The 144,179-nt window shown below is 38.0% G+C and overlaps 1 protein-coding gene across 1 annotated transcript; it reads right to left on the bottom strand.

Annotated features, from left to right (window-relative positions):
• Positions 1 to 42,620: 42,620 nt before the first annotated feature.
• LOC149160144 (uncharacterized) lies at positions 42,621 to 135,180 on the bottom strand. Its single transcript, XM_089436637.1, has 8 exons — positions 134,588 to 135,180; positions 100,399 to 100,436; positions 92,806 to 92,877; positions 92,501 to 92,584; positions 85,929 to 85,963; positions 78,114 to 78,199; positions 42,988 to 43,053; positions 42,621 to 42,886 (listed from the first exon to the last, which is right to left on the bottom strand). The coding sequence occupies exons 1-8, from the start codon at positions 134,652 to 134,654 to the stop codon at positions 42,852 to 42,854; spliced, it is 483 nt and encodes a 160-aa protein (XP_089292763.1). The 5' UTR covers positions 134,655 to 135,180; the 3' UTR covers positions 42,621 to 42,851.
• Positions 135,181 to 144,179: the final 8,999 nt, after the last annotated feature.

Here is a 144,179-nt window from a genome sequence, read left to right as displayed (position 1 = left end):
AATGAAGATGCTTATGAATGATCCTCAACAAAGATTAGTATTAGAGCAATTATCATTGAAAAGAATCATTGAGCACACACTGAATCGTTTTTCCATCGGTAGTGGAAAAATTTCTTGAGGCGGGTTAAACCATTTCATCTATTTCGTATTTTAGAGTTCACAAACTCAAGAAAGGCATTGGAGAAACCTGTTGTATTTATGTAGAAAAGGTTCTTCTCATAGCTAAAAATTTCAAAGATTTAGACATCCTTTGTCATGGTGCATTTGTTTAAGTTTGTTTTGGAGTCTTTCAACAAGTAAAGATGAACTTTTCATTGTCTATGAATATGCACATGACAGCGCAGTCACCCTCATGATCCTTAAGCAAAGGGTATACACGTATATCTTTGAATCCCTGAGTGCAAGTAGCTTTGGATGTTGCTAAAGGTATTAAATATTCACCACATATTAAAGCTGGTAATATTTTGATAAACGTCAACATTATGGCCAGGATTTTAGATTAGCTAAATTTGTGGGGAAAGTCAATGAGGGTGAAGCATTTACTGAAAGAATTATTTGGATAGAGTATCTACAAGATGGCCATGTGACAACAAAAGGGAATGTCTATGCCTTTGGAGTTGTGTTGTTGAGATTATATCAAGAAAATATGTAGGGATGGTACCAAGCACACTAGAAAGACGGTCTCTAAATCTCTATAATGTTCGTTGTCCTCTAAGGATCATAGCCGCTGGAATAGTTGTTGTGAGGGTGCGTGATCTTGATCAGCAAAATCATTGGAGAACCTAATCAAAACCAAGGTCACCTAGGATATAACTAAGGCATCAAAGGATCTCTCAGGAAGTGAAGCATCCTTCGTACAAGCTACCCCCTCAAAGCTTGTGGCATGTTCTCGTGTAATATTTTAAATATTTTTCTTGTCATAATACATCAAATGTCGAGATCTTGTACAAATCCATAGGATTGTAAAGGATATAAGAGTGAAAGAGAAAGCTCAAGAGTCATGAGGGTAGGAAAAAGGTCATGGTAGGTTAACAGTCACCTCATTTCTATAAATATACCCTCCTATATGATGGAGACTTTAGTGCTCGAGATAGTGCTAGCATTAGATAGTTTTTTTGTGCTTAAGGAGCTAGATGTACTCAGCGCTTGGCAAATAGTAGGGTGATTTATGGTGAGACTAGGGTTTCGCCTTGAACATGGTATGAGTAGCCCCTTGAACATGGTATGAGTAGCCCATGTTCCACTACTAGGATTTTAGTGACTTGTTTAACTTGCAGCATAAATAATGAAAATTTCTTCACTTTTGGCATTGGTACTCGTGCATCTTCATAGTGGTTGTATTGGTTGTCTGGTATTTCCATGGTGTTTGTATGTGTGCTTTCATGTGGGCGATATTTTAATGAACTAATTCGTGGCTTATGGCTTCCATCTTTGCTTTCTCATTTCACGATATGCCAGTAAATTATTGTGGATTGATTTGTAATTAACTTCTGGCACTTTCTTATTCATACATGTCTGAGATGATTTTAGTTTAGTAACCCTTCTTGAGGCATGCTTCTTCTTATTGTTTAGTTGTTACATTCTTGGATTTATTTATGTGGGTTATCAATTGTGGGTTTATTTTGTTCCCATTTTCGGGGCATCTCATTCTTGTCCTCATGTTAATATCTCTGTAGTTTGAAAGACAATAGAAAAAACATTTATGGTCGCAACCAAGCCCACATATTGGATAGGGCTCCTATCTCAAACAGTGTGAGGTCTAATAGGGACATCACACCAGGAACACCCTTTAACTGTTGGCTGGACATTTTTCCCCATCAACAAGTTGTTACAACCCTTTCACCAAGTCGGCCTCAAAAAGGAAAAACTTATATTTGGATTCAAAATGGAAGTTAGGTTGCCTCAATTAAAATTTGAATTTATATTTTTTTATTTTTTTTTAATCAAGTCGACCTCCATCTACACCCCCCTCACTCAAGTATAAATAGGGCACTTGTCTACCTTAAAAAATGCAAGCATTCCACTCTCATCTTTCGTGCGTTTTTGCTCTGAAATATCTGAGGCCAAGGGGAAATCGCAGATCTAAAGCATAGGACAAGGAGAATCTCAATGGTGTAAATTTTGTTTTGTTTTCTTTGTTTTATGTCCATCGATCAGGGTTATTTTAATCACAATAAAAGGGTTATTGAAGGGCCTAGTTAAAGGTTATTTTGGCTACAGAGAAAGGGTTAATTGAAAATTGTTCAAGCCAAAAGAAAGGGATTTTGAGGGCTGATTTAAAGCCTAGATTTTGGAATAAATGTAGGGTCTGGTTAGGCCCATAAAGAGGAGTTAGTTTGCCTTATTATGAGGCAAATATGAGACCTGGTTTAGGGTTATTTCAACTGCAAAGAAGGGTCTATTGTAGGGCCGGAATAACCATGTGGAAGTTATAGAAGGTGGGCATGTAAGGCTGCAGGAAGTAGGCTTGTAAGGCCTCAAGAAAAAGGTCGAAATAGGCTTACTTTAGGCCACCTAAGGTAGGTTTGTAAGGCCATAGGAGTGAGGTCGATTTGAGCTTGTTCTGGTCACAAAATAAGGACCAATAGACTACAGGAAAGAGGGTCAAGTTGTTTTTGATATGGCTGAGTAAATTAGACCGCAATGTAAGGAGGTCGAGCTGCTAATATGAAACTAAGATTGAAAACTATCTAGTCGGAATTACAATGATCTTTAGGAGTTGTTTTGAGGCATATCAAGGACGAATTTTGGAAACATAGAAGTAGGAGGTTAAAATCGCAAAGGGACTAAGAAAGGCCTATATTAATTCATGTTCGTGCAACAGTTGAAAATAATATTAGGGATTGTTTGAAAGGGTATATTAAAGCCTAGTTAGGCAACGGTCAAATAGCAGAAGGACATCTCTGAAGCAAGCTAGTGAGAAAAGAGTTGCATGAACAATGATATCTAGTCCAAGTCCATCCTCTACAGTAACATGATGACCACGTTTCCTTCAAATCGATCTAAAGTATGAGCCTTTTGTTATTGGTACTATACTTTGCAAATATTAAAGTGAAGGGTTAATCAACATTAGTCAATCTTACATCCGCAGACTTGAAGAAAGAGTTCTAGACATGTATCAGTTGAGACAATAGTGAAGTATTATTTGTATGTCATTGTAAGTGGGCTATTATCCCTGGTACAAGAGCCCACAATTTATTATTCTTTATTTCATTTTTAGGATGGGAGGGTGTGCAAAGGGGAGAGTAAAGTCTCCCTCATGTTTGTGCCTAAGAATAATTCAATGTGGAAAGGTGGTGTTAGGACAGTAGATTGAAGCTAACAAGGTGTTGGTGCATCCTTCTAATTGGTGTTGGTAAAGCTAAGGTGTTGGTGCATCCTTCTAATTGGTGTTGGTAAAGCTAAGGTGTTGGTGCATCCTTCCAAGGAGTTAGTGCTTCCTGATAAATTGAATGCTTATCTAATTGAGTATTAGGGGGTTGGTGCATCCCTTCAATTGGTGCTCATAAATTTTGTACTCATCAAATATATTAGAAAGAATTCCATGGTTTTCCCCCATATTGGGTTTCCATGTAAAAATATAGTGTGTATTGTTCATGTGATCTGATGTGATGCTAATTATCTTATTTGATTTGTGTTAACGATATTTAATGCTATGAATGTGAAAAATCAATTAAAATTAAGTGAAATATTGATTCAACCCCCTCTCAATATTTCCAACAATTGGTATCAGAGCAGGGTCCTTCAGAGAAATCTAACCACTGGAAAGTAGATCATGGATTGCACCAAAAATGAAACTCCATTTTTTGATGGACAGAACTATGTGTTTCAGAGTGGAAGGAGGAAGGAATTCGTGCAAGCATAGGGATTTGATGTTTGGCACTCTATAGAAAGTGGATACACTAAACCTCATGATCGTCCAACAAATGATGTTGGTAAGAAACTTTATGAAAGCAATGCAAAATCCATGAATGTTATTTTAAGTGGCTTAACAAATTTAGTTAATGTTGAAGTAATGCATTGTAAATCTACAAAAGAGGCTTCGAACAAGCTTCATAGCATATATGAAGGAGATAAGAAAGTCAGAGAGGCCAAGCTTCAAACCTTCAAAGGACTATATGAGAAATTGTAAATGAAGGAAGACGAGAATGTTGCAGTCTACTTTTTCTGTGTTGATGAGATAGTAAACACCATGGAAGAATTGGGAGAACCAATAGAAAATAAATGAGTTGTTCGCAAGGTAATAAGATCTATTCCGATGATATTTGATTCTAAGGTCTCAATTCTATAAGAAACATCAGATATTGCCTCGTTAAACATGGATGAATTGCATGGAATACTTACAGCTTACGAGATGAGAACAAAATAAGAAATTCCATCTAAAAGAGAAGAAGCTTTCAAGACATCTAAGAAGACAAGGAAGAACAAGCAACATTCAAATCCAAGCTCCAGTTGTAGTTGTAATGAGGATTCAAATGAAAATAACCAATTTTGTGATGAAGTTGAAGAAAGAAACCAACAAGTACAAAGGTAAGCTCCCTTTGAAATGTTTTAATTGTGGTAAAATTGGTCATTTTGCCTCGAAATGTCCTTATGAAAAGTGTTCAGACAGTGATGAAGAATATGAAGCTCCTAAGAAAAAGGAAAATCGGAAAAGAGACAAGAAACCAAGTAAAAGAAAAAACTTCAGGAAAAGTCTTTATTCAAAAGAAGACAATTTTTCATCTAATGATGAAAGCGACAGTGACGGGACTTAGAAAGAGTGTTATTCATGGCAATGGAGAATAAAAAGGAAACCCCTGAATATGATGAAGTTGAAGGAGAAGTAGATCTTGAGAGAGAATTGGTCAGTGCCCTAAAATATTTAAAAGTAGAAAGGAAAAAGGTCAAGGCATTGGAGGAAGAGCTGAGTGAACTAAAAGAACATTCTCGAAGTCTCAACAAAAATTCTAAAGAATCAAAGAAGATCATTATCAATCTGAAAGTCCAATTGGAGGAAGCCAAAAATATTGAAGAAACGCAGAAAAATCAGTTGGAATGAAATGCTAAAATAAAGGAAAGTTGGAATTAGAAATAGTTTCACTAAGAAAGGAAGTTCAAAAGAAAATTTCTCAACAAAATTTTGTAAACGACACTAAAATTTTGGATGAAATTATTCGTTTTCAAAGGCTATGTGATGACAAATTTGGATTAGGATACAATCCAGCCTATGTTGAGAAGAGTTCATGCTCCATGATGATAGTGAAATAAGTGGAATAGAAGAGTCATGCAGGTGTCATCAAGGGTTCCATCAAGGAAGAAGACAAGCTCTCAAAAGAGAATAATCAACCAAGGAAAGGTGAAGATCAATCACTAAAGAGAGCGTATAACCAATAACCAACAATGGAAAGGACTTGAGATTCTAGAGAGTTGCACCAACTCATAGATCCTCCACTCTCACATACCAAACTATCTTTCTCGATTTATGTTACTCTTGCAACAAATTTTGGCAGAAAGTTGTGGACTGTGAAGCTTATGCTAGGAACAGAAGCAACAATGGAAGCTACTCTAGGAATGACTATCCTAGAAAGCCTCAAGAAGATTATAGATCAAACTATAACAGTTTTGGATCATTAAGTAATACAGTAGAATGCTACAACTGCAACAATTTTGGACATATAGCAAAATATTGCAAGTTGGTTATTCATCCAGAGGAGCCAAACCACGGTTTAAAAAATTCTCCAAAATTACATTCAAAAATATGGAAGAAGAAAGTTGAAAATTATGTGATTTATCTACAAACCCAAAGCAAGAAAGTGAATGGTATGTTAACAGTGGTTGTTCAACAAACCACCGGGGGATAGAGACAAATTTGTAACCTTGCAAAAGGAAAGGGATGGAACAGTTTTGTTTGGAAATGATGGCTCAACCAAGATTTTAGGAAAGGGTACAAACACTCGGAAGCAAGGACACCATGGCAGAAAATGTTTTTCTCATTGAATATATGAACCATAACTTGGTAAGTGTGAGTCAAATGTGTTACCAAGGGCACACTTTTTTATTGAACTCAAAGAAATGTGAAAAAAGAAAGAAGAGATCAAGTAGATTAGCGGCCACAACATCAAGGACTCCAAATAAAATTTAAATCTTAGATGAAATTGGAAAGGAAAGTTTTTGTTTGCCGAAGGAAGATGAAAGTTAGCTTTGGAACAGGAAAATGAGTCACATGGACCTCGACAATCTGGTCAAAATCAACAAAAAATAAATAAATAAGGGATATGCCAGAAATCTCAAAACCAACAAGCACCATGTGTAAGCACTGTCAACATGGAAAACAAACAAGGGTTGAGTTCAGAACCAAGGAACACTCCACTTCAAATCCATTGGAGTTGGTACACACCAATCTATGTTGATCAATGCGAACTCAAGGGTTGGATGGTGAACAACACTCCATGCTGCTTATCAACGATTACACCAAGATGACAGCAATATGTTTTCTAAAGAAAAAGTTAAAAGCATTTGAATGCTTCAAAATTTACAAAGAGATGGTTGAAAATGAGACTAATTTGAAAACCAAGTGCTTAAGATCAGATAATGGAGAAGAATTTATGTCAAAATAATTCCAACACTTTTTTGAAAAACAAGGAATAAAAAGACAATTCTCGACAAACTCATCAAAATGGAGTAATTAAAAAGGAAAAACATAAACATGAAGGAAATGGCTAGAAGTATTTTGAACAGTTCGGAACTAAGAATGCTCAGAAGTAACAACCACAAGACTCCATATGAACTACGGAAGAGGAAACCAACAAATTTTAAGCACTTTAGAGTCTTTGGAAGAAAATGTTATATAGAAAGGGAAGATAAAAGGTTGGAAAACTTGAATCCCAGGTAGATGAAGGCATACTTGTTGGCCACTCAAGTAAAAGCAAGGTGTATAAATGCTATAATTTGAGACTCAAAAAGATAGTGGAAAACAAAAATGTAACAATTAACGAAACACATGGGAAAAAGACCACGCAGGGAAGCACATCTTCAAAGGAGAAAGAAATAGAAGAACCATAGCAAGAAGAAAGAATAAAAGAAGAACAATTAGAAGAAGGGCCAATTGTTAACCAAGAAGAAATGATAATAATCAGCAAAACCTTTAGTGGTATCAAGCACATTCAAAAGAACCTCAATAATGGTATCAAAAGAATCACCCACCAGAGTAGATCATTGCTGATATGAATGCAAGAATAGAAACCAGAAGAAGTCGACAAATATGCATGCCAAAACAAGGATACGTTGTGTTATTGTCCACAATTGGGACTAGTAACTTTGAAGAAGCCGAACATGATGAACATTGGATCAAGGCCATGGAAGAAGAACTAAACCAGATTGAGAAGAATGAGTCATGGGAATTGGTTCCAAGACCTAAGGGCAAGAATGTCATTGACAAACAATGGGTTTTCAGGAACAAGTTAAAAGAATACTTACAGATAACCAAGAATAACGCAAAATTGAAGATCCATAAATTGTCGTGGAAATTCCACTGGATAGTTTGTCACAACAGATCTATAATAATATATTTAAATTCTAAAATTTTACATTATTACAAATTTATTAAACTTTTAGATCTATAAATTTAACTATAATTAATGCATGCATGTGAATGGAAATTATGCAGAAAAGTAGAGAACGACAAAATAAGCACACACAAAAATAAGACACAAGATATGCTTTGGGAAACTCTTTTGGGAGAAAATCGAGCTAGAGGGTGAGGTCGCTTCGCTCTCTTTCTATGTCTGGAAAATAAGGATGCAGATACAAAGAAGTAATGTATGTGGCATGTGGCTTGCTACAATGCACAGATACTCTCTGTGTGTTCTACCTCCTACCTCTCCTGGCTATATCTTCTCAACTATGGAACAAAATTCTCTCGAAAGAATGGAATGTCTCTTCATCCTAGTGGCTCGGATATAACACAACCCGAAAGCCTACTAGTGGTTAAGTTTGACTACATCAAATCTTAACTATAGTTACAATAAGACTCTTCTAGAGTATTTTACATCAAAAACACGTGGCTAGCCCCTTTTCCATGAATAATGTGGGTTGACGTGACATCCTGAATTATAGGTGTGAAAACAGGAAGGTCAACATTTGAGTGGCATAACTTTTGTATATGGACTCCAATTGACGTGCTTTCTGCAACGTTGGAAAGATCTTTGTGTGTAAAATAGCAGGAGAAAGTTCTCTTTTATAGCAACAAAGTTTTACCCCCCAAAAAACGCTCCCGGAAGCTTTTACACCCCATTTCACCAAATTGGGTCTTGCTGGTAAAACCAGTCCCATGCACTGATTCCTCAACTTTTTCCACTCTGAATGTATCAAAATGAATGAAAAACAATATAATGATTCAATCTAGATCACACCTCCCCATTTTGGGTGGATTTTGGTCCCCAAAAGATTTCACTGAATGATGTGAAAAAAATTTCCCTTCACCTTCTCTCTAGTGTACCATTTAGCTTTGTGGAAGTTGTCCCTTCAATCCAATCTTCCAAAGGTCATGTTGCCCCTGTCTTGTAGTTCTGGACCTCTTCTGCAAAATCGTATTTTCTGTTAACTCTTCCTGAGCATCTGGTGCTAAATCCTCCACATAAGGTAGGACTTGTTCATCTTCGTGATCCAGCATGGAAGGCTCATAGAATTTCAAATTCTCTATATTCACAACTGAGTAAATGCGCATATATGGTGGTAAATTGATTTGATAGGCATTATCACCCACCTTTTCCAGTATCTCAAAGAGACCATACCTCAAAGCCTTTATTTTCAATTTTTCCCACTCTGAATGTACCAAAATGGATGACAAACAATATAATGATTCAATCTAAATCACACCTCCCCATTTTGGGTGGCTTTTGGTCCCCAAAAGATTTTACTGAATGATGTGAAGAAATTTTCCCTTCACCTTCTCTCTGGTGTACCATTTAGCTTTCCCTGGAAGTCATCCCTTCAACCCAATCTTCCAAAGGCTATGTTGCCCCTGCCTTGTAGTTCTGGACCTCTTCTGCAAAACCGTATTTTTTGTCAACTCGTCCTAAGCATCTGGTGCCAAATCCTCCACATAAGGTAGGACATGTTCATCTTCCTGATCTAGCATGGATGGCTCATAGAATTTCAAATTCTCTATATTCACAACTGAGTAAATGCGCATATATGGTGGTAAATTGATTTGATAGGCACTATCACCCACCTTTTCTAGTATCTCAAAGAGACCATACCTTAGAGCCTTTATTTTCAACTTTTTCCACTCTGAATGTATCGAAATGGATGACAACCAATATAATGATTCAATCTTGATCACACCTCCCCATTTTGGGTGACTTTTGGTCCCCAAAATATTTTACTGAATGATGTGAAGAAATTTTCCCTTCACCTTCTCTCTGGTGTACCATTTAGCTTTGCCTGGAAGTTGTCCCTTCAACACAATCTTCCAAAGGCCATGTTGGCCCTATCTTGTAGTTCTGGGCCTCTTATGCAAAATCGTATTTTCTGTCAACTCTTCCTGAACATCTAGTGCCAAATCCTCCACATAAGGTAGGACTTGTTCATCTTCCTGATCTAGCATGGAAGGCTCATAGAATTTCAAATTCTCTATATTCAAAACTGAGTAAATGTGCATATATGGTGGTAAATTGATTCGATGGGCACTATCACACACCTTTTCCGGTATCTCAAAGAGACCATACCTCGGAGCCTTTATTTTCTTACCAAGCCCCTATACTTCTCTTGTGACTTTTGCAGTGTCTTGTACCTGTAGATAGATCTTCCTAATCTTCTCTATAAATTTTTCAGCCCTCAAAGCATCTCTTGTAAAATCTTCCCTCACTCCTCCTTGTTGCCCATATGCAATATCCAAAGGTGAAGGTGGCAAATATCCAAAACAAGTGTCAAATGGGGACTTTCTTGGAGAAGTGTAGTTTGCTCTGTTGTAAGAATGTTGTATATACACCAGATTTTAATCTCAGATATTTAGATGCTTCTAGTTGTATCCCCTCATACACTACACCAAAGTCATGTTGACTACTTTTGTTTTCTCATATGTCTGTGGATGGAATGTTGTAGATCTCTTCAACTTTATGTCCATCTTCTCCCACAATGTAGTCCATAATGCATTGAGAAATCTCATATCCCTGTCTGAAATGATACTCCTTGGTATCCCAAAGTGCACCCAGACCTATCCAAAGAACAAGTTTGTTGCTTCTTGTTTGTTGATGGTGTTTTTACAAGGCATCAAAACGTGCATCTTGTTAAACCTATTAACTACCATGAACAGGTAATCATGTCCCTTCCTGGTTGTTGGTAAACATCCCACAAATTCCATGGATATTCTTTCCCAAGGACAAGAAGGTACAGGTAAGGGATGATATAGACCATGTTTCATGTTTCTAGGCTCACTGGTACAATAAATCATGCATCCTCTTATGAACCTAGCTACCTTCTCTTGCATCTTGGGCAAGTACACATGCCTCTGCAAGTTAGCCACAGTCTTCCCTACACCAAAGTTCCCTGCAACCTTGGAGGTATGAGCATATCTAATCAGTTGCAATCGCTCACCTTTAAGAACACATAATTTATCCAACCTGTAGAGTAACCCATCTTAGAGATGGTAGTCAACGGTGTTGTCCCCATTGTGCACATGACTTTAACTCTGCAATTGTTGATACACCTCCTTGAAGTCCTCATCTTCTGAATATTCATATTTGTATGCATCATGGGTGAATGGCTCCATGTGCATAAGAGTCCCCAACGTTGTAATCTTTGATGTGAGTGACCTTGAAAGCATGTCGACCAACTTGTTTGTGCTACCCATCTTATACTTGATCACCAAATGAAATTGCTATAAAAACCCCACCCACTTGTAATGTTTGGTCTATTGTAACTTACTTTGGGCCTGCAAGTACTATAATGATTGGTGATCTGTGTGGATTATTGTCTCCTCTCCCATCAGATAGTGCTTTCACTTCTTCACGACGTGCACCATGGCATAGATCTCCTTGTAGATATGGTAGTTAAGGACTGCCCCATGAAATACTTCAGAATGGTAACATACATGCCTTCCTCCCTGCATCAAGACAGGTCCCATCGCATACCCACTCGCATCTATCTCCACTTCAAAGGACAGTTGTAAGTTTTGTAATAACAGAACTTGTGCTTGATTGGTATTCTTCTTTAACTCCTTCAAAGCCCTCTGCTGACCCTTTTCCCCACTCGAAACTCTTGCCACTTATTGTTATGGCGTGTAGCAGCGCTACTACCGCTGAAAACGAGGCTATGAATTTCCTCATGTACTGTGCTACCCCAATGAAAATCCTGACCTCAGAAACATTAGTAGGCACCGACCATTTCATGATGGCCTCCGTCTTCGAAGGATCTATCTTCAACTCTCCTCCACCAATCACATACCCCAAATACACTAAGGACTGCTTCGCAAACTCGCACTTCCTGAAATTTGGTGCTTCTTCAATGTTTCCAGCACCTGCGGCAAATGTTAAATATGCTCCCCTCCCAGGTAGCACTATATACCAATATATCATGCAAATAGACAATAACAATGAATTTGTACAAGGGCGCAGTACATCATTCATTAATCTCATAAATTTAGCTTACAAACCTTGCCTAGTTTTGAAGGTAGTCTTCCAAATATCTTTTTCTTTGACTCGAACCTGGTGATATCTAGAATTCAAGTCTAGCTTGGTGAAGTGCTTTGCATGTTGCAACTGATCCAATAGGTCATCTATCCTAGGGAGGGGGTATTTATTCTTGAGTGTGATTTTATTCAATGCCATGTAATCTATATACATCCGCCAAGTCTCATCCTTCTTTGGCACAATGATGATGGGTGAACCACATGGAAACATACTCGATGGAATGACACCATTTTCCAGCAGTGGTTGAAATTGTTTCATCACCTCACTTTCTTATATAACAGACTACCTATACAGCCCAATATTTGACAATGGGGTGTCTTGCAATAGTTGTATCTCGTGCTCCACTTCTATCTTAGGCGGTGACCCTTTAGTCCCTCGGAACACATCCTTGTATGCTTGTAACAACTCCAATTGTTGTTTTTGTTTCTTAGTACACCCCTCCAAGGATGCCTTACCTCTTATTGACACCTCTTCAGACTGAATTTCTTTTAAAAACAATAAAACATACTTCTTGTTGGAACTAATCAATTTCTTGTCTTGGTTGGCACTTCCCAGTGAAATTTTTTACTTGTCTTTGTGCGCATTGATGATGAACAATTTTCCATCCTTGACAATTCAATACTGGTTGGCTCTCCTCATGAATATTGCATCATGAATTTACATGTATGGACACCCAAACATGACTCCACATACATCATGGGGAGCCACATCTAGATCTACTTCATCAATAAAATCAGCACTAATAGCAAATCTAATTTTACATTGTTTTGTTACCTTCAGCTTTGGATATTGCATTTGGGAGCAAGGAGGAGTGAGGGAAGATCTTATAGGAGATGCTTTGAGGGCTAAAAAATTTATAGAGAAGATCAGGCGGATCCATCTACAGGTACAAGAGACATTGTAGAAGTTGTAGAAGTATAAGGGCAGGCATGATCAGCACAAAACAGAGAAATTGTTCAAGGTGGGAGACAAGGTATGGCTACAGTTGAACAAAGAGAGATTGCAGAGACCTGGTAAGAAAATCAAGACTTTGGTACCAAATGATAGGTAAATTGTCGTGGATATTCCACTGGATAGTTCGTCACAACATATATGATAATAATATATTTAAATTCAGAAATTTAACACTATTACAGTTTTATAAACCTCTATATCTATAAATTTAATTGTAATTAGTGCATGCATGCGAATGGAAATTATGAAAAAAAGTAAAGAAAGATAAAATAAGTTCACGCACACGTAAGACACAAGATATGCTCTGGGAAACCCTTTCGGGATAAAACCCAGCTGGAAGGTGACGTATCTTTGCTCTCTTTCTCTGTCTGGAAAATAAGGTTACAGATACAAAGTAATGCATGTAGTCTATGGGCTGCTATAATGCACAGATGCTCTCTCTATGCTCTACCTCCTATCTCTCCTAGCTATCTTTTCTCAACTATGGGACAAAATTCTCTCGAAAGAATGGAATGTCTCTTCCTCCTAGTGGCTCGGTTATAACACATCCTGATAGCCTACTAGTGATTAAGTTTGACTACATCAACTCTTAACTAGAATTACAATATAGACTCTTCTAAAGTCTCTTACATCAAAAACACGTACTAACCCATTTTCCATGAATAATGTGGCGTGAGACGACATCCTATCGAATTATAGGTGTGAAAATAAAAAAGTCAACTTCTAAGTGACATAAATTTTGCACACAGACTTTGATTGACGTGCTTCTTGCGTCGTTGGAAAGATCTCTGTGTGTAGAATAGGATGGGAAAGAGTTTCTCTAAAGTGGAAAATTTTTACCCCAAGAAAAGGTTATTTGATGCTTCAAACTCCCAGAAGGTTTCAGACCCCATTTCGCCAAACCGGGTTTCGCCGGTAAAAACGGTCCCATGAGTTGATTCCTCCATTTTTCCCACCATATGATGTCAGGATACATGCTTGACCGTCATCTAATAGTACTTTCATAATCCTCACGATTGAGGAGATATGCTCTCTTAAATTAGAAGCCTGAAGTTTGGTCATGGTGCCCCAAAATGGATGATGTTTTGATCCAACGATTATCTTAAAATTTGATGTAAATATTTTGGGTCATGACTGTTGCAAATATTTGACCAAGTCAGCCTCAAAAAGAAAAAAATTATATTTTGAAATGCCTTCAAAATGGGAGTAAGGTCGGCTCAAATAAAATTTGAATTTATAAATTTAAATTTTGATTTTTTTTATGAAGTCAGCTCCATGTTTTAGGGCTAGTCTGCCCCCATATAGAACCCCCTTTCTAAGTATAAATAGGGCACTCATCTGCCTTCAAAATGCAATCATTCCACTCTCATCTTTCGTGCGCTTTCTCTCTAAAGTATCTAAGGCCAAGGGGAGAATCACAAAGTTGAAGCATAGGCCATGGAGAACCTCATTGGGTGTAACTTTTGTTTTCTTTACTTTGTTTTATGGCTCGTTGATCATGTTGAAAAATGTAACTAGGTTTGGTCTTCATAAAATGTATTTGTAAAAAAAAATTACTATTGTTACAATGACTTATTAAAGCATGGGTTTCATGCTTGGGTCATCCTTTTATTAGTCTAAATCCCCATTGAGGACTCCTAGGATTAATAAAGAGTCAATAGAGTCATTGTATATTTTATGAGACCCTTCTTGGGCTTTCATACGATGTAAAAAGAATTATTTTTGAGTCAAAAATAAATTATGTAACCTCCACACCAAGTCGGCCTCAAGGAAGGCAATTCGACCTCATTGGAAGGCTATATATACAAGGCAACTCGAATTCATTTGAGCATCTCACTCTCTCAAGCATAGTTCGATCTAAGAAGTGTGAAGTTGAAGGAAGGGTCCAAAAGAAGTGTGAGATGAAGGAGAAAAAGAAAATCAAAATTTTGGTGCCTCTCTCTCTCTCTCTCTCTCTCTCTCTCTGCGTAGGCTGGTTTAGGATATCGAAGTCTCCTAGTCTAGGTTGACACTATCGCTAATGCCGGAAGCTGCCAAGTTGAAGTTCTACAGTCGAAGTGTTATTTTTGTTAGGTCAAAGGTTGGATCGAAGAAGGAGAGGTTGGCTTGGTGTGGAGGAGGTCTTTGTCTAAGTAGAAGAGTCTCAAGGAAAATTGATGAAGGACGATATTTTTTACTGGGTTTTCCCCTAGATAGGGGTTTTTCCCTGGCAGAGTGCCTACATCTTATGTCTTGTGTTTTTGTGCTCTTCATGCACACATAATTTGGTAATTTCTTGATGAAAGATAATATAACAAATAAGTAAAAGAAGCTAACATAATTCACAAGTAATTATAAAGAGAGAGAAATCTAACCCTAATCCTACTAGCATTGATTTCTCAACATGGTACCATAGCCAAGGTCGAAGAAGATTGAAGATCATCTTGTTGGCTTAAAGGAAATGATTTATCCCTCTATGATAAGAATGGGATTCACTTCTACAGGAATATGGATCATGAAGATTGTTTACTACTTATTCAACAAGGTCATAAGTCAAGGGTTCTTAGTTGCACTTACAGGATCTCTCAATGATGATAATGCATGGATCATTGATAATGGAGCATCAAGGCATATGACGGGGGAAAGTAAGCAACTTCAAACTCTATCAAAGGAACCATCCTCTCATGTTGTGGAAAAGGGAGAAAACAAAAGCTATGTTGTTAGAGGCATGGGATCAACATCTTTGAAGCTGGAGAATGGAGCAAAATTACATATCAACAACATACCATATGTTCCAGGTTTGAAAAAGAACTTGATTTCAATTTGTTGCTTAGAAGATAAAGGGGATAGAGTTGGTTTTGTTGATAGAAAGGTCTCGGTCTAGGGAAAATATTCTAGCATTGATAAAGCTAGGGTCAATGGAGTTCATGAAGGAAGTGTGTATAGAGTCATTACACCACCTCCGCAAGCCCTAGTTCATATGGAAATATCTCTTATTGAGTTATGGCATAGAAGATATGGTCATCTTCACTACAAAGTCATTCATACTCTTAAACATCTATTTCATGGCATCCTCGATATCAAAGAAGATCATGAAGGAGTTTGCAAGGGATGCTCTTTGGGAAAACATACAAGAAAAATATTTTCAAATAGTGAAACAAGGTCTTAAGAAATATTAGACCTCATACATTCTTATGTGTGTGGACCCATGTCTGACAAATCACTTGGTGGTCATATTTACTATGTAACATTTATTGATTATTACTCTAGGAAGACATGGCTCTATCTTCTCAAGAAAAAGGATGAAGAATTTGAGAAATTCAAGGAGTTTAGATTCGAAGTGGAAACCCTAACTGAAAGAAAGATAAAAACTTTAAGGTCTGACAATGGTGGGAATACACTTCTAAAGAATTAATTGCATATTGTAAAGAAGCATGACTTAAGAGGGACCTTATTGTTCCCTACTATTCTGAACAAAATGGAGAGGTGGAAAAAAAGAATAGGACAATTGAAGGTGTACGAACAATGCTACTTGATCAAGATTTGCCAATTTCTATGGGGAGAGGTAGCAATGACAGTCGTATATATTCAAAATATAAGTCCTCATAGAATTCTCGATAATATGGCACCCGAGGAAGCATTCAGACGAAAGAACCAAGTGTGGACCATCTCTGAATCTTTGGGAGTCCTACATATATCCATGTTCCACAGGACAAGCGAAAGAAGTTGGATTCTACGAGCATAAAAGGGATCTTCGTTCGCTATAGTCTTTCCTCAAAGGCATATAGAATCTACATTAAGGAAGGGAGACACGTTGAAGTAAGCAGGGACGTTATATTGATGAGAATCAAACCTACAAAAAGTTGAAGGATATTCCTATTGATTCCGATGACAAAGATCTACCCAAATTTGAAGAAGAAGTACAACCTGACAACCCTTCTACAATTCAAAAGGAAGAAGAAGGACCAAGTGAGCCTATTCAAGTTGTGGTCATACCGAGCACAAAGAAGAGGCCAAATTGGTTAAAAGCCACTCTTGAAGATGTTAAAGCGCATGGAGCTACCGAAGGAACCTTCAGCGAAAGCAAAAGACCAAAGAGATTTTCTAGATATGTTGCATATATGACAAGACTAATTGAAGCAAAACCATATACATTTGAAGAAGTTTCTCATTGAAAGCTATGCAGAAAGAATATCAATCCATCATGAAGAATGGGGTTTGGGAAATTGTTCCTAGACCTACTGACAAATCGGTTCACCTCGAAATGGATCTACAAGATAGTTGCCAACTGAACCTCCTCGGTCAGTATCAGTTGGAGCCTCGTCATGATCACTAAATAGTTGCCAAGCATATATTGAAATATCTTTGTGGTACGATACATCACTGCCTAAAGTACAATAGTAAGGAATTCAAGTTGACTGGCTTCAAATATTCAGATTGGGATGCCAGTGAGATCGATGGCAGAAGCACTACCGAAGGATGCTTTAGTTTGGGATCTGCCATGATCTCATGGATGAGTAGAAAGCAAGATCTTGTTGCTTCGAGTAGTGTTGAAGCAAAGAACATGGTTGCATGTGAAGTAGGTAAAGGAGGTTGTATGGTTAAGGAAACTTTTGACAAATTTGTTTGAGAAGCCTCTAGATCCTATTGTGATTAATTGTGATAATCAAATTTGTACAAGATGTCTAGAGATCTCGTGTTTCATGCTAGGACAAAGCATATCAACAATAAGTTCCACTATATTAGGAACTTGGTGCAGGATGGGATCGTGAAGCTACAACATGTCCTGACAAATGATCAGGTCGCTGATATACTGACAAAGTCTCTTCCTAATAAGAAGTTAAAGTATCTTAGAAGCATGATTGGTTTAGTTGATATCACTGATTTGGTTGATGATGATAAAATTTTGGAAGAGATTTGTTGAGGCCTTGTGTGTGAGACACATTGCCAGGGAGGACATCTAGTCAGCATTATGTGTTGTTTTCTAGATCCCGAAGTAAGGAGGGTGGTGTTGGTCATGGAGCTCTGACCCCGGATATGCACCTAGATCCCTGGGTTGATGGTTAGAAAGTAAGCTTGATGGTACTTAGAAAGGCTAAAAACTTTAGTTCATCTTAGTCCCACTTGGATAGATTGCCTTGGTCAGGAATCTAGTCCATGGCATTGCGATGCCTAAATTGTTGAGAGACCTTGGATAGAGTTCCATGGTTAGGAATCTATTCCATGGCATTGTGGTGCCTAAACTCTTCATAGTTCATATAGTTTGATATCTTCCGTATGAACACCCCCCTAATTATAGGGAGTGTTGAAAAATGTAAATAGGTTTGGTCTTCATAAAATGTATTTGTAAGAATAATTTTTACTATTGTTACAATGACTTATTAAAGCATGGGTTTCATGCTTAGGTAATCATTTTATTAGTCAAAGTCCCCATTGAGGACTCCTAGGATTAATATAGAGTCATTTTATATTTTAAGAGACCCTTCTTGGGCTTTCGAACGATATAAAAAGAATTATTTTTTAGTCAAAAATAAATTATGTAACCTCCACACCAAGTCAGCCTTAAGAAGATCAAGTCGGTCTTAAGGAAGGCAATTCGACCTCATTGGAAGGCTATATATACAAGGCAATTCGACTTCAATTGAGCATCTCACTCTCTCAAGCATAGTTCAATCTTTGGAAGCTGGGAAAAAGTGCAAAGTTGAAGGAAGGGTCTAAAAGGAGTGCTAGTTTGGTCTAGGCGAAGGAGAAGAAAATCAAAATTTTGGTGCCTCTCTCTCTCGTGTGGGTTGGTTTAGGAGATCGAAGTCTCTTAGTCTAGGAGGAAGTTGTTGTTGATGTCGGACGCTGCCAAGTCGAAGTTCTAGGGTCGGAGTGTTGTTATTGTTAGGTCGAAGTTTGGAGCGAAGGAGGAGAGGTTGGCTTGGTCTGGAGGTGGTCTTTGTCTTGGTAGAAGAGTCTCATGGAAAAATATTGAAGGAAGAGATCTTTGATTGGGTTTTCCCAAGATATGGTTTTTGCCCTAGGAGAGTTCATATAACTTGTGTCTTGTGTTTTTGTGATCTTCATGCACAACACATAATTTGGTAATTGCTTGATGAAAGATAATATAACGAAGTAAAATAAGCCAACATAATTCAAAAGTAACCAAAAAAGAGAAATCTAACCCTTATGCTACTAGCATTGATTTCTCAACCGATCAAGGTTATTCTATCTACAATAAAAGGGCTACTAAAGGGCCTAGTTCAGGGTTATTTTGTTGAAAAATATAGGGCATTCAGAGTTAACAATTTCTCTTCTTGATAATTGCTTGTGATGCACTTTTACTTATTAATCTTATAGTTTTTTCTTTGTTAGCTTATTAATGTGTTCTTTCATCAAGACAATTACCAATATGCATAAAAGACAAGTGACACAATATGTAGGCTTCTTCAGCTAGGGCCAAAACCTCTCACCCCTTGAGAGGAAAACCTGATCAAAATTCTTCTTCTAGATCTTCAATTGATAAGTACCAAGACCTTGACACAGACCTTGACTCTAGTATCCTCTCACAAACCTTGTCATCAACCTTGATGCTCTACCTCTTCCTTCCTTCGCCTTTCTTCTGGATCTAGAACTGCTCCTTTTTGGATCCTTCTAGAGAAACTCAGTCTCTATCCTTTTCCACTGCACCTTCACAACTTCCCTAGAGAATCTCGGTCTCTAGGTCTTTTATAGAGAAACTCAGTCTCTACCTTGATTACCCGGAAGAGTCTTTACTTTGCCGCCCCAGAATATTCCTTCCTTTGTTATCCCAGAAGAAACCCTACTTCGCATATCCCAGAAGAATTCTACTTTGCATACCCAAAAGAATTCTACTTTGCATACCTAGAAGAATCCTCTTCACATGCCCAGAAGAAACTTCTCTTTCTTCACACCTTCCTTCTACCTCTTCTTCACACTTTTTTCCAGTCCTCTCTTTTTACCTTTCTTATGCCTTATTTTCGCACTTCTCTAGTTGAAATCAGATCGAATTGCTTGTTTGAATTGTATGTCTACAAATGAGGCAGAGTTAGGCTATTTATACACGCCTTCGTTGGGTCTTTAGGCCGACTTGACAGTTGGAGATTAGGCCGACTTGTTCAAGCATATTCCTTCATCATTGTAGGCCGACTTGAAGAGGTTAGGTGACAAGTTCTTGGAGGATACTTTTACATAGACAAAATGACCTTTTACAAAGTGTAACATTACTTCATGACAATGATTCTTACATTTTATGACTAGATGACAAATAAATCCTAAAGACTCTCAATGGGAGTCTTGACTCAAAAACAAAATCCTTTCTCATGAAACCCATGAAGCAAGTCTTATTTACATCTCATTACATAAAATCATATTTACATGTCATTATGAAGACCGAACTTAGTTACACTTTTTAGCACTCCCACTTAACTAGGGAGGTATTCATAATGGTACTTGGACTTTATCAATTTGAAGAATCTCTCATGATAAGAATTCGGACTTGTAACTCATTTGTATAGCATCATATCAACCACCATTGTCATATAGCAAGGCCTTAACTAACAACTCCATCTCTCCACAAGATATTGAGCCCAATGCTGGTGAGACCAATGATTTATGGACACACTCATCATTTTCTCTCTAGGAACATATCTCACCAGGGTTCACTCAGGGTATGCTCCATGAGAACTATTCTTATCTTGGACTCCCTAGTCCTCAAAGAATATCGGTTCTCCGCGACTACTCTTCCATGGGATGCCCTATCTCATCCCCAAAGAGTATCGGATGCCAAATGATTACACAATCCTCCATTTTGTCTTCCGAGGTGAAGATTAGAACAACATGTCTATCTCTCTTTTTCAAACCAGGAGGACATATTCCAATAAAGGAATGTACCTAACCTTCCTGCTTAGGAATTTCCAAGTTTTCTTCCAAGTAAGAAACTTCTTATCAGGCTCCCTCTCAACTAAGGACCTATCGCAGCTCCTCATGTGGAGATCCTAAAACAACCAGCTGCTCGAAGAGCTCCTTCCTACAATGTCATGAATTTATTCTTCGTCAAGGAATCTTCATCTTTGGGAACTTTTGTATAGGGCACATATCATCCATCGTTTTTTATCCATGAGTCAGTCATGTCCTCAACTTATCAAAAAGTGATCCATCAGATTTTCCATCTAGCTCTACTTCATGGCATTCTGCGTTCATGCCATATTTCGGAAGGACATTACTTCTATATGATATGATTCGAAGTCATTTATAGATCTTCCCTTCGACAATTCTACATAAGCCCAACCATACATTAGTTCAAAAATAATCAATGAAACACTTCAACTCAAAATTACCTTTGTGATGATCTTTGACCATGACATCGTCCTGTAAGTATCAGCATCCTGCATGCAGATTGACACATCTACCACAGATATCCATTGTCAAGGGTCTCTATCTTTTCATGACTTCCATCAGAGTCTCCACATCTTTCCGGGAGATCTTCTAGTCAAATCTTTTTGGACTTCGAATGTTGAATGTCTTCTTCCTTCATTACATATTATTCCAATCTCTTCCTTTCTTTTATCACACATTTTATTCCCAGGAACTTCCAATGATAGTTCCTTGATTGTAGTAAGCTTCCTCATGATTCATATGAGAATAGATATTATGTTGATTTCATCTAGTGTGATATGTGTTTTTGTTGCAATCTTTCGGAGGAGAGATCCTTTCTTTTCTTGATCATATTTCCTAGGATGGAAATAGTGATATGTATTATCTACAACCATATGACATGACTTTCATAATAATCTATGCAAGCATACATACCTCATCTTTCTTTCGATCATTCAAACTTCTTGTAGCAGCGTCATTCAAAATGACTTTATCATGATTTCTTGTTATGTCATTATACCATCATCCCTTCAATCCCACGAGTTGGAATTCCTGAAGAAAACAGTTGGATTCCTTTCTAGATCAATGAATCCTTTGACAAGGATTCCATCAAAGAAACTTGAGGATCTACCATATCCTTACCTGGCAAATGTTTCCTTTATTGACTATGATGATCCCAATCGATGATGACCTCTCTTTCTATAAGTATCAATGAGGTTTACTAAGAGCTTCATATTCCTTGTAATTAGTAGGATTTGTACCATGCATACTTTTTGCTTCTCATGTCACGAGCTCTTACTACTAATGATTCTATCATGCTATTTTCTAATCTGATGCATCCTATCTTATTTAAACTGCACCCTATCTATTATTTACAAGTGGAAAGTACCTTCTAGAGAATAAGATCATCTCAGTCATAGTAGAGATCTTTTACTTCTTCATTCTTAGGCTTCTTTGACTCAGGTTCTTTCACTTCTTCAGTGATGTGTGCTTCTTCCATATTCCTCGTCTTTACTATGATTAGGACAATCTCTTTTATAATGCCCAAGTTCATGACATCCATAGCATCTTATCTTATCCATGTTCTCCCTTTTCTTTGGAGTACCGAACTTTCCAAATTTTCCTTTTCTTCTTGTCATTATAGCATATGCTTGATTCTGCGCACTTGGTCTGACATCAATCTTTGCCTTCAGTATGGTTTCATCAATCTTACAGAGTGACCATAGATCTTGAAATGGAGTAGTCTCTTTCTTCCCATATAGACTTGAAGTGAAGTTACCCCATTCTTCCAGTAGTGCATTTAGTACCACTGTGGCCATCTGACGATCAGACATAACTTCTCTTAGTTCTTGTAGTTGATCTCAAATTTCTGATATCCTCATGAAGTATGAGGCTATTCCATCTTCCTTGGATATCTCCAATTTGTAGGGTTCTTGTCTTAAGGAGATTACTTCTCCTGCGGTACTTACGGAAAACAACTGTATCAATTTGTCATATATAACTTTTGCATTCTCCAAATTTGATACATATGGGATTAGAGAGTCTTTTATAGATTTTATAAGAATCCTTTGGGCTCTCACTTCCCCCTTCATGTATCAAGCATGAGCTTGAGTATCTTCTTTTTGGGGGTTGGGTTATTGATCCCTTAATGTGATTCATGACCTCATTCTCAATGAGATTTAGGTCAATTATTTTCTTCCATGCAAGGAAATTTATAGCCCCAACCAATTTAATGCTTTCCTTGCAAAAAGACATTTTGATATTATCAAATATAGTCATAAAATTACTTGTAAGATTGTTGCTTGCTTCCTCCTTAATATCGATGTTGATAGAGGGCCTTCTTCTTGAGTGATTGATGAGAGAGAGCTTGATTCACGATCCTTCTTGAATTGAAGATATTTCACTCCTTTGATGATGTGATGATATCTGAAGTGCTTCTAGGGTTTCGGTCTTTCTTTCTGCCTTCTTCGATCTAGGGTTTCTTTGATGTAGATCTTGATCTCGTTGATAGCCTTCGACTTACTTTGATGCTTTCTTTGAAGATCGATTCTTGTGTGTCAACTTGTTTTGACTGCCCCTTCTTGTCTTCAGCACCTAAGCTTTGATACCATGTTGAGAAATCTAGGGCATTCAGAGTTAACAATTTCTCTTCTTGATAATTGCTTGTGATGCACTTTTACTTCTTAATCTTATAGTCTTTTCTTTGTTAGCTTATTAATGTGTTCTTTCATCAAGACAATTACCAATATGCGTAAAAGACAAGTGACACAATATGTAGACTTCTTCAGCCAGGGCCAAAACCTCTTACCTCTTGAGAGAAAAACCCGATCAAAATTCTTCTTCTATATCTTCAATTGATAGGTACCAAGACCTTGACACAGACCCTTGACTATAGTATCCTTTCAAGAACCTTGTCACCAACCTTGATGCTCTCTGCCTCTTCCTTCCTTGCCTTGCTTTTGGATCTAGAACTGCTCCTTTTAGAGAGACTCGGTCTCTATCCTTTTCCACTGCACCTTCACAACTTCCCTAGAGAATCTCGGTCTCTAGGTCTTCTATAGAGAAACTTGGTCTCTACCTTGATTACCCAAAAGAGTCTTTCCTTTGCTTCCCCAAAAGATTCCTTCCTTTATTATCCCAAAAGAAACCCTACTTCACAAATCCAAGAAGAATTCTACTTCGCATACCCAGAAGAATCCTCTTTGTATGCCCAAAAAAAGCTTCTCTTTCTTCGCACCTTCCTTCTGCCTCTTCTTCACACTTATTTCTAGTCCTCTCTTTGTACCTTTCTTTTACCTTGTTTTCGCACTTCTCTAGTCGAAATTAGATCGAATTGCTTGTCTAAATTGTGTGTCTACAAATGAGGCCAAATTAGGTTATTTATACATGTCTTCACTGGGTCTTTAGACTGACTTGAAAGTTGGAGATTAGGCCAACTTATTCTAGCATATTCCTTCATCGTTGTAGGCCGACTTGAAGAGGTTAGGTGACAACTTCTTGGAGGATACTTTGACATAGATAAGATGACATTTTACAAAGTGTAACATGACTTCATGATAATGACTCTTATATTTTATAACTAGATGACAAATAAATCCTAAAGACTCTCAATGGGAGTCTTGAATCAAAAACAAAATCCTTGCTCATGAAACCCATGAAGCAAGTCAATAAAATAATTTCATTTTTCTTATTTACATCTCATTACATAAAATCATATTTACATGTCATTATGAAAACCAAACCTAGTTACACGTTTTAACATATTCTAGCTGTAAAGAGAGGGCTAATTGAGCACGGTTCAGACTGAAAGCAGGGGATTTTAAGGGTTGATCTGAGACTGAGTTTTTGAAATAAATTTAGGTTTTGGTTAGGCCCATGAAGAGGATTTGGTTTGGCCTATTGAAAGGGAAATTTGAGGCATGATTTAAGGTTATTTCAACCACAGAGAAGGGTCTATTGTAGGGTCGAACTAGCCATATAGAAGCAGTAAAAGGTAGGCATGTAAGGCCACGGGAAGTAGGCTTGTAAGGCCTCTGGAAAAAGGCCAAAATAGCCCTGATTTAGATCACCGAAGGCAGGCATGTAAGGCCGCAAGAGTGAGGCATATTTGAGCTTTTTTTGGTCACAAAATAAGGACCAATAGACCGTAGGCAAGGAGGTCAAGTTGTGTTTAATTTGGCTCAATACATTAGACCACAGTCTAAGGAGGTCGAGTGGTTGATCTGAAGCTTAGTTTGAGGATTATCTCGCCTAGATTACAGTTATCTTTAGGAGCTTCTTTGAGGCATATCAAGGACCAAGTTTGGCAACAGAGAACAAAGAGTTTAAAGTCGCAATCAAAGCAATTAAGGCATGTCTCAAGTATTGTTGTTGCAGCAGTAAAAAATCATTTTATGGCTTGTTTGAAAGGGCATATTAAGGCCTAGTTAGGCCATAATCAAATAGGAAAAGTAAAGGACATCTTTGAAGCAAGACAATGAGCAAAGAGGTACATGCACAGTGACAGCTAGTCCAAGTTCGCCCCTACAATAGCATGATGACCAGACTTCCTTCAAATTGATCTAAGGTATAAGAATTTTTTTATCGATACCGTACTTTGCATAGATTAAGTGACAGGTCAATCTACAATAGTCAATCTTACATCAATAGACTTGAAGACAGTGTCCTAGACATGTATCATCATGGAAAATTTTAGGGACTAATGTTCACCCAGTGGGCTAATTTTCCATGATTTTTCCACAAAAAAGATTTGCCAATTTCCAATTTTTATAAAAGACGATTCGCCCAAATTTTAGAATATAAAATTATTTTACCTTAAAAATTGCCAACATTGTATAGAGACTATATATAAAATCATTATAACTTTGAATAATTTTACAAATATATCAATAAACATTTTATAGTTTTCATATTAGGGATTAGTGAGATTTGCCAATGTTTTTAAACTTCAAGAAGATTTTCCATCCTTCAAATTTTCCTTGTGTATCAGCGAAGACAGCAGTGAAGTATTATTTGTTTGTCAATGTAAGTGGGTCATTATCCTTGGTACAAGAGCCGACAATTTTTTATTCTTTCATTTTTGAGGTGGCAAGGTAGTGTTATGTCAGCGGATTGAAGCTAACATGGTGTTGGTGATAGTAAAGTTGGGTTGTTGATGCATCCTTTCAGGAGTTGGTGCTTCCTGAACACTGAATGTTTGTCTAATTGAGTACTAGGTGGTTGGTGCTTCCCTTCAATTGGTGCTAGTAAATTGTGTATTCATCGAATATATTAGAAAGCATTATGTGGTTTTCTCTTGCATTAGCTTTCTATGTAAAAATATCTTGTGAATTGTTCATGTGATGTGATATGATGTTGATTATCTAATTTGATTTGTGCTAACAATATTTAATGTTCTAAATGTGTAAAAATCAATCAAAATTAAGTGAAATATTGATGCACCCCCCTCTTAATGTTTCCAACATCTTGCACATGAGTCGGTTGAGGTTCCATTTTCGAAGGGTTGTGGGTTGAAAAAAGTACAAGAACATTCTTACTAGTAGGATCACGCTAGTGAAAATTAAGAAATCACTCTGAATGTCCCACATTTGTCTCACCCACTTCAAATTCTTCCACCAATTTGTTTAGAGGTTCCCACCAGGGCCTTTGTGGGGAAGCCTATGTAGTCGAATAGAACATCACATTACACAGTCCAAAGTTCCCTTTCTTTAACTACCTTAATGCATTCACGTGTTATATGTCCAAAATCGTGACATTTGTAGCATTCTATATTGTACTTGAATAAGGGAGTGAATGAATTATGATTTATGTTTTTGTAGCCATTAGGACCTCTAATTTCATTGCTAGCAATTTTGCTTCGAGAGGTATGATAAGGGCTTCTATCGTCATCCCTATCCCTTGTTTTATGTCCAAAGTTTGTACATGAAATACAATTACCAAGAAATATAGTTTGATACTTAGTTGAGAAGAATTGTCTTGATGAAGCAATTTTTTTGAAGTTATGTTTTGTAAAAAATTCAAGTCTTTGCTAATCCTTCTCTCTATTGCTTGTATTGTGGAGGGACCTCTCGAGGACATGAGCATAGCTTCTTGGTGAAGTAACTCTTCCAAACTCATCCTGATTTCTTTACTTGCTTCCACTATGGTTGGGGCTTTGAAGAATATTAGCACAACCTTCAAGATTTTCTTCAATCTTATTTTATGTTACTCAAGACTTGCATCCTCTTTGTATGAATTATCACCCACATAACCAAGCCCTGTTTGTCTTATGGTGATATTTCATTGTTGAAAATATCATCCAACATTTGAAAACTTTTCAGGGTTTGGTTGAGCTCGCCTACTTCATTCCTTAATGAAATAATCTCTCCTTCAAGCTACTCACAATTTTCTTCTTTTTCCTTCAGCTAGATTTTCATCATTTCCTTTGTTCTATTTGCTTCTTCTAGCTCCATTTTCAAGGAGATGACTTCTTCAATTTTTTGCTCTTGCTCTTTCTATTGTTTATCAACTTCTACTTCTAGCTTCTCATAATCCTCAGCGTTTTCCTTCAGTTGACTTGACAACATTTCTTCTCTTTTCTCTACTTCCTTTTCTTGAAATTTCAGGAGCACAATTTTTGTTTCATCAATGTTATGACACCTCTCTTTAAGGATTTGCAACTGCTCTTTAAACCTTATATTTTATTTTCTAAGCCTGACTATTTCTTCTTGAGCAGCCACAAATTCTGCTTCAAAATCCATTTCAATGGTGTAACTTTCTTCTAGATATGAATGTCTCTTTTAATTATCTTCATCTTCTTTAAAAGGTTATGTATAGATGACCATGGAGAAGACTTATTTCAAGGGCTTGGTGTCATGCCTTATTGACTTTGCCATGTATGTTTCTCAGGTTTACCTTCCAATGGTTAGGTTTTGTCTGAAGGAACTGCTTTAATACTAGTTGTTGGAAACACTGAGAGGGCAGGTGAATCGGTATTCAATTACTATTAACAATTTTTAGATTTAAAAATATTTGATGCACATAAATCATGAAACACGTATCTTTATATAAGAAACACTTTAAATCTGACAATTTATCATTGTAAAGCTTTAGTAGACTGACTTGTACAGAGTAAGCACCAACTTACAACATTTGTGGGCACCAACCTAGAAGAGACTTCAATACCCTAGCTGAGCACCAATTCATCAAATTCATAGGCACCGACCTATAGGAGACTTCTATCCCCTAGCTAAGCACCAACTCAGCAAATTAGTAGGCCCAACCTACTTCAATTTGTTCTTTAGATATGTGATCAACAATTCCTCATCTAGCAACATGTCCTCCTTGTACATGTTAACTTCCCTACTCTTAACTTAGCTTTAGTCTTCAACTTGGTTTGGTTGTTCAACATAAATTGAAAGCTCCCAAATATCTTATGTTAATTGTTTTCATCCATCCTCAGACTATAATACTGCCATAGTACTACAAATAGAATCTCCATAAAAGTTCAGATTCTTACAGAAGGTTCAACAGTCATATATCATGTTTTCTTACAGGACCATCAAGTCTCAACTTCCTTTGGAACTTAGTAACAACACCAAAAATAAATCATTGTCAATATTAATGGTATCCTTCTTGAGGATCACCACATTCACCCACCCTTAACACACTATCAATCAATTGAAAAGTCTTGAAATGCACATCAGCACCACCTTTCTTGTTGACCTCTAACTTCACCAAAGCAGTAACCCATTCCTTTGATTCACTCTCAACATTTTCTTGTTCATTGTTCTGCGGTCAATGTTTAGACTTGAAAAAGATAGATTTTCCCACCTAGTAGCTTGTACCCAATGTTGTCCAGATTCAATATTCACAACACAACATCACTTCTGTGTAGGATATCTTACAGACCTGCAGTCTAGGATTCGACCTCCTCCAAAGCCAGAAAGAGTAAAAGCACAATTTGGAATAGTGGACTGTAGAAATTAATGCTCAGCGTCCATTAAAAAAAATGGAGAGAAACACCTGACTTTGACCTGTTGCCTAGATAAACTAGGGCTCAGCCCCCTCCAAAAACAACACAAACTTTGGCATGTCACAGAGTAGCAACAAAAATTACCTCTGGTCAGCTCAGCCTCCAAAAACAACACAAACTTTGGCATGTCACAGAGTAGCAACAAAAATTACCTCTGGTCAGCTCAGCCTCATTTTCTTCCTTAGCTTAGTTAGTCTACTCTCTTCTCCACAACTCAACCTTCTACCTCAACTCAAATCTTTTGTGGTCTAATTTAGACCTTATTCCAAAAATCGAGTTGGTTCATGAAGTATGAACCTCAAACCTGCTGCCAGGGCTAATTTAAACTCACAATTGTCTGAAATAACCTAGGACCGTGCTAAAAAATAGCCTTCTATAGCTTTGGTAGTGGCAGCGAATATCCAAGATTTATCCATCGGCCTTCACCTCATGCATGCTCCTTCACTACCCTAAAACAGAAACAAAAATGATAATGGAGTCAAGTGCTAAACTCCTTCACATAACTCTTATTTATAGTGTTTTGGGCATCTAAGTTGGGGCCGACTTGTGCAACTGGCAAGATGTATAACATATACATGAATAACTTTCCCTTTCATTTGGACTACTTTTGACATCAATAACAACCATTTTCAAGAGAAATGTCTCCTATATATATATATATATATATATATAACAAATATTCTCAGGGCTTGTGTAAAAGTGAACACAACAGAATAAAGCACAAGCAATAAATTACGTGGGTGTAAGGAATATTTTTCCCAACACAAAGTCTTCTGATAATTTAAACGAGAATCCTAATTAAGTACTAAATTATAAATTCTGGACGGTAATTTACTGAGCTGGGATCTTTACTCCAACTCATTGATAGATATCAATGCAGAAACATAAGTATATATAGATAAAATAGAGTGCTTAATGAATCAACGTCTCCTAGATAGTTCCCAAATAAAGTTAGCTCCCAATTAAAAATAATGATCCTTCAAGAGATATTCCCAAAGGAGGTGTAAAATGATAACAATAGAATGACAGCAAAAGCAATAAGTTAAGTGGTTGTAAGAAACATTTTTGCCGAGCCAGAAGTCATCTGATAGCTGAATTTGGAGTCGTAATTGAATACCATATACATTAGTTCACATCTTCACTGTCCAATTCATTGATAGAAAGTACTATGAAATTTGACATTGATGATTTTTCAGGCATGGTGAATGTGATTCTTCACACAAGAAGTCGTGAGCACTGAAATTGGAATCCTAATTAAACACTAAATACTTTAGTTCAGATCTTCAACGTCCAATTCATTAATAGATAGTACTATGAAAGCCGTCAATTGGGAACATACAAATTTTCAAGCATGCTGAATGTGATTCTTTACACAAATAGTGATAGCTGAAACTGGAATCCCAATTAAAAACCAAATACTTTAGTTCAGATCTTCACTTTCCAATTCATTGATTGATGGTATTATGAAAACTGTCATTTGGGACCAAACAAATTTTCAAGCATGGTAAATGATTCTTCAAACAGAAACAGTGTTTACAAATACAAGGCAAAAATGTAAATTTGATTGGCATTAGCAAAGCACCAAGGAACAGACGAATAGTCAGAGAGTTTAGCATAAGTGTTTAGAACACCAACAGATTTACAAACATCTATGTTTAACGAAAAGACAATGTCGTGCAATTTTTATTAGGGGTGCTACCCCATTTCATTGGGATGAAATCATAGCACAGAGTTGGCAGCACAGATTTCAGCCATAATTGGCATTTCATAAAGGACCTAGACTCTCTTGAGCATGGAGCCAAACTAGATAACTGACTCTTCTTGCCTGTGTAGGGATGGGTACCCTGTATAATCACAATGTAGCTTAACGACATATGATTCTCAATGTCTTCTTCAGTAATAAAATGTAAAATATAAGATGCCTTTGACAAAAGAAAAACCAGTTACTGTTCTTGCCTGTGTAGGGAGGGGTACCCTGTATAATCACAATGTATCTTAATGACTTATGATTCTCAATGTATTCTACAGTGATAAAATATAAGATGCCTTTGACAAAAGAAAAACCAGTTAAAATAAATATGCACTCTTAGAGTCAAATGGGTTTATCTCAGGTGGTTGGGAGGAATGATTAGTATCCTCTCCACCCAGGTTCAATTTCCACAAGTGACATGTTTGTTAAAGAATGACAACATTTAATGTTAACAATGTAATTATCTAAGTAATTTTAGTTTTACCGTTCAGGGAGTTGTGTAACTATAGGGAGTTGTGTAGCAAAGTCTTTGTATTAAAATGGTGTCCAAGAGGCTTGATGTACATTGGAGAGTCATTTTTTTTTTACCTAGAGCAATAAGAATTACAATCCCTTGCCCCGTGGAGGTTTCCTTGACACACTGTTAGGGTTTTACCACGTAAATCTTTTGTGTTTCTTGTTGTGATTCAGTTCCAATTCTTGTGTATTTCTTTCTATTTGAATTTTAACGGGCTCAAATACCAACAAGTGGTATCAGAGCTTTATGGTTCAGAGAGGCCGTGAAGGAAAGGTCGTTGCAACAAGAAGTCTTTAAGTCCGCCAAAGGTTGCAGTACGCGGTCGCCATAAAAAGGATCAGTCAAGGCCAAGCCAAGACTGCGGCCATTAAAAACAATTTTTTTATTATTAAAAAAAAACTACGCATCAAAAAAGAGTTGCCCTAAAAGAAGTTACGCAACCACCAGCAGAGAAATTTTGGAACACGTAAAAGAAGTTTTTGGTCGAAGAGTAGAGTCATCGACCCACAAAGTTGTACGTCGTCGAGTTGAGTCGCATGTTTGTTATCGTGCTATTAGAAAGTAGTCAATAAGAAGGGAGTCGCATTCTTCGAGCAGACCAACCGCCAACACAGGGAGTCGAGAAGGAGCAGAGGGAACCGATCAAAGCCAAAGGAGAAACCTTATCGTCACTAAGCAAAATCGCGCAAAAGAAAGTGTCAGAGCCCCGAGCTGCCGATTGAAGAGTCGTTGTCGAAAGAATTGTCACACACTTGTTTGGAGCCTGAGTAGATCTATTATAACGTGTAAACAGAGCAGAAAATCTAGAGCCTAGAGACAAAGCAGCCGGAGGTCGATTGTTGTGTCGTCAAAGAGTGACCGTGCATTGTGTTTTTTGTTGAAGCCGCCAAGAAATTTGAGTTTTGCACACCGTTATGAGGTACTTTATTCTTTGGTAAAAGTTTTATGGTGCAACTGCTTGGAGAATTGTTGTTGAATTCGAATTGGCTGTTGGATTCATTTATAAAGGGAAAAGTTTGGGTTTTTCATTTTATTTTAGATTTCTGAAATAAAATTTAAATAAAAAAAGGAAAGAGAAGTAGGGTTTTTTGAAGAAATTATATTTTAACAAGAAGCAGATTTTAAAACCCTAGTTGAAAGCAGGAAGAAAACTCTAGCAGAACTTTTTGAAGGAAAAGTTTTTTTAAAGAGCATGTGTAGAAAGAAATGGCAAAAATGGCTAATGCTAAGTTTGAGGTGGAGAAGTTCATCAGTGAGAATAATTTTGCATAGTAGAAACTGAAAGTAAGGGATTTGCTGGTGCAACAAGGGTTGCACAAAGCATTATATGGGTTAGAAAGAAACTTGTTGGCACGACAAATTTGGATTGGGACAACTTGGATGCTCGAGCTTTCAATACCATCAGGTTGTGCCTTGCAGATGAAGTTCTCCTCAACATTGTTGAAGAAACCTTGGTGGCAGATTTGTGGGGAAAGTTGGAAACATTGTATATGACCAAATCTTTAACCAATAGAATTTATTTGAAAATGAAATTGTAAATCCTTTGGATGAAGGAGGGTACTAAAATTGCAGAACACTTAATGTATTTCATACACTTGTTTGTCAATTGTCAGATATGGATGTTAAATTTGAGGAGAAGATAAAACTATTACCTTGTTGTGTTCCTTGCCCGAGTCTTGGGATCACTTTGTGACTTCTATCAGTTTGAGCACAATCAAGTCTTTAGAATTTGATTCTGTTGTGTGGGAGCTCTATTATCTGAAGAAGTATGGAGGATGTCCAGCATTGAAACTTCCTCGCCAGAAGCCATGGTAGTCAGAGGTTGGTCCAAAGAAAGAGGAGAGAAAGAAAAAAGTGCTTCCAGATCAAAGTCAAAAGGCAAGAAGCATAAAGCCAAATGTTGGTACTGCAACAAAATAGGGCATCTCAAGAAAAATTGTTGGAAAAGAAAGGAATCCATTGAAAACCCAAAAAAGGAAGCAAATCAAGTTGAGTCAGGGATTATTGATGTAGTTGTATCTGTTGAATTAGGTATAGGAGATGAAGCTTTCTGTGTTTGCAATGTTTCTCAAAATTATGAAAATTGGTTGTTAGATTATGGTGCTTCTCATCACGAGTCCGCACAGAAATTGGTTCACTTCATATCAAGTTGTGAATGGTAGTTATGTGTTTATGGGTAATAATGTATCTTGTCAAACTATTGGGATGGGAAATATCAAAATTAAAATGTATGATAATACATTTGAAAAGCATTGACTGATGTTAGACATGTACCTTAGTTGAGAAGGAATTTGATTTCTTTGGGAGTATTGGACTAAGAAGGTCAAAAGGCACTCTGGCTGTTATGAAGACAGAGAAGATCGAAAATATTTACAGACTCAAAGGAAGTACTCAGGTCAGTGAAGCAACCACTGTATCTGAGAAGGCAAAAGAAAATACTCGACTATGGCATCAGCGGTTGGGTCACATAAGCGAGAAGGGCCTTCAAGTATTGATGAATGGCAAATTACTTCGTAATTTGAAATCCTTAAGTTTGGATTTTTGCAAACATTGTGTATATGGAAAACAATGTAAACGGAAATTTAAAACCAAAAGTCATAATAGTAAAGGAATTTTGGACTATATTCATTTTGATCTTTGGGGACCATCTCCTACTGTATCTTATGGAAGTGCATTATACTTCTTAAAATTTATTGATGATTTCTCTAGCAAACACTGGTCTATATGTTGAAAAGACAAGTTGATGTATTTAATGTATTTAATGTTTTTAATGTTTTTAAACAATTTAAAGCTATGGTGGAAAAGAAAACAGGCAAATCAATTAAATGTTTAAGAATTGACAATGGCAGTGAATTTACTTCCTTAGAATTCGAACAATATTGCAAGGATGAAGGGATTGTTAGACATAAAAATGTTGTTTATACTCCTCAAAAAAATGGCGTTGAAGAACATATGAATCAAACTCTTATGGAAAGAGTCAGAGGCATGATCAGCAATGTTAACCTGCAAAAGGAGTTGTGGGCAGAAGGGGTATCTATTGATTGTTATTTGGTAAACAGAACGCCTTCAGTTGCCATTAATTGTAAAACTCCTAAAGAAGTTTGGTCGGGTCAGTCTTGTGATTGTTCACATTTAAGAATTTTTGGTTATGATGCCTTGGCTCTTATTTCAAAGAATCAACGTTTAAAGTTAGATCCAAAAGCAAAATGTTATGTCTTTGTTGGGTATAACTATGCGGTGAAAGGATACAAGTTGTGGGATCCTTCTTCACGTAAGATAATCATTAGTAGAGATGTAACATGATGAATCCTCTTTTCTAAAATCAAGTGTTGAAAAGGTTGAACATGAACAAGTATCGCCGAATCAACGAATTCAGTTGGAGACTAAACCTTTTTCGGAAATTCAAAAGGAAGAAGAGACTTTTGAAGAAAAAGGTGAAGAAGATGCAAAGGAAACTATAGAAATTCAAGGACCAATTCAGCAACCAATCACTCTACGGAGGTCACAAGGGAAAGAACACCCAAAAGGTATGAAATGTTGATTTGGATAGCATCGGATGTGCTATTGCTCCAAAATTTTGTGGAGGAGCTAGAACACATGAGATCTCCAAGACCCAAAAATCGTTTGGAGAAATTCCACCCAGATGAGGAGTTATTAAAATAATTAATATTTTTAATAAGTTCCTAAGTCTAAACTTAGGAAATAAAAATATATATGGGTATTAATAAGAATATGGGTGAGAAATTTTTAAGTGACGAAGATCAAGTCGGTCTTAATCTTAGCCATTGATTAGGGACTTAATCTTGACCGTTGATTCATCAATAGGAAAAGTATAAGAGGAGGCTTGAGGGTCAGTTGGAGATACACCATATTGTTCAATCAGTTCAATTTTTTTTGGGGCGTGGTTCACTGAGAAAATTGAGCAGGTGATCAGAGTTGCAGTAGAGGGGCAAGGATAGTTGGGGTTGGAGGATCTTCTCCAGGACCCTGAATACTCAGCAAAGAGAGGCGGAGATACGCTAGAGGAGGTAGCTCAGACCAAGGGAGGCTGATGCTGGGCCAGGAGGGCCCACGCATTGCTTGACGTAGTGCCAGCACGGGGGAAGAGTTGACCTCCTGCAAAAGTCTGAATTCAGCCGAGGAGCAGCAGGATCAGCCGAGAACGCTGACGTTAGAGCTCCAAGAAGTAGAGGAGGCAGCGCAGAGCTGACACGGTGTCTCAGAGTGCTCCATGTAGGCCCACGCAGCTACTGCGAAGGGGCAGCGCAGTTATAGCTAGGGATAGTCAGTCCAGTTGCCGGATTGGAGGGATTTTGTCGGGTGAAGTGAGGTAATCTCACTTAGGTTTCTGCCAGTATATTTTATCTCTGTAACTGGATAGCCGAGAGGGCATCCAGAGTTGTATTCATAACCATTTCTTAATAATAGAAAACCCTCAGAGTTGTTGCACCAGTTTTTCCGCATTGGGTTTTTCCAAGGACATTTGTCCAAAAATAACAGTCACTTGTGTGTTTGTCTCGTATCTATTTCAGTTTATGATCTGTATGTCAGTGTAGTCTACAATAGTGTTTTTCATTAGTGTTTAAATAATTAAATAACTTGTTGATTGTAAGAACAAGTAGGAGATGATAAACCAGTGATTGTAGTAGGATTTATGTTGTGTAGATTCAGAACTTTTCACATGGTATCAGACCCTTACAGATCATAGGACACTGAAGCCATCAGTCGGGAGATCCAAAAAATTTGTTGCAGAAAAGCAGTTGTCCCAAGTGACAGCGTTGTTTCAGAGCCAGAAGAGAATCGGAAGGAGTGACGTAGTGCCAGAGGAGTGACGCAAAAGCTCACGCAGTGCTTGCGTCAACTTTCTGAGCTAGGAGGAGGAGACGCAGTAGCCAAGAGGAGCTCACGCAGTGACTGCGTCAACTCTCTGGCCAACACAGAGCCTGAGGGGCTCAGATCAGTCAGTTGTCGAGGCTATAGGAGCAGTGCAGATTCGATCTGTGGTGCTGGTGGGACATTGTTGTTGTTGTTGCAGAACAGTGTCTGTGGAGACAAAACCGAGGTAGAGAGAGTGATTGCCTTGACAGATTTCTAGCCCAAGAAATCTATATCCGGGTTGCAGCAGCAAAGGAGGATTGAAGAGGAGTGATTCGACATTTGGCAGGAGGATTTCAGTGAAGGAAATCAGGACTCATAGGGAGTCTAGAGGAGCTTGTTCCTTAGAGGATTTCTAGCGTCAAAGAAATCCAGATCCGAGTCTTGCTGGATTAGCAGCAAGAGAGGGAGAAGAGAACCAGTCCTATATTTGTTCAGCAGAGATGGCAGTGAATGGACTGAGGGATCAACACAGATTGGATGGAGCATCCAATTTTGTCCTCTAGAAGGCCAAGATCCTAGCAGTGCTAGACAAGAATCGCATCAAGGACTATATCTTGAAGGAAGTTGTTGTTTTGATCAATGTTGATTCGCTGAAGTAGTACGAGGAGGCCCGCGCGAAGGTTAAATGCTTAGACAAGGTCAAAAATCATGTAATCCCACACAATGCAGACAAGGAAATAGCAAGGGAGATGTGGGAGACGTTGACCACCTTGTACCAAGGGACTTCTATTCAACGGAAGATGTTATTGGAGAATCAGCTGAGACAGTACTAGATGCAGAAAGGAGAAGAGATCGATCCCTTCCTTCTCAGGTTGCAATGGATTCGAGACCAGCTGACTTCTGTGGGGTCTACACCAGATCCTGAGTTCATGGTCAAGACTGCCCTGAATGCATTCACCGAAGGCTGGGAGAAATTTGTCCAAAGTATCTTGGGCAGAGATTCTCTCCCCAATTGTGAGGAAATGTGGGCAGCTCTTCGACAGGAAGAAATCAATAGATTGACCAAGGTAGGAAGTAGCGGCAAAGGAACCCGGGTCAAGAAGGAGGATGAAGAGAATGCAACTCTCGCATCATCGGGACAACATGGGTAGCAGAAAAGGAAGAAAAAGGATACATACAAAGTCAGATGCTTCAGGTGTTGTGAACTAGGACATTTCACCACTCAGTACCCCGGAAGAAGGGCAAGGAAGAGGCTTCTAACTCGAAAGTGCCTCCACCGAATGCTGACAAGGAAGATGTTGACAAGGATTATGCCATGAGTGATCATGCACCTCTAGAGAAGAGGTGGGGCGACATAGAGCTATAGTCGGGAGGACTACACACTAGGGCAAGATCCTTGAGGTGCCCAACTCTTGGATCACATACGGCTATGGCAGCCCTTAATGACAGTAGCAGATTGATGGGAGTCGGTGCAAGGGATGATAGAGCAACAGGCAAAGCTAGAGTGCCAAAGCCTGAAGCAACGCAGTGGAGGTTGTAGCAGTGTGGGAGGTACAGAGCAGATTACAGTAGCATAGTAGCAGCATAGGGTCAGCACAAATTAGCAGCAGAGGTAGCTTAAGTATCACAAGGCATCCCGATTAACCAGCATGTCAACATTTGGGTGGGCTTTTCAGTTGCTTACTTCTCAACAACTGAGTTGCAGTGCAACAGTTAGCAGTGGCAGTGCTATGGGTAGTGTGATGCAGCATATTGGGAGGGAGAAGCAATACAGATATAGCAGTGATAGTGGCAGTGTCATGGGCAGCAATACAGGATGCAGTAGTGCAGTGGATGAAGGGCAGCAGGCCAAGCATCAGCAGCACAGAAGACCGATGCAGTGGATCAGTGTAATACTTCTATTGAAAAGTATTGCTAGAGCACATTCCTCGCTAAGAGAGAGTGTTGATTCTGAGTAGCATTGGATGTGCTCTAGCTCCGAAATTTTGTGGAGGGGCTAGAACACATGAGATCTCCAAGACCCAGAAATCGTTTGGAGAAATTCCACTTGGATGAGGAGTTATTAAAATAAGTAATATTTTTAATGGGTTCCTAAGTCTAAACTTAGGAAAATAAAAATATTAATGGGTATTAATAAGAATATGGGTGAGAAATTTCTAGGTGACGAGGATCAAGCATGTTTTAACTTAGTCGTTGATTAGGGACTTAATCTCGGTCGTCGATTCATTAATAAAAAAAGTATAAGAGGAGGCTTGAGGGTCAGTTGGAGATACACCATATTGATCAATCGGTTCGATTTTTCTGAGGCGTGGTTTGTTGAGAAAATTGAACAGGTGATCTTAGTTGCAGCAGAGGCGCAGGGATAGTTGGAGTTGGAGGATCTTCTCTAGGACACCGAATACTCTGCAGAGAGAGGCAGAGATACACTAGAGGAGGCAACGCAAATCAAGGGATGCTGACGCTGGGCCAGGAGGGTCCACGCATTGCTTGACGTAGTGCCAGCTCAGGGGAAGAGTTGCCCTCTTGCAGAAGTCTGAATTCAGTCGGGGAGCAACAGGATCAGTCGAGAAGACTGGTGTTAGAGCTCCAGAAGGCAAAGGAAGCAGCGCAGAGCTGACGCAGTGTCTCAGAGTGCTCCACGCAAGCCCACGTAGCTACTACGAAGGGGCAGCGCAGTTGTAGCCAGGGATAATCAATCCAGTTGTCGGATCAGAGGGATTTTGCAGAGTGGAGTGAGGTAATCTCACTTAGGTTTCTGCCAGTATATTTTATCTCTGTAACTGGATAGCCAAGAGGGCATCCAGAGTTGTATTCGGAACTACAACTTTATAATAGAAAACCCTCAAAGCTATTGCACCAGTTTTCCCACATTGGGTTTTTCCAAGTACATTTGTCCAAAAATAACGGTGTTCCTTGTGTGTTTGTCTCATATCTATTTCAGTTTATGATTTGTATGTCAGTGTAGTCTGCAGTAGTGTTTTTCACGAGTGTCTAAATAATTAAATTACTTGTTGATTATAAGAACAAGTAGGAGATGATAAACTAGTAATTGCAATAGGATTTCTGATGTGTATATTCAGAAATTTTCACATAAAGATTATGCTTCATCTATTGCTTTGATTACTGAATATGGGGAACCTTCTTGTTATCAAGAAGCAGTGGATGATGTGGATAAAGAAAAGTGGAAAAAGGACATGGACGAAAAAATGGATTCCTTATCCAAGAACAAAAGTCGGGATCTTGTAGAACTTCCTGAAGGGAGAAGTGTTGTCGGATGCAAATGGGTTTTCAAATTGAAGCAAAATGTTGATGGAAGTATCGAAAGGTATAAGGCCAGCCTGGCAGCAAAAGGGTATTCTCAGGTTGAAGGTATTGACTTTCATGAGATCTTTTCACCAGTGGTTAAACTTGTTTCTATTCGTACTGTGTAAGCACTAACTGTATTACTTGATCTTGAGTTAGAACAAGTAGATGTTAAAATAACTTTTCTTCATGGAGATTTGGATGAAGACATTTATATGGAACAACCAGAAGTTTTTGTACAAGGTCGCAACCAATGTTTTAAGACTCCGACTCCGACTCCGACTCGGCCGAGGATCGACTCCGACTCCGACTCCAAAACGGTAATGACTCGGTCGGCTCGATTTCAATGACTCGGTCGTTGTAAAAAATACATTAAATATTTATTTATTTTTATAAAAAAACATAATTTTAAAGATTTTAAACATAATTTTAGAGATTTTCATTCATGTTTCCAAACACACCTACAACTGGAGTCCTTGCTGGCTGTGAGACTGAGGATGGTGGATTGGGATCTGCATTCAACTGAACAGCATGTTCAAGTTCAATTGATGTCTCGATATCTAAATCTAAATCAAGATCCTCATCAAGATCAAATTCTATTGGACGACTTTCCACTACCCAATCTCATGTTGGATCAATGTCTTCCAACACAATGGGATCTGAATCAGGTCTTTTGTTCAGCAAATGGTTTCGTCTGAGCCGGAGGTTGTATTGGACATAAACTAGATCATTTAACCGTTTTTTATCCAAACGGTTTCTCTTCTTTGTGTTACTTCGGAGCAGGAGCGAAAATGGGAGTGGGAGCGACATTTTCAGAAGCTCCTGGTTTGGGAGCGAATCCCAGAGGAGTTCGACAACCAATGTCACTAACATCAAGGTACATAGAGGGATTGGTGCTCTTGATTAAATAAGAGTTCCACACCCTAATACATGACAAAATTCAATGGAAACATTGCAATCCTCCAATCCTAAAATCCTGAAAAACTGATAAATCTGCTGGATTTTGAATGAAATCTAAAATTCTACTTTCTCCATATGAAATCCAATGAGGCCGAAACCACTCTCAAACATCCTGAGTCATTTCATGGTAATGTTAAAAATTTAAGTAAAAGGATGAAAATGAAGATTAAGGAGAATGTCACTTTTACTTTAAGAATTTAACATTACCATGAAATTTGAATAGCATATCAATAGTAGAGAGCATTTGAGTGTGTTAAATAGGGTTTGGGAGGGGGAATGGACCCCAAATGACATTTAGCAAATTCATATAACACCTTGGAGTCCAAAACAATCAGAAATCACCTTAAAAATCCATTAAAAAAATATTAAATTGCTGTTTAACGTGTTCTGGGCCGACTTTTTGTGACTCGGCCGAGTCATAACAAAAAACGGCCGAGTTGGCCGAGTCATGGCCGACTCGGCCAAACGTACCGTTTCAAAGGCCGAGTCATGGCTGAGGGTATCGGCTCGGATCAACTCAGTCGTTTCGGTATCGAAACGGTCATTTTTTAAAACAATGGTCGCAACAGAAGATTTGTTTGCAAGCTCAGGAAATCAATGTATGACCTGAGTCAGTCTCCAAGGCAACAGTACAAGAAGTTTGACTCCTTCATGGTGAGCCAGTAGAAGTGAGTATGATCATTGTGTGTACTTTAAGAGTTTCAATGGCATATTCATTATCTTGACCTTGTATGTTGACGATATGCTTATTGCAAGCAAAAGCATGGAAGAGATCAACAGGTTAAAGGCTCAATTTTTTAAGACGTTTGATATGAAGGATCTTAGTGCGGCAAAACATATCTTGGGCATGGAGATACACAGAAACAGGAAAAATGGAAAGCTTTGGTTATCACAACAGAAGTATGTGGAGAAAGTACTTGAAAAGTTCGGTATGAACAATGTGAAACCTGTTAATGTTCCATTAGCTTCCCATTTTAAACTTTCTTCAAGTTTGAGTCCTACAACTGATAAAGAAAAAAAGTATGTCTTGTGTACCATATGCAAATGTGGTAGGCAACTTAATGTATGTGATGGTATCTACAAGACCTGACATTTCAAATGCTTGGAGTTGTGAGCAAGTTCATGTCAAATCCAAGAGAAGAACATTTGCGCGCAGTGAAATGTGTGCTTCGGTATTTGAGAGGCACAAGTGACCATTGTATCATCTTTAATGGTAGTGAAGGTTTAGTCTACGAGTATGTGGATGTTGATTATGCAGATGATTTGGACAAGAGGAGATCTACTATAGTATATGTTTTTACTCTTGTTTGTTGGATGTGAAAGCTTCAAGAAACAGTTGCTTTGTCCACTACTGAAGCAGAGTATATAGCTGCTTCAGATGCCTGTAAAGAGGCAATCTGGTTGAAAGGTCTACTTGATGAGATTGGAAAGATGCAAGAAAAAGTGAATCTATTGTGTGACAGTCAAAGTGCTATTCATTGGCTACAAATCCAGCTTATCACAGCAAGATTAAGCACATTGATGTAAGGTACCATTTTGTAAGACGTGATCGATGGCGGCAAAGTAGCTCTCAAGAAGGTCCATACATGGGAGAATCGTACAGACATGTTCACAGAGCCAATTTTAGTAGAGAAGTTAAGATGGTGTTTGGCTTCTCTTGGCTTGCAGAAGAGATGATGAATAGGAATGGACAAGGGATTAGGAAAATTGGTGTCAAGGTGGAGATTGTTAAAGAATGACAACAATTAATGTTAACAATGCAATTATCTAAGTAAATTTAGTTTTACCATACAGACAGTTGTGTAATTGTAGGGAGTTGTTTAACAAAGTCTTTGTATTAAAATGGTGATTGCCCAAGAGGCTTGATATACATTGGAGAGTCATTTTTTTACCTGGAGCAATAAAAATTCCAATCCCTTGCCCCGTGGAGGTTTCCTTGACACATTGTCAGGGTTTTACCATGTAAATCTTTTGTGTTCTTTGTTGTGTGATTCAGTTTCCAATTCTTGTGTATTTCTTTCTATTTGAATTTTAACGGTCTCAAATAACAACAATGTTGATCTCTTATCGAGTATATTGTTGTAATGGCTTCGAGCCTTGTCTGACTAGCCCCAAACAATGTATATTTCCGAGTGGAATATAAAGATATTTCTACAAGAAAGTTCTGCACTCTCAGAAATAGCTATCAAGATATGATGTTTGCAAAAATGTCCTCTTGATATGTTAGAATTTATGTCTAGCTTTTGAAATTGAAAAGTTGCACCGACTAATGAATTCAAACCTATGCCACCATATATATTTAGCTTTTGAAATTGGCTAATCAACATAGTGACTACTGAAATAAAACCTACGTGGCAATAAATATCAGGAAGGAAAAACTTATCATCGAGAGATTAAAAATATCATAAATGCAATTAAGAAAATAAAGAAAAAAGAATAGACACCCTTACAAGAAAATCTTAAAACCACAGGATGCCCAAAATAAAAATGGGTTTGTCACATGATTTTATCTTGCAACTTATCATCTATTGATTCATACAATCACAAAGGAATGCCATATATCTGTCCCAGTGAATATAAAATGGGTTTGCAATACAGATTCATATAATCCATAATTATGTAGAACTTACAACATTCATTTAAGCGTAAGGAGATTGCCATAATATGATATTGATATTGAGTTATTAAAGACTAAAATTTGAAAACACTATGTACGACCTAATAAGTATTAACCAGCTATATTCAAAAGTACAGCCACTATCAGACAAGGTAAAGTAAATAAAAATAAAATACAACTACTTTTTTATATGATTATGTATACAGTATAACTTTAAGTACTGCTAGACTCACCAGCACACAGCTGTTATCAGTCAAAGCTAAAGTAAATAAAAGTAACACGACTAAAAATTGAAATGACTATGTATGAGCTAATAAGTATTTAACCAGCCTGAAAGTACAGCTGGTATCAGTCAAAGGCAAAGTTAATAAACTCCAAAGCAGGAAATCTCATTTCCGTGCCTCGACTTTTTTCTGTTCTCTTGCTGAAACAAATAAAAAAAAGTAGAATCACCATGCTAGTATATGCAAACAATAGGTATTCAATAATATAGTCAAAGCAACTAAACACAATTACAAAGCATACCAGCCTTCTCTTCCTCACGCTTCTTTGCAGCATCTGCTCGTTGCTGTCTGATTAGAGTTAGGCGTTCTGCACAGTTTTGAAGGGAAATTATGCTTCATCTTTACATAAACCAAAAAGTATGGAAAAGATAACTTGATTTAGAGTGGTGTATTTCAAGCAATGTAAAGAATATAAAACAATCTAGCTTAAATTCAGCAATAACGAGCCTGAAAGCAGTAATATATTTTAAAGAACCACTAGCAATTGTTAGGAATTCAGACACTGCACCACAATGGATTCCTCTCTCAACCTATGTTTCTGAATCTGGTCCTATTCTGAAGAACAGTATGATACTATCATTTTCCTGGGTGGAAGATTTACAACTTCCACTCTCCACACTGGTTTTGAGATCGATTCTTTTATTCACTTCTACTATTAAATTGTATTCAGATTTAAAATTTACTTGCATGCTCCTGATATAAATAGCAATGCAATCTGAGCAACTCCTTTGCCAATTTAGATTAGTTTATTGTAGTGTCCACACCCACTTGGTGGCCGATGCTCTTTAGTCCCTACACAACAGCAATAATTGAATATAGTGATGCCGTTCTTGACATTATAGGAGGGTTCCAACTACAATTCCTTGCTATGTGTTGATAATGGGCATCTTGCCAAGTTCTGTGCCTCCTTTATTGATGCCAAATTTCTAGTTGGAATGTAATGTTATAGAATACATGGTTGGCACTGATAGATTAACTAATTTGTTTCATAGCAAGTGAGACTGCATGTTTGTGTAGTGTTTGTTGATAAAAAAATTCCAAATCATCTAAGCCAGACCCTTTGTGGCATTCACATAATCTCTTCCCAAACCCTTTAAAGGGTGTCAATGAAAATAAATATCTTAATGTTTCTGTTTCAGGTGACCCTGAATCAAACAGGTTCCCGAGTATTTTTCTTGAGGTAACTTTTGCGTTCAGGGAAAATCCTTGACTTTACAATAACTACATCCCCAAATATCAAGTCATATTGAGAGTTGCCATAAGAATATATCATATGTGTATGCAAAATTACTTATAAGATCATTTTGTCCCTAAAATTCCCTCTGTTACAGCTATAATGCCCTCGTACTTGCATGCTTTCTAATATAATCCACCGTCACATACAGGAATTCAATCACATCCATTCACACAATCATTTAAAAAATCCAGTCACTGGCAGATGACAAAGTGGCAAGATACAAGATTAAAAACAAAGGTTGCTAACAGTGTATATGAAAGTAAAAAGTGTAAGCATGATTCAATTTGCAGGTGTGGCAAATTCTCAAATTTTTTAATTTGAAGGTTCACATAATTAGGGTTTTCAAAAAGGCAGACAAGCATAAATAAATAAAATACTATAATTTAAGCATTGGAAATGCAATTATAAAGTTAAGTATTGCAAGCATATGCTAATAGGTTGATATCCATGTACCAGCCTTCTGAAAGCCTAAGTTACGGGAAACCTCACCCTAAACTTCCAGAAATGCTGTTCTGAGTTTTCTAAATGGAAACAGATACAGTCCTCGTAAAGATCAGCCTTCGAAACATTTATGAGCCGTTTCAAAAAATTGAAAACGCTGGTTCCGGCAAATGGAAATGTTTCAAAAGTTTTTAAATATTTTTGGATCTGTTTCTGGATCGAAAAAGACAGTGGAGTACCTGACCACTATGTCACAGGGTTCTTAGGACTTAAACCATGGGGTTCGGAATTCGGCGAACCTAAAATAACCATTGAAATTCGTTCAGGTTTGTTTAAATTCGATTCATGCCTTCTCTTCCTACAACTCAAGTTCTGCAATGGTAGTCAGTTTGAGGCAGCCGATATGGTGTTTTAATTTCTTGAAAGTCATTTGTGACTCGCCTATTTAGGAAGACGCTATTTATCTCGGGTCGGAGCTCCCTCACTTAATACGGGGCATTGTGCCTCTAAGCAGGTTTACGGAAAGCTTCTGGTTTAGACCCGAACAATAGTCAAATTGTGTATGAGCCAATGCAGCACACTCTAAGGTAATTTGCAAGTGAAGATCCTTGTAATTCACGATATTTCACAATCAAAGCGCCAAGAACTCATCATATAATGAGATGTTAGAATTCATCTCTGATCATTGCTCCGAAATACATAGCAATTTGAAATACCAATTCACCTGTGGGGAGGTACAGGAAATGCATTCCTGGGCCTGTGCTTTATATTGCATTGATAGCCCAACCATGGATTTGGCAAATGTTTTCTGTCAAGCAAAGAAGCCAGCAAGCATAGCTACACGTAGGAAACCAGCAAGAAAAACTACACACAAGTATAAGGTAAGTTATAATATATATGTTAAATATTATATATTAACTACAATATAATATATTGTACATTATACGATTTTTTATATATGATATAAAGTAATGTATATTAAAAATATATTTAGGGATCATTATATATTACATTATTTTAATATGTGTTGGTATTAATTAATAGATTATATAATTATTAAATTTTAATATATATATATATATACACACACACACACCACATGAACCTGAAGAGGCCAGAATATATTTTGTCATATATATATATATATATATATATATATATATATATATATATATCTATATGTCATTTCCTTACCATATCGTATCTGTATTTTTTGAAAATTTGTTGTATCCATTTCAAACCCCGTAGCCGTATCTGCTTCAGTGCAATTTAGCTAAAAGCATGTTGAGGGACCATTTAAGAGCCCAAAGATAAATTTAGATGTTCCTTTCCTTTTTTTTTAGCTTTTTATTCACTATTCCGTAATTTTTTTGAGAGCCTACAGAATGGATCTGTTCACTTGTTCTAGATGTTTCTCCCTCATGTGATCCATCCAGGAAATGAATACAAATATAATTCTCAAAGAATTGAATGGGCAAATGAAGGTGATAAATTTAGATGTTCCTTTCCTTTTTTGTAGCTTTTTATTCACTATTCTGTAATCTTTTTGGGAGCCTACAGAATGGATCTGTTCACTTGTTCTAGATGTTTCTCCCTCATGTGATCCATCCGGGAAATGAATACAAATAGAATTCTCAAAGAATTGAATGGGCAAATGAAGGTGTGGACTAACGTGTGGTTGTTCAAACTGTTTAAAAAGGACTTTATAAAACATCATCAAGGGAAAGTAAGTCTTTCGGAAGAGGCCAGAATATATTTTGTATAGAGAAAAATAAAACACATTCTAAGCATAATCTTCAAAAGATTAGACAGATCATAGGGGCTACTATGACATCCCCTGGTCGATATTTCTCAGTGTAAATACTTGCAATTATTTAAAATGGCTGAGAGAGGGGCACAGATTCCATTGCTTGAGGAAGGAGATTGCTCGAGGGAAATGTTGTTTTAAACATCAGTCCTCGCTGGCTGAGTAGTTTTAAATGGACTAACTGTGCCATAAATTAACTGAAAGAGGAAGGGGCAGGCACAGATATCCTTCAGCTCCAACAACAAAGCAAGAAGAGGACAATAACTTAAAGGCAGCATGGGCTGCACTGGCATGAAATCGTGGAGAACAATGGGTGGTTAGTCTGTTCATGTTGGGAACAGGGAAGAGGACCATAATTAGTCCGCTCTCTCTCTTGCGCGTGCATAGGCATATGCAGAGAAAACGAACTCTCTGAGGGCACGCAAAGGGAGTGGAAAAAAAAGCAAGCAGTGAACACTATGGTAAGGGAATGAAAAATTCCTCTAAGGGTGGAGGTGAGAACGCAGAGAAGGCAGCAACCAAAATTGGTTATTGTTAAGTTCCGGAGAGATTAAAAACCAGCTAAAGATTCCACACAGAGGCGTGTTGGGTGAAAGCATTATAGGGAGCAGTGGCTTGCCTAAAGGCTGAAGAACCACTCGAAGCTTGTGGATTGATGAATAACTGGCCAGGAGAGAATCACCCAGGTACTTGGGCAGCTAACGAACCACCAGGTGATGACAGCACTGGTGTATGCTCTCACTGATAAATTACCTGGTAAAATGGTTTCTATGCTCCTACAGTGGCTTATCCACTAGCGAACCTTCCTTTATTGTGGACTCTCTTCTCCTTAAAGTGAGTTGAACTCTCTGTACTGTGGTATCCTAGAATGGATGTTCATCACGTATGAAAAGTCTAAGAGAACTGAGTGAAAGTGTGTGTAGTTGGTGGATGAAAGCAGAGTGGCCTTGTAGTATCCTGTTTCAGCTGTTTACTTGTTAAAGTTTTTCATCGGAGAGCACTCCACAGCAATCTTTGGAATCTAGCTAGGGGGTGACAGCTACAAGTAATAGTGGTTGTAGCTTGTCGATGGTTAGGTGGAGAGTTGAAGTTCCACTCTCAGCTGCCAGCCAGCTTGTCCTGATGTTTGAACTTTGAATGACATGTACTTGTGTATGGTATTGGATCAATGGTCCTGCTGATATTAAAGAATGTGAATTCCTGTATGTTGATGGATATTAGATTTCATGTAAGCATGTTTGAAGAATGGTTGAATTCCTGTAAGTGTTGTATAAACATAAATTGTTGTGTTTCTTTCATTAAATTGATGAGTATGATCTGTCAGTTGTTTGTCATTTATTGTTGTGTATGTGAGTTGATTGAGTATAAGATATGTGCCTTTATGTTGTGCAAGAGAGTTGCTCAAGTTCCTTGTGCTTCTGAAGAATGCACTAGAATGCATATCCACCGAGTGTATCCTCCTGTACATGTTGTCTTTCTAAGTTTCATCATTAAAACCCATGTGAATCTTTCAACAAGTTAGATGAATGCCACAGCGTCTATGTAAACCAGGAAGAAACTCGAAAAAATTCTAGGTGAAAAAGGCTTGCAAAACAGGCTTGAATTCACCTGTAGGACCCACCAAGTCGAGGATCGGGAGGGTTGGTGGAAAAGGTTGAATCTCGGGTGAAGTCATGTCCAACCTAAGGTGTGTAGGCCGAGCAGTCAAGCGAGCCTGCTAGTCGAAAGTCGGGCAACTCAGGATCATGATGCCTAGTCGGCCACAGACGTAAGGTCGGGTGGGATCTCCAAGTCGAGGGTCGGGCCCTAGCTAGAATTGCGCTTCATGGATTGCGAATGAGAATGACCTCGGCCTTCCCAGAGGATTGTGTCTATCCACATGGATTTGTCCACGATGGCAGAATGGGCATGTCAGGCGCCACGCGGGTTATTATGCGATTGCCACGTGGGAATCATTGATGATGTGGCAAGGTTGTAATTGGCCTATCTTTGAATGGTCACATCTTTTGATCCGTAAGTTGGATCAAAGTCAAAATTATATCGTTGGAAAGGTTTCGACGAGACAAACACAACGATGTCATCCATTTTAGGTTTTGAGGTAGTCGTTAATTTTTCTAAGAGCTACATTGTTCTCTGTTGTAGATAATTGCATTTAAAACTTTTCAACATTTTTTACATTACATTCACCCCATTTATATCATCATCAGCAACTATGTAGAGAGAACAATAACATTAGTAATGAAGTAGAATAGTAAGGAACAATAGAAGAAAAGAATGTACAATAGAGACACTAGGATTTAGGTCAGAGGTCAAGGAAAAACTCCACAAGGGGGAAAACCCATCCAGATTCTTCTTCTGTTAGATATTCAACAATTGTTCAACTGAGATACAAAATACAATGAGAATGAGATACAATGATCACATCAAGCCTCCTAAGGCCAACCCAAGTCAGTTCACAACTCCATTTGTGATTTGAACGATATGATCTCTAGAGAGTTGTTGCCATATCATTATCACAGGAAACATCATCCATGACATTGTCTCTGCCATACAAAGGTTCTCTATCATCCTAGTCATTGCCATCACTATTATGTCAAGGTTACGTCTTTTATGTCAACGAGATCTTAGTCATCAAGAGTATTGTCATTAGGGTCACTTCAATATATATCATAGTTATTGTCGTACAAAGGGTCACTGCCATGTCAGATCCTTGTCATACTCGATCAAGATAGCAAGGTCATTGTTATATGTCAAAGACTCTATCACAAATGGAGATCTCTATTATATGACTTTTATGATAACATTGTCATATTGTCTACTAGGGTACTGGCACACTGTCCACGAGCGATCTTATGTTACAGTCATGGCCATATGAATTATATATGTATATAAGTCACAAGAGAAAACAAAGCCACAAGAATACAATTTGAACCATAGAACAAAATGTCACTGCAATGAAAACGAGCTGAAAGAGCGAGCCTTGGGTGAGTAACGAGAACAGATACATCAAGGCATATTGAATAATGTAGTTCATTATAAAATGTGACTCCAAGTGTAAAGGTAAATAAATGTGATCCATAAAGAATAACCAATCAAGATACTATAGGAGTGGATCATAGTATAGAATTGAATCATCGTAATTGAATCACGGAATGTACAGATATGAACCAAGTCATTGTATCACAAACTCTGAAACTGGATTTGTTGTTTGAGGGCTATGTGTCTGAATCCGGCGAATCGGATTCAATTCACCCTAAATAGTGTCTGAATTTTGTGACACGTCGTGTCCGAATGGGACACAATCAAATCCGGATCGTGTCCCATTCGGACACAACATGTCACGAAATCCGGACACGAATCCGGCAAATTGGGACCTGCGTGGCCATAAAAGGGTGAAATTGCTCATTTTTTTATCATTTTGTGTCATTCCTTTTGCAAGAAGTGAGTTGTGGGTTTGTTGTTAGAAATTTGGAGCAAGGAGCCAAGGGTTTGGAGCGTTTTCAAGGAGATTCAAGCAACAGGTAAGTGCATTTCCCCTCTATTTTTTTGCATTCGTATTACAACAGTTTGTATATGCATTTCTTTTACAAATGTGTGCATGTTTTGTGTATTTTTTTTTACAGTATTCATGGCTCAATCAATGGCAGCAGGTAGGGGACAAAAGAAGAGGAAGAATGTCTCCACTGGAGATGTCCCTCCTCCCCCAATATCATCAAAGTCTGCTGCAAGTGATGTTGAGGGAATACTTCCTCCTAAAGGTAACAATGAGAAATATCCCTTGTGGAAATATGTCACAAGAGAGGATGGGCCAAGCAGCAAGGGGAAGGGAGGAGGCAATGTGAATTGGAGATGCAACTTTTGCCACAATACTTTCACAAGCACATATTACCGTGTGAAAGGCCACTTGTTGGCTTTACCAGGTTGTGGAGTTGGACCTCGTACACAAGTTTCTTTACAAAAGAGGAAAGAAATGGAAAAAGAGTTCAGTGTTGGTATGGCAAATATAGCTGCAAAATCAAAAAAAAACCCAAGAATGATGACCCCCTCCGAATTTTTAGGAAAGGCACCACCAAATTTCCATTTGAGAGTTCTATTGGGGAACAAGCAGCGAAAAGAAAGGCAATTTCACTTGGTCAAATGGACAAGATTTTTCAAAAATAGAAACGAGAAGAGCTTGATGTCACCATTGCCTTTTTTTCTATCAAAACGTCATATCCTTTAATGTTGCACGCTCACCTCTATTTATTGAGATATGCCGAGCTCTAACTCACGAGACTCTATCATGGTATGTGCCTTCTGGTTCAGAGAAGCTCAAGACCACATTGTTGATGAAGGCAAAAAAAGAGGTGCAAAAAATGCTTGAGCCTATTAAAGCATCATGGTCAATGTCTGGGATTAGCGTTGTTTTTTATGGATGGACAAACCAAGCACGACACCCACTCATCAACTTATGGTGTCTTCCTTGAATGGTCCAGTTTTCTTGACAGCAATGGATACACTTGGAGAATACAAGGATGCACAATTTATGGGTGAGTTGTTTATTGAAGTTATTGAAGATGTAGGTGTTGATTCTTGTATGCAAATCATTATAAATAATGCACATGTTTGCAAGGCTGCTGGCATGATTGTGGAAGCTAAATATCCACAAGTGTTTTGGACACCTTGCATTGTCCATTCATTGAACTTAGCACTGAAATCCATTGCTTCTGATGTGCTTTGGATTGGTAACATTATTGAGGATGCACAACATATCCGTAACTTTGTGCAAAATCATACAAATTCCCTCACTATCTACAAGGAGTACAACAATCTATCATTGTTGAAGATTGTTGATAAACGGTTTGCCCCTTCATTCATCATGTTGAAGAGGTTGAGGGAGGTCAAGACCGCTCTTGGGGCATGGTTATTTCAGAGTTTTGGTCTTATTGGAGAAAGACAGATCAACTAGCCTCTAAAAGAGTGAAGGACACAATGCTAGATGATGCTTGGAGGGAGAGGGTAGATCTAATTATTCAAATCATAGACCCTATCATTTCTTTGCTTCGATTTGTAGATACAGACAAACCCATCCTAGGGGAGGTTTATGAGGGATGGGATTCCATGATTGAGTTTGTGAGTTGCATTATTCTACAAAGTGAGTGCCCCGAGTATGTGACATCACTAGAGGCCTTCTGTGGTACTATACAGGACATTCTTGTCAGCGAATGGGACAAGAATTGCACACCTTTACATTGTTTGGCTCACTCATTGAACCCAAAATACTACAGCCATGAGTGGCTGAATGGTGGACCTTCCCGCAAATTCCCTCATCACATGGATGGTGAAATCTCAAGGGAGGAAAGATGCATTTAGGCGGGTTTTTCAGGATAGAGCATTGATTGATGGGGTGGAGGATGTCTTTGCAGAGTTTTCCACTGGCATTGGTCGATTTGCAAGATATGATGTGATTAGAGACAGGGGGCTAAGAAGCCCTATTCTTGGTGGGCAAATCATGGGGCAACAAGCCCTCCTTTACAGCAGTTAGCCATGAGGCTCCTCTCTCAAGTGACTTCATCCTCTTGTTGTGAGAGGAATTGGAGCACATATGGGAATTTGTATAGTGTTAAGAAGAGCAAGCTTGAGCAGTCCAGCGCAGAGACAATGATGTATGTGCACACCAACCTTTGTCTTATTTACAGGCAAAGGGAAGAGTGGTTGAAGGGAAAGACAAAGATGTGGGATGTCTTTCCTGATGATATGGGTCTGGACAGCAGTGTTGAGTTGGCATTGACCAACATGGAACTCAATGATCCAATGCTAGAGCCTATTAGATTTGATGATGGTGAAACTGTAGAGGGGTCATCCTCCACACCAGCAGATGCAGAGACGACTATGGATACATGGGAGGAGGAGGATGCAAAGGAGAGTAGTGGTGACCATGATGATGAGGACAGTGATGCTGATTCTGATGATGACTCATGAGTCATGGGCTACCTACTGCCTTGAGGATTGTATACCCGTAGTTTTTTGTATTTTCTATTTATATTTGCCATTGGCATTGCACTACCTATGTAACACATTTTGATTTTGATGACTTAATGAGAAAACTACAGTTGTCAGTGTATTTATCTTACTATCTTGTCTTTCTCCTATTGGATCATTGATAAATTGAATATGTAATATGATTTATCATTTATGAATTTAGAATTTAGAATTTATGATTCATTGATTTATCATTTATGTGACATGTATTTGAATTTTTTATGTACTATGCATGCTATAATGTTACTAACTTACTTTGTAAACAGTGAAACTTACATCTAGATGAAGATCTATGTTTGAAATCAATGAATTTGTATCATTAATGAGAATTTGTGTAAGAAATATCTAATTTTTAATATATATATAACGTGTCCTATTCCAGGGGGTCAACGTGTCCAAATCCGACACTCGAATCCTCGTATCCGACGAATCTCGAATCCCCGTGTCAGGTTACTTAGATCACAAATGTGTGTGTCTAGCGAGTCACTGCATCATATATCGAGACATTGTAGCACAGAGTGAGTCATTGTACATACTACGAACCACATAGAATTAATGAAAGAGCCACCAGAGGAAGATATGAGCCATAGGGAACGAGCCATGGTATTGAACTATAAATTTGTGCCACAGGAAGAATGCGAGCTATAATGGAGCCTTTGAAATATATCAAGTGTGAGCCTCACTGTAATGGATATGATCCAATATGTAATTCGAACCACAAAAACATTGCAAATCACCAAGCCACTGTGTTATGCAAACCATCGATCCACTGTGAAAGCGTCATAAATGAATATGCAAGACTTTTTCATTGAAAGTGAGTCACATAGAATACAGTGTGGTGTGGGCCATTTAAAGCATGTGCCATTGAATGTTATGCAAGCCAAGGATAAAACAAATCACATATAATGAATCCAACGAACCACAAGAGCGACCACTGTATAATAAAACGAACCACAAGAGCGACCACTAGGTCGAGCCACAGAAAATAAGTGATCCTTAGAGTACATTGATTCGATTCCTAGAATGTAGGAGAATAGATGCTTATTTATATTCGTCCTTATGAGCAAAAAGACATGACCATTTACATGATGAGGCCAACTTGACAAATAATAATATTATTCCTTGAATTAAATTTACATTTTAATATTTCTTTTGTTATTAAACCATGAGGCTGATTTACATTGCAAGGAAATGCAACTTCAGATTCCTTTTTAATAATATAAAAATATTTTTCTACTTGCCCAAGATTATTTGCTACATTAAATGATTAATTCTTTCTTTGGGGCAAGGAGGGTTTCCCTTTGGGGAAATTTCTCCCTGAACTCCCTCAATTTTCAACACTCCCTCTTAGCTAGGGAGGAAGTTCCATGTGTATCATAAGTCTCAACTCGAATGTATAGGTCTGTTGCATCATGTCTCATCTCATCTCATCTCACAGAGGAAGAATAATCTATAACCGATGGTAGGGGAGATCAAATAGATCCTCCAAACCCAACAAGTCTCTAGGTCAAATTTCATGACCTTCATCTCAGCTACATCAACAAGATATCCATCTCATCACATCTCGTCTCAACTTGTTTCCTTTGATCATCAGTTGAACAATGATGTCTCGATCTAAAGAAGAAGAAGAATCATAGGGGAGCTCTGGCTGCCATCCTATATCCACGAAAAAATAGGGGAGACTAATCTACCACCCTATATCCGATCGACAATAGGAAAGATATGACTTACCATGAGAGTTAAGGATCACATGTATCCTATTGTCTGTTGATCTTCCCACCTTCACCCTCAAGAATCAAGTGGTAGAACACCTGCATCCACAACCATGGGGGAGATACACACTTACCATGAGAGGTAAGGATCAAACATGCCAAAGTCTCCCACTCATTGCCCAAATGGGTGGCAATCTTGACAAGACCAACTTGTAGGTAGGATTCATACTGGGGTATACTTGGTAGGGTGAGATACACACTTACCATTTCTGGTAAGGATCAGAGACAACCCTACAATGACAATAGGGGAGATACACACTTACCATGAGGTAAGGATCAGACACACCTATTGTCCTAAGTTACCGGATCCGGCCACGGCAGGTGGAGTATTGCCGGATCCACGGATCTGAACCGGATCCGGATCCGGATACTCCAAAAAACGGCGAAAAATACGTATTTTTGAAATCGCAGATTTTTGAAACGGCTCACCTTTACCGGATACGGATCCCACCGGTGGCCGCCGGAAGCGGTGATAGGTGGCCGAAAAAGTTAAAAAAACAGATATTTTTTTAGGTTTTTGTGGTCCCGCACCGGCATATATTATATCGTTTCTTTTGTCCGCTCTACTGTTTTCTTCTGTCGCCATTCATTCGTTCCGACCGCCGGCCCCTCCTGCACAGGAATATTTGCCATTTGTTTGCGGGCTTAACTCCGGCCCCACTGCACGCAGCACCTGGTCAGGCGCCGGTTCCCCTGCACGCGGTGTTAACACAGTCGGGCAGACTGTTCACGGCAAAAGTTTAAGCGTTAACAGGTATTTACTATTAAGCGATTAATATATTATAGTTTTGAACAGGTATTAAGCGTTAATAATATATGTATCAGTGCATAGGTATTAAGCATTATGTGACTGCTGTATTATTTATGACTGTGCGTGAACAGGTATTAAGCGTTAACAGGTGCTGTATTATTTATTTCAAAACAAATAATATATATTTATTTCAGAACTAAAACTGTAATATATTTATTATATTAATGTTTTATGTTTATATGTTATTTAATATTTATATATATATATATATGTTATATTTATTTATGTTTATATGTTCGAATAGTTGTTATGTTTATTATTTAATATATATATATATATATATATATATATATATATATATATATATATGTTATATATATGTTATATTTACCGTATGTTTATTGTTCAATGTTGTTTAAACTTTAATGTTTAATATATTAAATAATTAAACTTTAATAACAGTTATAATATATATTAATATAACAGTTATTTGATTTGTTAATTTATTTAATATTTATATTTATATGTTATATTAATATAACATAATAATAACAGTTATATTAATATTTAATATATGTTATTTAAATTTTTTAAATGTATTTAATTTTTTTTAATGTATTTACAATTTAATTTTTAATTGTTTATAGATAATATTAATATATTATAATTTGATTTTTAAATGCAGTTGCAAGTAACTCTATACCATTATCATAATGGAACCATCACAAGATTCACAACATGAGCATGGTGAAGGGGAAATCATCAAAACAGATCCAAAATCTCCTCTGTGGCAGTATGTGGAGATTATTGGAAAAAATCCTGGAGGTGGTTCATTTAAATGGAAGTGCAATGAATGCCAAGATATAAAAAATGGCTCATATACTAGAGTGAAGGCCCATCTCACCGGTCAAACTAACACAGGGGTGCAAGTATGCACCGGGCCAAAAGATGCAAATGGCAAACCTGGCCAAGGTTTGAGTCCTGGAAAAATGAAATTCTATGCATCTTTGCAAGAAGCTGCTGATAGGAAACTTGCTAAGGGAAAACACCCTGTGCAAAGTTCTACAACTAGGCCTCCATTGCCATCTAGGCCTGCTGCTACATCTAATAAAAGGGCCACTCTAGGCCCTCTTGAAGCGTGTTTCAATAATCAAGGTAGAGACATCGCTGATGAACATGTAGCTCGTTGCATCTATGCAAATGGGCTAGCATTCAATTTGGTGTGTTCCCCTTACTGGCAACAAATGATTAAGGCAGTTAATGAAGCGCCAAAAGGGTACAAAAGCCCTGGATATGAAAAGGTCCGCACTACTTTGTTGGCATCAGAGAGACAATCCGTGGATAGACAGCTACAGGCAATCCGGGATACATGGGCAGAAACAGGGGTGTCCATCATTTCTGATGGATGGAGAGACCAAAGAAACCGCCCATTAATTAATGTTGTTGCAGTATGCCCCCAAGGGGCAATGTTTTTGAAGGCTGTTGATTGCAGTGGAATAGAGAAAGATGCATCTTTCATATCCACAATTCTTATTGATGCAATAGAAAGTGTGGGGCCACATAATGTTGTCCAAGTCATTACGGACAACGCACAGGTTTGTAAAGTTGCAGGTTTGATTGTGGAGGGTCGATATGATCACATCTTTTGGACTCCATGTGCAGTACATTCATTGAACCTTATGCTTGCCAAGATTGGTGAGATTGAATGGATTAATGAAATATATGTAGCATCAAAAGAAATCCAAATGTTCATAACAAATCATTCAATGTCCCAAGCCATTTATCGGGGTTTTGCAAAGTTGGAGCTACTGAAGGTAATTTTTTTAATCAATACAATTTGTATTAGAAATAATGAACTTATTTTTAATTACAAATTTATATATAGTTTCTCATTTGAGATTTGGCCTTTTGAAACTTATAGGTTGCTGAAACTCGTTTTGCCTCCCACACTCTTGTCATAAAGAGACTTGTGGAGGTGAGACAAGCACTACAAGCAATGGTCATTGACCCTCTTTGGGAATCATGGAGGACTTCCACTTCTGATAGAGGGCAAAAAATCAAGTCCATCATTCTTGATGATGCATGGTGGGACAAGGTTCAATATCTTCTACGGTTCACTGAACCAATCTTGACCTTGATCAGGGCATTTGATACAGATACACCTTGCTTGGGGGAAGTTTATGAAAACATTGATAGTATGTTGGAGAGGATAAGGGAAATTATCAGGGCAAGTGAAAATGACCCTCATGAAACATTCTATTATTTAGTGAAGGACATAGTTACAGAAAGGTGGAACAAAATGACCACGCCATTACACCTTCTGGCATATGCATTGCACCCTAAATACTATCATTCTAAAACTTTGTCTTTACCTGGTAGAGCAGCACCAAACAAAGATTCTGAAGTGGTACAAGGATACAAGACAGCCTTGAAGAAAATTTATAGAGATATGGGAGTTGCAATGGAAGTCCGCCAATAATTTGGAGAGTTTGTACAGTCTACTGGTAGCTTTTCAGATCCAGTAGCAATGGATGATCGAGGACATCTTGATCCTATTACTTGGTGGGGCTTCCATGGTGGGGATAGCATTCATCTGTCTACTCTAGCCACTAGGTTGTTATCACAGGTTGCTAGTTCCTCATCAGCTGAGAGGAATTGGAGTACATATGGCTTCATCCATTCAGTGAAGCGAGACAGGTTGGGAGCGGCAAAGGCTGAGAACCTTGCTTATGTTCATTCCAACCTCCGTCTTCTATCACATGTTGAACCAGAGTATAAAAAAGGTCCGAGCAGGATGTGGGATGTGGAGCCTGAGATCTCTGACTTGAACCTGACACTGAATGCCATGACTCACCTCAACCTACTTGAGGATATTGTTCCACCACCAGTCCAGCCTACTGATGCAACTTCCTACATTCCAGGACCCCCATCATCTATTCATGATGTAGAGTTGCAATATGTAGAAGATATAGATCCATTTGAGGATATGTAAATGTATTTACTATTATCATTCATGATATTATGAATCATGATCCTTGGACCTTTTTGTTACTTTGTATGAGGGACGACGCACCATTTCAATGTTTTAATCTTCATATTTATGATTTTATCATTCAATGTTCTAAAAATGTTTGATGGTTTCATGGAGTATTTGATTTTTTAGCTTTAAGGTGTTTTTTAAAAGTTTAAATATATATATATATATATATATATTGATTGTACGTGACATATCCTTGCCGTATCCGGATCTTAGATTTTCAAAAAACTAGCGGATCCGGATCCGGATCCGTATCCGTATCCGTATCCGAATCCTGGTAACTTAGCTATTGTCCATTAGTTCCCTCAACCCCAGGAGCTTTGCAACTCGATTCCTCTCCCTAGGAGCTCAAACAGGGGGAAGAGCATAGCTCAATGTTCTCGATCAATCGTGACCCTTTCCCTTCATCAGTGCATTCACCAGGCTTACAGCTATTAGTCTTGGTCATAGTGCATGATCCCGAGAGAAGATTGGATCAACCATTAGCTTATACGTTGCAACACAAGGATCTAATTGTCTGCATGCTCATCAATAAAAATAAGATAGAGTCCCATTACTCCTTTCTGCACCATATCCCATATATAGTGATATTTAATCTCAATGTGGTTGAACCTGTCATGGAACACAGGATTCTCTGCATGTCAAAACCCATAATATGTCACAGTATGTCATAGCCATGCCCAACATATGCCCAAACAACCCTCCAAAGAGCATTCTCAACCATACTATCTCACAACCAGCCATGCTAGCAACAATGCACACTGCCTCTCAAAGCAACAAATTTCTATGCCAGGAAATCATCTAGGAAACCAAGGAAAAACAAAGGCAACACTCAAATGTGGTCTTCCAGTCAACAACATTCTCAGAATCAGTGTATCCATAAAGTTTCAAGTATCTGGCAGTGTGTCTCAGTTCATGAATGACTACATTGTCTAGGTATCCCAATACCAGCTTTGCAACATTCCAATATACATATCCAAGCTCTATATGGCTCAAAGAACATACTACAAATCAAGAATCCATCAAAACTATATTTGAAAAGGAGGCTCTCTCAACTGCTTAGTGTAAATCATCATGCCAAGTTTTTGACATCATACTTCCCTTGACAAGGAAGTCCTCATCATCTCTCTCTTCTATTACACTTCTAATCTCAAGAACTGGATCATATTGGTTTCAAGAGTGTTGAGATGATCTTGATATTGTCATAAATCAAGTGTCAACATATAAAACAAATATCAAAGACATACCTACAACCTTAAAGCGCAGTTGGTGTTCACATCAGATGACCACCAATCTAGGTATGCCAAGACCATAGGGCTTGCTTGAGTCCATATAGGACTTTCTTCCATCTGTAATCATGAGTCTCGTTTCATGTGCCCCAAAGCCTTGAGGTAGCTCCAAGTACACTTATTCCTTGTATACATCATAGAGGAGACCAGCTTCACATACATTTGATTAGAGCATATGTCGACAGGAGCTACAATCTTCACCCTCTGAGTGCATATTCCTTATTACTGGTGAATCTAATATCGCGGAAGCATCTGACACTATTGTGTCTTGCTATCTAGAATGGTTCTTGCCTGATGGACATATAGCTTACATCATCTCATCTAACTGTTGTATTCAACCTGACAATCTACTCCCTCTGAATAGAAAGGCTCTTTAATCATAGTTATCAACCTGGGATCCTTCTTTCAAGGTCTAAGCTCTTGATCAACTTTCAAGTGCCTATTGTAATAATGGGATGGCTCTACATCCTTCTCGATCTTGACATAGATTACTCGGTCCTCACATTCATCAGATGTACCTGTTGATCACAAAACAAGAGAAAGAGCTATAAGAGTAAAGTAAATAGACATAATGAAAGTGTACGGTGTACTTGACAATGGCACGGGACTATCTTTCTTTCCTAGCCATGAGAGAGGCGTCTTCATTTTCTTGCACCACCTCCCTCTTGGAGTTTACTCTTTCAACACCAACTCCATCTTGGAGCTAACATTCCCTGCAATGCACTACATCATGATGATCCTGGAGAGGGATCTGCTTTCCTTGATCTCATCCAAGAGGTTAGTGAAACAAATAAAATACTCAAGCAGGAAGAATCGCCAATAATCGAAATCAAGAATAGTGACACAAGGAAATGACATAAGTCTTGAAGGTACTTCTTTAATGTAGATTGGAGGAGGCTCACAGCTCCTCTTGATCATGTCTCCCTCTTAGCCAGGAGGCATCACTGTCCATCAATCATATGTCAATGTGGTCTTTAGAAGAAATGCATCCTCTTGAGCATCACTTATATTCTCTTCCAGATCCTTTCAAGCCTAGTTATTAATATACAAAATAATCACTGCAACACATCATCTCCTACTGGGTAGGAAACTAGTCCAACTAGGGTTTCTCTAAGTCTGTCACAAGTACTTGAAGAACTCATTGGATTCTCACTGATCATGAGGATTTTGCATCACACTAGGGTTCATATCCAAGGCTACTTCAACGGTTTCTCTCAAACCCTAACCTTCTCTTCTAAGAACAAAGCTTCATAGGGTCTCCTTCAAACCCCAGAATTCTTTTAGGTCTTTGCCATCTTCATTTGCATCCATCATCGGTGTCTTCAAGGGGGTGTTCAAATGACTTTTCTTCAACCTAGCTCTAATACCATGTTAATTTTTCTAAGGGCTACATTTTTTGCATTACATTCACCCCATAAAAGTATAGCATCAACAACAATTATGTAGAGAGTACAATAACATCAGTAATGAAGTAGAACAGTAAGGAACAGCAGAAGAAAAGCATATATAATAAAGACACCAAGATTTAAGTCAGAGACCAAGGAAAAACCCCACAAGGGGGAAAACCCAACCAAATTCTTCTTCTATTAGATATTCATCAATTGTTCAGCTGAGATACAAAGTACAATGAGAATAAGATACAATGATCACATCAAGCCTCTTAGTGCCAAATCAAGTCAATTCACAACTTCGTTTGTGAATTGAACGATCTGATCCCTAAAGAGTTGTTGTCATATCATTATCACAAGAAACATCATCCATGACACTGTCTCTGCCATACACAAGTTCTTTGTCATCCAGGTCACTGCCATCACTGTCATGTCAAGGTCAGGTCCTCTCTCTCAATGAGATCTTAGTCATCAAGAGTATTGTCATCAAAGAGTAATTTCATTAGGTTCACTTCATTATATATCATACAAAGGGTCACTGCCATGTCAAATCCTTGTCATTATATCACTGTTATGATAGCACTGTCATATTGTCTACTAGGGTAATGACACATTGTCCACAAGAGCGATGTTATGTTACAGTCATGGCCATACGAATTCAAGTCGTTGTCATAGACATATAAATCAAAGTCGATATTATATGTATTGAAGTCACTGTAGATGACCAAATCGTTGTCATATATATATATATAAAGTCACAAGACAACGAAGCCACTGAAATACAATGTGAACTATAGAATGAAAGCAATGTCACTATAATGAAAATGAGCTTAAAGAGCAAGCCTCAGGTGAGTAACGAGAATAGATACATCGAACCATAGTGAACAATGCAAATCATTATAAAATGTGACTCCAAGTATAAAGATAAAGAATGTGATTCGTAAATAATAATCAATGCAAGACACCGTAGGAGCGAATCATAGTATAGAACTAAATCACAACAATTTAACCATAAAGAGTATAGATATGAACCAAGTCATTGTATCACAAAATATATATATGTGTGTGTAGCGAGTCTTTGCACCATAGATCAAGACATTGTAGCACAGAGCGAGTCGCTGTACATACTACGAACCACGAAGAATTGATGAGCGAGCCACCAAAGGAAGATACGAGCCATAGGGAACGAGCCATGGTATCGAACTACAAATATGTGCCACAAGAAGAATGCGAGCTATAGTTGATCTGAATTAGATCCTAAACACTCTCTAAGTTTCCACAAACTCTTTCAAGTTATGCCAAAAGATTCAAGTCTTAGAAAGACCAAGCTATCAAAAGGAATCCACGTGACAATTGCAATTGGTGATCAGCGCGGAGCAACAAGGACCCTCAGTCGAGCGCGCAGACCGTTGGCCCATGGTAACGCACGCTGGCGCAAATTGGCAAAACCAAAGGCTAATTCAAGAAACGGGGGTAGTTTCTGATACATGATTATCGCGTATCGCAAGGCGTCCCCCTCAGTGAAGGAAAGCCACGAGCACCCGGACCCGAAAAGACTATGAAATGCGGAAAAGTAATTGATTCGGCTCCGTAGCAGTTTCAACCGAGCCTCGCCTGATGCCACACATTGAGTGACATGCGTCCGGCAGAAGAGAGAGAAAACCGCTCACATCGAACGAGTAAACGTCATGCTACTTACCCGCTCGATATGGACGACGACCGTAGGATTTGGGGGGCCCAGATCAACGGTGGAGGTGCGTCCCGATAAATGACCGGATTTGACAGGGTTATAAAGCAAGATTACATGGGATTTGAAATCCAACGTGGACGATGAGTTGGCAAAAGATTCGTGTTTCGCAGGTAATCTTGGAGCAAACGGAAATAACGACTGTTCAAACATGTCCAAGAGAACTGACACACTCATCTGTTATAGAATAGGTGGCCACCTCCCTGTGAAGCATTACACAGTGATGACGACACAGAACAGGGGAATTCGAACGGACAATGGCAGAAGAACCAGAACATTGAGAAGCGGAAACGAACCGACAGAAAGCAGACTGGCTTTAAAGCCATGAACTGACAAAAGCAGAGGACACACAGAGGAGAGTTAGTTAAACGCAGAAGCTAAGAGCAGAGAACAGAGAGAAGAAGCCGAGCTGACCTGAAGGCAGCATCGAGCCAGACAGAGCCAAAGAGAGTCAGAGAGTCTGTGTACTCCAGAGAAAGCTTGAGAGGTTCAAACAAGCTCCTCGGCATAGGCCTGTCATGTATAAGCCTCGGATTGGGCTCATATCACTGTGACCAGTAAAGGTCATGTTTCAGTAAGGAGAGTTTATGTACTCCAGTCCTACTGATTCATATCTGTTAAGTGAGACTCAAATTGAGCTCATTGTTGTAAAAACTCTGCTTCGAAAACATAATAGAGAGGCCACCACTGAAGGCTGGACCAGGAGACGTAGCCCAGGAGCATTGGGTGAACTCCTTATTAAACTTGTGTTTATATGTTTTCCCTGTTATGTTTTCTCTAACTGCCTTAGTGTCTATGTATTTCGCAATCTTATCGATCCATTGCATAAAGTAACACAGGCACACCCTAGCACATGAGTCTGTAATACCTATATTAATTAACTGAGATCATTCACGAGTGATTTTAGATCAAGTGGTACCAAAGCTTTAGGTTGTTAAGATTAGACAAACGTGTGCTGGATTTTGTTGTTGAATGCTAACTAGGTCAAAGCTTAAATTAGGAGAAAAAGAGTTGGTTGAAGCTAACCCAGAAATTGGAAGACTCTATCCTAAGAAGAAAATGTCAGAAGAAAGTCCCTTGGGGTCAAACCCCCAGTTCATAGATAGTTTCTTGGCCAGGAGGTCCATGGTAGAGGAGATGTATAGGGAGTTTAAGAAAGGTAGAGATGCAAATTCATCACACTCCAAAGATAAAGGAGAACAAGAATCACTCCTCCATGACCACTCTAAAGGAAAAGGGAAAGAAGAAAACTTTCTCACACCTCCTAATAGCCCTCAAAATAAGAAGAGGACATCTTTGATTAAGTTGGATGTTAAATTTGATTTGCCTATCTATGATGGAGAGTTGAATGCAAAAACGCTGGATAATTGGATTAGAAAGATTGATATGTATTGCAGGGTGCAGAATATTGACTCAGACAGAAGTAAGATTCAGTTGGCCAACCTACGCCATAGGGGAACTGCCTTGGTATGGTGGGAAGGTCGAACACAAGCTGACATGAAGAAGCATGGTAAAACTCTATCTATCTGGAGTGAATTTGTTTCTGCAATTAAAAAGCAATTATATCCACTAGCTTATATGCAACAAGCCATGATGAGCTGGCAAACTCTTCGCCAATTGAAAGGGCAAAGTGTACAAGGTTACATTCAAGAATTTAGGAAAAGAGCTTTGATTCTAGGCATTTCTTTACACTCACCTGAAACTCTGCTGAAGTATATAGGTGGTCTACACAGTTATTTAAGACATATCATTCTCATGTTTAACCTACTAACATAGATGAGGTCTTTGTTCAAGCTACCCATTTAGAGGCTAGAGGTAAGAATGTGGTCCCAGAAGATGGGGGATCATCCAAACCCACTACAAGCAAGAATAAAGAGAAGAGAAAACAGAAATGGAAAGAGAGGAAGGCCAATGTTGTACAAAAGACAAAGTCTTCATGCACTCACTGTAAAAAGGATGGGCATGATGATGAACACCGCTGGATTTTGCACCAGGAGCTGAGACCTAAGAAGTTCGATGGCAAAAAGAAGAAGATTGTTGCAGCGATTCAAAAGGATTTGGGGTCAGACTCAAGAGATGAAACAACCATTGCAGCCACCGGTATAAAAGGTAAAAATTCATAAGCATCTACTAGTAATTTTGCACAATCCACTGATAATGAAGAAAATGAGAGGAAAAGACATGAGCTTTTTCATATTCAAGTTATTTCCAAACATCAAAAGATTGATACTTTGTTTGATAGTGGCTCACAAGTAAATTTAATTTCTGAAGCAATTGTAAAGAAGTTGGGATTACTAACTACACCTCACAAGAAGCCATATCCATTAGGTTGGTTATGTGATAAAGCACAACTACAAGTGACTAGACAATGTAAAATTAGGTTTTCTTTTGGGTCAACATTTGTAGATGAGGTTGAGTTAGATATCGTTCCTTTGGATATATGTGGCATTGTTTTAGGAAGTCCTTACTTGTATGATAGAAAAGCAATTTTCTATAGAGCAGAAAACAAGTATCAACTCGTTAAAGATGGAATCAAATATATTGTAAGAGCTCACAAACTCAAAAATAATTATACTCTCATAAACTCAGGGCAGATGAAAAGAATTGTAAATTCATACAAGCAATTTTTACTGATGGTTGTAACGGAAAAGAAACCTGACAAAACCAAAATATTTGAAGGCTGTAATGCTAAACAGCACGCTGATTTAGAAAAAGTTGTTTCAGAATATGATATACTATTCCAAGAACCTAAAAGCCTGCCACCCCGAAAGGAAATAGTACATGATATTAATTTGCAACAAGATGTTCCATTGCCTAACATCGGAATGCACAGGTTGTCTGCTTTAGAAAATGCAGAAATCAAGAAGCAGGTACAGGAGTTGCTCGAGAAAGGGTTCATAAGACCTAGCATACCACCATGTGGGTCTCCAATCATTTTAGTGAGAAAAAAAGATGGCTCATGGAGAATGTGCATTGATTACCGAGCACTGAATAAGATAACGATCAAAAATCGTTATCCCCTTCCTCGCATAGATGATCTACTAGATCAGTTGAAAGAAGTTGTTTACTTTTCCAAGTTGGACTTGCATAGTGGCTATCATCAAGTCAGAGTTGCAGAGCAAGATGCATGGAAGACTGCTTTCAAAACAACGCAAGTATTGTATGAGTCGCTGGTTATGCCTTTTGGCTTAACTAATGCTCCTGCTACTTTCATTAGAGTAATGAATGATGTACTCAAACCGTTTATTGATGATTTTGTAATTGTATATTTGGATGACATTCTTATATTTAATAAAACATGGGAGGAACATTTAAAGCATGTCAAGCAGACTCTAGATGTTTTAAAAAGAGAAAAAATTTATGTTAAACTCTCAAAATGTGAATTTGGTAAAACATCTTTGAATTATTTGGGTCACACAGTAGGGGGTGGTGAATTGAAGATAGATCCCTCTAAGGTTGCAGTGATTGTAAACTAGCCTAAACCCAAATCTACTACTGAAGTTAGAAGCTTCCTAAGGGCAGCACAATATTGGAGAAAGTTTATTGCTAAATTTTCTTTAATTGCAGCACCTTTACATGCTTTAACAGGATTGAACAAGGTGTTTCAGTGGCGAGGCAAACAGCAGAAAGCCTTCAACACCTTGAAAGAAAAAATTAGCACAGCACTAGTACTAGCACTACCTGATCTTCAAAGACCATTTGAGACTAAAACAGATGACAGTGACTATGCCATGGGAGCAGTGTTGATACAGCACGGTAAACCCATATGTTATCATTCTAAGACATTTAATTTTGCAGTAGTTAATTATCCCACATATGATAAAGAATTGTATGCATTAGTACAGAGGCAAAGAGACAGTTATACATACTGATCATCAACCACTTCAATATTTACACTCCCAAACTAAGTTGCAGCAATCAAGACACTATAGGTGGATGGGTTTCCTACAACAATTTCATTTAGTCATCAGATATAAAAAAGGGCATACCCAATAAAGTTACAGATATGTTGTCCAGACCAATCATCAATGCATCTACTATACTTAAGCATCATTCGGTATTGCATGAAAGCTACATTGAACAGTATGCTCAAGATATAGATTTTAAAGATGTATATGCAACTTTAAGTCGTGGCAAACAAGTAGAAGAATTGGATTATCATGTTAAGGACCGACTCTTGTATCATTTGGGAAAGCTATGCATTCCACAAACTGAAAGAGTAAAGATAATTCGAGAAGCACACACGTCTCTAATATCGGGTCATTTTGGTGTAAGTAAAACAGTTGCATAGCTGCAAAGATTTTGTTATTGGCCTAAAATTAATGAGACAGTTTCTAGATATGTAAGAGGGTGTACTATGTGTGTTAAAAGCAAGCCCAGCAATAGAAAACTAGGCTTATACATTCCACTACCAATACCTTCTCATCCTTGGGAAAATGTTTCCATGGACTTTGTTGGGGGGCTACCCAAATCTAGAAAAGGTCATGACTACTTATATGTTATTGTGGATAGGTCCAGTAAAATGTGTATTTTAATACCATGTAACAAACAGGTTACAGCTGCATAAATAGCAAAGTTGTTCTTTCAGCATGTATGGGTTCATTTTGGATTACCCACTTCCATTGTATATGATCGAGATTCCCGATTTATTGGGAAGTTTTGGTCGAGTCCGTGGGAACTGATGGACACCAAACTGAAGAAGAGCACAGCCTTTCATCCACAAACAGAAGTGGTCAATAGAACAGTCATCCAGTTGCTCAGAGGCTATTGCAGCAAGCATCCCAAACTTTGGGATGAACATTTATGTTATGTGCAGCATGCTTACAACCGTGCTAACATTCTTCTACACAAAGATCTCCTTTTGAGCCCTGTTTTGGTTTCACACCAAGGTCTCCTTTGGATTTTGTCCTTAGTAAAGACATAGCGGTTGATGGACACATTGATGTGGACAAGACAACCAGGTTCATCGAACAAATCCAAGAAATTCACCAGGCAGTACAAGAATAGTTGGATAAGAGCCAAGCCAAGTACAAGGCAAGGCATGACAAGCATAAGATGGAAAATAGCTTTCAAGTTGGTGATCAAGTCTGGTTGTGTATCAGCAAAGACAGAATACAAGGCGAAGGTAAGAAGCTGAAGCCAATAAGGTATGGACTTTTCAAGGTACTGGAGAAAATTGGTGAGAACGCTTTTCGCCTTGATTTACCAGCTTACATGCACATCTACTCAATCATTAATGCAAACAGCTTGAGACTATTTGAACCTTCATTGATTGAAGATCCCGAAGAGCAGAGTCAATTGCCTTCTATTGATGATCTGTTACCTGAATATCTCAATGAATTGCAGGAAGACACAGTTCTAGACAGGAAGGTGAGGACGACGCGCAGGGGGGATGTTGAGTACCTCAGGATTGGACTCAAAGGTTCAAAGCCAAGCAGTGCAAAATGGATAGAGATTGGACAAGTAAGACAGTTATACCCTCACTTAGTCAATGCTTGAAAACCAACTTTTGGTGGTCCAATAGTTTTTCAGTGGGAAGGTCGTGATCCGAATTGGATCCTAAACACTCTCTAAGTTTCCATAAACTCTTTCAAGTTATGCCAAAAGATTCAAGTCTTAGAAAGATCAAGCTATCAAAAGGAATCCTCATGACAGTTGCAATTGGTGATCAGCGCAGAGCAACGAGAACCCTCAGTCAAGCGCGCAGACCATTGGCCCGTGGTAATGCGCGCTGGCGCAAATTGGCAAAACCAGAGGCTAATTCAAGAAATGGAGGTGGTTTGGTAAAGGAAGGCCCCGAGCGCCCGGACCCGAAAAGACTATGAAATGTGGAAAAGTAATTGATTGGGTTCCATAGAGCGGGATTCCACAAAACCGGCAAGATATCGGAAGGCCTCGAGGCGGTAAGCAGTTTCAACCAAGCCTCGCCCGATGCCACTCATTGAGTGAAACGCGTCCAGCAGAAGAGAGAGAAAACCGCTCACATCGGACGGGTAAATGTCATGCTACTTACCCGCCTGATATGGACGACGACCGTAGGATTTGGGGGGCCCAGATCAACGATGGAGGCGCGTCCCGATAAATGACCGAATTTGACAGGGTTATAAAGCAAGATTACATGGGATTTGAAGTCCAACGAGGATGATGAGTTGGCAAAAGATTTGTGTTTCGTGAGTAATCTTGGAGCAAACGGAAATAACGACCGTTCAAACATGTCCAAGAGAACTGACACACTCATCCATTACAGAATAGGTGGCCACCTCCCTGTGAAGCGTTACACGGTGATGACAACGCAGAACAGGGGAATTCGAATGGACAGCAGCAGAAGAACCAGAACGCCGGGAAGCGGAAACGAACCGACAGAAAGCAAACTGGCTTTAAAGCCATGAACTTACAGAAGCATAGCACAAGAGACACACAGAGGAGAGTTAGTTAAACGCAGAAGCTAAGAGCAGAGAACAGAGAGAAGAAGCAGAGCTGACCTGCAGGTAGCATCGAGCCAGACAGAGCTAGAGAGAGTCAGAGAGTTTGTGTACTCCAGAGAAAGCTTGAGAGGTTCAAGCGAGCTCCTCAGCATAGGCCTGTCATGTATAAGCCTCGGATTGGGCTCATACTACTTTGACCAGTAAAGGTCATGTTTCAGTAAGGAGAGTCTATGTGCTCTAGTCCTACTGATTCATATCTGTTAAGTGAGACTCAAATTGAGCTCACTGTTGTAAAAACTCTGCTTCGAAAACATAATAGAGAGGCCACCACTGAAGGCTGACGTGAAGACGTAGCCTAGGAGCATTGGGTGAACTCCTTATTAAACTTGTTGTGTTTATATGTTTTGCCTGTTATGTTTTCTCTAATTGCCTCAGTGTCTATGTATTTCGCAATCTTATCGATCCATTGCATTAAGTAACATAGGCACACCCCAGCACGAGTCTGTAATACCTATATTAATTAACTGAGATCATTCACGAGTGATTTCAGATCAATAGTGGAGCCTTTGAAATATATCAAGTTTGAGCCTCATTGTAACAGATACAATCCAATATGTATTTCGAACCACAGAAACATATGCAAATCACTGAGCCACTTTGTTATGTGAGCCATCCATCCACTGTGAAAGCCTCATAAATGAATATGCAAGACTCTATCATTGAATGAGAGTCACATAAAACAGAGTGTAGTGTGAGCCATTTGAAACACATGCCATAGAATGCTATGCAAGCCAAGGATGAAACAAATCACATATAATGAATCCAACGAACCACAAGAGCGACCACTGTATAATAAAACGAACATTAGAGATAACTAGGACGAGCCACAAAAAATAAGTGATCCTCATAGTACATTGATTCGATGCCCAGAATGTAGGAGAATAGGTGCATATTTATATTCGTCCTTGTGAGCGAAAAGACAACCATTTACATGATGAGGCCGACTCGACAAATATTAATATTATTACTAGAATTAAATTTACATTTTACTATTTCCTTTGCTATTAAACCATGAGGCCGATTTGCATTGGAGGGAAATGCAAATTCAGATTCCTTTTTGATATTATAAAAATATTTTTCTACTTGCCCAAGAGTATTTGCCACATTAAATAATTATTTCTTTCTTTGGCGCAAGGAGGGTTTCCCAATGGGTAAATTTCTCCTTGAGCTGCCTCTATTTTTAACAATTGCAAAAGATCGAAAATTTTAGACCCCCATTTCTGTAGCGGGACCATAGAGACTGGGTCATCACAGTAACTACCTCCATCTAACCTTCGTTTTGGGTCGGGATTAGAAGCAGGTACGTTAGAGCTACAACGTTTTGGTATTAAGCATCAACAAACTGGAGGCCAATATGTACCTATGGGATGTCAACCAAAAATCTTTACCAGAAAGAGCCACATAAAGAAGGGAAACATTAAACCAAAATGATGGGCCAGTTATAATTCAGAATCATTTCAAAAGAAAGGGGTTACTCTCAAACAAATATTCCCTAGAACTCAATCTCTATGACCCTAGAGTTTCGTTATGTCAATCTTTGAAGGCTTGCATGAAAATGAATATTCTCATGTTACCAATCAAATAAATCTGATTCTAGCAACACATATAACATATATAAATCGCGTAAGCAGATAGCCCTGAACAAAAGTAAAATCACATAAGGATTATAAAGGAGTATCCACCTTAGGATTAGTCATCCAGTTGGAATCAAACCCCACTAATGTAGATATACAAGCCAAGGCAGCTGAGACAAAACACGCTATCTAAATGTCTGATATCCGAAAAGAAACGGACAAAAATTAGAGATACTCTGCATTAGGAAAAAGGTAGGCAGTTCTTCAAAAATCTAAAAGATAAACAAGGGGGAAAAAATCTTAGCCACAATTACCATAAACACATGTATGACTCGCGTAGTCACCAAGTACACTAAGTGTATGAGTGAACTATGGGTATGGTAATTATGATATCTATGCAAGCAAATATAGGTAGACTCTCCCTAATTTAGTATTGTCGTTGAGTTTGCAGAGTACTTTGTGATTTTCCAGTCCTTGTGCAACTCCCAAGAGAACGAATTAGCCACCCAAGCAAGTAGTCAACATAAAACTTAATGAATCTCAAGCCTGTGTCTAACTACCTCCTCTTCTTAGGTGAATACTACAAGAGCAGATCCATAAATAGTCACAACAAGACTTGATGAATCTCAAGACTCTTTGCCTAACAACCTCCTCTCCCTAGGAGAATACCAAAAGGACACATCTCCAAGGGTACGGGTAGGGGATGCATACCTTGCATTTCCTGCGCCTTGGGAACAAGAAAACACCTAGAAACATCCTCTGCAAAAGGAATCCCCTATCTGTTGGCCCCTGGGAACGTCCCAAGGACCAGAATTCCCAGTGCCAGGGAAACATTAGAAGCTCCCTTCTCAAGGCTAGGGACAGCTAGACGTTCAACATTTACAAGAAATCTCTTATGAACTTACATTTTTTGCAGATGCCAATTTTTTCATCACTAGTTCAAGGGGGCCTCGTTTTGGTTTATGACAAGCCCTCCAGCCTCATCTCAGTAAAGGGTATGGTTTTTTGGCCCTCATCAAGAAACAGTGTTTCCAAGGACAGTTTCTGGACTTCTTGACCAAACTCTATCTCATGGAGGTTATTATCAGACCCACAGTTCTCATTGGCTCCGAGAATTGGGAACCGAGCTTGTTGCAGGCAGACTAAACTAGGTTGGAGAGTGTATAGACCTTGCTTCTAAAGCACATCATCTGATGTAAGCAGACAGTTCCACAGCCCATCATTTAGGCAGAGTCCAGAGCCCACCCTTTTAGCGTCGAGGTCTTGCATGTTTTCGTTCCTCCATAGATTATGATCCCTCAAAGACTCTACCACATAGAGAGGTGTATCCATATCTTGCACTTTTCCCCTCAAACATTCTAGCTTCAGATACTTCTTTAAGCCAGACACGAGGTTGGTTCTCAAAGGCGTCTCGGCTTCTTCAGTCAATCACTCTCTCTCGAAAGTGCCTTCCCTTGCTGAAATTCTTCCTTGATGTGGTGTGACATCTCTTACCGCCTAGATAGACATTGAAGAAAATAGTTATCAGAGAGGATTAGGGCGATTTCTCTTACTTTGATAACTGCATGTGATGTTCTTTTAATTAACTTGATGTACTTGTATTTAATTTTTTCTTTCTCTTGACTATTATTGTGTTCTTAGCATCAAACAACTACCAAACTATGAAGATCAATGAGATGAGACGACACAAAATGTAGGTTGCTAGCCAGGGCCAAAACCTCTCCTCTTGAGAGGAAAACCCACAAGAATTCTTCTCTTCTTATAGAATCTTCAAATGACGAATTCCAAGACCTATGATCCAAGACCAAGACCCATTGAAGGCCAAGTCAAGCCTCTTCTTGATGAGCTTCTCTTCCACAAATTCAACACCATTCAAACTTGCTTTAATATTTCAGATTTCGGCCTCTCTTCAGAATTTCAAATTTTTCAGTTTTGCAACTTTTGGGCCTCCTACAATTACTGCAACTTCACACATGTGGGTAGTTTAGTGGCTAAAATTGCCTTCTCTCTCCTTCGCTTGATGTGCTTCCTCTTCCGTGTTAACTCGGCTTCCTTCATTGACTTTCTTACTCTCAATTTTCGGCTTCTTTCGAGGAGTCTGCCATTCAGTGTTCTTGCAGTCACAATGATGTCCTAATCTCGCACATGTGAAGGATGATGGCCCACAAATAGTCCTCAAATACTTCGCTTTCTTCTTCCTTTTATTCTCCTTCTCTTCGCTAGGTACTCCTTATCTTTCTTGTGCTTCTACGAACTTCTTGGATACTCTTTTAATGAGGTCAAGTTCTCCCTTATATATAGCATTCTCTTGATTATTATGGTGTTCTTATCATCAAACAGCTACCAAGCTATGAAGATCAATGAGACAAGAGGACACAAAATGTAGGTTGCTAGCCAGGGCCAAAACCTCTCCTCTTAAGAGGAAAACCCACAAGAATTCTTCTCTTCTTATAGAATCTTCAAATGACGAATTCCAAGACCAAGACCCATCCAAGGTCAAGTCAAACCTCTTCTTGATGAGCTTTTCTTCCACAAAGTCAACGTCAGCCAAACTTGCTTTAATACTTCAAATTTCGGCCTCTCTTCAAAATTTGAGATTTTCTAGTTTTGCAACTTTTTGGCACCTACAATTCCTCAACTTCACACGTGTGGGTAGTTTAGTGGCTGAAATGGCCTTCTCCCTCGTTCGCTTGATGTGCTTCCTCCTCCTTGTTAACTAGGCTTCCTTCATTGACTTTCTTGCTCTCAATTTCCAACTTCTTTTCTTTTGAGGAGTCTGCCATTCAGTCTTCCTGCAGTCACAATGATGCCCTAATCTTGCACGTGTGAAGGATGACGGCCCAAAAACAATCCTCAAATACTTCGCTTTCTTCTTCCTTTTATTCTCCTTCTCTTCGCCAGGTATTCCTTGTCTTTCTTGTTCTTCTACAAACTTCTTGGATACTCTTTTGATAAGGTCGAGTTCTCCCTTATATATAGGCTTCACATGGAGGTTGAATAGCACTTATGAGGCTGACATGTCATCCCTTGAAGGCCAACTTGTTGCAACTAGGCTGACTTGATCTTGGAGGGTATTTATGACTCAAATTGACTTACATAAATTTTCTTTACATGATACAAAGTGCCCAATGGAGTTGTTCATATATGACAATGAGTCAATTGACTTCTTGCCTTAATGACAAACCCTAGAAGCACTCAATAGGTGCTTGACCTATAAATAAATTGACCTTGAGCATGAAACTCGTGCTACAAAATAATAATAATAATAATTTTTCTTTATTTTTGCAATATACAAAAATCAAGAGTACATTTCATATTTATGAAGATCGAACCTAGTTACCTATTTCAACAATAAGTTCTTAATACAAACAGACCATAATAGCCTTCAACACCTCCTCCAGCACAAAACACTTTCTACAGAATAACAAAAATGGATCGAAAAAATTGCCACCTTCGACATGGATATATTACATAAAAATGGGAAAGACAACGTACTAGGAGAAGCTCTGTCCAAAAAAGACGAAGAATTGTCATTACTTGCAATTTTAGTTGTAGTTCCAAAATGGCTTAATGAAATTCGAATTGAGTATGCAAAAGACCCATAAACGAGGGTTATAATCAATAACCCTCCTCATAATTCAAAATCTGAATGGAAAACGATATTTTGCGGTACAAGGGAAGAATTTACCTAGGCCCAAATTCCAAATATAAAACAAAGTTCTCAAGGAGTCCCATGCTTCACTGTCAGCAGCACATGTAGGTTTCTTTAAAACCTATTACAATGCACGCCCATCATTTTTTTGGAAAGGGATGAGTAATGAAATTCAAAGATATGTAGCAGAGTGTGATCAATCCCACATAAAAGAGAATGAGAACAATATGACACCTGGTCTGCTCCATCCCTTAAATATTCCAAAGCAAAAGTGGGAAGGAATCTCAATGGATTTCATCGAAGGGTTCCTCGTGTCTGATGGCAAAGACAAAATTCTCATAGTAGTCGATAGACTCACTAAGTATGCACACTTCATAGTAATGAAAAAATTAGACACATAAAAATAAATCGCGGAGATATTTTGCAAGAACGTCTACAAACTACATGGGTTTCCCAAAGTCATTGTTAGCGATAGAGACGCCAAATTCAAAGGAAAATTCTAGAAGGAATTTTTGAAACATATAGGAACCTACCTCAACATGAGTTTAGCATACCATCTTCAAACAAACAATCAAACAAAAGTCGTCAATAAATGTTTAGAAGCCTACCTACATTGTTATGCAATAGACAAACAAAATAAGTGGGCTCAATGGTTACATCTCGTCAAATGGTGGTAAAATTCCACTTACCACACATCAATGAGAATGACTCAATTTCAAGGTTTGTATGGTTATGAACCTCGTAAATGGAAGGATTGTGCCATTATCAAGACAAAACATCCAACGGTTAAAGATCAGTTAGAAGAAACCCAAAAAGTCTTCCAAGCACTAAAGGAAAATCTAAATATTGCAAGAAATCGTATGAAGCAGCAAGATAACCAAAATAGAACAGAAAGAGAATTTGAAGTTGGGGAATGGGTATTTGTTAAACTTCATCCTTGCAAGCAATTGTTCTTAAAACAAAAGGGAAAATACAAATTGGCACCAAAGCTCTATAGACCATACCAGATTAACAAAAAGATCAGCCAAGTAACATACAACTTAAGCCTTCCTGATAAATGTCGTGTTCACGTCTTCCATGCATTTTACCTTAAAAAGGCACTTGCAAAACACCAAGTGGCACAGACAACACTTTCGACATTAGATGACAATGGGAAGGTCATTTTAGAACCAAAAGGAGTCATCACCGTCAGGGAAAAAATGTTGCAATCACGAGTAATCAAAGAATACCTTATTAAGTGGAAGGACCTACCAGAAGAAGAAGCCTAATGGGAGACCGAAGCATTCCGTTAGCAACATCCTTCGTTACCTATGCTTTGAGGACAAAGCATTCTTTCGAGAGGAAGGCAATGTTATGTATAAATTTATTGTATAAATGTATTTAACTTAATTCCTAAACTAAGGGGCACGATCAAAGATCATGCCCCCTCATGTAATAGCTCCTGGCTGTATATAAGCTAGGGACTTCCACCATTGTAATCATCATCAAGTTATATATATATATATATATTTTCTCTATCAAATACCGAGCATTTATGCTCCGGAGTCTATCCTCCTAACCACCTTTGTCAGTATAATGCCTTGTTAAGCATAATAGGAAGACCAAAAGGTCCAAACCAATAAACTGAGCTAGTTGTTAAACACCTCTCTACAAAAGAAGTTTTCACCAATTGTGAAAGCACTGATATTTATTAATAATTTATTTAACTTAATTCCTAAACTAAGGGGCACGATCAAAGATCTTGCGCCCTCATGCAATGGCTCATGGGTTGTATTTAAGCTAGGGCCTTCCACCATTGTAATCATCATCAAGTTATATATATATATATATATATATATATATATCAAATATTGAGCATTTACGCTCGAGAGTCTATCCTCCAAACCACCTTTGTCAGTGTAATGCCTTGTTAAGCATAATAGGATATCAATTGTCTTATCAAAGTACTAAAGAATAATGTCCAAAGGACCCTTGCATATTTTGGATCAAGGATACAGCATCTTGCTTGCTCGAGGAAGGCTCTAATCTTGTTTTGAGGGTGAAGCAATGCAGAAAAGGGAGACTTGTTATAAAACTCCACATACAAGATTATAACTATTATAATACATTAAATAATTAATATTTCTAATATGGAAGGTCACAACCCTAATATCACAACCATATAATAAAGGGTACATCCAAGGTTGCATGGAGTCGACGAGTTTCTGAGTGTGAGATTGTCAGGAGCATCATTTTCCAAAATCCCTCAACTCTCTCGGTATGAATGCCTAGGTAAGATTGATCCTTTCATTAGTAGTTTTCACTTGGCCCCGCTTTCGCGAGCTCTACTTGCTTAACCAACCTATAGTTACTCACCCCACTTAGGAATCCCCAAGCTTACTGCGCGTTGGGCGAAGCTCCCAATAGAGCTGTTGGACCGACATTCGACAAATAGAGAGAGCATCTTGTACGGGTGTTTGACAATTACTGATATATTCCGTACTTGGGTACCACTATTTTAAATTTTTACCTTATGCCAACTTGCCTTTATTTCATTGTTTTCTACTCTTATCACCTCACTTGTTCTTGTTATATATATATATATATAGAGAGAGAGAGATTATATTGCATTTATATTCATAAAAAAATATCTAGAATACCAAATCAGTTGCAGAATATATGAAAATGTGCATATGTACAACAATGGATATCCATTCATAGTACATTAATCATTAATCATTCAAGCATCGACCATGAAGAACCTATGCTCTATCAATTACAAGCAAATATACAAATTTTTAGGCCATATAATAGAAAGTAGACCATTAACTTATGGAATGAAATAGGTTATCTACAACTGCCAACAATAACATGACCAAATAGTTATATTTACAACTATTAGGCCATTTACACAGCCAAATATGAAGACCAAAAGGACCAAACCAATAAACTGAGCTAGACGTTAAACACCTCTCTACAAAAGAAGTGTTCACCAATTGTGAAAGCACCAATTTTGAAAAATGTTCTAGTTGTGGGTTAGCACCGCCATGCATGCTCCACCATTGCTTAGAACGAGGTCCTCATCATTAGTTCAATCCTTCATTCCTTTCCTTTCGTCTAGTCTTTGCCTCTACCTCGATCCTCTAGGGACATCAGTCGACACCAGCCAATTTTGATGAAACTGCCTTTAATCCAAATTTTAAAATACAGAAGAAAAAGCTTAACATGCCTAATCAATGATTTTGGTTTCAATGAAGCATACATTTCTGCCAAGGCCAGGACAAAAGAGTTCAACAATCAACACCAGCAACATTGGGGTACATCCCATTGATCTTGAAATCCTGATAACTGTTACATCTGCTAAATTTTGAATGGGATACAAAATTTTATTTCCTCCATATGAAGTCCGATGAGATTGGAACCACTCTCAAACATCCTAAAGCAATCAATTGTAATGTTAAAAATTTAAGTAAAAGGATACTTCAAGAATTTAACATTACCATTAAGGAGATTCCAGACGTGCTCCTGCTCAGAGCACAGTTTCAAGGCTGGGAACAAAGGGGGCTGAGGGAATGGTTCCTACAACGCCGGGTACATCACATGTATATAAATGGCCAAACCATTTGCACCATTCACCATCCCTTATAAGTTGTATATTTTTTTAAACCATTTGATCGATATTGCTGTGTCTTGATAATTGAACTCCTTTATGAGTGCCTATAGCTGCCATTGGGTACACTACATTTAATTTTTAAAGCCTGAAAGCATGTGGGCACTCATCCTTCAAACATGTAATTATAACCATTACTATGGAGACTTGAATAGACAACATAATGATGATTGATTGCTACATTTAATTGTGCTTACAGATGACTAGCATAAGTACATAACAGGTATTTTTGCTGGACACTAAGAGTGCCTTTGATTCATAAGCACAAGTCTACTTCGACATCTAACTGGAAAGGATATGTGCACAATGAATGCACATATAGACAGGAAATAGACCAATAACAAAGACATGTATTTTCGTTATTTCATTTACCAAAAGACTTTACATTATACTGTAGAAATAAAAAAATTGGTCAATACCTTTCTCATCAAATGTCAGAAATATTTACTGACCTTCAACAGCCAAAACAGATTTTGCATCTAGATACTAACACTGATGAGTTGTAATCATAGCTTACCCAAATCTTTCCTGGCCTGTTCTGTTTTGCCTTGTTCCTGCAACCTCATATATCGTTCATGAGCCTTTTGTTTTTCTAACTCTTCCCTGCGTAGTATAAGCAGAAACTGTCATTCCAAAACTGGTACATAAGCATCATAAGAGCACACAAAAACAGGAAGGTTAAAAACATCACATTTTCAACAGAATACAAATAAATAGATTTATAAAAATTACAAACTGGTGTGCATTAGCAGCAGTGGCTTATCTAGGTTATTCTTTTACACAGATGAAAAAAATAAATTTCTCTAATCCTTCAATCACTGTTCTACCTTTAGCTTATAGGCTCCTTAATGGACAGTTGCTCTCTACACAAGGAGTACCTATCAGTTTTGAGCTTTAGTGACACCAACGTTTTATTTCAAGTACTTATTCATTCTACAGTTTATCTCAATCATTCCACAATTCTCCAGCCATTATCCCTGTCCTCCTAATCCTTTAAAGTCAATGAGCTTATTGTTGAGAGCTGAGATTAAGCCTGTGAAAGAGAACCCGTTTCTTGTGTCCATTCAATGGACTCCTCTGTTGGGTGGAGATTTTATGCTATTGCCTAAGGTTGGGAGTCAAAACGCTTACCAGTAGCTACTTGGTTCTCTGGAGCTATTCTAAAAAAAACTTCATTACTCTCATGCCTATCGCTACTTTATTTGCGTCAATTTTTATATCGAAGTTAAACTAATGACAGAGATCTGCAATATGTTTGTAAAATAGCTTTCAGTTAGAATTTTTGCACATATGGCTTCAATTCTGCATTATCTCTGTTAGGACTAGCTTAGTTAGAAAATTTGAATGTGTTTGTTGTAGGAAAGCTCATCCAGAATTTCTGCTACCATCATGAGCAATTTGGGTATTTATGTATCAAACTTTTTGATAGACGCATTGTATATTTGGCATGTTTTGTAGCAATGTATGAACAGAATCCTATATTTCTGCAGTCATGTAGATTATTGGGGGTGAGATATTAAGTTTTATGTGCCCCATTCTCTCGACAGAGATACGAAGGGACTGAGTGGGTACACCACAGATGTTATCAGAGCAAAAGTTACAGAACTGTTACCTCTGGAGATAAATTTCTAGAGCTCCAGTTGCAATACTGAGGACTTTCGGGGTTTTCAAAGTTCAAACAACAGCTTTTCAACTGTTGATCATATGAGAGTGTTGGTTACAGTATCAGAGAACTGCATCTTTAAAGTTAACTAAAAATTGCTTAGCAGAGACTCGAGAATCTTATTTTTTGAAGATAAAGTGGTCATGCCTTTTCAATGTCAACCAGTAGAGTGGTTTTCCAGAAAAACCACCAAATGTTGAAGATGTTTCTCCAAGTGAAGCATGGATCAGGATTCCACGGTTTTGCTAATCAAAGCAGAGTGCTGAAAACCCCCCAAAAACACATAACAGGAAGAATATTTAAAACAATACAAATAAAGAATCTCCTCCGCAAAGTAGATTCAATCATTCTTCTTCTCTCCGTAGTCAAAATGAAGTTGGAGTGACGTTCTGGTCTGGACAAAAGTTGGACACATTGAGAAGATGGAGTCCTGTGTGTAGAAAACTTCACTTGGAAGCAGCTGTAAGTAAAGGACTGAGTCTGTGAAGGAGGCAAAGTATTGTGAATGAAGAAGGCAGAATCCAGTAGCGTAAAGATGGCAGTGTCCAGTTAAAGTTTCCATCACAAAATCCAAGTGTTAAAAACGAATTAGAAAGGCGGATTCATTTAATGCACAAGCTAAGAAACCGGATTTGCTCAAAACCCCTGCCGTGTCCCGAATCCCATGAATCAGACACGATTCGCTGGGACACGTGTCCTCTGAGCGTGTCTGCCTTGTGGGATTCGACAGACACGTGAATCCTGAGCGTGCCCAGTGTGTCCAAATTTCGGGACAAGTGTCCCCTGGAAATACGTGCCGCAAGGCCCATAAAGCACGGTTTTGGCTTATTTCTCCCTCATTATTTTGTCTCTCTTGCTTGTGGATGTGTGGGAGCAACTAGCAAAGGGTTTGGGAGCATTTTGGAGGCGATTCAAGCAACAAGTGCATTTTTCTTCTATTTTTTTTGCATTTTTATTACAGCAGTTTGCATGTGCATTTTTCTTACGAGTTTGTGCATTTTTTTCTTTCTTTTTACAGCGTTATGTTGAGAAATCTAGGGCATAGCAATTAGGTGATTTCTCTATGTTAGATAACTGCTCGTGAATGCTTTTTACTTCTTAGAATAGGATCTTCTTTTAATCAGGTTATTATAGTGCTCTTCTTCATCAAACATCTACCAATGCATAAACTATAAAGAGACAAGAGGCACAAGATGTGGGCGGTCAGCCAGGGCCAAAACCTCTCCTGCTTGAGAGGAAAACCCAAACAAATTTTTCTTCTTATAGAGACTTCAATTGACGAATACCAAGACCAAGACCTAGACCCTTGACACAACAACCTTTCCAAGACCAAGTCATTGCTTCTCCTTAGTTCACAAGTCAACGTAAGTTCAACTGCCTTCATGCACTACTAATCTCAGGCTTCAGCTGCTATGAAGTTTTCGGCCTTCCTCCACAGGTCTGCAATTTCGGCTTCCTGAAATCAGTGCATAGACACACGTGTGGACTGAATTATGGTCCTTCTTTGTGTAACTCTCCTTCACTCACTTTGAGGGCTATTCTTTGCTATTTCGGCTAACAATGGTGATGGTGTGAAGACCCTTTCTTTGTCCTTTACCACAGCAGATGTATCCACTGCAGAAACCCTAGTTTCTGCCACACGTGTGAAGTTGATTACCCAAGAAACAGTCCCAAATGAGTTCGATCTTCCTCTCCTTCTTCTCGCTGGTTATTAAGCTGCCTTTCTTGAGAACTTCACACTTTGTTCTGCCTTCTTGTCATTGACCGAAATTGTCTCTCTGAAATGAGGCCGAGCTGCCCTATTTATAGTGGTGTGTGCATCATAATTAGCCGACTTGTATTGGAGCCTAGGCCGACATGCCTTTCTGGAAACATCTTTGGGCTGACTTCAAGGTGACTTTGTGACAAGGTCTTGGAAGGTGACTTTATGACATGAAAAATTTCCTTTTACAATGTGTAACATGCACACATCGGTCTTACATCTTTGACATTGAGTCTGTAGACTTTTATGACTTGATGACAATACCTAAAAGCTCACAATGGGAGCCATTACTAAAAATAAAATTCTTTGCTCACGAAACCCATAAGACGAGTATTACAATAATAATTTTATTTTTCTTCTTTTCATCAATTACATAAAATCACGATTACACATGTCATTATGAAGACCGAACCTAGTTACACTTTTCAACACATTCATGGATTCATCAAAGGCATCACGGAAGGGGCAAAGGAACAGGAAGAATGTCCCCATTGGTGATGCCCCTCCTATTCCAATTTCATCGGGGTCTATAAGTGTTCCCTCTATTGGAAGTGGGGCTGCAACAGCAGCTTCAAATGTTGAGGGAAGAATTAATTTAGAAGAACAGCAGGCTCAAGAAAACATATATACCTTGTCGAAGTATGTCACAAGAGATCAAGGGCCAAGTAGCAAGTTGAAGGGAGGAGGCAATGTTGCTTGAAAATGCAACTATTACAACAATCATTTCAAGAGCACTTATTACCATGTGAAAGGTCATTTGTTGGCTTTACCAGGTTGTGGAATTGGAGCATGTACACAGGTGTCTTTAGCTAAGAGGAAAGAAATGGAAAAATAGGCCAATGTTGGTGTGGCAAGGGTGGCTGCATCATCTAAAAAAAACAAGAATGATGATCCCCTTCCATTCTTAAGGAAAAGCAGCAACAAATTTCCATTTGAGAGTTTTGGTGGGGGTGTGGGTCAAGCAGCAAAAATAAAGGCAGTGGCACTTGGTCGAATGGACAAGATTTTTCAGAAAAAGAAAACAAGAAGAGCTTGATCCCACCATTGCATTCTTTTTATATCATAACTTCATATCCTTTGATCTTGCACACTCACTTTTATTTATTGAGATGTGTCGAGCTCTAACTCAAAGGACTCCATCAGGGTATGTGCGTCTTGGGTCAGAGAAGTTTAGAACCACATTGTTGACTAAGGCAAAGAAAGACGCGGACAAAATGCTTGAGCCTATTAAATCAGCATGGCCAACATCTAGGGTTAGTATTGTTTTTGATGGATGGACAAATCCAGCACGCCACCCACTTATCAACTTCATGGTGTCTTCCTTGAATGGACCTGTTTGCAAAGTTGGCATGATTGTGGAAGCTAAATATCCACAAGTATTTTGGACATCTTGCATTGTCCATTCCTTGAATTTAGCACTTAAATCTATTGCTTTTGATGTGCTTTGGATAGTGATCTGATGTAAACACCACCTAAGAGAAACTGTCCTTCTACTGTACAAGGTAAGAAATCATCGTTCGGAGTATCTCATGCATATTGATTAATATCTGTCCAGATTCCTATAGAGACTAGTGTTTTAAAATCCAGCTGACCAGAAAACATAATCAGCTGGTTCGCCAGCTAGTCCCCAAAGGCAACAAATCAGATCTCAAACCAATTCAGTACAGAACCAGTCAGTCCTGACTGGTTCCATACCAAACTGGTATGGCACAAGCTGTACGAGTTTGGGTATATGTTGCCTATAAAATCTGATTTTTTGACTTCTTTGACTCATTTCGAAAAACAAAAGTGAGGAATTGAAAGCAAATGAGAAATTCAATGTCTTCCATTGAGCTAAGCAGGGCAAATTCAGTGTTGCCATGACCATTAGCATATTTATAATCAAGTGGGGATTGATTCATTGATACCATGGGGAATCAATGCAAATTGAGCAAGATGGAATTACAATTTACAAAAACAAAAAAAGGAAAACAAGGGCTCTGCTCTCAAGCCAGCTTGCAGTCACAAAGGGGAGTATAACAGGGCTCCCACTGCTTTGACCCATGCATACGCCCCTGGAATATCATCTTGAATCAATAATAATCAAATTCAAGAAGACTCTAAAAAAGGAAGATTCAAGAAGATAACTGAAAAATGTCGTTAACATAAATTCTTGTGCATGGGTTATGGAATCTGTCTTGGGAGATAAATTAACCTAAGCAATCCAATTTGAGCAAGAGTCTCTAATGGTATGGAATCTTGGATTTATATTGATGTACATGAAGATATTTTTCTTTAAAGTTTTAATTTTTTATGTAGTTTTTAGTAAAATGGTTCATAAACTATGAACCAATCTGATTGTGATCTTACTCCTGTCGGACTCTTAATCAGTTTCGACTCGCGTTCTGGTTTTTTAAACATTGATACAGATAATAAAACTTTACTTTATCTCATAATAGAGGGGATACTTAAATATAAAATGCTCTTTATTTCCTATTTCTGGTAGCCAATGTGGAAGGTAGTCTACATCACACCAAAACAAGTAGAGAAGTCTACTCACAACTAAGGATCCCACATATGCTTTCATTATTTTTCGTGTGGTTATGAGCACCGCAGGGGATACTTTGTTACTTAATATTAAATTTATGCGTCGATCTACTCTAAAAATACTTTGTAACCTTTCCCATCTCTTGACCTCCAATTGGTTAGACAGTGTTTCTCATTTATTAATTAAAGATGCCAGCACAATCGAGGTCATTTCATATAAACGGAGATGACTTCAACCCAACAGTTTGGAAACATAGTTGTTAGAAGCAAGAGAAAAGTGGGAAGTAGAAGCACAATGGGAAAGTAAGAGTGTAAAGCACCAATTTCGGAAAGACTCGGAGAGAAACATTCTGGGAGCATTTTTCTTGTAATATATATTTTTATATATTTTGATGCAAATATATTGTAAAAAGCATGCGTTAATGGTGAACTAGTTGCAGAAAATAGCAAACAAATATCTTTTTAGCAGATTAATGATAATCATTGAAGCATCTGCCATTTAGGACACAAATTACATCAAAGATCTAGCAGTTGCAAATAGCCATCAAACTATCAACCATAAGATCAATCTTAGAGTTTCAAGTTTCGACAGATCACACTTGCCATCAACAAACTGTAAGAGATAACATCAACCATGAAATGAAACAAGGTATCATGACCAAGAAGTTGTAATATGCAATCAACTGTCATATAATGTCTAGAAAATAAGAAATAATAAATACAAATAATTATAAGTTCTTGATCTAGATTTTAAAACTCAAAAAGACAAATAATTATACAATCTACTAAGCTTTCTTAAACCTCTTGCCACAAGAAATTTCTAATTTCTTCTCCCTTGGTCTACTAGCAACAGGGATCATTGTGAAAGCATGGGAAATCAATTAGTAGTGCAGAGTACGGTTCTGGGAGCGCCCTCCCCTCTGAAGAGAACTCCAGCAGCTGGAGCATAAGGGTGGAGGGGGGAAGCTTCCACGCAGCTAGGATTGGAACAGGAAGACATTCCAACAAAGAACAAAAGCCACCAAAAGAATGCACTCCAATAGAAATGCCTTTTGGAAGGGGTCTATAATCCATTTCATGAATTGGTGTATTTATATCAGATAACATTGTGCTAGGTTTATTGGGGTTTAATCAAACTATTACGATTCCCGGACAATGCTAATAATGCAGCAATTCAATTGGTGCTGCTACGCTCAGACAGTGACAAGAAATGTTAATTAATAGAAAAAACTTGTTAATGTTCGCTCTTTTATAGCTGACTGGCATGGAATTTCTCAGTAATGAAAAAAGAGAAGGAAAGCAATAATATTAAAAACTAAACCAATCAACCAATCAAAGCATCAGTTTGCCTCAATTCACCCCTGAAACAGCCAAGTCCATTCTTGTAAATAAACTCCAGGAACAGAGATTGACAAAATTTAACCACTAATAGCAAAGGCCCAAGTCAGAACAAGCATTAGACACATGCATAGTCCAATAATCAATTAGATGAAGAGTTATATAAGCAAGCAAGAGTAGAACAACTAGCAAAAGGGGCTGTCCTGAGTGCTTGCCAGGAGTAGGTCATTGGTTCCAAGCCAAATTGGCAGTTGGTTGCAAGGTGGCCACAGCATTATTTCTGGGCAAACCAGTTATGTAGTCTGCTTGCCCAAGGGATGAATGGTATTGTAATATTCTCCTCAGGTTGGAATTTCCCTATCATAATGAGAAAAAATGGATCATGGTTCTACCAAATCACAAGTCAAGATGAAAAGGGACTGAAATAGAGGACACTGGAAGCTTTTCCATATTTCACCTGGGCAAACTCCAGATCTTATGTAAAGCAGCATAAGCAGGCACAAGGTTGACAGATAAATCGATTATAGCATATTTTTGCAGTGTCTAGCATTACCACAAGACATTCACCAGCAAATACTGTAATAATTTGACATTAAACAAAATGAAGACAGTTAACAAGTCTATTTCTTGGTCGACACCTGATATACCACAACTCTATATCAGAGCAGAATAACTAAAACAAAGGGCATTTGACACAACAGTCCTGAGATATACGGAACACTTCCTCATGGGCACTCCTAGTCCAGAGGAATTTACAGAAGATATCAAAATCAGATTTACGGAACTAAATGGAGAAATTCCTCATGCATATTACTAACCCGCACATTTATAGAATAAATAATAATAATCACAATAACAAAAAGGTTAGTCTGCATCTAGTATATTTAATAAACAGAATAACAGAACTCATGAGATTAAGGCCTATGAACTTTATTACCCCAAAATATCAACAATAGAATAAATTTGTTTAATGTAGCCAAAAGCTGTGCCAATATGAAAGATGAAGAAAGAAGCATAACAAATGAAGCATCAAGTGACCTTACCTCTCCCGTCTTGAGAGCTCTGTTGTTTTCTCAACCTGCATATAATCCATTAACCCTAATATGTTATTTCTTACTGACATGCATTGAGTAAGTTGTGAAATATTACTACATATTTAATGTAAGATACATGTGAAATGAAAAGCAATCTAAATAAGGATTAGGAAAAGAAAAGCCTACAAAATACTCCAATGTTAACACAGTTTACAATGTAAAAGAGTTAAGGAGAAATCTAAAGTATGAGAAAAGGCAAAACCTATAAAAAAATTAATATTAACATGAAGAACTGTCCACAGGCACAAAATTAATGTCCAACAAATGACCACAAAAGTAGGTTAATGGGACTGAAGAGGACAACCAGTATGAATAAAACGTGGGAGTGCCAGTGCAACTCCTAAAAAAAGTCAAAAATGATACAAAGAAAGAAACCTACATAACTATACCATTAGAACATGTGTATAAAACCGTGATAAAAAAACGGTGATACAAACCACTAGGTGAGTTTATCCAAGACTAGAAAGATGGACATCCCAACCCAATAACCTATCAAAATAGAAAGTAAGAGAGGGAGATCAGACAATGGGGGCAATGATGTCAATGTCACTTGAGTCTAATGGTCAAGAGGGAGGGGGGCGAACTAGGCATTAGCTCATTGTTAGAGTCTTTTGGAACCATCAAGGAGCCTAGCTACATGATCTGAGGGGAGATGTATGAGCGAGGGATACCCCTATATATAAGGTCAAAAGAAGGAAACTCTAAATGGATCTCTGGTTACTCCATTAGCTCTGGCGGGAAGGGCATGCTCCACTCTCAATCCATCTAGATCTCATCTCTCTAATGTTCTATTTGGGCCCTGAGGTACAGACCAATATCCCCAAACCACTCTCAATAGTGTTGGGTGGTCTCACAAGGAGAGAGGTTGAGGAGCAACCTGGGGTCTCACCATCCTAACATCTAGTGTGCTTTGTAACTCTACCTATCATTTTTTGTTCCAATCAAACAAATCGAAGCTTATTCTTCAATATCATCTTCGTTTTCATGTTGTTGTTCTGGAACAAATCCACTAAAGTCTTCAAAATCTCCCTAGCTAACTTCTTCTCCACCAAGTGAGGGATCACATGATCCTTCATGACATCCATAATAACCCATTGAGCTCTCAACTCTTCCACGCATCGACTCCCCTAAGGTTTCTAGAACTATTACCTCTTACTTCCATGTTGTTTCGTCTGATCAAAACAACAAGAGGCAGGAAAAGTCTCAGTTTATCGTAGATGGGAGAATGGTGAGACCTCGAGGTTTTCTACAAACCACGCCCCCCCCCCCCGGGTTCGAGATAGACAAGTACGTTTGAGACCAACCCGCAGATGTTGTACCATGCTTTAGTCGACCAACACGAGAGTCAGAGGGAATGGCTCAAGGCAGAGGCAATGCAAAACACCTCCTGCCTGCCATACCACCTCCCAAACACAGCACAAATTACAATAGACAAAGAATGATTAGTCGCTTCTTCCTTTCGGCCTCAAATGTTAGGAGAAACATTCACTTATCTACCACCACTAGGATCACACAGCTAGATTCCCTAACGGTTCTGGAGGTCCCAGACATGGAGAGATTGTGTTGCTCGCCTCCTTTGCCATCGGCCATCAAATTCGGGAGATTGAAGACAAGTTATGTTAAGAATGAGAAATGACAACAAGGACAAAGCTACCAAGACACTTAACCACCATGGCGAACAAATTAATCAAGTGACCAAGAAAGTAGATGCATTAAAAGCACAACCAGTGTTGAGAACATCGCGATAAAATCGTGATTTTTCGCAGTGCCGATAGTCAACCTGAAAAATCATCAAGTCGCGCGGTAGAGCAATTTTAAAGGTAAATTTCGGTGTTTTTCCTCTTATTTTGCAAACAGAGGGCAGAGGTGAGATCTAAAGAGGAGGGGAACTCATCTACAAAGGCACGAGAGGAGAAAAGTGATGGAATTTAACATCCCAAGCAAAAAAAAAAACAAGTTTGGACCAAGTTTCTTCAACATGGCATGGTTTTCAAGTATGGGCATCAAATTTCACCCTATTTTTTATTTTTTCTTGTTTTTCCTTGGGTTTCTATCACCCATATATTTTCCATCATTTTTGCTTGGATTTGAGTATGTTTTTTTGTCATTTTTGTTGCATTTAGTGGAGAGGGTTTTTTGGTCAAAAATGCAAAATCTTGAATGTTAGTTTTCTTTGTTTAATTTCTTCTTGTGCCCTAGTTTTTTCCATGATTTTTGCTTGGGTTTGAATGTGGTTTTTTGTTATTATTGTTGCATTGAGTTGGGGTTTTTTTTTGTCAAAAATTCAAAATGTTGTATGTAAATTTTAATTTCATTTGTTAACTTGCAATTCTTCTTGTGCTCTAGGTTCAAACTTCAAACTTCAATATTACATTAAAACTCAAGATTCAACAAAGTTACAAACATGCCAAGCTAATTGCACCCGCGGTGGGAATTTGGTGAACTTGATGGAGGGTTTTGACAGATCAAATTTGAATTGCAAGTTATGTGGGCATCATATGACAAAGGGGTATACAGATTGAAGTTCCACCTTACACAAATTACTTGACATGAGGTAGGGCCTTGCTCAAATACAAATCCAGAAATCATTTGAAGAGCCCTCAAATCATTGGAAGAAATAGAGACAACCAAACTATCCATGGCAGCTCTGAAGAGTCAAATAGGGGGTGGAGTGGCAGGATTGGGAAGTGACCATGAGAGTGGTATTGGTTCTTCACCATCAGCATCTACACCCAACCCCATAGCTACCTCATCATTTTTGTTCCTAGAACCACACCTGGCGCACAACCATCTATTACATCAGTTCTTAAAAAAAGGGAGAAGTAAGAAGCTGACAAGTTGTTGGGCAAGTTTTTTCTTTGGAGTGATATTCCTTTCAACATTGCCAAGAACAATCCATTTTTCTAGCCCGCGATTGATGTTATTGCTATTGTTGGCCCAGGGTACAAAGCCCCTTCATATGATGACTTTAGAGGGCGCATTCTTCAAAATGAAAAGGTTGACTACACTAAGAGATTGGAGGAGTTTAGGGGATCATGGGCACACACAAGATGCACTGTGATGTCAGATGGTTGGACCGATCAAAAGGGTAGAAGCCTTATTAACTTCTTGGTTAATTGTCCCAAGGGGACAATGTTTATGAAATTTGTTGATGCATCTGCACATATCAAAGATGCACGGTTATTATGTGATTTGTTGGACGTGTTCATTCAGGAGGTGGGTCCACAACATGTTGTCCAAGTCATAACGAACAATGCTGCAAATTATGTTGTTGCTGACAAGATGCTTATGGAGAGGCATCCTAACTTATTTTGGACACCTTGTGTTGCACACTGCATTGATTTGATGTTGGAGGACATAGGAAAAATTCCTTTTATCAAGGATATTGTTGAATCATCAAAAAGCATTACAAAATTTATATATAATCATGCATTTGTGCTTCATTTGATGAGAACATTCACCAACAACAAGGAGTTGGTGTGCCCTGCCATTATACGATTTGCCACTAGTTTCATATCTCTTCAATCCCTCATGAATTCTATGTGGGATGTGAAGAAAATGTTTCTTTCAGAGGAGTGGCATGCTTCGTCATATAGCCGCAAACCAGAAGAAGAGGCCATATGCATGTTAGTTTCATAACAGGAAAGCTTTTGGGCGAGACTGCAAGAGGTGTGCAGCATTACTGAACCTTTGGTAAAGGTTCTTCAATTAATTGATGGAGACAAGCCCCCGCAATGGGCTACTTGTATGAGCCCATGGACAGTTACTTGAAGTGTATGATTCCTTCTCGACTTCATAATTATATTATTTCTTGTTAAGGCATTTGTGCCTTGACGTCCATTTGTCTCCGCAATACCTACATTTATTAGTTTCTTTTATTCCCGAGTGTTGTTGTTGGTCTTCGTCTTCCCTGAATGATGACATTCTAAACTTATATTTTCTCTCAATAATTATGGTTGTGTGTCTAGCATCTTCAATGGTTTGGGGTTTACATAATTTTAATTCTTCCCAAATGTAATCCTTAAGGCCACAACGATACATTTTTAATAGTTCTTAGTTTGAGAATCCCCTTTGCCTTATCGCTAGCACGTCCCATTCATGCATGTATTCATTTACCGATCCTTTTTGTTTGAGGTGAACGAATCTCCCGTATACGTCATCCTCTTCTTCATCATGAAACCTTTTTAGCAAGGCATTTTTAAATTTTGCCAATTGAACGAGCGAGTTGCACATTTAATAGACCACCACAAGAACCAATCATACACTTTTGCTTCCCGGTAGTTGGATGCAGTCATGACCTTCTCTTGTTCACCTATTGGCGGATTTGCTCCAAAAAAGGCCTTCATCTTGTTTACCCATACAACAACACCTTTATGATCCTTACCATCGTATTTTGGTAATTCTCTCTTAATTTTAAGGTGGTTTTTTTTGGGGAACTTCGTATAGTATTGACTTCCTTCTAAGTGTAGTTGTGGTATTTGCAGTTGCTCGTGTATCAGGAAATCATGATTTGGAGAACTTTCGTCTTCTAGAGTTTTGGGACTTTGTGTGGCTAAGGGTGGATTGTCCTTTCCCATAAACTTGCTCATCATGCTTTTTAATTCCGTGACATCATCAGCCATTTTTTCCTGTGTACTAACTGACTTCTCGACATTATCAAGGCCCTTATTTATCTTATTGAGTTCTTGGAATTTTTCACATCATCACTGTTACTACTTGCCATTTTGTTCTTTTTTTTCCTTGTAGACCCAATTTAAAAGAAACAAAAAAATAATAATAATAACAATAATTAATTAATTTAATTAATATATATATATATATATATATATATATATATATATATTGAATTGATTAATTTAAATCAATTAATTTAATTTAATTAATTTAAATTAATGACTTTGACATAAACGACGGCAACGTTATGGTGGGACATACGACGATTGGGGCCGTTGAAGTTTGGTTTGTTCTGACAGTCGACAGCAAGCGCGGAAGCACGACAATGACAAGGTCATGGTTTGGTGCAGCTAATTGGTAGAATGGTGGAATACACAGTGTCGGGTAAGGCAGCATCAGGGAGTTACAGCGAATGGATGGTGGCAGCATCAGGGAGTTGCAGCGGACGGATGGTGGGACGACGAATCAGCAGAGTGTTGGACAACGTGGCTGGCAAGGGGTGTGGCGTGAATGAAACCGAAACAGGACAGGGACGGTGTTGACACAGGAAGCAAGGGACAGAGCGTGATGAACCCAAAACAGGACAGGGACGGTGTTGACGCAGGAAGCACTGGACAGACAGAGACGATGTTGATGCGGTGGAGATGGGTACATGACAGTCGCAGCAATATGATCGAGATGAATCCGGATTGTGTAGCTCCAGAACAAACGGCTGTGATACCACTGGTACATAATTAGTATACCATAGCAATATTTGTATGTAGATTTTAAGTATAAGTAATAGTATTATAGATAAAATTATGAATTGGTGGTTTACAAATCTTCGTGGCAGTTTGCCTTTATAGGCATTGACCAACCACAAAGATGGGAGGTCACAACTTTTGACCCATGTATCTTCACAATTAAATGAGTCATTAATTAATTTAATTATTTTAATTATTTAATATTTTATTTTAATATTTATTCTTTTTAATTAAAAATATATGAATATTTGTATTCATAACATGTTTCCAACCCTAAGGGAAGGAACAGTTCCTAGGTCGACACATCAATCAGTGGGTTCAAGTGATCAGTGGCATGGTAGGGGCTTACTTCATGGAGGATGCCACAATCTTTGTATCGGTTATGAAATTCCATCACTCTTGAGCATTATAATCTAAAGAGGGAGTAATCGTGAGTTACCCTTTTCCTCAACCTATTTTTACCACCCCTATTGTGTGTCCTTTCCTTTAACGATTTTCTTTTCTTGTGTAGCTTGGGCTACAAGCTTTTATTTATGCATCAATTACCCCTTAAAGACGAGAAAATTTATGGCTCATCAAGGTTGGGATATCAAAGTTCCTTTCATTTTGAATGTTCAATGCATTAGCCAGGAACTAGATGAGGGCTGCTACGGGGGGTAGCCCTTAAGCTAGGCTTTTATCCACATCCTAGGGGTTACCCACCGCTACGGGGGGTAGCCCTTAAGCTAGGCTCTTATCCACATCCTAGGGGTTACCCACTTGGGTGGGTAACACTCCCAATACTCTTATTGATTTTATATATATAATTATATCTGAGAATATGATTTAGAGATCAATTACAATAGACAATTAATTTGATTAGGAGTAACATTGAAGATAGATTTTAATTGCTTCCTAGGCATTACCAACATTTAATTAACAAGCATAAAAGATTACATATGAGTTAATTAAAATAATGAGACTCTTAAAACTCTCCATCTGGACCATGATATACGACATCATCAAAAAATTATAAGCCAAGAGTAATGATAGTAGCAAAATGTATTTAGTGGATACATTGACAAATACATAGTTTACTATAAAGCAAAAATTATAAGGACTTACATCCACATCTCGAGCCTTGATGTTCTTTGGCTTAGCAATATTAGGATTCTCAATCTCAATGAGACCCTGAGTTCCCTTTTTTTTCTGCCATCACAGAAAGAACAGACATATTAAGGATATACAACATTCTGGTCGACAAAAAAAATTCACATAATTAATGTCATATGCAAGAAGTGAAGTCTTTAGTGTCATTGCTTCGCACATCACAAAATGTATGTTTATAGAAAATCTAATTGTGATTTATTCAAGTATTTAAAATTTCACTTGTCAGAAACAAGGCAACAGCCAAAAGTCAAAAGCCTTACTTCATTTGCTGATTCTTCAGATTCTTCTTCTGATGATTCTTCTACCTCCTCCTCTTCACTCGGCTCTTCTTCCTGTTATGATCAAGACATTCCAGATCCTTCCATTTATCATAACTCTGCTGTATAAACAAAATGAAAGTTTTGCATGTATCTCTTATGTGATGTTAAAAATAAAAGTCTTGAGAAACTTTGCTAGTATTTCACAAATGGCTCAGGGTCCATTGCTTTGCCTGGATAAGACTAGGACATTACTTTTATTGGCTTTCAAATTATACGAGTTTCATGATAAAATTTATTACTATTGTCAGGTGAGTAAATCCTATTATTGACTTAAGCCATGAGATATGTTTCTATAAATTTTGAAGTATTTTCCTTGTGTCAATTTAACAAGTTTTATATTAAGAAGATCATGTTCAACATGTTGATTTCAAAAATTCAATCTAGCACTATGAAGTACTCAATATTGTCGGAAAGGGAAACAAAACCAAGAAAAATGGTACAGATTATATTCATCATGCACCAAACATATTTACTATTTCTGAAAAAATCAGAGCTACCTTTACTCTTTCTTTCCATTTCCATTGAAAAACTCTGACATCTTTAGACACTCTTTACATCATTTTACACTTTCTGAACTACAACAAAACCAAACTCCCTCCATGCATATATTTTTACAGAGACTGTTATAAGGGCAGTAGTAGAAACGTGTCTAAATAAGGATTTAAGCTAAAATCTAAAATGATACGGATGAAAATTGCAAGCCTTCTATCAGGAAATTGAATACATCCAGAAGACAACAATAGGCATGAAATATATATGAACACTAAATAACTCTGTGATAAGTAATTGAAAATTGATTGCAACTCAATCAGGATAAGGATTGAGCTCAAAAGGTTGTGAAGTAGAGGCATTTAAGGATAAGGATGGTGTTAAGGGAAGACCCGACAGTGCAGCAACGACTGGAAAATTCTGCAAAAACCCTAATGGAAAAATTTAATGGTCTACAAATTTCAAGTTGTCCCTAAATGCTTGGATAAAGAAGGTATGGGCTCTTTTATTAGGATATGGACCTACATTTCATTTATTGACTAGACGTTGGATAGGTTCTTTTTCACTCCAAAGATGATTCTTTGAAGATTCTAGGAGGCGTGGTTTGGGGCTTGACCTCTTTGTCATTAAAAGCATGGTTTGCTTGTTTCTAGTATTCTACCCCTGATCAGAACTTTAAAAGTGCCAAAAAAAATTCTGATTTGGGTCAAAGTAATAGGTTTTCCCATGGAATTGTGATCAAGAAAGATTCTCGACGAGATCTTGGACAGATTCATTTTTTGTGTCCAGTGTATTTAGAATAGTGGCTTGTATATTAGTTGAAATGGATATTAGTGAAGGTTTAGCGCACAACATGATTATTGTGGCTAGCAGGTCTATGTTTTCTCAAACTTTGGACTATATAAATATTCCATTTAGCTGTTGTCATATTCATGGACACATTGCCAAAGATTGCACACTTCCTTTCACCAAAAAAATCTGAAGGAAAAAATCTATGGCCAAGGAGAAAGTTGATGAAGAAATATTGAATCCCAATGGTCTGGTGGAAGTTGATGATGATGAAATCAGAAATCCCAACAAGTATGGAAGAAGGATAAAGATTTAGGCAAAATCGTTTTGAACAATGTTTATATTGTTAAAAAGGCAGCCAATTGAGAAGGTTTTTCCTCTCATGCAATTGTACTCAGCAGTCCCATTGACCTATTTAAGATCATTTGTTGGGCATTACTAAACTCATCTTATCTTATCTTCTCCTCCGAGCTGCTTGTCTCCAAGCCCAAAAATTCAAACATCAGAAGATCCTGTTGAGGTGGCAAATAATAGCCTCGATAAGTCTCTTGAGTTCAACCATGTTGTTTATCCTGCAGCTTCATTAATCATGAATGTTAAGGATAAGAAATTATGGCCCACCCCTTTAGAAATAGCTTCAAATCCATGGGGGAACCATTGCATTAGAAAGAACGCTAGCACTATTTCATCAAGGCCAAAGAACCTATACCCTAATTTGGAAAGAACACTAGCCCTTCATCAAATTCGGGAAATTCATCTACTGAAGGCTCATATGATGTGGAAGCAATTTTGGGATTGTGTGGTTTAGAAAATGAACTGGAATCTTAAAAAAAATAGTAGACACCAATTAAGGTCCGCAAGGGTGAAAGCCTTTTAGTGGGGGAGGGTGTGAAGTGGGTCTAGGGCTAGATAGAAACAAGTTCCATCTTCTATGGGACGAAATCATTATTACATCATGCTCAAGAGAAATATTTAAAAGAGATTAAACAAGGAAAACAAAGGTTGATTGAAGGGGTGCTCAAAGCGAGACAAACCCTTAATGGGGGTCAACAATGATTATTAATCTATAAATTTAAGGGGTCCTAGCAAACCCTCAAGAAGACTGGCCCTAACTCACTTAGTCAAGCTTCACAAGCCAATATGATTCTAGTGCATGAAACCACAGGGGAAGATCAAAAAGTCACTGGGGAGTTAGATAAACTCTTGATTGGGATTCCCTAGCCCTAGATGGAGTCCTCACTCGTTCAAAAAAGACTGTCCTTTCTTAATTCTGTTGTCATTGCCTCAGGTATATGGAAATAATTCATGTTCATGGACCTAGGTCAAAAGATCTCATTTATTTATTGTTACAGTCCTAATAATGAGTGGCAATCCTTTTGGGAAGTTTTTCTCTTTTGATTGTGTAAAGGAGGAGAGGAATCGTATTGCTTGGTAGGGGGAGGGGGTGGTATTGTGTGGGAAGGGTTTAAACTTTAAATAGATCAAAAGCATGCAGAGAGGATGCTAGACTGGATAGAATGGTAGACTGCTTTAGGAACAAGATTGAGGCAGCAAGCTTAGTGGACGTTGAGCTAATCAAACTTAGGCTCACTTGGAGATATAACAGAGCTGGTGAGGCAAGGGTATCCAAGGGGCTGGATAGGCTTTTAGTGTCCGAAAATATTCTAGTTGAAGTTGGTATGATAAGGTCATAGATAAAGGTAGGGGAAGGAACTAATCATTCCCCTACCCTTCTTCAAAGTTCAAATAGAGAACAGGGTAGTTCCTTCAAATTTCAAATCCAATCTAGGTTGCCTTGAGGATCAATCCTAACTCAAAAAATGAGAAATGAAGAAAGAGAGTCTATCCGAAAGTGAGAAATGAAAAAAGAGAGTCTATTCGAAAGTGTTATGACTCATGAGATAGATGACATAGATGTATCTCATTTCCAGTGAATGTATAAAGAGACTAAGAGGGCCAACTGCAACATAGCTGAAATCCTGAAATTAATTGCATTCTTCATCTATTTTGTTTATGGAGATATTAACCAGATGATGATGCCAGAAATTTCATAGGAGGTATTATCTACAGTGTTAGCTTCTTTCACGAAGGATGAAGCCCTGGTCAATATGGCTAGACCATCGAGTCTTATAGGTTTTTATATCTATTGGATGAAATTTTAGAGGGTTTTGGAATAGATTATAAATACTGGAAAATTGCTAGGAGCTTCCAATTCTACCTTTTCAACTTTAATTCTAAAGATAGATAACCCTGACTCTTTTGATGAGTTCAAATCTATTTCCTTGTCCAATTGTGTATACAAAATCATTGCTAAAATTATGGCAGTCATAATTTAAAAAGTTTTCTTTGCACTAATTTCCCAGGAGCAATTTGGCATTTTCACCGGAAGATAGATGCACGAAGCAATAGGGACAACACAAGAGAGTCTACACCAAAAATTAAAAAAAATTCCCTTTATGGTCCTAATATTGGATTTACCTAAGGTAAATGAGAGAACCAGCTGGCTTTACCTTCGGACTGATGCTTCTACATGTTGGTTTTCACCTTCCAGTGGTAGAACAGATTATTGGTTGTTTCTCCTCAATTTCTTTTGTTACTCTTATTAATGGTTCTGCATTAATAAAAATTAAGCGCACTAGAAGATTGAGGCAAGGCTGTCTTCTATCTCCTTTACTTTTCTTACTTCTTTCTGAAGGTTTAAGTAGTGCTATCATGGATGCAAATAGGTCAATAATCACTTCACGGATCAAAATTGGTAGGATAGTATATTTAAATCATCTGTTGTTCTCTAAAGGATGCTAGAAAATTGTAGGATATTGAAGAAGTTTATAGTATGGTTACAGGAGTGGAACTAATTATTCAGAGATCAGCCATTCAGTGGTTTTGAAGCAAGAGTTTGAAGACATGATGGCAAGGTTTTCCCTTGATGGATTCAAACACCTGGGTTTTCTTTTAAAACCAAAGAGTCATGGAAAAAAGAATTAGGGATGGTTGCTAGAAAGGATTGAACGTAGAATTCATAACTGATGTCACATATGGTTGTCTAAAGTGGGGAGATTGACCTTTAGTTAAATCAATGTTGGAAGCCATTCCAATGTTTTGGCACTCTGTGGCCTTCATTCCAAAAGGAGTCCGAGTGAAAATCAAGAAAACATATTCTAAATTTCTTTGGTGGGGTGGAAATGAATCTAAGGGTATTCTCTAGTTAAACGACAAATAATTGCAAGCCCAACAGAGGAGGGTGTATGTGAATTGAAGAATATTCATTTGAGGGTGTAAGGTATTGGTGATTGAAGAACATTCATTTGTTTGCCAAAACTTTGGCAGCAAAAAGCTTGTGGAATTTTCTTTCTAAAAAAGGTTTAAAAAAGTATATTAATGAGCAGAAATATACAGGTGCAGGGTATTTCATATACTGAATTAGGAGTCAAAGGAAAAGCATTCAGGATGTTTCCATTCACTACAAGGAACCAGTGCTGCAACTTCATATGGTTATGAATCATTTGGCCTAGAAAGTAAGGAATGGCGAACAAGTTATTGGAGTTGATTCTATTTTGAGTTATGTTGAAAGTGTTTATTGCCTAAAGAAATGATTGATTCTATTTGATAAAGGGGTATTTTCCAATGTTGCAAACATTGTGTCAGAAAATATATCAACTAGGGTCCGAAAAATAACTAATTGGCAACATCAAGGAAAAAATCGGCAAACTCTAAAAACAAAACAAAAACAAAAGACACATTTTTTAAAATATTTTTAAACGTCTAAAAAGACCTTCCCTCTAGCTGTTTTATGAACAAATGTAATAGTGAGTAACCCCTTTGTTCTCAATCCCGCACTTTCCCTCCTCAAAATGAACAAAAAAAATCCATATTCTCTTGATTCAGCCAATAATTTCCATTTTCATGCGATATCTTGCCAATATATCAGAATATTTTCAAATTATCACGACATATCAAAATTGGAAAAATATGAATTTTTTCCCAGCAATATTATTTCCAAATGACAGCATCGCAGTATATCATAATGTTGGCGACATATTACCAATAATTGCAATACTGGTGTTTTCACCCTCAATCAAGTGAGGGATCAACAAAATACAATTAACATTTGGCATCAAGGGTGGGGGGGTGCACAAACTTTGGGATTAGAAAGTGAACAAGCAATTTTATGGAACACATTCTTCGTAGGTGTTAAAAGAGGCCACATCAGTCTTAAACAAATCAACAAAGAAAATATGGCCCTCCATAAAAAGAAAAGCAGCAAATCCGAAAATCATGAGTAATATTATATTTTGAGAAAAGAACAATTGTTGCATAAGCAACCAAGTTTAGTTCTTGTATAAGGAAATGCCCATTATTAATTTATTAACTCCATGGGATGATTACTCAACATAAAATGAAGCATCCTAATTAGTCACAAGTGGCAGGAGCCGGGGGGTCATTCTTGAATCTAAGGGAAAGCAGGAATTATCCTTTGCCTAGGGACTTAGCACTTCAACCAATAACTAGGCTGAAGCCTATCCTCTACTACAAGGCATTCTCCTTGCAATCAGCTACAATATTGAATCATTGATCATACTTGGGGATTCTAGCATCAACATTAAATCCTTCGTTTCAACAAACAACACTAAAAGACAGTAGGATAGCCTTAATCCTTGCAAGAATCACAAGATAGATCAACAATTGCTAGGATCGATTCTACCCAGTGTTAAGGGCTCTCAGCTCTCAAGTTGATCCTCTAGCAAATGAAGCAAGCACTGTATCATAGGGGTCCTGTTAAAAAATGAGGGTCATAGCTTTTCACGTATCCCCTTATGTTTTTAAACCAAATTGGAACTTACGCCATGTAACCTCTCAATTAATAAGGCCATGTCTCAACCCTACACAAACTTCTTGTCAAATGCATGGAAAGGATTGACAAGGACACAGTCCCTGCTCTGTTACATGCAAGCATTAATTCATGTTTCCTTCATCATGGGAATTCACCAGCAAGGTGGGATATTGGGGGAAGCGAGATTGGATTTTCATGATAACCCTGACAGTTTCACTCTAGCCCATGCTAATTTGGGATTGGCCTCTAGATATTAGATGGTAATCTGGGAGCTGGGCTCAATACAGTTTCGTATTCTTGGTTGGTTGGGTCTGAGGCTGAAGATTGGAACTCCCTCCCTGGATTATCTCAGTCCCCACATCAGGAGCTCCCAGAATCAGAGTGAAACTCATCCAAATCAAGTAAGAGTTGTTCCTGTCTCTGCTGTTGCATAGGATTTCTAGCTTCTGGGTTGCTGTTTTTTGGTTCCTGTATGGCTCAATTATCTGGCCATGGATTTCAGTTTGCATTTTGTTGTGTCCAGTTCCAAGTGTTGGAATTGGGGAAGTTCTGTCCCCAGACTCTGTTTATTCAATCCAGTTCATTAGGCCATTTCAGTTCAGATTTCAGTAATCTCTGGTACAAAGGAGAATGGTGGACTTCAAAACTCTCTGTGGGTGTCACTATCTGGCCAGGACAATTCAGTCTCTACTCGACCCTGGTTCCTAGAAGCATAATTGAGGAGGGAATTAGACTTATGGATTTCAGGGATTTGCAGGAGGTTATAAGCATCCTTTTTTAGCATGAACAGACTCTTCAAGGCAACCATATCACCATTTGTTCATTTTCCATTAAGGTCCATGATAATGAACAGAACTGTGCTTCTCAGAATGCAAATGTAATGAGCCTTCACATTCAACAAAAGCAAAAATTGGATTAGCTCGAAGTTGAATGCAGTATCCTCAGAAATCTGGTCCTAAACCTGTGCAGGAACTCTCTTTCTATATGACCAACAATAACCAAATATCTATCAGCTCATCGCAGGCAAATCCCAAAGAAGAGGAGACTCTGCATCAGTCTAGAGAGGCCATGGAAGTGGACCAGCAGATCTCTCTCCCTTCCATAGTCAGACAGAAGGAAGCCACCAGTCAGCATGTATTTATTTAGGTCTTATGTTTCTTTAAGATGTCAACTTTTAGATGTTTTCCTTAAGTAGTACACCGGTTGTCTATGAGAGATGCAAGTTTTATCTGAAACTCCATAGCAGCTCCATTTTGTAAGCTTGCCAATAGCTCTGCCATGGATTTTTGTTAATATAATATCTTCCAGTTCTGGTTGGAAAAAAAACAACATGAACGTACACAAAATGCAATACAATACATATAGTCTCTGATAAAATGAAATTTTTGCAAATTTGTATGAAGAAAGAATGTAGAACATATTACCTGCCTGAAGCCACGAGGTTTGGCAGAAGTCCCTGCACCTGTAGATGTAAACAAACAGTAAAAAGATTTAATTACCAAAGAACTGTACTTCTTTCTAGTCATCCAAATAAGAAAATTAATAGTTAAAAATGTTTATAGCCTAATTAATGATCTTACTACTAATCCATATAATTGATGATCTAAGTTATATGGATACAGATCCATGCCCATACACAGATACAGTTTCTGATATAGTCTATAGATATTGCAAATTTTAGAAAAGTTTAGATATGACATTTTGGATACAATATTTATAAACACACACACAGACACATATACATGTGCAATGTGCACATGAAAAAAATACCATAAAACAATAAAATTCAAAATCCATTCGTCTACAGGGTCTTGGATAGATGGTGATTGGGTGTTCTGTTAAGGCACTCCTTGATGTAAAGTCATCGGTTCAATTCCCGGCCCCGATCAGGGTGATATATTAGACATGTTGAAAATGTAGTCCCGCCAAGCTTACAAAAAAAATCCATTCATGTATTCAAAAATTGAATGAGGATTGGGTATGACATATGATGTATATATGCATATATAATTCATAATATACATGCAAAAACAGTCAATTGGGTCTAGTCCATAGTTTTAAAAACCGCTCAGAAAAACCGGTAACCGGTCAAACCGACCGGTTAGCTAGCTGGCCGGTCCGAACCGGCCTAAAAACCCGGTCAGACCCTTCATTTGCCCGATTTTTGGCCCTAACCGGTGAAAACCGGCCGGTTTAGGACGGAACCGGCCGGTTTGTATCAAACCGGCCGGTTCCGTCCTAAACCGGCCGGTTTATGGCATGCCCACCGAATCTTGGAAAAAGCGGATTTCTAAATGTGGTTTTGGGGTTTTGGGGGGGAACTAAGGGTGTTTTCCCTCCAAAAACACCCTCTCCAAGCTATAAGAGGCCCCTCTCACTCTCATTTGTCTCACACAACTGATTTGGAGTGTTTGTGAGTTTGTTTGTGAGCTTGGATAGTGTTGAGTTTTTGCTGAAGTAGTCATCTTGGAGTTGGAGTTGGAGGTATTTTGGAGATAGTGTGTAGCTGTTAGTGGAGTTGCCATCTTCAAGAGGAGGCTAAGGAAGCTAGTTTGCATTTCCAGGTAAGGATTTGCACTTGAAAATTCCTTAATTGACTGTTGTCCATGAATTGATTTTTTTATGTGTTATAAACTTCTCACTCCTATGATCTACCATCCAGGGAGTCATCATGCCTCCAAAAGCCAGAGATACTGCATGGGCTCATTGTGATATGATTGATGGCAAAATGATCTGCAAATATTGCCAAAAATCCATTCAAGGAGGGGGTATTAACAGTTCAAGCAACACTTGGCTGGGATAGGAGGCCATGTAAAGCCATGTGGAGCACCAAATGAAATAATAGGGCATATTAGGGCAGAATACCTTCAGAAGTTTGAGACTCAAGTCACTGAACCAATAGAGAAGTTTGTGACTGCAAAGTTTGGGAGTCGAGACTCAACCAACTGAGTTTGATCATGATGACTGAGACTCATGAGAAGTTTCAACTTCAAGTGATAATGTTGATCACTATTATAGTATTACTATTATCATATATGTAGAGTCTAGACTGAAGTCTTGTAGTAGGCCACTGACCCCATAGTTTGTAGGCTTTGTTTTTGCACTCTAGAGGCCATTTAGAGCCTCATTGCTTATGTATTTTGTCGATGATATGTATTGCACTCGGTGCCATTTTGATATATTCACCTTTACATGGTATATAAATGAGCAATCTTTGCATATTTTGTCTCTATTGGCTTGGAATCATGGTTTTAAATCTTAAAAATAGTTTTTTTCATTAAAAAATAATTATTTAATGTATTTTTCTGAAACCGGTTCGTTTAGACCAAACCAGTCCCGGTTAGACCGGTTCCGGTCGGTAAACCGGTTCATTAGGTGGACCGGTCCGGTCACCGGTTCCGGTTTTAAAAACATTGGTCTAGTCTGAGTGGTCGTGGGATGAAGTGTAACATACTTATTACTCTCCTTCCAGGTTCTATTCCTGTAAATGATATGTTGATATGTTGAGCTCAGAATGTGTATATTTTGTAACAGCTTTGAGCCCTGTTGTTGACCTTGTGCCCTGAAGAATAGGGGTATCAAGATTTTGAGCCCTGTTGTTGACCTTGTGTATATCTAGTTACCATATGAAGTGATATGCCTAGGGGTTTTCCCCTGAATATGTTATTGTTACATAGAAAAAAGCAGCCCAATACACACAAACAAATAAGATGCAATTTATAATATACATATTTATTTTACAAATATAGTATAACAATAAATATAAAACTATAATATATAATACAATAAATAGTTAATATGTCAAGAGGGTTTGGCGCAAGTGGAGTAATAAAATTGTTACTAATCTCGCTTTATAATATGTGGTTCATCATGAACTGACAACGCTGAATACCATGAGATTGTTGGCAAGGACTCAAGTCTCTGAAGAATCCAATTTAAGTTGTCTGCCATCCTTAAAAATGGGGAAAGCACCTAATGGGTTTCTCTAAGATGACAATCGATGGAAAAATAAAATACAATATTTAATAAATAAGCAAAATTAGAAATATAATAAAAATAAAAATACATTGCGCAGTCTGCTCAGGAGATTTAGAAATGAGCCCACAATGAAGAATACGTGCCTTCAAATCATCTTTCAAACACTCAAATTCACCCTTGAAATAAACTTCACATAATTGACGTAAACTGCAGCTCAAATTTTCATGGGTATCACCAAATAACGCATCTGACCTTTTTTACTTTTAAGCCTTAGGCTTTAGCCCTTCTTCTTTTTTCTTTTATTGTGTCCTTTTAACTTTATTAAAGATCTAGGATTTCACTGCCAATAGTAGGGATCCCAGCAGTATCCTTACCATATTTGTACAGGATTCATATCCTAGCCATATCTGACTTTGTCCAATTTCGTTTTTTTTTTTTCCAAATTTTTGGTGCAAGCACTCTAAAGCCCAATATGGATGAGATCAAGATGTTGTAATGAAGTGTATAATAGACGTTGTAGTGAAAAGTTAGATCAAAAAATAATTTAATTAATGAAAAAATAAATAAAACTCAATTGAATAAATAAAAGCTATGTTGCAGGAAACGCTGGTCCTAAGGGCGTTTCTGGGCTGAAACGAAACAGAAACGTGGAAACGCGTTTCAGGCCGTACTGCCACGTTTCATGTGGGGGAAACATGGCCCAGTATGGCCTGAAACGCGTTTCCAGGTCATACAGCCACGTTTCAGTGATAAAGTGACTTTTTCAGTTTTTTTTAGATTTTTCATTTTTGTTTTTATTTTTATTTTCGCTCCCTGCCAATTCAGGAGTGATAGAGGGAGCTACTGAAGATTGGAAACAATTTTTTTGAGTGGGGCTGCCTAATGTTCAAGCCTGTGGCCTTAGTGTTGATATGCAGTTCATGGTAATGTTAAATTCTTAAAGTAAAAGGATGAAAATGAAAGATAAAGGAGAATGACACTTTTACTTAAATTAAAGTAAAAGTGACATTCTCCTTTATTTTTCATTTTCATCCTTTTACTTAAATTTTTAACATTACCATGACATGACTTAGGATGTCTGAGAGTGGTTTCGCCCTCATTGGATTTCATATGGAGAAAGTAGAATTTTAGATCTCACTCAAAATCCAAGTCTTGCGAGAAGAATCATCTGTAAAAGTGAGGTAATATAAATATCCTCCCAAGGAGTTCACAAGCATCAAACCGGATATGTCTAAGTGAACCAACTGCGAGATATTGGAGCTCTTGCTTTGGCTTGAGGGGAATGGTCCCCTTTTGAGCTTTCCTTTGGCACATCCCAAACATACACCTTCTTGCTCTAATCTAAACTCGAGCATCCCGGTCACCATTTTTCTCACATTGGGTAGAGATTTATAATGAAGGTGAGAAAACCTTCGATGCCATAGTTTGGCCTGAAGAGATGTGTCACAAGACATGACACCCAGCGGACTTCCTCCGACCTAATATAATGAATCAACTTGAAACCCAAGAGTGAAAGCATCTTTAAAGTTCTTTTTCCATACACGTACCTTGCCATCGATGAAGGCCACCTTATAGCCTTTGTCTTCCATTGCCGAAATGGACACCAGGTTCTTTTTTAGATCAGGTACATATAATACTTCTTGTAAATGAATTGTATTTCCTTAATTCAATTGAAGAGTGACATTCCCTACGCCTTTCACGGGATATTTTGAGTTGTCCCCAAGAACAATTTCCAGGTTGGTCTCCTTCTCTATCAGATTAGAGAGAGCTTCTTTGTAACCAGTGAAGTGCCTTGAGGCACCACTATCAATAAGCCAATTTCCTAGCGAGTCCGGGGGAGCAGTAGTAGAGAGGGTTGCTGGTAGATAATATTCATCTTGCTTATTGTTAACAACGTTAGATTCATACCTGGAGTTTCTTGCCTTCTTGAAGGGTTGTCCTCTTCCTTGATTTCCGGCATTTCTTTTACCTCTACCATTGGACCTGCCATTCCTTTGATTGCCTTGAGAGTGATTTTGATCATCGTCATGGTGTGAGTCCCTTTTATCAAGGCACTCCCTCGCATAGTGGCCCATTTTGTTGCAATTGTAACATTGACCTTTTCTTCCACCTTTTGGTCCAACCTTTGCTTTGGATTTAGCCCCATAATTGTTTCTTCTTTTAGCATGAGAAGAAAAGGCAGAGGGATGGCCTTTAAGTGCGGGCATTTCTTGCTCTTCCATCCTTGTTTCTTCTTGAATGCATCTTGCCATCAATTCCTCAAATCCAGGAATTACATTATTGTTGAGAAGAGTAGTCCTAAATATATACCATTCAGGTGGCAGTCCTCCAAGAGTTGCGAGTGTCATTTCCCTGTCGGGGACTACTTCCCCAATAGATAGGAGATCATTCTTGATCTCGGTGATCCTTAAGAAATATGATTGCATACTCTCATCTTTGCCCATCTTAATTTCCTTCAGCTTATTTCTAAGGAACAAAACTTGATTTGCATCATTAACTTTAAATAAACTCACCAATCTATCGTAGATTTCCTTGGAGGTGGTCAGCTCGGAAACATAGGCCACCAGGCGCTTGTCGATAGAGTCCGATATGATCTTCCTTGCTTTGACTTCTCCCTTGGTCCACTTGCTTCTAGCAACAGCGGACGCATTTGATGGAGGCACAACAATATTGCCTCTCACATGGTCCAACACTTCATACTCTTCCAATGTTAGATCGAGAGACATCTTCCATCCGTGATAGTCAGACTTCTCACAGAGTTTGTCTTCAACGGGGAAGTGTGTTGAGGACCCCATGACTTCTTTAAGATTGCTTCAACAGCCTTCGATGATTGCTCTTGCTCTTGCTTGGGCTTTGTCTTCACCTCAGCTCTGATACCATGTTAAATTATGGTATGTTCTATGCTTAGAGCAATTTACTTCTTTTCTTCTTATTAGCCACAGATTAACAATCATATATACATTAAGTAAAGCCAAGACAAGGGACACAAGATGTGGCGGCTAGCCAGGGACAAACCCAATGCGGGGAAAGCCTTTGATCAAATCTTCTTTTATCTTCAATAGTTCAACAGAGAGAAATAGTACAAAATCAGAATTCTGTAATTTTATATCAGCAGCAGCAAACCCTAGATCAGTGAAGTCAAACTTGCTCAAACAACCCCGGATTGACTTCTAGTCAAATTGAAGAACTCTGTCTTCAACAGCAATAAGTAGCAGCCCAAAACAATCCTCAAACATTGTCAAAACAGCAGTCAATATATCAGCTCCTGCAGTCAACCCTAACTAGTCAACGCTGCCCCAAAACAGTGCTCAAACAGAGGTCAACATGGCTGATCTGAATTGCGGCTAGCAAGAGAGAGACTCCCCACACAAATCTGCAATCAAGGGAGCCTATACGCTGGTCAACGCAGTCCTCTAGCACCCAAAACGTGTTGATGTACCTTCTTGCATCCTCCTTCCACGTCACAACTTGTTGCCCTAACTACGTCCTCTTTCTTTTTCCCACGTGAGAGTGTCTTCTTCCTCCTATGCATACCCAAGACACTAGGAGAGAGAAGAGATGCGGAGATGAGATGATGAGAAAATGAATCAACCTCTCTTGTATTTATATGATTCACTGGGCATGTGTGCCACACTTTTAACTGTTGGCCGACCTTGACAATTTGTCAAGTAAATACAAATAAATTCATATCTCCATAAATACTTGTCGGAATCGGATGATCTTTAGATTGATCCTACACCTCTCGAAAAAAGAGGAATCTAGGAAAAATATCAACTGCCATAAATGAGGTGACCCACATGGAGTTTGGCCCTAGTTGCTAATTTTAACACTCTGGGTCTTGGGTCGTTAACCAATTTCCTTACGTCCGAGGAAGACGAGCTCTTAGCCAAGCAAAAGTAGTTTTAGGGCATACTCCAGGCCCGAATACCAGCCAGATTTATTTTCTCACGGCAATTTATTTATCCCCAGTTTATTATTTATTTACCCAAATAATAACTGAATCACCGACAAATAAAATCACGGGTATCTTTAACTTCTAAAATTACAAATATGCAATGGAAATAAACTAGAGCGATCAATCACAAATTGCAAAAATTAATTAAGCCACAAACAATCCTCCTTCATTTCATTACCTGGAAAATTTGGGTTTTTCGACCCACAAAGATACAAGGAGAAATACAATTTGGAACCTGCAACTTGGCTCCCTCAGAATGAATTCGGCAATGAATTCGGTCCAAGTAAATCGGCCTCAAAGAAATATGCCTCTAGATGAAATTGCTTTGAAGAAATCGACCTCCAGCAATTAGATTTGCATCCTCCAGCAACTTTATTTGTGCCCTACCACTAATGCGCATTGGAAAAACCCTAGCACTCCAACCAACTAGGCCTCCTCTAGAAAAACTCAAATCTCCTTCCGGCAACTCGACCCTACAATCTCCTCCAACTCAGCCCTCCTAGATTCGCTCAAACCCACTCGCACTTCTCCTATTTTGCGCACTGGTCATAAGCCACTTGCACTGCAGAGAGAATCGCTCTCTCTTGTGATGACTTGCTTAAGCCTCACACACTTGTGCTCTTCGTTGTGTCTTCAACTTCATCGCTAGCCTCCATTTACAATCTTCATTGAGTCCAAATATCTAACTCCAATCTCCCCTCTAGAAACATCTTGAATCTTCCTTCTAGAAACATTTTGAAGATTCCTTCTAGAAACATCTTGAAAATCAACAACTGAGATTATTTCTAAATCGCTTAAATAACTAAATTATTTATCCTTCGAAAATAACCCAATAGTCCACAATAATTAATTGACTTTAATTATTGTACTTTTCCTAAGTTAAACTTATGAAAGAGGACATAAATCATTAGAGAAGGCAAATAATGTCTTCCACATGCTAAGACACCAAGCAATTGTAGAAGACCTTCCGATGCTACTCAAATTAACACTCCCTTCCTAGCAAGGAAGGGATTTTCCAACAACCCCAACTTATCCCAGCACACCCCTCTAGACCTTGTCTCTGATGAAGTGATATCTAATCTCGATATGCTTGGACGAATCATGAAACATGAGATTCTCAAAGAACTTAATGCAACTCTAATTATCACAATGTATCACCGCTAACCCCATCTATAAATCAAATAATCCCGCAAGCATCTTGTGAAGCCACACCGCCTCACAACTCACCATACTCGTTGCTATGTACTCTGCCCCTACTAAATTGAGTGCCATTGATTGTTGCTTCCTGCTGAACTGTGAGATCATGGTTGATCCCAAGATGAAACAACATCCAGATGTGGACTTTCTGTCCACCACACTCCCTCCCCAATCAGAATTTGTGTATCCCTGCAACTCCGCTCCTCCAGCTCTGACATATCTCAGTCCAAAGCCTATTATCCCTTGCAGGTACCTCAGCACATGCTTCACTGGCACCCAATGAACCTATCTCAATTCCACCATGAACTAGTTGAGTGTATTCACAGCGAAACATATATCTGGGCTAGTGTTGACCAGATACATCAAGGAACATATCAGCTACCTATACAATAAGGATCCACTAGTTCAACTTAAGAAGTGCTCAGCTTCTTCAGGTTAGTGATCATAGGTGTAAATATATGTCTGCGATCCTCCATCCTGAATCTCCTTAAAGATCTCCATTTCATACTTGCCCTGCCCAAGGAAAATTTCTCTTGGTTGCTGCCACGACTCCAATCCCAAAAAGTAATTCGTCAAGTCGATGTCCTTCATGTTGAATTCCAAAGCAAGATCCTCCTTGCACATCTCTATGAGCTTCTCCAATCCTGTTAAGAAGAGATCATCCACATACAATACCAATATGAGCAATTCACCCTCAACTAGCACAAAGTACAAGTTGGGATCTGCCTCACTCTTGGTGAAGCCCAAGCCAAGAATATATCCATTGATATTGGCATACCATGCACGCAGAGCCTACGTTAGCTTGTAAAGGGCCTTCTTCAACCTGCATATATGGGAATCTCTCCCATATACTTCAAAACCTAGAGGTTGCTCAATATACACCTCGTCCTCAATAAACCCGTAGAGGAAAGCAGTCTTCACATCCAACGAATGTATCCTCTGCCCCATCTCTAAAGTAATGGACATAATTGTTTGAATAGATGCATATCCGACGACGGGTCTGAATGTCTCCTTGTAATCCATTCCTTCTGGGAGTACCCTCTTGCCATGAACCTCGCTTTATACTTCTCGATACTGCCATGAGTTGCATGTTTGATCTAGTAGATCCATCGAGAAGTGACCACCGACTTCCCCATCGGTCTCGACACCATATCCTAAACATCATTGCTCATGATGGAGCTATACTCCTCTATCATGGCATCTTTTTGTATCTGATCGCCCATTACCTCCTCAAAAGTGGATGGCTCAGACTCGTAGAGGTTGCTCAATAGAGCCAAATAACTGGAATATCTGGTCGGTGGTCAACTCTCCATGAAAGTTCTAGTAGGAGCCTGCACATGCTCCTCAACATCCCTCAATGTCTATTCGGCCCATCTCGGCCTCCTCCTGGTAAAACTCAGAGTATTATCGAGCTCATCCTCTAAATCTATTGGTTGTTTCCCTACTGGTGTTGTTGGTCCATGCTCAGCCTTAAGAGTCGCTTTCTCCTTCTCGTCTACCATTGTTGGCTCTCGCTCATGAGATCTCCTGAGGGTCTTGTCCTCATCAAATCTGAAATTCCAACTGAAGATCACCTTTCTCTATCTTGGAACGTAGACTTGGTAGGCCTTCGAGAGTCGAGACTTCATTGTAGCCAACAAACATGCCTCTCTCAGATAAGGGCTCCAGCTTAGTCCTCTTCTTTGTAGACACGTGGGGATAAACTGGACTACAGAATATGCACAAGTGACTCACATCTAGTGTCACTCCTATAAACAACTCCTCAGCAGTCACATCCTCCAACACCCTGTGAGGACTCCTATTTTGCACATACACAACTATATTGCTGGCCTCCGCCCACAAAAACATAAGCAACTCCTAATCATAGATCATTGCCCTTACCACCTACATGATTGTCCTATTTTTCCTCTTAGCAACCCCATTTTGCTGAGGGTTGTAAGGTATTGTGAGCTCTTTCTTGATTCCTACCTGCCTGCAAAAGTTCAAGAACTAGTTGGAGGTATGCTCGCCTCCATTATTTGATCTCAACACCTTAATCTTCCTCCTAGTCTGGTTCTCCACAAGAGCCTTAAACTCCTAAAACCGATCAAAGACCTCATCCTTGGTCTTCAAGAAGTAGATCCAAGTCTTCCTAGAATAATCATCTATGAATGTCACAAAATATAAGGACCTTGTGATCGATGTCACAGACATAGGACCACAAATATCAAAATGCACCAAGTCTAGCACACCCTTAGACCTAGTCTCGCTATGAGGCTATGCACTCTTGGCCTACTTGTCAAGCGCACACCTTTTACATACTCTACTTGAATCTCTGGAAAACCAGTAACCATCCTCTGCACCATCGGAAGAGCTTTGTAGTGTAGGTGCCCCATCCTCCTATGCCAAATCTCGCTCTAGTTGTCACTCTCATGGATGAGAGCCTTCACCGGATGTCCTCATAATAGATAGAGATCTCTCTCTCCTACTGATCACTCGCTTCTTGCTTAAATCCATCCCCTTCGACCCAACACCTACTTCACTTCCCATAAAGCTGACCTCCAGTCCTCTATCTTCCATGGCCAAAACTGAAAGGAGATTATTTTCCAAACTTGTACATGTAACACTTCGTTCACCTCCATGATGCCACCTAAGTCCATTTGGAACTCGATACTCCGAGTGCCCTCGACTAGATATTTGACCTTGTCACTAAGCTCCACATTTACATCTTTGGGCCCCCTAGTCATGTTGGTGAAGAAGTCCCGCAATCCTATCATGTGAAGGGATGCTCCACTATCCACGAACCAAACACCTCTCGTGACTCCCAAAAAGGCAAGATATTAGGGCGAAGTTTTTATCTAACTTCTCTGCCATCTCCTCCATCTACGCAGTAGCAACTGCAGCAATCCCTTGCCCTTCTTTTTGTTAGGACGTTCATGCTCAAACTTATGACAAGCAAAGCATTTAACTTTGCTCATGTCCTTTTCCTTCTTGCTCTCTGAAGATGCTCCTCCCCCCAGTTCTACTTAGCATTTGCTTTGCCCTTTTTCGCTTATGCAACAAGAGCAACTTCGTCCTTCTCCTCATCGGCCTTCTGCTATCCTCCAATCAATTAATTTTCCCAGATCTCCTTCTAGGTGAAATCATCCCACAGCCAGCTCCAATCAGAAAGCTATGGACGGCCAAGAATTCACCCACAAAGTGTTGCAAGCTCATTACCAGTGTTGCGCGACTCGCACTCATATAAAACTTGTTTGGCTATTGACTCAGAAACTTGTATAAGAATCGGGAGATGATGTCACACAACATTACATTAAAAAAATGTTAAAATATATCACTAAAAAAGAATGAGGGAGATGTTGTCATGTAACATTATGTTAAAAAAATTAAAAATATATGTTGACTAATTAATGAAAAATAAAGAATATGAGGGAGATGGTGTCATCTAACATTATGTTAAAAAAAATTATTAATGAAAAATAAAGAATATGATAGAAATGTTGTCATTACATTTTAAAAAATAAATAAAAACATATGTCAACTAATTAATGAAAAATAAAGAATAATATTGAATATGTTGCTCAATTAAATTTTTTTAACAAAAAGCACATATATACAATTATATTGTTAATCGCAAAAGGAAATTAAGTGTGGACAAAATTCAAGAAAACAAAAAGAGTATAAGGTTCGTTTAGTGAAGGAGTATCGTTGCCGAAGTTAAGGTATGTTTCATCTTCAAAAATTCTTAATCTATATAATCTATAACCTATAGTAATGAAATGAGATTATTTGTCTGTAAATTCTGCCTTGCTTCACATTGGGACAACAAACTCACCAAACTGTAAATCTTACCAACACCCCATTCCTCATTCCAATTAGATTAGGTTTTGTTTGTAATGTAAAAAACCATATAAGATTATTTGTCAAAACATGAAACTAATAAATCACAAGTCAACTCTTATTACATGTAAAATGTTACGTGAAATTGGAATACTTACAAAACTAAAATGCCAACTCCTATTATGTGTAAAATGTTGCATGAGATTGGAATACTTACAAAACTAAAATGTTGTGTGTTGCCTATAAAATGTTACATGAAATTGGAATTGGAATAGTTACAAAAATAAAATGTTGCATGAAAAAATTACGTTGGTGTGAGGTAAATTTTATCAAAGTAAAAAATAATTAGTATATCATAGTTAAAAACACTTTGTGTGAGTTAATTTTCTCAAAGTAAAAAACTATAAACCAGCATAGATTCATCTTAAATCTCGATCTCTCAAGCGCCGAGAGGGATCAAATCTCTCTACGTGCAAACCTTTTGAATGCAAAACTTGAGGAAAGTTTTGCACATTAAGAGATTTGATCCCTCTCAACACTTGATAGATCCAGAGTTAAGATGGATCCATACGATTCTTATGTGAGTCAATGGGTCGATGTGAATCAATGTCAGGGGCTTATGCGCGAGTTCTATGCGAGTGCCCTATTTCGGCATATGACTCATCAATACCCGTGAATCTTGAAGGGCCTTATAAGGGTCGTGCTTCAATGCTAATTACGAGCGTGCTAGACTCTCATGAGATAGGAAGTCACGGTCTCTGATCTACCCATTTTGATGTTGTTTAACTTTTCTCGCAACACCATTTTTTTGTTCTCATTTGTATACTAATAAAGACCAGTCAGAGCTAGCCACATCTATCTACAAGTATTTTTCCCTAATATGTGAGGAATTATATGATCCCTCACACCATCCAGAATTATGCAGCTTGCTTTCATATCCTTGGTTTTATGTTATGTTGCTGGTTCTAGATCTGAAGGGACCAACAAATCTTTGCTTATTAAATCCCATAGATCATTCATCTTTAGAATCTAGGTAATTCGCTAATTCCAGGGGCTAAAATTTGATACCCCATCCAACCTATCTTCATATTTAAAACTATTTAATGATGCCATCTTTGAAGATCAACCTTGGCCACAAAACCGCGCTGCAAAATTTTTAGAAATAATTCGGCTATTGCAAAAAGAAAATCTAGTTGTTGCAAGCCCTTGTGATCTCAAATCTCTCCTTCAAAATCTTCTAGATTGCTCTGATACCAAGTTAAATTTGTAAAACCAGCCAGATTTATTTTCTCACGACAATTTATTTATCCTCAATTTATTACTTATTTACCCAAATAATAATTGAATCATCGAAAAAGAAAATCATTGGTATCTTTAACTTCTAGAATTAAAAATATGCAATAAAAATAAACCAAAGAGACCAATCACACATTGCAAAAATTAATTTACAGACAAATAATTCTTCGTCATTTCATTATCTGGAAAATATGGGTTTTTCGACCCATGGATATACAAGGAGAAATACAATCTAGAACGTACACCTCGACTCACTGAGAATGAATTCGGCCCAGATAAATCAGCCTCAAAGAAATTTTCCTCCAAATGAAATCGCTTTGAAGAAATCGACCTCTAGCAATCAGATTTGTGCCCTCCAACAACTCGATCTGCACCCTGCCACTAATGCGCATTGGAAAAACCCTAGCACTCGAGCAACTCGACCTCCTCTAGACAAAATCGATCTCCTTCCAACAACTCAAGCCTGCAATCTCTTCCAACTCGGCCATCCTAGATTCGCTCAAACCCACTCACACTTTTCCTCCTTTGTGCACTAGTCACTAAGTTAATCGCATTACAAAGAGAATCACTCTCTCTCGTGATGACTCACTCACACACTTGTGCTCTTCATTGTGTCTTCACCTCCATCGCTAGCCTCCATTTATAATCTTCATTGAGTCCAAATCTCTAACCCCAATCTCCCCTCTAGAAACATCTTGAATCTTCCTTCTAGAAACATCTTGAAGATCAACAGTTGAGATTATTTCCAAGTCACTTAAATAATTAAATTATTTATCCTTCGAAAATAACCCAATAGTGCACAATAATTTATTGACTTTAATTATTTTACTTTCCTAAGTTAACATAGGAAAGAACACATAAATCACTAGAAGAGGCAAATAATGTCTTCCACGTGCTACGACACCAAGCAATCGCAGAAGACTTTCCGATGCTACTCACATCAACACTAACAAGACTTTGGGCGACTTCTACATGCCTAGACACTTAGGCCTGTGCAGAAGTACTTGCCCAATGCCTGAGCTACAAACATCAACACCCACTCTTAGCAAGGTAGGTACTTTTGCCACCTAGAACTAGCTCCTATGATGGAATTGCATTTGCTGCCATGGCTACTCCCTTTGAACTGGAAGCCTTCCCTACCACCTGGTTTGGAATCACCCCTCGAAGACTTGCTCCCTTTGACTTGTTCTGAGAAGCCTCTTGCTCCTGAACATCATGTAAGGTCATCTCACACCAAGAGACCTTCTTGTTAGACTTGGATGGATCTGCTTAACCACTCATCCCCACCTGAACCTGTAGGCTGACTCCCCTTTAAATTGCTCAACCCTCAAAACTTCCTGCTCCTTGTTCTATAACACTGGTACTGCTAAACTTCGAAGCTTCCTACTTCTTATTCTCAAACATTGTTCCATTGCTTCTTGCCATTGCTCAAATAGGTTGCCCCTTTAACCTATACAGGTTGCCCTCTATAATTCCAACGACACAGCCATCATTTGAGCTAGATCCCATTAATTTAATTAGTGCTTTCCCATCCTAGCATGCTACTCCAAACCTCTTCTCTATCATAGAGACTAAGAGAAAACTCCTATTCAGTTTCGGTTCCCATAGCACATTTTTCACTTCTAAAATGCCTTCTGACTCAAGTTGGAATATCACTATTCCAACCCCCTTTATTGCATGTTTGGTATCAACACCAAACTCCACATGCAACTCTTGGTCCCACTCTATCAGGTTGCCAAAAAGCTCTCATCCTCCAATCACGTGTGTGGCTCCATTATCCAGTAACCACGCACCAACTAATATGGTGCTCAAGGAAAGGCAGGAAACAAGTGAGAATTCAATTTCAAACTTCCTGGCAAACTCTTCCACATGTGCTTCTATCAATGCAGCTACGATTGACTACATACCCTTTCCACCCTTCTTCCTCTTTGGACAATGTGAAGCATAATGTCCTATCTTATGACAAGCAAAACACTTGAACTTAGTCAATTCCTTTGGTTGTGAGGCTAACTCCTCACTCTCGCTCAAACCTTTTCATTTGCTCTTCATTGTCTTATCGATAATAGACAGGTCCTCATCACCTTCCTACTTATTGGCCTTGGCCTTTGACTGCACCCCCATCTCCTCCTAGATTCAGTCATCCCATAGCCTCTCAAATGAGGGTTGGTTCTCTCGAGCACAGATTCCTTTGACAAACGGTTCCCATGTCTCTAGGAAGTCATTTAATGCCACGCTTACTGCGTCGTGCACCTTTTTTGCCACTCCTGGAAGTTGAGCACAGATTTGAGTGGACTTCATCAAGTAACTTTTCATTATGTCATATCTAGTCATTTGCATAGACCAGAGCTTGTCCCTCAACACCATTTTTGTTAACTTTAGATAACAATGGTATGATTTATGCTTTAGAGAAATTTACTTCAATTTTCTTATTAGCACAATATCAATTTCCAGATTAGTAATCACATTAACATTGATCGTAAATGCAGATAGAACATAAATAATAAGCAAAAGACAAGCCAAGACAAGAGGGCACAATATTTCGTAGATGCCAGGGAAAAACCCTAATGTGGGGAAAACCCTTTGATCAAATCTTCTTATTATTCTTCAAAAGTTCAGCAGAGAGAGTACAATATACAAAATTTACTTGCCCAAACACAGTGAAATTTGTTCAATCAAACTGTAGTCAACAGGATGCCCTAACCAGAAAGTCAACGCTGGTCAAATCAGCAAAATTACTCCTCCAAATCAGTTCGGTCAAACCCAATCAATTTGGCCTCCAAAACAATCCAAATCAGCCCAAAACAAGGCTGAATAAATCGGTCAAACTTGGTCAATGCACAATCAGCGCTACGGTCAACGCTAGTCAACCTCCCCAAAAATCCTCAAAATCTGAGCCAGAGAATGTGAACTACCCAAAGAGAAATTCTCCCAAGAAAAACGTAGTCAAACAAGGTCAAATATTGGTCGGTCAACGTTGGTCAAACTTGCAGCAACTTGGTCAACGCTGGAAAACAGAAAACACAGTGAACCCTTCGCATGTGTGGAGGAGAAGAAGGATGCCTAAATTTTTTATGACCCAACCACATGAGGAGAGAGAGAGATACGTGTGTGATGATGAATGTCCAAATGAGGTAGATGCTCCTATTTATATGCAACGTTGAAGGTGAAGAGACATGACTTTTGGGCTTCTTCATAAATGGAATTATGAAGAAATAAATTCATAATTCCATTTATAAATGTCAGAATGAGATGTTCTTTCGATCAATCCTACACCTCTCAGAAAGAGGAATACAAAAAAAATATCATCTCCATCATATGAGATGTCCAAGGTGGAGTTTGGCCCTAGTTACCAATTTTAACACTCCCTCTCAACTAGGGAGAAATCCAGCTGCCAAACCATCTATCAATCTATACCATCTCTGACATCTCTGTTTTGCTCTGTTGAACCAAGAAGAAATAATGAAGAAGAAATGATCGAGAGTGTATCATACCACTCTCCACTGACCCGAAGCCAGTCTCCATTGATCCCAGATCAATATCAAACATCCTAGCATAGGGAGTACAGTAGTACATAATGCGTACATCGGTAGTATTATGGTCCCTATCCTTATTTCCCTACTCATTGGCCAGATGAGAGGTACTTCCCATGAGTCCCAAACTACATGGGTAGGATGTATCAACAAAAAAAGGTGAACCACTCCCCCTGCTCATATGCCACAGGAGAAGATGACCAACTCATCCTATGCATATTTCAACCATCATGGGGTACCACAGGGGAAGGTGAACCACTCACCCTGTACACAGCGCACCACTAGGGGAAGGTGAACCACTCACCCTATCGTCACTCATAGCTCCAAGAAGTACCTCAAGCCCCCCGGAGCTTCCAGAGCTCAATATCCAACTCAAACAAGACCCTCATAAGAGGGTCTCTCCACGACTCCAATTCGTTTATGGAAGGTTAAGAATTTGGCCTTCCCCAAGGGCTTCATAAGAATATAAGCGACCTGATCATCAGTCGAAATGTGATGCAGCCTTATTGCTCCTCGTTGTACCATATCCCGGATAAAGTGGTACTTGATATCAATGTGCTTGAAGTGGTCATGAAACACAAGATTCTCATAAAGACAAATCCCGCTTTGGTTGTCGCAGTAGATAACGATGGTATCCAGCACATGCCCAAACAACTCACTAAAGAGCTTCCTCAACCAAACAGCTTCACAGGAGGCCATACTAGCAGCAATATATTCAACCTCGGTGGTGCTCAAAGCAACCAATTTTTTCTTCCTGCTCATCCAGGATATCGAAGCAAAACCTAGTGAGAAGCAACATCCCAATGTGCTCTTACGATCCACCACATTGCCAGCCCAATCAGCATCAGAATAACCATGGAGCCTCAAATTCCCGGCAGTGTATCTCAATCCATAGGTGATTGTGCCCCGAAGATATCTCAGAAGATTCTTGGCAACAATCCAATGTATGTGATGAGGCTCGACAATAAATTGACTCAGCGTATTCACTGCAAAGCATACGTCCGGACGGGAGTTCACCAAGAACATCAAGGCCCCCATGAGTTGACGATACTCAGAAGGATTTCCCAGATCGGGCCTAGTAGCACTTCCACATAGCTTCTTGAAGTTGAGTTCCATCGGAGTAGTTACAGACTTATAATCCACCATCCCAAATTTTTCAAGTAGCTTCACAATGCATTTTCCTTGATAAAGGAAAATCTCACCTGGTTTTTGCCAGACCTCCAACCCTAGGAAATAATGCATCAGTCCTAAGTCCTTTATCTCGAACTCGGAAGCCAACTCCCTTTATGAGAGGGTCTGCACCTGTCAGAAAGAGGTCGTCCACATAAAGTACCAAGATAAGAGGTCTATCATTCTCAACCTTAAAGTAAAGGTTTGGATCAGCTTCACTTCTTGTAAAACCCAGCTTCATTAGATAGATGTTGATCCTCTCATACCAAGCCTGGGGTGCTTGCTTCAACCCATAGAGGGCTTTCTTCAACCTACATACACGTGTCTTTCGATCTTGGACTTCAAACCCCTCAGGTTGTTCTACATAGACTTCCTCCTTAAGTGAACCATGCAAGAAGGCAGCGTTGACATCCATCTGGTGTAGGTTCCATCCTTACGAGGCAGCAAGGGCTATAATCGAACTAATGGTGGTATATCGGGCAACTGGTGCAGATATTTCATCATAGTCCACACCTTCCTTTTGAGAGAAGCCTTGAGGAACAAACCTGGCCTTGAACTTTTCAACACTTCCATCAACTCCATGCCTGACCTTGTAGAGCCATTTAGAGGTGACAACAGATTTGTCCTTGGGTTTAGGGACCACATCCCAAATATCATTCTTCATAATCGACTCATACTCTTTGTTCATAGCATCCTTCCATACTTGGTGCTTCACAGCTTCTTCGAATGTGCACGACTTAGTTTGAATGATGGTGCTCATGGTTGTTAAGTACCCTTGATACCTATTCGGCTTCTTACTTTCACGAAATGTCTCCCTTTGTGCAATATGTCTCTCGGCATCTTCGAGAGTTTCCCTAAGCCATGAGGGTCTCCTTTTTGAGGAGGAGGACTCATGAGGAAGTGGATCAATGGGATCCATTGGTCCTTCAACATCGGGCATCGACTCATCCTGCGATTCTCCCTAGTTTCCAGTATCTGCTTCTTTGTCCTTCCTTGGAATAGGAAGGCTCCTAATCTTCCCAAGGGCAGCATCACACCATGACTTATCTCCACTTCTCTTTGACCAGGCACATAGATTCTATATGCCTTAGAAGTTTCATTGTAGCCCACAAATGTTCATTTCTTCCCAGATGCATCTAATTTGCTTCTCTTTTCTTTCGGCACATGAAAATACACAAGGTTACCAAAAATTCTAAAATGAGAAACATCAGGTTTCTTACCGGTGAAAACTTCTTCAGGAGTTTGGATTCTAATGCTTGATGAGGGCATCGATTTTGTACACACACGACAGTGTTGGCAGCGTCTCTCCATAGGAATTTCGGAAGGCCTTGATCATGAAGCATGGCACGAGTGGCTTCTATAATGGAACGATTCTTCCTTTCGGCAACACCATTTTGCTCAAGAGTATATGCGGTAGTAGTCTCCCTCTTAATGCCAACTTCTCTACAATAGTCATTGAATTCATTTGATTCATACTCGGTTCCATTATCGGTCCTCAATATTTTGATCTTCTTCCCTGTTTGATTTTCAACCAAGGCTTTGAAAGAATGAAACCATGTGAACACTTTGTCCTTCTTCTTCAAGAAATAAATCCAAGTTTTGCGAGAGAAGTCATCCACAAAGATAGCATAATATAAGTATCCTCCCAAAGATGTCATGGGCAACATACCAGATAGATCAGAATGAACCAATTGCAAAATGTCAGTAGTCTTGCTATCACTTGAGGGGAATGGTCCCCTTGTATGTTTTCCTTCGGCACATCCCTGACAAACACCTTCATGTTCTACTTTAAATTCGGGCATACATGTCACCATCTTCCTTGCATCGGGTAGAGCCTTATAATGCAGATGAGCAAACCTTCGATGCCATAATTCGGATTGAAGAGATGTGTCGCAAGACATAGCTCCTAATGGACTCCCTCCAACTTGATATAGGCTATCAACCCTGAATCCAAGAGTAAATGCTTCTTTGAAATTTCTTTTCCAAACACATACCTTTCCATCAATGAATGCCACCTTGAATCCTTTGTCTTCCATCGTCGAGATAGATACCAGGTTCTTCTTTAGATCGGGTACATATAGTACTTCTTGTAGATGAATGGTGTTACTTTGATTCAATTGAAGAGTAACATTCCCAACTCCCTTCACGGGATAGGTGGCATTGTCCTCAAGAATGATTTCCAAATTTGTATCCTTTTTTATCATATTTGAAAGAGCTTCCTTATACCCAGTGAAGTGCCTTGAGGCACCACTATCAAGCAACCAATTTCCCAAGGTATCCGGAGGGAGGCAATAGAGAGGGTAGATATAAGATAAAATTCTTTTTGCTTGTTATCTACAACATTGGATTCATCATACCTGGAGTTTCTTGATCTTTTGGGAGGTCGACTATTTCCATGTTGATTAGCAAGAGCATTCTTTTTTCCTTTGTTGTTGAACCTGCCATTCCTTTGATTGTTATTGCCCGAGAATTGTTGTGGTAATTATTGTCATCATACCGTGGTGTAACCCTTCTATTAGGACACTCCCTAGCATAGTGGCCAAACCTATTAAAAATGAAGCATCTACTTCCACCTTTGATTCTCAGTCTTCCTTGACATTGCTTCTTTGAACCTGCATTGTTCTTTCTTTTAGCATGAACGGAGAATGCAATAAGATCATTCCTATTTGAAGGCATGTCTCTCTCCATCATCCTTGTCTCTTATTGAGTACATTGAGTCAGGAATTCATCAAAACCTGGAAGCCTGTCATTATTGAGGATAGTAGTGTTGAACACATGCCATTCACGAGGGAGACCTCCAAGGGCAATGAGAGTGAGCTCCCTGTCAGCAATAACTTCTCCAATTGAAAGAAGATCATTTTTTATCTCAGTAATCCTCATGAAGTAGGATTGGATATCTTCACCTCTTCCCTTCTTTATGTCCTTTAACTTGTTTTTGAGAAAGATGACTTAGTTTGCATTGCTAACTTTGAACATGCCAACCAACCTGTCATACATATCCTTAGATGTGTTCAAATCAGAGATGTATGCAGCCAAATGTTTATTAATAGAATTCCTGATGATCTTCTTAGCTTTGACTTCACCTTTCTTGTACTTTGTCTTAGCGGCAATCGGTGCATTTGAGGGACGTTCAGTAATCTTTCCTTGCACATCATCCATAGCATCTTGCTCTTCGAAAGTCAAGTCAAGAGACATCTTCCATGCATTAAATTTATCATTGAGCTTCTCATCAAATTTGAAGTAAGATGCGGAGGCCATTGAATCTCGTCCTTGTCCAACAAATCTCAATGATTGTTCCTCACTCTAGCTTGGGCTTTGTCTTCACCTTAGCTCTGATACCATGTTAATTTAGATAACAATGGTATGTTCTATGCTTTAAAGCAATTTACTTCAATTTTCTTATTTGCACAATATCAATTTCAATATTAGTAATCACATTAACATTGATTGTAAATGCAGATAGAACATAAATAATAAGCAGAAGACAAGCCAAGACAAGAGGACACAATATTTGGCGGATGCCGGGGAAAAACCCCAACGTGGGGAAAACCCTTTGATCAAATCTTCTTATTATTCTTCAAAAGTTCAGCAGAGAGAGTACCATATACAAAATTTATTTGCCCAAACACAATCAAATATGTTCAATCAAACTGCAGTCAACAGAATGCCCTAACCAGAAAGTCAACACTAGTCAAATCAGCAAAATTACTCCTCCAAATCAGTTCGATCAAACCCAGTTGATTCGGCGTCCAAAAACAGTCCAAATCAGCCCAAAACAGTGCTGAAGAAATCAGTCAAACTTGGTCAATGCACAGTCAGCTCTACGGTCAACGATGGTTAACCTGCCCAGAAATCCTCAAAATCTGTGCCAAAGAATGCGGCCTACCCAAACAAAAATTCTCCCAAGAAAAACGCAATCAAACAAGGTCAAACACTGCCCAGTCAACGCTAGTCAAACTTGCTGCAACTTGGTCAACGCTAGAAAACAGAGAATGTAGTCAACTCTTCACTCGTGTGGAGGAGAAGAACGCTGCGTGAAATTCATATGACCCAATCAGATGAGGAGAGAGAGATATGTGTGTGATGACGAATGTCCAAATGAGGTAGATCCTTCTATTTATATGCAACGTTGAGGGTGAAGAGACATGACTTTTGGGCTTCTTGAACCTACATTAGATTGCTGGTCGACCTTGACAATTTGTCCATAGAAGAAATAAATTCATAATTCCATTTATACATGTCAAAATGAGATGATCTTTAGATCAATCCTACACCTCTTAGAAAGAGGAATCCAACAAAAATATCATCTCCATCATATGAGATTTCCAAGGTGGAGTTTGGCCCTAGTTGCCAACTTTAACAATTTTCCTATTAACGGTCTTGCTTTGGTATAAACCCACCAAAACATCGAACATCTCCTTGGTTGACTTATCATACAAGTGAAGGATCAAATGGCCCTTCACTACATCCAAGAGTACCCTTTGTGCCTTTATCTCCCTCTTAACAAAGGCAGAATTCTCCTTAGCATTCGTCAGTTCCAGGATCACATTTTCAACAATCTCCTAGAGATCATTTTCTTTAAGAACCAAAGTGACCTTAGCCTTCCAAAGAAGTTAATATGAGGCTCCAACCAACCTATTTCCAAACCAAAGACCCATTGTAATCATGTTAACTTGATCTCTACTTAAAAAATTGCCTAATCCTTTAGGCACCCAAATCCACTGACAATCCCTTAACTAGTACAATCTCACTCTCTCCCTTTGAAGGTTGACCTCCACCAAACACATTGGTTGTAACTTGCTCACATCTTGTGACTTTGTCACAGTTGGAGGCCCACGTTGTACCCCAACAGCCTTGACAGTTACCTAATTACGACACATTGGTCTAGCAGCTTCTCTTTCGCTATCAACAGGCCCAGTCTTACTACCCCTAACACACCTGCACACAAGCTACACTAGTTCGATTGTCTCACACACCACCACAAGCCTACTACTACCAAGTCTTGTAACTTGGTCTTCAACCCAAGTATCTCCTCTGCATAGTGGCCTATCGGCCCCAATAGCGGACTCCACTCAAAGCATCTCTATGTACAAGCAACAATTGCATCTACACTCCACGTCCCGTCTGCAGCTTTGTCTCCACATGTGCATTGACCTCTTTTCGACTACTCTCGAACAGCACTACTCCACACGTAGAGTCTGCCAACCAGCTTGACAACACTACAGCCTAGTTCCAGCCATGGATGGTGCACATCTACGACCCCAACAACACAAACTGCAACCTCTATGTGACTGACCAACTATTCCGGCAATCTGCCACTCTGTCGTTGTTGACCCCACGCAATGCCTACGAATCCCAACTATCACACTCTCTACCCCCACACTTGTGCCTGCAAACCTATAACCCAGCTTTGTGGCCTATTGGTCTTGGCAACTACTAGCCTCTATTGTTTGTTGTTAGAGTTGTCGGCCCCTCAACCCTTTTTAAGTTAACTTTCAACTTAATCATTCAAAACTTTTCCTTAAACCACCTTGTGATCTCAGCCACCATATATCATACAAATGATTCTTTTTTGCCCCTATAACATACAAATGACCATATTTCCATGCAAATTTAAATTAGCGTCTCATATGATTACAGTGAAACCCCCCCAATCCCCCATGCAACAATTATATGAACCTAGCCTACCTAGTGATTCAAAGATTGGTTTACAAAGTTTACACTATGATACCATGTTAAATTCTAAACCTAGCACTTGGCCATTAGTTCCTAGCATATTATATTGATCTACTAAATAAAAGCACAACAACTTCTTAACACAATTATTCAATGGAAGCAAAAATATTAACCAATCATAATCACATGTGACACATACAAATTATATCCAATCAAGAGTTCTTCATTAATATAATAATTTGAGCCTACTTGGGCTCTCATCATGGAATAATGGCCCAACTGAGAAAAATACATTTACAGCATACCTCAGATTTGATCCAATCAATCAAGCCCTAGATTTGTCCTCGATCTACTTGGTTGATTTGGATCTCCAATATTGTACGCCTCCACCTTCCTAATACCCAACACACTTGAGTATCTTACTTGAGAAAATCTCTTTCTCAGTGGTTTGTGTCGTTGTATAGTGTGTCTTTCTCCTCTCCTTAGCCTTGCTTTTATAACCTTTCGTGGAGCTATGTCACTAACTCTAATCTCCAAAGTGATGGATGGCCAAGATTAGATCTCACCTCACATGAGATCAACAGTTGAGATTAAAACATAATCACTAAAGTAAATACTTTACTTTTCCTATTTTTTTAACTTAATAGTAAACATGATTAATTATGTGCTTTTCCTAAGTTAGACTTAGGCTAAGTTACAATAACAACTTACTCAATACTTGAGCAAGTGTCCTAAGGAGACCATGGGCATCTTTTGCATGCCTAGACACATATGCCTATGCACATGTACTTGCCTAAACTACAAACATCAACATCTAAGTCGTAGAAAATCTGCAATCTATGTATAAGTCAACTAAGTGTGGCTACAGACTATTGACATGACATATTAGAGCAAGTGCTATAGAGGGCTACCTTAGATACAACATCTTTCCTAAGAGGAATAGAGATAGAACCTCTTGAACCAACAAACAATTAGAAGAAATATACACAATATCTCTAAAAGAGGCCTTACCTGGATTTCCAATGGAGGGAGGGAGGGAGCAAAGTCCCACAGAATGCACAAGGGCTACATTCATATTGGAATTAGAGTCATTGGGGGGGTCATCATGTTTGTCAAAATGTGAGATGTCATCATACTTGATCTAGAAATGTAAAGAGAAAAGTCACTAACAATAATATCCACCACCACAACAAGAGAACACGAGTGCAAAATGGGGGTAGAGGTACTAGCCATGCCAACCTTGGTTGTCAAGAAGTGTTGAGGCTAAGGGTGGCTTGTGCATGTGGCCAGGATAGAACTCTAGCCAATGTCGACAATTGCCAAGTGAGGTTATCAATTTGCAAGAATTACAAGGTACTTAAGATATAGGATGGTGGGTCAATGCCAAACAAGAACATCAAACGATTAACAATGTTGAGCCATATGACCCAAACCTACCCATGGAAGAGCCAAAATAGAAATCAAAAGAAAATAGGAACATCCCTTCTAATGAACAAGAAGTGAAACTATAGGATTTGACAAAAAAAAAAAAAAAACTATTATTCCCCTAGATCTGGACTAGAAGGCATCAAAAGAGCAAGATGCGGTACCATATGATTAACTAGAGGAATCAACGATTCCCCCAGATTTGGACCAACAAGCAAAAATCTCGTGTAGCACTCAAACAAAGGCAAGTTGGGTGGACCAAGCCAAAGAGATGAAGACTCTAAAACAACCAAAACCTCCAAAGCAAGGCAAGCCATGGTTTGAGGGACCAACATTAAACTTATAGAAAACAAAGGAAGCTTGGACTACAGTAGTAAAGAAAAAACCTCCTTCAATGGCATAGTCAATAGTGACAAGAAGTCGAACACGTAATCCAATCTAGAAATGTATTGTTTTTGTATTTTAGTATGTAAGAAATATGTCAAAATTTTCTCATGCAAGAAATTCCAAAATATAATTGGCTATGTTACAACCTACATATACCTTGTGATATGTTATAAGTTTTTCTTTGTAACCTCAAATAAATGCTCAAGTATATTAAAGACTCTATGAACCAACACAACGTAATTTGCTGCTACATTATTGTTAAAATTGGCAAATAGAGCCAAACTCCACCTTGGAGAGCTCATGTGATGGAGATGATATTTTTATTGGATTCCTCTTTCCAAGAAGTGCAAGATTGATCTAAGGATCATCTCATTCTAACAAGTAGAAATGGAATTATGAATTTATTTCTTCTATGGACAAATTGTCAAGGTTGGCCAAAAGTCTAAATTAGGCTCATGAAGCCCAACAAACGTGTCTCTTCACCCTCAACGTTGTGTATATATAGATGACGCCTCTTCTTCATTTGGACACCATCAACACGCATCTTTCTCTCTCTTCTTCTCATTGGTTGGTACAACAATCAGGAGCATCTTCTTCTTCATGCGTTGACTTGGGTTGACTGAAATTACAGGCCAAAAATTTCAGATTTGTTTTGGGACAATTACAAGGACGTTGATCAAGGGTCAAACATCCGCCTTTGACTGTGTTTTTCAAGCAGTAAATTCGATTTCTTTAGGCCGCATCTCCTCGCACAAAAATCGAGGAATTTGCAATTGTTTGACCAACGTTGACCATAGGGCCTTTTACCGCAACGTTTACTCTGCATTGACAAGGTTTGGCCGAGAATTTCATGATTGTTTTGGGCTGATTCGGACAGTCTTTGGAGGCCAAGTTGATTGGGTTTGACCGAGCTTATTTGGAGGAAACTTTCTATTGGTTTGACTAGCGTTGACTTTCTAGTTAGGGCATCCTGTTGACTACAGTTTGACTGGACTGTTTTGACAGTGTTTGGGCAAGTAAATTTTGTATGATGTACTCTCTCTCTGCTGAGATTTTGAAGAATAATAAGAAGATTTAACCAAAGGATTTTCCCCACATTGGGGTTTTTTCCTGGCATCTGCCAAATATTGTGTCCTCTTGTCTTGGCTTATCTTCTGCTTATTCTTTATGTTCTATCTACATTTACTATCAATGTTAATGTGATTGCTAATCTGGAAATTGATATTGCGCTAATAAGAAAAATTGAAGTAAATTGCTCTAAAGCATAGAACATACCATTGTTATCTAAAATTAACAACTATGTAATTTGTTGCTTGCCTCAACTAAAACCTTTTTCATTACAACGAGAGGCACTCTACAACCCAGTAGATGATGTCACACTAGTGTAATGTTATATTAAAAAATAATTAAAATAAAGTTAGTCCAATTGAAAATAATAATAGAAAATACAAGTCAACTCATGTGCACATACATTAACCTAATTCGTTTGGTAGAACATGATTGTGCAAGGAAGATTTCTCCATATTTGGTGATGCAGAAAGTCTTCAAACAAAGCCTGGGATTGTTGTGTTAAATTTCTTGAAACTCTGCAACTACTTAGATGAATCTACTGAAAATCAAGACAACTGAAACCAAGTTTAACTTTCACCAAGATACAGAGTTTCTTAACATTCAACATGCAGCAGAAAATAATCAAGATAAAAACACATGCACACAAAATTGACACACTTGTTTTACCCAGGAAACCCAAACAGGAAAACCTGCTTTCTTTGTTGTGGTCTTTTATTGGTTGTTCTTTGAGCAAATGGATCTATTACAATTCAATGCACTGCTACTGCAACCAACAATTTTTCACTGAGAAAGCGCTAGGCTTCTCCTCACTATTCTCAACTCTACAATTGTTCTCGACCTGCTCTTGATCACTACTCTTGGCCCTTGAGAAGATGCTTTGGGCACTACTCTTGATCTCGGCCCTGCACACAATTGTTCTTTGTTGAAGGTAGTCTCGACTTGCTCTGTGAATCCCAACCCTTGCTCCTCAATCAATGCGTACTCTTGCTCCTCAAGTAATGCACACTCCACAACAAAGAATGATCAATTATTTTATGCCTTTGTCTTTCTCTTTCTCAATAGAATTCGATGCATGCAAGGAGGCCTAGTCAAATACTAGTTCACATTAGTGTCACGAGTTTCCTTTACTAATTAATTGAAGGTCGAGTTAAGACATCAGAGATAAGTAAAGAGAGGACGAGTTAAGTCCTTAGTTACCTCAAATCACAACTAGAGGAGATCAAAGAGCAACTGGAGCTAGTTAACTTTAGTCCAAGTGTAAATGGAGCTAGTTAATTAAGAGATAGTCCAAGTATTAACTAAGAACTAGTCTAAGTGTAACTAGACTCGGCCTTGCCTTGGCTCTTCTTGCTCGTGGCCTTGCTTCCTTTACTTTCCAAGGCAAAGTTCTCCTCGTCCTTTGTCTTTACTGAACTTCCAGCTCTCATCCCCCTTTGAATTTCTTCTTAGACATAGTCTCCCCACAGCCTTTCCCAATTGGGAAGATTCTCTCTACCACTGACTGCATCCTAGAAATTTTCCCAAGACTTATGAAGTCCTAGTAGCGCAAGACTCACAAGGTCTTTGTCTGCTACAGTCTCGCCCACTCCAACTAGCTCATCTCGAACCTGGGTGAACTTGGAAAGGTACGCAATGATGGGCTCTCCTTTGCTCATTTGAATATTTCTTAACTTGTCTTTCAAGGCAAGCTTCCTGGCATCACTGGATCCCTGATACAAAGCCAAGATGGCTTTCCACATATCGTTTGTTGTCGTCTTCCCATGGAGATGAGGGATAATGTGGTCTTTGACCCCCTCAAGAATGATCCTCCTAGCCTTGGTGTCATTCTTGTTATGTTGGATCAACTGTTGGGCATTTGTGGGTGCAGTTTGTGGGTTCTTTGCAAAATCTAGCACCCCATTATCTTCCAACACCACTGAAATCTGCTCCCTCCATGAGCAGAATTTAGAGGCTCCCTCGAAACAATGATTTGCCCTTACAACATATTGCTTATCCAAAAATATTGCTCTTCAAACTCTAGCGCAAGCCTATTGACTGAGTTGCGCCCTTCATTGACTGAACAATCCTCGTGCTTGGTTTTTATACAGAGTGTGGCTCTGACACCATGTTAAATTTCTTGAAACTCTTCAACTAATTAGATGAATCTAGGCAACTGAAAGCTGAAACCAAGTTTAACTTTCACCAAGATACAAAGTTTCTTAACATTCAACATGCAATGGAAAATAATCGAGATAAAAACACATGCACACAAAATTACCACGCTTGTTTTACCCAAGAAACCCAAAGGGGAAAGCCTACCTTCTTTGATGTTGTTTTTTTATTGACTGTTCTTTGAGAAAATGGATATATTACAATTCAATGCGTTGCTACTGCAACCAACAACTTGTCATTGAGAAAGCGCTAGGCTTCTCCTCACTATTCGCAGCTCTACAATTGTTCTCGACCTACTCTTGATCACTACTCTCGCCCACTGAGAAGATACTCTCGGCACTGCTCTTGATCTCGGCCCTGGACACAATTGTTCTCTGTTGAAGGTAGTCTCAACTTACTCTGTGAATCCTGATCCTTGCTCCTCAATCAATGTGCATTCTTGCTCCTTAACTAATGTGCTCTTCAAACTCTAGCGCAAGCCTATTGACTGAGTTGCGCCCTTCATTGACTGAACAATCCTCGTGCTTGGTTTTTATGCAAAGTGTGGCTCTAATACCATGTTAAATTTCTTGAAACTCTTCAACTAATTAGATGAATCTAGACAACTGCAAGCTGAAACCAAGTTTAACTTTCACCAAGATACAAAGTTTGTTAACATTCAACATGCAATGGAAAATAATCGAGATAAAAACACATGCACACAAAATTACCACGCTTGTTTTACCCAAGAAACCCAAAGGGGAAAGCCTACCTTCTTTGATGTTGTTTTTTATTGATTGTTCTTTGAGAAAATATTACAATTCAATGCATTGCTACTGCAACCAACAACTTGTCATTGAGAAAGCGCTAGGCTTCTCCTCACTATTCTCAGCTCTAAAATTGTTCTCGACCTACTCTTGATCACTACTCTCGCCCCCTGAGAAGATACTCTCGGCACTGCTCTTGATCTCAGCCCTGCATATAATTGTTCTCTGTTGAAGGTAGTCTCAACTTACTCTGTGAATCCTGATCCTTGCTCCTCAATCAATGTGCACTCTTGCTCCTCAACTAATGTGCACTCCACAACAAAGAATGATCAATTATTTTGTGCCTTCGTCCTTCTCTTTCAAAATAGAATTTGATGCATGCAAGGAGGCCTAGTCAAATACCAATTCACACTAGTGTCACGAGTTTCCTTTGCTAGTTAATTGGAGCAAGTCCCAATTACACTTGGACTAGCTCTCAGTTAACTAGCTCGAGTTGCTCCTTGATCTCCTCTAGTTGTGATTCGAGTTAACTAAGGACTCAACTCATCCTCTCTTCACTTATCTTTGAAGTCTTAACTCAGCCTAACTGAACTTGTCACTGAAGTCTTGACTCGTCCTAACTGGACTAGTCATTGTCGCCTCATCCTGTAGTCTAACTGAAGAAGACTCCAACAAACTGAAGCTCCAACACTACGCATGCAAACTTGATGACCATTCCAATAAACTAGAAATCAACTCATTGTAACTAAAGTTTATCTCATGAACTTGCATTCATGCTAGAGAAAGACTAATTCGAGGTATTTACTACTAAGTCACAAGCCAAAAGACCTTCCTTTGAGACAATTTCAACATGTTGAAGTTAGCCCATGAAATGGAAAGTTGTCGAGTACAAAGGAATGAAATATGTACACACAAGAGTGTTTAAATACTCCAGCGTTTCTAAGTATGTATCTTACCTCTACATTACACACATTAACTCTCTTTCGATTTCTTTCCAAGTTATGAATTGTTGTCTTCTCTGAAATTGGGAAAGCAGTTGAATAACATGTTCCTCCAAGTACTTATCCTACATCTACAATACATATGTTAATTCTTTTAGGGTTTCTTTCCAGCTTAAGCATTGCAAGGCAAGGAATATTCACAGATTAACTAACAGTGCTAGAAAATCTATAAATATCATTAGGTTCAGAGGTCAACCCGGCCAATTGACCCCGGTTTGGGCCAAAGGTAGTCCCCATTTTTGTACCAAATTAGCCATGAACCAGCCAGTTTGGTACCAAACCGGTATGAAATGTCGATTCCACCATAAACTGACTAGGTCATTGACAGCTCGCACATGCACAACTGCAGACCCACACAGAGCAGGTTAGGGTGGCTGTGAGTGGATTTTTGGGAAACTATGGGTTCTTTCCCTCCAAAACCAGCCCCTCCAAGCCTATAAAATCATACCTCCCCCCCCATTTGCCTCACACATCTCATTTGGAGTTAGGGGGAGTCGATCCCAATGCAGCTTTGGCCAGTGGCAGTGCCAGTGGAACTAAAACGAGTAGTTGATTCAAGCAAAGGAATACAACTAATGGGTGCACTAGTCATGCAGCTCCACCAGCTTGTGTTTATGTTAGGTTTAGTTTTGCTACTACTACTGAGGCCACAGAGGAACCTAAGGAGTCCTCAGATTCTAAGCCATATTCCTTACTATTACTAAGAATATACATTTTCAAAAATTAATTTGCCTTAATCATGAGAGTTGAGGTTAAGTAGATGGAAGAAAAAAAAATCTCTTTTACTCCTATGGCCATTCTATTTACTACAACTAAAAGTAGCAAAAATAAATTCAAGAATAAAGTACTACAACATTGTAATTTATTTATTACATAGTTGTAATTTAAATTATTAAAACACCAAAATACCAAATATTAATTGTTCAACACTGAAAGAACATCATAACAACCTGTAGTTTAATGTAAACCAACGTAGATCCATCTTAATCCAAGATCTATCAAGTGTCTGGAGGGATCAAATCTCTCGAGGCGTAAACCTTTCCTCAACTTTTGTACTCAAAAAGAGATTTGCACCTCGAGAGATTTGATCCCTCTCGACACTTGATAGATCCAGAGTTAAGTTGGATCTAGGCTAGTTTAATATAAATTCAGTTTCAATTCTTAAAAAAAATGTACCTTGTAATCCTTGAATAACAATAACATTTGTTTTCAATGAAGCCCTTCAATTACAAATCTCTAGCATTATATTGATATGTATCATTTAAAAGCAATCACACCTAAACCCACATGGTATTGGGCATGAGTTAGACATGAGGGGCATCACAAATTAGTTTAATTACGAAATAATCTAACCATGTCAACTTGTGCATCTCACCTACTCACTCAAACTTGGGCATGATTATATGACAACAACAACGACAACAACAAAAAATTTCCAAGATGGAATAAACACCCACCCTTCCATGGTTCCTAACTACACATAAACGTAAACCCAACTCAACTTTCCTGCCAATTGAGATTCTTCATTGTACCATGAAACTATAACTTTCCCATCATTACCAATTCCACCTAGAACCTTTGCTCTTACCAATCCACATCTAAAGCAACATGTTATCATTAAAAAAGGACCATTTGTTCTTAAATCACTAGTATTATACTAATCCATGTCTTTGTAGGCTATGTCACACGGTTCGGGTTCAAATTTGAGTTTGACAACGATTAAGTTCGATTCGAATTTTCCGATGAGGTTCGACATTAAGTTTGACTAGATATATTTTTCAACAGACATATATATATATGACATAAAATAATAAAAAGTCAAAATCAATCAATAAAGCTATATGAGTAGCAATGAGCACCCACTCGCCACAAATCACGACCACTATTCACTTCACGCTAAGGGGACAAGCAGCATCTAGAAATTGAATTTAGGAAATTGCAGACAATACAACACACAATAGCGACACTGAGCACAATAGAGCGATTACACTCAAACTGAAGTTGGCTTGTGAAAATCTACCATGGTAAATAAAGCCAAACCAGTGGCCACCACGGGAAACTAAATGGCAATAAGCGAAACAAGAGAAAACCATGTGTTTCCCATGGTTTTTCTCATAAAACTTAAAACAACTAACAAGAACAACTTGAACTCAACCTCAAACTGCCAAAAAAAAAAAATTAAAGTTTGGCTTCAGGTTCGTCTTTAGGTTCGCCTTCAGGTTCGAATACCAGGTTCGCCGAACCTGAATGAATTTCAATTTATTTTTTTAGGTTCGCCGAATTTCGAACCTCAAGGTTCAAATTCGGCGAACCCTGTGACAGAGATTGTGACAAATATTGTAGGAACATTATCATACTTACTCCCACCATATCGACCATTTGTTTTTGATAAAGCAAGCCTTCCATGTCACATCAAATACCTTCTAGTTACAAAATTCAAATCACTAGTATTATACCAATCCATATCATTGTAGGAATATTATTATCATACCTATTCTCACATTTACAACTTGGGCTTCTCACATACTCACTTAGAAACTTAAATTAGGCGTAGTTACAAATGAAACACATCACAAATATTAGTTTATTACAAACTACTCTCACAATTACAACTTGGGTAACTCACCTAATTGCTTAGAATTGGGAAAGATTACAAATAAATGAAGCACCTCATATATCCGTTTAACTACAAACCAATCTTATATGAACAAGTCAACAAACAAAATGTCATCTTTCTTGATAAGGCATAGTATACAATGGAATGGGTTTGCATTACACCAATATATATCATTGTATGAGTATTATAATACTTACACCCATATTGATGTCAACTTCAGCATCACACTTATGTAGAATTGGGTTCGTGTTAAAAATGAGGGGCATCACATATCTGTTTAATTCAGAACTAGAAGGGTCTTAAATGGACAAGTCAACAAAGAAAATGCACTTTTTTTCAACATCAAATTTGATAAGGCATGCTGTAAAATAGAATGGAACTGCATTTTAGAGATTTAGGACAAATTTGATTGTTTAAAAAGATTAATTGCATTTGCAAAGGTGGGTGCCAGCAAGTAGAAAATAGAACTTGTATACATAGCAAGATGTACAGGACAACAATGACCCTCATTATTAATAGGTGATTTCACACGTTCATTTAAAAGCAAGGTCAGAAAAATCCGAAAAACTCCCGTCATTGTTGTACACATAATCAACAACAGGTAACTTGATTTGTTCATTATTAAGGTTGAGATATTGCAGCTGTATTATTCTCTACAAATATTTTTACAAGGGGTATAGAGGTCTTGTAACCAAGCATAACTCCAAGTGTTCCCAAATTTGGGAAGATTTGCAGCACTGGAGATATTTTTTCAAATATCCAAATTGTGCTACGAACCTCACTTGGGTAGCTGTTTCCCCACTATTTCACTTGTAAAACCATCATAAGTTAAACAGTCAACCCAGTCCTCTGAAGTTATTTTGGCGAAAACAGGATACTAAAAGTAAAAATTGCCATTTAATGGCTGCAAAGTTATTTTGGGGAAACATGGTACTATAAAGCGTTATTCATGAGCTGCAAAAAACACTTGTCAACAGGCCAATTTCAATGGGATTGGTGTGTGCTTTCCTTACCAGTTAAAGGAAATCACTCATCCAAATCATTGTTACAGGACTATGTCAAGAATTCTACTCTTTATTATTTACATTCGGGTAACGGATTAGCTTCTAATTTACTGTTCTCTCTGCAGGGAGATGCATTATGCAAATCATTTATATCAATAAGTATATGCTGCACTTTCAAGCCCCATTGACCTGCTTTAGCCATTCGTGGACATAATTAAAATTGCAATTTCTCTATACACCTAATATCGTCACTTCTCCTCAAGTTCAAAGGACAGCTTCTTTGAAACTGTCTCTTAGTTTATCAGAAAAGATTATTGAAGAAAATAAGTAAATTACTTTCTTAGCACTCTTTGGACAATATGACAGAATAAACAAAATTTATAATAATGAAGTATGATTCAGGATAAGGCGTCCTGAATTTTCCTTTTCTCTTTGGTTGTCCACTTTTTTTCAACATAAATTGATAATTTATATGAGGTATAAAATTTTCTAGCTGTAACGGAATACAGAAAACCCTACATCAACGAAACAGTGAACATAACCATGAATTTACATATACAAACGAAATTGCATTGAGTTAGATGACTTACGTATTTCTTCAACTGTTGAGAAGTGTCTGCGCCCTGTGGGCTTGCCCTTGAATTTGCCTCTTCCCATCTTCCTTGAGCAAATAAACCAAAAGAGCCGCCGGTCCTCCTCCGATCTGCCCCGCCTGGATCAGAAAATGAACTCAATCTTCAGTTTCAGAGCCCCAGTAATGCTTTAAGGGATGTTTCTCCCGTACGCACTTGGATAGAAAGGGGTCTCTTGGCTTCCGGAAAAACCCAAACGCAGAGCCCGGAAGCGCAGATGGTTGACAATTTGTAAAGTGGGTATAAACCAAAACCGCGGCTCTTCTTCCCTCGAATCTTAGCTCGCTCCTGTTAGTTGCTCACCGACAGCAGGTCTTCAAGCTCTCCTCAACCTCTTTTACTACGAATCATACAAAACACAAAACTCAATCACTATTGTTGTGTTCCAACACTTGTTGCTTTTGTGGTTGAGCCAACCCCGTCGTGCCCTAGGGTTAGCCGGAGGGAGGGTTTGATTCGGATTTTCAGCTCGGTACAATCAAATATCATTTTCAGCACATTCAGATGCGCACATGCCCGGAGTACCTAGGGGCTTTTTTCTTTTGGTTGTTCCATGGTGGTGAGCATTCCTATAACTGTGGGGTCGGGACTAATATTTTCTGATCTCCTTGAGATGGAGGACAAAGATCATTAAGGTGGTACCTTTTCTAGGACCCTAAAATCTCTGAGTAACAAGTAACCCTTGATTTGTATATTGATGTGTGGTTTGTTGGTAGCTTTACTTGGGCAAAGCTTGGGAGACGAAAGTTCAAATCCCAAGAGTACACTCGCTTTTTGTGGTGGTATCTAAAGAAGTAGAGTCTTTTTTAAAAATTAAAATTCAATAAATTTTGATATTATGGCATCATTTAATTAATAGATGATTTCGAAAAAGATTGTGATTTCTTGTTACTTAAAGTACATTTTTGAATAAATAAATGGATTTGACACCCTAAAGACTTTTGAGACACTCTAACATTGCAGATTAAACAACTTAAACTTAAGATTCTTAAAAAACTTTATTGTATTTTAGGCAAAATTAACTAGAAAAAGTGTTTCAAAAAGGGTCATTTCATCTATTAATTGAATTATGCCTATCATACCTGGATGTGAGTATCTAACACGCAAATGCAAGTGGACATTGATGAGGTGTAGGTGGTGCTTCAACCTCATGGCACACTTGGCAAGCAAAATAGCAACAGTTTTATGGGGATGGACATTTGGGCAGGTGACTACATTCAAGTTGATGGATGGCTCGCCGACTAAATTCTTCGTGGCAATTACTATGTTTTATTCTCAATTTGAAATAGCAAGGTAATATCCCATGCCTAGGATGAGGGAGTACCCATCGGTGCATGATAGAATGAGTGTTTTGTCAATCTTTGGGATTCTAAGCTGCAACAGGCATCTACTCAGAGCACTGTGATGCATCTTATTATGATAATTAGTTTGGGTTCTTGGTTCTCCAATTGGTGTTGTGGCTTTGTCTCTTTACACAATTCTTCCATTTTGGCAATGTTAAAGAAGGAGGTCCCCCTCCCAGAGTCCTCCTCATTGCAAATGTGTATTTTGCAATTTTTAGTCAAGGAAAAGTGTTGTTTGTAGGCTTGTTTCCACAAGGAAGGTGACATCATTGAAGGGGCATCCACAGTGCTTACACTTATAGTGGTGTTTTGAGAAAGAATGTGGATCGGGGCTTGAAGAGGAGCATCGGGTAGAGGGGACCTGTGGAGGGGTGTTCTTTAGTAAGACATGAATTTTGAGTGAGATCGTATTCCTAAGCTCCCACGGTGTTTAGTAAGCTCTTCCCATGAAACAAAAGCATAGGAAACCTTAGTCAATCAAGCAATAGTAGATGCGGTCTCTTTGGAGGTATCTTCTCAAGTATTTTTGCAGATGTTATTTCACATATTAGATCAAGGTGTTTTGGAATGGATAAAGGAAGTAAAGGATGAATTATCAACGAAATTGGACAGGTTTGAAGAAAGGTTTTCCATTCTGAACAAAAAGCAAGAGTTATGTCTATCAAGGCTTCGGGCACTATTCCAAAGACCTAGAGGAAAGCTCTAATCCCAAGGAAAACATCCCTGCCCCAATTCAAGGCAGTCCTAGTAAGTCTAAGGGTCAATAAATCAATGCTAGTAATCAAGTGCTTATGTCTTTTGTAAAATTTGGGTCATCTTACTTATGAATGTCAAAAGTTAGGGTTTTTTTACTTTATCCATAGTATATCTAGAATACAACATGCACTATAAATCTTGAGTTTTGTGGAACCTCGGGCCAGGTTGTGCTACAACAAGAGATGGTTTCCCACATGGCATCCCTAACTATTATGATTGTACATTTTTGTATATTTAACTTTTGTAGATTAATAAATAAATTAATAATAATAATAATAATAATAAGCATATCATCATCATATATAATTTTTCAGAAATATATATATATATATATATATATTATAGTTAATTTACTACGAGTGATAAAAATATAAAAGATAAGATAAATTGTGATTTACTCATTTAAATTTCGATTTTATATAGTGGAATATATATATATATATATATATATATTAAAAAGCTTATTAATGTTAATAATATGAATGTACGACATTTGCTTGGGGTGATTTAGTTGGCAATGGCTATGGAAATGAAGTCTCACCGAACTCGAAGTCTTGGGTTCAAATCTTGTGCTATCCCCGATTGGGGTGAGAAGTTGGACATGATGAAGATACAGTCCTATTAAACTTACAAAATAATAATAATAATAATAATAATGTATAACCCAAAACTGGCCACTTGTTCTTAATAACGTAAAGTTTTATTAATAAATTATATAGTTTTGAAAATAAATTTAATTCGATAACCAATAGTTTTGAAAATAAAAAATTTGATGTGGGTGTGAGTATCTTCATTGTTTTTTAATGATATATTCTCTCATTAAAATTACTTGACTTTCAAAAAATGTTGAAGGGTTATGAATTGATGTGTATGTGAGTGGAGAATTTGTCTTGTGGTTGGATATTATTGCTTTCTATATGTATAAAAGGAAATAATATTGTGTCAAATATAAATGTTATTATTATTGTATAAAAGAAAACGATTTTATAATTTAAATAGATGTATTATATTGAAATAGAGTGCATATTATTTAAGTAAAATATGTTTGAAAATGTTTATGGGGTTTTGGATAAATGGTGATCAGGTGTGTTGTTAAGTCACTCTTAGATGTTAAGTTACTAGTTCAATTCTCCACTTAAGTCACTCTTAGATGTTAAGTTACTAGTTCAATTCTCCACTTTATTCTGGTGTTATTCTTGGACATGACCATGATGTAGCCTCACCAATGTTGAACTTCCAGAAAAAATTGTTAGGAAATTAATTAAACATATTTTATTTAAAGTTTTATAAAAAATTATGGAGAGTTAAGGTGGTAGTTTTGGTTAGAGAATTCAAGACAAATCTAAATTCATCTAAACATATGAATCTGATTATGCTAGTGTTGGATTATGACACACCTAGGAGTATTTTGATGATGTCAATCAAGGACACCCTCCTCGCTATGGTGTAGGGGTCATCCTCTAATTTAGTCACTCTCACTTCATTCACTGTCGTTATGCACTAAACAAGGGCTCAAATAGCAAAGTTGATTTACAGTTCTATGGTGCCTGTTGGAATTGGCAAAGAAAAAAGGCGTCCCCATATTACAAGTGTTTGGGGATTCCAAATTAGTCATCGATTGGGCAAACCAAAAGGCGGAGTTCTCCAACATCAATCTCAATATCATCATCATATATAATTTTTCAGAAATATATATATATATATATATATATAGAGAGAGAGAGAGAGAGAGAGAGAGAGTTAATTTACTACTAGTGATAAAAAGATAAAAGATAAGATAAATTGTGATTTACTCATTTAAATTTATTTTATATATATATATATATATATATATATATATATATATATATATATATATATATATATATATATAATTTAAAAAGCTTATTAATATTAATAATATGAATGTATGACATTTGTTTGGGGTAATTTAGTTGGCAATGGCTATGGAAATGAAGTCTCACTGAACTGGAAGTCTTGGGTTCAAATCTTGTGCTATCCCCCGATCGGGGTGAGAAGTTGGACATGATGAAGATGTAGTCCTACCAAACTTACAAAATAATAATAATAATAATAATAATAATGTATAACCCAAAATTGAGCACTTGTTCTTAATAATGTAAAGTTTTATTAATAAATTATATGATTTTGAAAATAAATTTAACTGGGTAACCAATAGTTTTGAAAATAAAAATAAAAAATTGATGTGGGTGTGAGTATCTTCATTGTTTTTTAATGATATATTCTCTCATTAAAATTACTTAAACTTTCAAAAAAAGTTAAAGGGTTATGAATTGATGTGTATGTGAGTGGAGAATTTGTCTTGTGGTTGGATATTATTGCTTTTTATATGTATAAAAGGAAATAATATTGTGTCAAAAATAAATGTTATTATTATTGTATAAAAGAAAACGATTTTATAATTTAAATAGATGTATTATATTGAAATAGAGTGTATATTATTTAAGTAAAATATGTTTGAAAATGTTTATGGGGTTTTGGATAAATGGTGACGAGGTGCGTTGTTGAGGCACTTTTAGATGTTAAGTTACTAGTTCAATTCTCCACTTTATTTGGGTGTTATTCTTGGACATGACCATGATGTAGCCTCACCAATGTTGAACTTAAAAAAAAAATTGCTAGGAAATTAATTAGATATATTTTATTTTAAGTTTTATAAAAAAATTTGTAGAGTTAAGGTGGTAGTTTTGGTTAGAGATTTCAAGACAAATCTAAATTCATCTAACCACAAGAATCTGATTATGCTAGTGTTGGATTATGACACCCCTGGGAGTATTTTGATGATGTCAATCAAGGACACCCTCCTCGCTATGGTGTAGGGGTCATCCTCTAATTTAGTCACTCTTGTCGCTATGCACCAGACAAGGGCTCAAATAACAAAGTTGATTTACAACTCTATGGTGCATGTTGGAATTGGCAAATAAAAAAGGCGTCCCCATATTACAAGTGTTTGGGGATTCCAAATTAGTCATCGATTTGGCAAACCAAAAGGCGGAGGTCTCCAACATCAATCTCAATTCACTACTTCTTGACATTCATGTTGACACAAGCTCTTTCGACCAAGTAACCTTCAATCACATTTAGATTTTCATCTCTTTTGATTCTTAAAACAAACGCATTATAATTTGTATAATGTCGGGGGTTCTTAAATTTTCTGAGAACCAAATGCTTCCTATATACAGTACTAGTCATGATGCTAGAAAAATGTTGACTTGATATAATGAACATCAGTCATTGACAACTTATATATATTATTTTTCTTCGAGAATAAAAAATAAATAAAAATTAAAAGAAACAAATTCCTAAAAGGTAATTTTTTTATATGATAAAAAATATTTATTTCAAAATTTTAAATTATAGAAAGCTTATACTTTAAAAAAATTAACCTTAATCTATACTTGCAAATTTAGGATAAAAAATTTAATCTTAATCTATACTTGCAAATTTAGGATCAAAATAATTATAAAATAATTTTATCAAATAATAATAATGATAATAACAATGTTAATGAGATTTATTTTGGGAGGTTGGGAAGAATGATTGGGATCCTCCCTACTTAGAGTCAATTTTGCAAGTAGCATAATATATTCCCATATAAAATATTTTTATATTCCCCATATAAAATATAAAAAATATTTTTTACATGAAAAAAATAATAATAATAATTAAAACATTATAAAATCAATTGGAACTTGCATCAATCTCTATCCCTTTAAAACTAATAAGAAATAAATATTCTTTGTTTTTGAAAAGCTAGTAATAAATAAATTAAACTACTAACATATTAAATTTTCAAAATTTAAAGAAAAACATTACCATGTTAATCTCAAGTGATTGGATGCATTGTGCCTATTAACTATATATATATATATATATGAGAGCAAAAGTAAAAGTGAAGAAAAAAAATTGTCAAATCCGATACGAGTAGAAACATTAGAATTTATTTAATTGTGTTGTTTTTGTTGCCCACTAACCTAATTTTCAATATTCTTGTACATAAACTATGTGTAAAGAAATCATATGACCATAAATGAAATAACAAAATACATAAATTTGCATCTAGATTAACATTGACCTCTTAACAATCTAGACTTAAATAAATATCAAAAAGATATATGAAATATGTATCCAGAAGAAAGAAACAATAGATAAAAAATGTAAATTTATATCACATTTGGATGGACTAATTACTTTTCAAAACAATTATTGCATCAACATAAGATTAGAATTTAAATTTAAATTCTTCCCAGTGCATGTGTTATTTTTCATTTTTTCCAATCATATGCTTGGGGTCAAATAACGGTTTGATCCTAGAAAATTTATCTCTCTCCATACTTGATAGATCCATGTTTAAGATATTATATACTAATTTGTTATAGAGAGAACAAATTTATCTCCCTCCATACTTATATAGATATATGATTAAGATATTATATAATAATTCGTTATAGAGAGAGATGCACCATATGTAATTTTCATTATTTAAATTGCATTATTGAATATTTAAATGGATTCAACCCATTGAAAATCTTTTTGATACTTGGACTATGTGAACTATATAACTTCTAAAATTGATCAAAATATATTTGAAAAATAACCAAAATACAAAATAGTGAGTGTTTGAAATATTTTAAACATAAAATTTATTTGTGGATCCATCGTAAACATTAAAACGTTTTTTGTTATTAATATATTTTTAAATATAAGTCAGTATCAATATTTTATTTATGATTTACCTAAATGAAATATCTTATTATGAACAACATTAAAATAATTTTTTCCAACTTTATATTTATATTTTAAAACAAAAATTTAATGTTTTGTAATGTTTTCATTTAAAATATGTATATATATATATATATTAATTGTATGAAATAAAGGACATTGTTAGGACTAGACTTCATTGACATTATTAGGACATGACCATGATGTAGCCTCATCAATGTTGAACTTACAAAAAAATTGTTTGAAAATTAATTAGATATAATTTATTTTAAGTTTTATAAAAAATTATGTATAGTTAAGGTGACAATTTTGGTTAGCAAATTCAAGACATATTTAAATCCATCTAAACATAGGAATTTGATTATGCCAATGCTGGATTATGACACCCCCGGGGGATATTTTGATGATGTCAATCAAGGACACCCTTCTCGCTAGGTGTAGGGGTCATCCTCTACTTTAGTCACTCTCACTTCATTCACTGTCACTATGCACCAAACAAGGGTTTAAACAACAAAGTTGATTTGTAACTCTATGGTCCCTATTGGATGTAACAACCCCGGGTTGATTTTCCCCGTAAATAAATTAAACCAAGGTCATGGGACACGTATTCCAAGCTGAATGGAGGGGAAAAACATTATAGTGGGCATCACTTGTGGTTTATTATTGGCTATGGAAATTGGCATCGGCATTGGTAAAAGCAAAAGGCAATAAATGGAAACTAATTAAAGAAATAAGGGAAATGGGAGAAAAGGAATATGAAGAGACAAGAATATGCATGCAAGGGAAAATGAAGGAAAAAGGAAACAAAAAGAGAGGAGAACGTTCTATGCCTCTCTTGGTCACTCTTAGTTACTCTTGATCACTTCTTGGTTACTCTTGAAGCATTCTAGCATTCACTTAGGCATTGAGGCATTCTCACTTGGACTTGGAGAGGGAGAGCACTTGGTCAGAAGCAAGCAAGCAAGCAAAGGAAATCAGGGCAATGAAGAAGAAGGTAACAAGTTGCATGTGTGATTTCCTTGTTGATATTTGAATGCATGGTACATGCATTTTGTTATTTGGTTACTTTGTTATCATTGACATGGAATTTTCCTAGATTGGCAATGGTTTCAACTTTGCTTTATCATTTCATGGATAACCATGATGTAGTGGGTTTTGTGTTTTGGTTAAGCTTTGGATGGTCGGTAGATTTCAAATCCTAGTGAGGTGGTCTGAAGAAAATTCCAAAGGTCGAGGGTGGAGATGGGCATTCTCCTAGAACTCTTGACGAATGGGTGGAGATAGGAGAATCCCTATAGGTATAGTGAAGAAGTCGGAGGTATCCAAGGCAGTTTTGGTTTTGGCGATCTTTGTACCAGTTTAGGTGAAATCACTGTGGTGGAGGGGTGAGGTGGTTTAACCTTTGGAAGTCCTGGTTAATTCTGTTTTGGTTTATCCCATATGATCCCATGTTCATGCTTGGAATATGGCCTGTGGGTGATTGGCTGAAAGAGAGATTTGGTTCAACCCAATCTATGGTCAAGTGATACATGGAAGTTCCTAACTTGGTTGGATTTATGCATATATTATTATGTGTTATTTCTTATTGAGATCAACGAGCACATGTATTGGTTACTGTGTTGATTTTATGACTGATTTGTCACGGTTTCATTCTAGTTTAATGTTGGTTATAGGCTTGGTTAAATGATGTGCTCTTGTTATGGATCTTGTTCATGATTCAATAAGTTATTGGATGGTTATATGGATGCATAAACTAACAAGTGTTGTTCCAGCTAGCTTGAGAGGGTACTGAGCCTTCTTGATGATTTTATGATGAAACTAAGGAAATAATGCACAGATATGCATTCATGACATGTAGCTACCCTGTGTTACCATATGTTTGTCTAAATACTTATCATGTGATTAGCATGTTTGGGCAAGATATGAGCCTAAGTATAGGTTATGCATAGTTGTGATTATCTTAGACTTGATTTTGGAGAGTTTTGGGTAGTTATAGGTAGTGCCCTGTAGGCTAGCCATGAAATGTGCCACTGATTTCAAAGTCGTGGTCTCTTAACTGAGAAATCTCGGTTGTAGCTGCATTGTGCGGTTGGGGCCTTCTAGTCGCATGAACAACGTGTGATGCGTGCGGCTGGGCTATGAGGCCAAGTGAAAAGATAGTTCCAACCCGGAGTAAGATCATCAGTGGATATTGTTTGACATCTAGGTGGTTTGTTGTCTCTGGGAAGTTGCAGTAAGTTTCAGGATGGTAGACCTCACTTCCATAACTGGAACTTGGTCGTTGGGTCATGCATTGTAACTCTTAACTCATGTTTACCCTCGAGAGCTTGTAAAAACGGGTAAATATGGATTGGGGTGTTACATTGGAATTGACAAGGGAAAAAAGCGCCCCCAAATTATAGTGTTTGGGGATTCCAAATTAGTCATCAATTGGGCAAACTAAAAGGTGAAGGTATCCAACATCAGTCTCAATTCATTGCTTCTTGACATTCGTGTTGCCACAAGATCTTTCAACCAAGTAGCCTTCAATCACATTTATATTTTCCTCTCTTTTGATTCTTGTAACATACGAATTATAATTTGTACAGCATCACGGGTTCTTAAAAATTTTTAGAACCAAATGCTTCCTATAGATAGTGCTAGTCATGATGTTAGAAAAGTGCTAACTTGATATCATGAACATCAATGAATTGACAACTTTTATA

Source organism: Pinus tabuliformis, chromosome 5_2 (assembly GCF_031772625.1).
Source record: "Pinus tabuliformis cultivar Carrire ecotype Pingquan chromosome 5_2, CPIR1, whole genome shotgun sequence".
In the NCBI taxonomy this organism is placed as follows: domain Eukaryota; kingdom Viridiplantae; phylum Streptophyta; class Pinopsida; order Pinales; family Pinaceae; genus Pinus; species Pinus tabuliformis.
This window is presented reverse-complemented; position numbering and strand designations above follow the sequence as displayed.

Bases quoted from the DNA above. Each gene is read 5' to 3' on its own strand.
- LOC149160144 (XM_089436637.1), bottom strand. From the start codon at position 134,654: ATGGGAAGAGGCAAATTCAAGGGCAAGCCCACAGGGCGCAGACACTTC. The intron at 100,437-134,587 runs GTAAGTCATCTA...TTACATCTACAG, and splicing joins CTCAACAGTTGAAGAAATAC to GTGCAGGGACTTCTGCCAAA. The intron at 92,585-92,805 runs GTAAGGCTTTTG...CTGTGATGGCAG, and splicing joins CTGAAGAATCAGCAAATGAA to AAAAAAAAGGGAACTCAGGG.